General features: G+C 40.9%; 3 protein-coding genes across 5 annotated transcripts; 1 reads left to right on the top strand and 2 right to left on the bottom strand.

The window, feature by feature from the left end:
* Positions 1 to 13,303: 13,303 nt before the first annotated feature.
* On the bottom strand, positions 13,304 to 17,741 carry RPS13 (ribosomal protein S13). The gene is made up of 6 exons (XM_071427865.1): positions 17,633 to 17,741; positions 17,339 to 17,387; positions 15,526 to 15,604; positions 14,498 to 14,667; positions 14,039 to 14,139; positions 13,304 to 13,381 (listed from the first exon to the last, which is right to left on the bottom strand). The coding sequence occupies exons 1-6, from the start codon at positions 17,653 to 17,655 to the stop codon at positions 13,348 to 13,350; spliced, it is 456 nt and encodes a 151-aa protein (XP_071283966.1). The 5' UTR covers positions 17,656 to 17,741; the 3' UTR covers positions 13,304 to 13,347.
* A 110-nt stretch (positions 17,742 to 17,851) lies between these two features.
* PIK3C2A (phosphatidylinositol-4-phosphate 3-kinase catalytic subunit type 2 alpha) lies at positions 17,852 to 68,594 on the bottom strand. 2 transcript variants are annotated; one of them, XM_071427862.1, is made up of 33 exons: positions 68,438 to 68,594; positions 55,885 to 57,059; positions 50,300 to 50,406; positions 48,520 to 48,677; positions 45,499 to 45,619; positions 44,742 to 44,853; positions 44,116 to 44,195; positions 43,948 to 44,011; positions 41,482 to 41,625; positions 39,422 to 39,464; positions 39,120 to 39,333; positions 38,863 to 38,985; positions 37,252 to 37,419; positions 34,949 to 35,057; positions 34,049 to 34,191; positions 33,236 to 33,424; positions 32,678 to 32,771; positions 32,334 to 32,428; positions 31,823 to 32,003; positions 31,179 to 31,283; positions 30,068 to 30,160; positions 29,689 to 29,818; positions 28,104 to 28,240; positions 27,275 to 27,444; positions 26,855 to 27,011; positions 26,325 to 26,434; positions 24,922 to 25,129; positions 23,014 to 23,138; positions 22,503 to 22,620; positions 22,329 to 22,410; positions 21,800 to 21,909; positions 21,441 to 21,566; positions 17,852 to 20,860 (listed from the first exon to the last, which is right to left on the bottom strand). In XM_071427862.1, the coding sequence occupies exons 2-33, from the start codon at positions 56,992 to 56,994 to the stop codon at positions 20,678 to 20,680; spliced, it is 5,109 nt and encodes a 1,702-aa protein (XP_071283963.1). In that variant the 5' UTR covers positions 56,995 to 57,059; positions 68,438 to 68,594; the 3' UTR covers positions 17,852 to 20,677. The 2 variants fall into 2 exon arrangements, with proteins under 2 accessions (XP_071283963.1, XP_071283965.1); XM_071427864.1 differs by having other exon boundaries at positions 50,300 to 50,400.
* Positions 68,595 to 86,677: 18,083 nt separating this feature from the next.
* NUCB2 (nucleobindin 2) lies at positions 86,678 to 113,211 on the top strand. 2 transcript variants are annotated; one of them, XM_071427861.1, is made up of 13 exons: positions 86,678 to 86,851; positions 97,044 to 97,187; positions 97,809 to 97,916; positions 98,627 to 98,753; positions 101,099 to 101,202; positions 102,806 to 102,991; positions 103,615 to 103,705; positions 105,251 to 105,309; positions 106,440 to 106,532; positions 107,550 to 107,639; positions 108,172 to 108,342; positions 108,651 to 108,708; positions 110,425 to 113,211. In XM_071427861.1, the coding sequence occupies exons 2-13, from the start codon at positions 97,044 to 97,046 to the stop codon at positions 110,535 to 110,537; spliced, it is 1,344 nt and encodes a 447-aa protein (XP_071283962.1). In that variant the 5' UTR covers positions 86,678 to 86,851; the 3' UTR covers positions 110,538 to 113,211. The 2 variants fall into 2 exon arrangements, with proteins under 2 accessions (XP_071283962.1, XP_071283961.1); XM_071427860.1 differs by having other exon boundaries at positions 86,680 to 86,851; positions 108,651 to 108,732.
* Positions 113,212 to 117,734: the final 4,523 nt, after the last annotated feature.

Raw genomic sequence — 117,734 nt, 5'->3', positions numbered from 1 at the left:
TGATTCAGCCACTTGTATAACGATCTAATGGGCTTTTCTGGCTAATGCCATGCTCTAAAAATATACACTGGACTAATAGATGAGCCTCTGCTATACTGAAAAACAGGCTCATTAAGACAATTCCTCTGAAAAGTGGCATTTTTATGACAAGATACTGAAGCATTTAATTACCCTCTATCCTGACAGAGCTGAAAGAAATTAATTAAAGAGAAAAAAACCCTTTGCAGCAATGTAGCAGATCTTGAGGTAGGAAAATATGCCAACAGTCAGTAGTGTAAAGGAAAATCTGAGAAGTGTGAGGCTGTTTCCCCAAAGGAAACAGTGTGTTGATAGGCCACAGATTGCCCTTCATTTACACCGAGCAGAAGGCCAGGTTTTGAGAGGGGAGTTGTCATTACAGCACAATTAATTTTCCCTGCTCTAGTCTGTGCCAGGAGAGTATCGACTGCTGCTGAAGGACGGGGGAGCTGGAGGTTTGGGAAGGCAGGAGAGACTTGGGTGATATGTGAGGTAAGGCACTTGTTTTCACTGTACAGTTAGCCTAGATTATCCATCCTTAAGCTCATTCCCTGCTCTCCAAGGGTACGTAAGGAGAGCCAGCAGCTCTGCTCAGACTGCAGCGAGCACAGGCAGCTGGCCTGGAGAGCTCAGCAGCGCTGGCACATGGCACTGTTGTGCCAGGCAGCAGTGCTGGGTGACACTGGTGACAGCCCTAGAGACACCCCCACAGCCAGCCGCCCTGGCACAGCCCCACAGCCAACGGCCTGGCATGACCCTGGTGACAGCCCCACAGGGCCCTGGTGACAGCCCCACAGCCAGCGGCCCTGGCACAGCCCCAGTGACAGCCCCACAGGGCCATGGTGACAGCCCCACAGCCAGCAGCCCTGGCATGGCCCTGGTGACAGCCCACAGCCAGCGGCTCTGGCACAGCCCCAGTGACAGCCCCACAGGCCCCAGTGACAGCCCCACAGGCCCCAGTGACAGCCCCACAGGCAATGGTGACAGCCCCACAGCCAGCGGCCCTGGCATGGCCCCAGTGACAGCCCTGGTGACAGCCCCACAGCCAGCTGCCCTGGCATGGCCCTGGCACAGCCCCACAGCCAGCAGCTTGGCACAGCCCCGCAGCCAGCTGGCCTGGCATGGCCCTGGTGACAGCCCACAGCCAGCGGCTCTGGCACAGCCCCAGTGACAGCCCCACAGGCAATGGTGACAGCCCCACAGCCAGCAGCCCTGGCATGGCCATGGTGACAGCCCTGGTGACAGCCCCACAGCCAACGGCCCTAGCATGGTCCTGGCACAGCCCCACAGCCAGCGGCCTGGCACAGCCCCAGTGACAGCCCCACAGGGCCATGGTGACAGCCCCACAGCCAGCGGCCTGGCACAGCCCCAGTGACAGCCCCACAGGGCCATGGTGACAGCCCCACAGCCAGCGGCCCTGGCACAGCCCCAGTGACAGCCCCACAGGGCCATGGTGACAGCCCCACAGCCAGCAGCCCTGGCATGGCCCTGGTGACAGCCCTGCAGCACCCACACAGATGGCATTAGCTCAACGTTGTGGCTGGCCCTGCCTCCAGACACAAAACCAATCCTTATGCAATCCCTGTCGCTTTTGAGGCAGAGAGCTGCTCCTGCCTTTGCTCTGCTTCCTGGCAGAGCTGTTTGTGCAGCAACATGGGAAAACAGATCGGAGAAAAGACTTTGGATTTCTTTTTAAAATCAACCAAATATCCCCCCACCTGCTTTATGATTTGGGTTTTTTCCTTCTCAAAGTCTCTCAGTCCAGCTCAGCACCCTACTGAGCCCCAGAGAAGGGCAGAGGGGTAGGAAGAGGCCCTTGAGGAGGAGACTGCTAAATCCTGCTTAAGCAGGGCTGGGATCACACGAGAAATCCACAGCCTGGGTTATCCCCACTGTAGCCTCAAGGCACATTTCCTTACAAAGAGTTAACACTTAATCAGGCTAAAGACTTTTGCATGTGAGTGCAGGCTAAGGCAGTGGCCTGGCTGGACTTCCCAGCCGTGCAGGGGTGTAGACAGGCCCACGGTGACCACGAGTGGAGCAGATGGAATCCTCCCTCTTGCAAAGAACAGCTTCACTGGAAACTGAGAAATCATCAACTGCTCAGAGCAGCAGCCTTTAGATCCTGCCTTTACAGCAAGTTCCAGGCTTAACAGAACCATGGGCCGTGGCCTGTGCCACACACAGATGGGGCCTCCAGCCCCAGTCCTTTCTAGCAGCTCTCTTTCCACCTCTGTCACAGGCACACGTGGGTGACACAGCAGGGAGAAGAGTCTCACAGAATAGGTGGAACTTCAGCTGCTCAGACAGCAACAACGAAACGAGGTTGATTATTTTAACCCTTTTCCTTTTGCTATTTCTCTGCTGGATCACAGTTCTGAGTCAGCAATGTGTGCCTGGTTCTGACCCCCTAAGACAGTCACTGACATGACCAGGAGAGCTCACATCCTCCAGAGCCAGAGGTTCACTCTGCCCAAAGCAGTGAAGTGTGTGTTACTCTTTGCATTTTATTGACATGTGCATGTGCAAAAACCGGATTTTCCTTTGTTGGCACAAAAGCACAGCCACACACACCTGTTCATTTCAATTCTTTAGAGAACTGTCACTGTTGTAAATACCATGGTCCTGGCAAGCAGACAGATATCCAAGCATCCCTCTCCGAGCCCTAACCAAAGGCTCCATTGGAGGCACAGCCTTAGAGGGCAGGCGTGGGTATCGGTGTCAGCGGGAGATGCACGGGGTAACAGGACACCGCCAGTGCTTCAGCCAGGGCACACCTACCCCTGCCATGGCCCACATGAGCCACATGCCCTGCTCTGGGGCACATGTCAGCCGAGAGGGGCTCACGAACAGCCAGCGAGGCTGGGGACACGCCTCTGTGGCTGGCACTCTGCCCTGGGGACACGCGAAGAACAGGTAACTGGCTGCACGGTGAGCGTGCTGCTGGGAAGAACGGGCAGCAATGAACTAGATGGTCCATCCCCCCAGTGCCTCCTGGCCTTTGGCTGTCACTGGGAAGCTGGCACGGAACGGCCCTGCTCGCTGTCACCCGGTGCCAGCGGAGCGGAGCAGCCCCGCACCTGCTGCCCCTTCCTGCCTGGCTGGGAAAGGTGACCCTTCCTGGCAGGAGAGAGGAGGCAGCAGCTCCCTCTTTGCCAGAGCCACTCCTCACTAGCACAGTCAACACCTCTGGTCAAGATGTCCAACGTTTTTATTACTGCAGTTAACAAAAAGAAGCAGCTGTTCAAACAACGTATAGAGGCAAGCGCTAATACTTTGAGGAAACATATCCAGCTACAAAATGTTCAGCACATCCCTTCCCTCCATCATAGAGGATAAGAGAAGGACTGAAAACAGCTGAGTGGACATAAAGAGCTCACAAATGCCTTATTAATAAGTGTGTTGGATCTAATGATCTGTGAAACTGAAATGAGATTATTTGGATTATCTCATTAAACAAGAATAATAGCAATAGTAACCGGGTAGTAATTAAGAGTGGGCCAATCCAAGGACAAACTAAGTAATAAGGCCAAAAAGACTCTTAATTAACACTCTGCTTGTTTGTGCCTCTACTTCTACACCCAGAATTTATGAAGAAACAAAAAACAGTGGCTAACAAAACTGCCTGATTTTAACAACCAGAAAAGAAGCCACTGGCTACTCACACCTGCATGGAGCATTCAGTCTGAAAACAGAAACAATGACTAAATTGTGCTATTTGGGCAGAGCCAGCCCTGAGGGAACAAAAGCATGTAGCCAAAATGTTAAACTGATTCCAAAGGCTCAGCAATTAGCAACCAGCTCCGGGCAAATCTGCAGGGCAGGAACAGAAGAGAAACAATCCATAATCTCAGCCTTTCTCAGGCTTTAACCACCAGCCCTCACAGCCTCCCAACAAAAGCATAGCTTCTCCTCAAAGCTTGAGAGCAATTCCTGAAGGCTCCAGTGCATAATTTGAAGCAAACAGCACATGAATTTTACCTTTAAGGCGTTGTTTATATGTATCAGAAGCTCTTTGGCTCAGGGCAAAGAACAGGACACCTCTGCAGGCTCTCAGGGACGATGGGGCATGAGGGATTAAACATGACAGAATCAGCCTGAGTGGCATTAGGTCAAAAGGTCCCTGGTATTGAAGCCTGAAGTAATTACAGTTGTGCAAAACCCAGTGCTCCCCTTGCCTTCCCTAAGTACTTACTTGACAGGAAAAGCAGGCACTATAACATACAGTGCAGTACTAAAAGGCTTGCCCAGGGGATTGGATAAACAATTCTAGAAGGTGAAGACAAACTAGTCTGAGGCCTTGACTCACAGTACTGTCTTCTCTTGGCTAAATGCTCCAGGGTTAGAGCCCAAACACACACCAGGGACTGCATTTACCAAAGGAATTGAAATTCAAAATGTCGGGACACAAAGCATTGATCTCCCTTTAAGACTTGGCTTCCACATACTGAATTATTAACATTAGCAAAGAAAGAAAAATAAAAGGGTAATTGAAGGAAGCTACCCTGAAGAAAGGTGTCTTTGTTACCAGAGTTATTACATCAAGAACAGGAACTGCACCCCTACATAACACACTCATCGTTCTCCATAGAGAATGGTCCAATTTGAATCTTGCTTTTGTAGCAAATTTGAACTGTAAAAGAACTATAGGGGGGTTTAATTAATTAAAAAAAAAAAGACAATGGCTTACAGACATTTGAAAGATAAAGAGAAAAAAATGCAAACCCAGTGACTGCTCAATTACCCTCAAGGGTAAAGAGGCAGATTAACCCATGAAAAGCTCAGATTAATTCAAGACTGAGGGAAGAAACATTTGAACAATAATTAAAAGGGAAAAAACTACTCTACTAAGAAGTTTGGGGTCCCTCTGTAAGGGACTACAACACTGCCACATATAAAACTAATTATCCTAATTTTCTGTTTGACTTGCCCCTCACTGGGCTGTGGCCTGTATCCACGCTGGGCAATGTCTCTGTGCCAGAGCTTCTTTCTCTTGGCTGTCTCCCTTTTTATCCAGACCTATGTGGGTCACAGAGCAGGGAGGGGAAGAGAGTCTCCCAGAAAAGGCATTGGTGACAGCAGCCTCCTGCTACCAGGGCCACAGTAACCCATCTCACACAGAGTTTCCCAGATTTGCTGGGTTGGTGGCACCAGGTAGGCATGGAGGGAAAGCTGCTGAAGTGCCAAGCCTCCCCCAGCATGCTGTGAGCTGTGTGACCCACACACCCACTCACTTCTGTGCTGCCCTGAGCCGGCTGCCAGGCAGAGCTGACCCTGCAGGCAGCATTTAGCAGACACACGTGCTGCTGGCATCCTCTTGTGCCTCCCCTTCCTGCTCCACCTCCATCCTTGGGTCACATCTGCTGCCTCCACACCAAGCTGCACCTGCAGCTCCAGACTGGACTGCAATTCCAGCAGCAGCAGGCTGCTACACCAGCCTTGCTCCAAGGGTAAACTGCACCCTGCACTGCCACTGAGAGAACTTCTGGGTCCTCTTTGCTGGGTGGTGGCAAACAGTGATGCCAAAAGTGCCTGTGGCAGGAGAGGGAAAGAGGGTCAGATAACAGGAAACAGCCACACACCTGATGAACAGGGAATATACCACAGTGCCCAGATACAGAGTCATTGTTCTGCCTGAGACCCTCGTCTCCAAAGCAAATTGAAGCCTAAATGAGGCTTGGCACTTTTTCCAGCCATGGAAGTGGGGAATCTTTAGCAGATCACCAGGATACACCATTTTTGGAGTGGAAGTTAGATAGAAGAGACAGCATTCAGACAACCCCAGCTACATCTAAATGTCACTGATCAGAGAAAGTTACAAGTAACACACATCAGGACTCCAGGCATTTGAACACACTCCCTGATGAGTTTTAGTGCTTTGATAAGTGCAGGAGTACACAGGGACTAGGGAGCAGAAAAAACCCCACTGCTTGAAATAAATGCCTAGCACAATCTAATCCATGGTCTGTTGCTGGTTTTTGTGGCCATAAAAACACATAGCAATGCCACTGCTGCAGACCTCCAGGACAACCACACCTTAACCTGTACCTTCCCAGAAAAATACAGAGCAAGAGGCAATTTCCTACTATCTCAGCTCACAGGAGAGGAAATACAAAGACTAAAAATACACCCATGACCAGCTCTTTTAGGCACATCATGTGCTTGTACCTACTCTGTAGTCTGATGCTAGCACAGCTTTCTTTCACTTCTAACACATTTCTAACACAAATGTTCAAAGATTAAAAGTCAGGATACTTAGAGGAAGGATTATTACTTAGGGTGTTGTGCCTAATAAAAGTTCTGCTTTTTAACACTGGCTGACACATATTCTAGGGGTGTTTTTAAGTAAAAATTCTCACAGATTGGCATGAGTCTGGGAGATAGAGATTTGTGCAATCCACAAAGTGTCCTTTGTGGAAGTTGCCATGCAGCCTGCTGAACCAAATCCAGTAAAGTGTCTGTGGAACACCTCTCTAAATCAGCACTTCAGCACATCTGCTTTACTGTTGGTGCTGACTCTTGCATGACCCACCTCTGCTGCTTTCCAAAACTGCTGCTCAGTTCCTTGTGTTTCCAGAGTGAGCAAAGACATCAGAGCAGAGTTCAGTATCTGCTGAGTAAACCCCAGGCTCACCATCCCAAATGCCATTTCACTTGACCTTCACTACAGAGCGAGTGAGGGGGCAGAACCCTCCAGTTTAACCAGGCTGTCGGTGGCACACTGGAGAGAAAAACACTGAGCTTGGAGAGCACAGTGGAAGGAATAATCCCAACCCAAACTGCAAGCTACACAAACAGTCCTAAACTGCTACATGCCATGGGATTACCCATCAATGTGAGGAGCTGCAGCCAAAGCCTGTGTTTTGTTAGACCCTATCTATCACTGGTATCTGCAGTGTGACATTTCCGATTACAGCTGCTTTCACAGGAGCTTTGCAATTCTGTTGGGCAGACAAATCTAATTGCTGTTTAATACCAAACAATGCTGCAGCAGGACATGATTGCTTTGCTTAAATAACATTGTTCCATTAAACTGCTCCGATTTAACCCTATTAGTTGGATCTCTGAATCAGAAACAAGGCTGACAGGAATCATTCCATGAAACTGAATTTTTTACTTGGCTGATTTGCAGCTCTCAGAGTTTTATTAAACAGCTGCAGAAGGGACTGATCTTTGTTAAGAAGAGGAGACAGAGTTTCCAGAGATCACTGAAACATAGAATTTACCTGTACTGTAAGGAAAATCCTGTATATTTGACAGTCTAATTGAGGTGTCTAATTCCTATTGTGCAGGAATTTGCCACAGAACTTGTAAGCGAAGAAGGTTCAAATCTGACAAGTGACAGTGTCTCAACTGTACAACAGGGCCAAGCTCCTTAATTTTCCTGCTTTTTATGTCCTCCTTCCCTACATCCAAATTTGCTAGACACAGAAAGACAAGCTAACGGCAGGAGACCAGATCACAATCTCCTTTGAGCTGACAAAACAATTGAGTTATGTGCCCAAGAGTACAACCAGGTAGACAAATCTCAGAGGCAAAGCTGGCTCCATTTCTCTGGTGTTCCTTTAAGGAAGGAAGGTCCAGCCCACTCCCCACCCTGGACAGGAAGAGGTTGGGGAATGGTTCCCTCCACTCTAAGCCTTGTACCTCCATCAGTGCAAAGAGGGATTATTGTAACTGCCCACTGCTGCCCACCAAGAGCCACACTCTGGGATCCTGTGCCAGGAGTCAGTGCCATGCTCTGTGTCCCTAAGGCCTCTGTGAGCTGCCTCCATGCTCTGCTCTGCACCACTGCCCACACAGGCTATTTACATATAAACACCCAGCTCTGGTTAAAGTGCAACCATCACAGGCAGGACACCAGACTGGGACCCAGGGCCTCGGAGCTGCTGCCAAGCTCTCCTGCTGCCCCCAAAACCCTTTCACTGCTTTATGCCTCTGTCACCCTGCAAAGCTGGGAGATGTCTACTTTATTTTCACACAAACCACTGAATTTTTGGGTCAAAACTACTACATAAGAGCTGGACATCAGTGAAAGGGTGTTTCTGAGTGTTTCAACACTCACATTTGGTGAATTCCAGAAAACTAAACACTCTCCAGAAACTGACTATTCCCAGGTCATTACCCAACACACAAAGAATTTGGGACCACTGAAACTGTCACCTCCTTGCACATTACAGGAATGTTGTTTGTTAGTAAGGGCTTTATTTATTAATCATATATGATTTTGAGATCCTAGCTTGATTGAGACTAGCTAAATACCATTTTTAAATATTATTCTTGTATTGCTTGTCAGATACAGTATTGAAAATAACAGAGTACTAAACCAAAAGAGAATCCAGACCTGAATCTACTACTGAAGAAAGTTATCAGGAGCAACTACCTAAGTAATGTATAAGGAGAAATCTGTAGCATGATTTTGAGGTGTAAATGGAATACCCAATATAATATTGCTCCATCAGCAGTTTCTGAGAATTTATCAATTTATAGTCTAGTTTTGCCAAGGCCAGCAGAGCTGAGCAAGATGGGATGAACTTACAAAAAAAAAAAAAAAAAAAAAGAAGAAAAAAAAAGGCAGATGCTATGGTTTTTCTGTAACTACAGAAAAGCAGCAGGAAAAAAGACCTTATGAGGAAACAATTTCTCTTACAGCCTGTATTTCACAGCAGCTTTCAGTGTGCCCCCATGTCCACTAAAATATACTGAACTGAAAGAGATTTCCATCCCCTTCCTTGCACATCTCAAATGCCTTCACCATCAGAACTGCTCCCCCTAGATTCAGATCCTTCCCAAATTCATTTAACCTGATTAATTTTTAATGGCTGTCACTGGTTTCTTCACCCAGTCAGTCAACAGCTTCTACAGTTCAAAACACCAGTCACCCTCTTCCCACTCCGGAATAACACAGGACTCGGGATCTGCGGAAATTATTCATCTGCATCAGAAAGAACTTGAAGGAGCAGTAAAAGAGATTGATCCCTGACAGCTGCACTAAACTTGAAAGCCCCTTCCTGGCTCTGAAGAAGGAGAATTCTGACCTGAAAAGGGGTCTTGAGCGAGCAGCCTCAAAGGGAATAAAATATCAGCCTGTAAAACCAGCAGTCACTAGAAAACTCAGGTGATCTTTTAATGTAGGTACACCTCTAGCCTCAGGCACAGCCGACATAATTACCTGCCACCCAGTATTTCAGCTCAGGGCTAGGGGCTGTGCTTCACTTCCTCTGCCCCAAACACTGAGGGAGCCTCCAGAAAGGGGCTGCCAGTCCTTCTGTAGCCAGCAGGCCCTGTAGCACAGTGTACAATGTGTAGTCTAACCTCACATCCCATTGTCATTGTCCTCCCTTATGGATTCAGCTCCAGTTAGGGCTGCATCTGTGCTGGGTAACATCGCTGATAAATCCCGAGGCCAGAGGAAAGCGCTCCCACTGATCAGCACCACTGTTCATTACAAAGGTTACACACCTCCAAACAGAGGTAAAATTTATCCTGAAAGTGGGCAGGAGAGGGGGAAGAGAAAAAGAGGGAAGCCTTCATTTATCCAACTGCAACTATGTCCAGAAATCCTTGGAAGCAAGAAAAGGACATTCACGGACACAGCGTTAGCAGCAAGCACTGTGGAAGCATTTCCTGCTGCCAAGATATGTGCTGGCCGAGGAGGGAGGTTACCAGGGCACAGCCACCCATTGTCATGTAAATGTGCCGAGTTATTGAAGGGACTTCCCAGCAACAGCCGCATTTTTTCACGAGTTTGATCCCAGCATTGAAAGGAGAACAAAAACAACTGCATGAACGTGAAGCAGCATTAGCCTAAGCCAGAATCTCCAACTGTCCCAGAGCCGGGCGAGCACCGGACCTGCCTTTGGTGAATTCCAGAGGCTCTACTGCTCTTTATTTAAATGCGGACGGGGAAAGAAACCGGCCCGTGAGCCCCGAGAAACACGTGAGGTGCTTTTTAACTACCCTGTGTTTCATGGTCTGTAAGTGACACTGAAAACAGTGGGAGAAAGTGACACACACAGCATCACTCTGAAAAAAAACACGAGGCACTTTTCATTCACTCTTTGCTCTTTGGTATTAACTTGCAAGCGATGATTTTTGAGCTGGAAATTAAAATGCACAGTGGCAGAAAATGCAACTGGAAACAAATTGTTTTTAAGAAAAAACAAAGCAGCACATACTTGCAGCTCTACCTTTATAAATCCACATAATTTCTTGCCTTTTCTGATTGTGACTGCTGTAGCTTGGTTTACTTTTCTTGCCCCTTTTCAGCTAAAGAAATGGTTTCCAGCAGTGGCAATGACTTAACAGCAGAGTAAGTGGTGTTCAAGTCTCCTTACTTGAAATAAATTACTAAGGTTTTTTTGTTTTGTTTTTCACAGAGGTACCTGTAAACAGGAACTGTCAATCAGAAAAATTCAGGGGCAAAAGATGGTTTATTTGCCTCCACAACTAAAGAGATACCTAGCACTAAGAGAGTCCTCTGGCCATGACTGAATCAAAGCTTTCCCTTAAATCCCTGTCAAGGTTAATCCTTTTCATACTTAACAGTCACCTTTGAAATGCTTTCCTAGAAATAGAGGTAGAAACTGCACATGGCATGTATTGATTCAACCAAAGACCTTTCTGGACTTACCATTCCAGGCTGGAGTGAAGAAAACACGAAGGTGTGTTCATACATTTGAGCACTGCCCTAGCTGACCCAAATCAGGGCAGGCTAAACTCAGGTTACCTAAAAGAAAGGAAGAAAATTGCCTTGACCAATTCACAAAAAAGGGGGCTGCTCCTCTGGAAGTGACAGAGGCTGAGAGCACCTTTCTGATGTGTCCTCCAGCAAAAAGCAGGAAAAAGCTCACACTGGGATAGGAAAAAAAAAAATAAATCATTGTTCTGATTTGTACTTGCTGGGAGAGCAAAAAGTGCTGCTGGAGGAAAAGGCAATGCTGGAAATTTGCACAATGCTGCTGGGAATAAGCAAACCACTATATTCTGAAGGTTAAATCAAGGCAAGGGAAGCCATAAAGCACGTGACAGTGACAGGAGAAAGCAAGAGGGCAGTGGGACCCAAAGTGCTAAGCGAGAGGGAAGCCAGTTTGTGCTAGCCCTTAAAAAAGTCCATTTTGAGCAACTGTATGCATGCCTGGGTTTATCCCCATTACCACATCTCTCCAGACAAGAGAAGTTACTGTACCTTTAGAGAGAGTGGCAGACTCCACTAAGCCTCCTGGGCAGCTGGATCACCAGTGCTGAGCTGCCTGGGGCAGTCCTGGTGCTCAGAACATGGCAGAAGTTAGCAGACTACCTGAGAGAGTTTCACAGCCCTGTGGCACAAATGATGAACTCACCTGATGCTTCCCTTTTCCTCCTGGAGCACATCCCTCTGAAGCATTGCTGATTTTCACAGGTTCCAGGGGGATTTACTCCTTCCAGAGCTTGGCCCCACTGCTCCCACAGCAGCTGCTGAGCAGACAGCCCTGGGGCAAGTGAGCCCAACTCCTGCTGTGGCAATGGCAATCCAAAGGGTAAGGGATGAACAATCCCTGGGCTGCAGCAACACCACCAGCAGGTCAAGGCAGGGGATTCTGGCCCTCTGCTCTGCTCCAGTGAGACCCTGCCTGGAGCACTGCAGCCAGCCCTGGGGTCCCCAAGGTAAAATGAATGTGGAACTATTGGAGCAGATCCAGAGGAGGGCCATGAAGTTGGTAAAGAGGATTGGAGCAGCTCCCCTATGAAGACATGATGGGAGAATTGGGGTTTTTCAGTCTGGAGAAGAGGCTGTGTGCAAACCTCACAGCAGCCTTCCAGTATCTCAAAGGGACTCCAGGGAAGCTGGAGAGAGATACTTTGTCAGGAGCTGTAGTGATAGGACAAGGAGTAATGGGTCCAAACGCAGAGGGGAATTCAGGTTAGGTATTTGGGAACAAATTCTTTGCTGTGAGAGTGGTGAGGCATTGGAACAGCCTCCCCAGGGAGGTTTTGGCTGCCCCATCCCTGGAAGTGTTCAAGACCAGATTGGATAGGGCTCAAAGGTGTCCCTGCCCAAGGCAGGGGGTTAGAACGGGATAATCTTTAATGTCCCTTTCAATACAGGCCACGTTGATTTTATGATTAATCCTACTGAGGACCATTTACCTAAAATAGCCTGTATGATGTATGGGAAGTACAGAATCTTTAGCAACATAAGCAGTAGAACCCCGAACACAACAGTACAATTGCAACACCATTACCATTCCTCAACAAGAGATACGGTGTACGCCTCTTCCTCCCTCCTCAGGAGAACACCTTGAGCTCCAGCAAGCTCCCAGAGCCGCCGGAGCAGCTGGCAGCTCGGAAATGCTCGCTGTTCCCGGGCCGGGAGCGGCGGCCCCGCAGGCGGCGCTGCTCGGCCCGCGCAGCTGCAGCGCTCCCGGCTGCGGGCGCCCCCGCGCGGCCGCGTCCCGCACCTGCACACAGCGAGTGCCGGCCGGGCCGCTCCCGGGAGGCAGTTTACTTCTCAAGGTGACACAAGTCAAGTAATGCACCCACATTTAAAAGCAAGTCACAACAACTCAGAGTAACTCAATTTATAATTTTCTCCTAGAAAAGGAGAATTTTTTTTCCTACGTTTTCTGTTTGTTCAGCAGAAAAACTACTTCAGGTAAAGCTATCAGAAATCTGGAGACACAACATTGGCAACAATGACCATCCAATAGCTCTTGCTCTTAGGGTTTAGGGAAAACTATTTCAGTAAAGACACAACATCTGAGAACAGCTAAAACTGCTGTCCACACCCAAATCTCAAAGATTACTCTTAAAATTACTTACAAATGACAGCAAGTTACTGCCAGGGAACTGCCTGAAGTCTGCTTAAGCTCTCTGCACAAGCAACAGGTCCACATGACCTGTGATTAATTAATTAACCTCTCCTGTTTTAACCCCTCACCTGCATAACCCCTTCTGCAATTTCTATATTTCTACATCTTCCTGCTGTCACTGCTTTCTCGGCCCGTTCTACAGGACACAAGAGGCACAGCCCCAGATGAAGAAAACACATCTGCAGTGAATGAACAGGACACTTCACTAACTTGAGGCTCTCAGGTAATAAAAAACCAAACCAGTTTAAGCACAGACACCAACATCCAGCTGGTGTAGCACTGCAACAAGTACAACCCAGATCTGATACTGCAGGACAGCAATGTGGAAACCACAGCCACGTGTCTGCTCCACCTGGAAAACATCCTGTTCACATGCAGCTTCCTAGAACAAGCAGGAGCCTCTAACACACCAACCACTTAGAGACAACACAAACTCAGGTAACGAAAATTTATTCTTTCAGTTAGTCACAGCCAGCTCTTATGCGACCAGGGCAGAAGCTGTCGATGATTCACTAAAAAGAGAGAAGAGAAAAGAGAGAAATATTAATTGCAGAAGCAGTTTTTCAAACTAGTTATCAAAAACAATGCTTCAGTTAAAAGTTTTAACTATCAGTTAACTACTACCAGCAGCTAAATCACTATTTAAAAATTTGTATGGTCTAAGATTTCACTCTTCCTTTTACAATAAAAAATCCTAGGCTGACAGCACAAACCCATATATTTAAAAACCAGGCTAGCTGCTCTTGAGTCTCCTTGGGGAAACAAGTCTAATCCTAACATCTGTGGGAATTCTATGGTGGTTACCTCTCCTGGAGAAAAGCTTACAAGCTACTTTCCTTTTTGTCACAGCTACTAAGCTTTGAAAGTGACATGAACTATAAAAGTACCTGAGAAGCAAGACCAGCGTTTAAATTGTTATAAAAATTGCCTAGCAGTGACTTCATTTGTTGGGACCATGATTTTTAACCAAGAGTTACAACAGTCATTTAGCCCAGGTGTAAGTTTCATGGATTTTCCCACTGATTATTTATGAAAATACTTGTTCTCTGCTGCCTAGTGTGCGATACACACCTATCACAATGCACTCCTCACCCTCTGAATAACAGCCCAGCACAGTTTACAAGACCTTGCAGTCCTCAGTGCCAAGAGGAATGCAGGAGAAGACTTACTACTTCCAGTTGGGTGGCAGCACTCTCTTGGTTTTGTAGTAGCGAGCCAGCCTGTGGATCCTGCTCTCGATCAGAATCAGGCGGAACTTGGCGTCTTTGTCCTGGGAAACAAAGTTACATTACAACCCCAACATCACAACTACTTGGGACTTCCCAAGACACAATTCAGATGAGTTTCAGTAAAGCAAATAATCCACAGCTATTGCTAAAAACTTCACATTTCTGTTACCAAAGCTTCAGTAAAGTCAGAGCAGGACCAGAAACACATGGTTTAAACACTGCTTTTAAAATCCTTTCCAAAGACCATTCTCCTTGCTCAAAATACCTCCCCAGCCTCAGGAGTTTACTCAAAGGGGGGCTAACATCACACTAAGAGTCTTTGCTTTGTCAAGCTGCACACTAACTACTGTGTAATTTAAAATCACGGACACTGAGTTATCTAACTGAAGGAGCACTCACCTTTCTGTTCCTCTCAAGATGCTTGCGAACAGCAACTGCTTTCTTGATCAGGTGATAAAGATCCTCTGGGAGGTCTGGGGCCAGTCCCTTTGATTTCAGGATTCTCAGAATCTTGTTGCCAGTAACAAAGCGAACCTGGGCAACACCGTGGGAATCCCTCAGGATCACACCTGAAACAAACACGTACATCTTACACTGAAAAGAAGAAACATACACCAACAATCTCGTGAAACTGACCTTACAGTTACAAGCTAGCCAAAAAAAGATCTTCTCCAAGTTAAAACCTTTCCAGTGGCAATTGAAGAAATGGCAGACAATGAGTGAGCAAAATACAATTTACAGAAGCTGAAACCCTTTGTCTAGGAACACTTAAAAGACAACTGACTCTCCCATCATGCTAACGTAGGTGAGGTGCTCATCTTTGCCAATACTACTGGAAAGTTTTCAACAGGACTCATTAAGGCAACATATTTAATCATTCTATGGATCCCTCTAGAAGGAATTAATATTGCTTTCAGGACTACAAAAATAGAAAGATTCATTTACACAGCATACATAGCTCATGGCCTGTGTCATGCAAACACTTCAGCTCTGGAAGGGTTCAAACCCCAGAACCAGTCCATGGTGCAGCTGCAGTGCCTGGCTCAGTAATCCCCACAGGGCTCCTGGTGTTGGAAGATTTCCTACAGGAAACTGGGCACACCAAGCTTCCCTATAACACCTATTAGTGGCCATTCCTAAGGACAGGCTATAAGATGAAACAGATGCTTCAAGTCTTCCGCTTGGAAAAAAACCAGAAACAACCCACTGCCTCACCAAATACTCTCCCTGCAAGAACAACACACATAATGTCCCAGTGGCAGGATATTATCCCAGGACTCTCAGTGGCACCCACAGTGAGCACAGGTACACCACAAGAGCTGTGTTCTCTTAGCACCTTATTTACTACAGGTTGAAGGAACAATTAACATATTACAGTCAGAAAAATGTGGGTTTGTCCCCATTCAGGAGTGGTTTATAATCCTTACCAATCTGGGAGGGAGTCAGGCCCTTTTTAGCCAACTTGTAGATCTGTTCCTTTACATCATCAGAAGTAAGTTTCAGCCACTAAAGAAAATTAGAAAAAAAAAAAGCCAACCTGTTTAACAACTGCTTAATACAGAGGCAAGCTACATGAAAACTTTTAATAAATGGTAGAAAGAGATGCTTTGTAATGCCTGAAAAAACAATCAAGAACTGAAATTGCACTTTTAATGATACAAAAGTTTTTAGCATATAATAAACCCATAGTGCTAGTGAAATGTCATGAGAGAAGGCAGAGGTGAAGATGAGTCTCCATTTAAAAAACTCCATAAAGCCTCCACCAACTGCTTTATCACCATTTCACTTTAACTGCCACACCAGAAGCACAAATCCAATGTAACAGACAAAAAAAATCCCCGATCTTGGGAAGGAATTCTTCACCTAGGTCCTTTGACAAATACAAAATTGAGACCCATTTAACCACCTCTCAGTAAAGAAACTACAGAGAGACGTGAAAAATCATACTTAAAGTACACTAATTAATTAAAATTAAAGGAACCTACCAAGATAGGACTGTGCCTTTTCTATTAATTTTAAGTTACACAGTATAGATAAAGCCACTGCTTCCATGATTACTAATGAGGAAAGAACACCAACAAGTCACGTTATCCTGACTTGCTATAAGCTACAGAAGCTCTTGATTTTGAATTTTTATTACTATCACAGTATGAAATAGAAAAGCACAGCAAAAATAAACATGGAAGTGCTCTAAAGATCACCATTTAAGACAGAATCTAAATAAAACTAAGCAAAAAATCCCCACAGAATTTTTAAAAAAAACGATATAGCATTTGTTCATCCTAGTTGTTATTGAACTGTTTAACCATCAGAAGCACCTTTATATTACGTTACTTTTAATTGTATTTATTTAATTACAGATTTTGTGTTTATGTTCCCATTTCACTGTTTTTTATTCCATGCTTTCCCACATGCAACACAACTTGTTCTTTCTGCCAATAAAGAGATCCTCCAAGAAATGATCTTGCAAAGGAGGACAGAGAAAGCCTTTTTAAGTGGAAGTACCCTTGAAAGAACTAAGAGCACACCAGAACTATCTCTTTTAGTCCCCTGACCACCAAATTGGTTGTAAGTATTTCTGAAGGCAATCGATTTATACCACAACTGCAAACTCGACTCTGAAAACAATTATTTAATCTACAGGAATTACCAGCCTACAGACTCGAAGTATCTGAAGAAATACTTAAATAGAAGACGAAAAAAGATTTCTTTGCCAAACAAACCATCTGGCTATGAAAACACACTTGCTTCTTCAGTATACTAAGGATCATCTCAGAACCACGGAATTTTCAGGGCTGAGGGACTTCTGGAGATCATCTAATCCAACCCCTCCCCAACGCAGGGTCACCTAGAGCAGATTACACAGGATTGCATCCAGGTGGGTTTTGAACGCTTCCTCAGAAGGAGACCTCACCAGGAAGCCTGCTCCATCACACGCCAAGGAAGCATTTACACAATTTGAAAGGCCACAATTTGAAAGTGATGACGCCAAACTCTACAGATCTCGTTTTCTTTCCCTCCGCGGGCACTGCGAGCTGCGCGCTGTGGGTCCCGGAGCGCGCACGGGGCAGGGAAGGCTCTGGGGAAAGCTCTATGGAAGGTTCTAGGAAAGGCTCTGGGGAAGGCTCTATGGAAGGTTCTAGGAAAGGCTCTGGGGAAGGCTCTATGGAAGGTTCTAGGAAAGGCTCTGGGGAAGGCTCTATGGAAGGTTCTAGGAAAGGCTCTGGGGAAGGTACTCACCGTGGGCACGCTGCGCCTATAGGGCAAGGCCGACTGGGACAGGCCCTTTCTGCGGGAGGAAGCACATCACACACTCAGCGCCCGAGCTGAGGGACTCGGCCCCTCGGCCCGAGCCTTCCCCACCCCGCCGCCATGTCCGCACGGCCGCCCGCCTCCCTCGCCATCCGCACACGTGCCGGAGCGCTCCCGCAGCACCCTTCCCGCCCCCGGCCCGGTTCGCGGTGCTCTCCCTGCCCCCCAGAGCAGCCTCGGGGCGCCCCCCGGGCGCGGCCCCGGCCCGGCCCTGCGGCTCACCCCGGAGCGTGCATGCGACCCATGATGGCGGCAGAGCGGAGCAGGCAGAAGGAGCGGCCCCTCCCGCGCACTTCCGCAGGAAGCGTCCGTCCCGACCCAGCCCCGCCCCCTGCCCGCCGCAGCCAATCAGCGGCGCCTTGCCCGCGCCCCCCTCAGCCGTCCCGCCCAGAGCGCCCCCCGCCGCCCCCCGTTCCAACACAGAGCCGGCCACGCGCTGGGTTTTATTCCAGAATAGTGTTTAATGTACGTACAGGAGAGTTACGGAGTCACAGCGAACGCGCCCCACGCGGGGCCATATTGTACATCTTTATTATCGTTTAATGAAAGTATTTGGTTCTCAGAGATACACAGACGGAGGGAGGCGCCCTGCTCTCGCTGCCCCCCCGGGAGCGAGGGAGCGCCCGGCGAGGGGGACACGGCGGGCCCCGGGGCAGCCCCGGCCTTAAGGCGGGTGACGGGGGCTCTACACAACCGTACAGTTGTAAAAATAGAGAAAAGAGCGTTTACCAAAGATCGCACATGCGTCCAGAGACAGGCAGCTGTCGTACAAAGGCAGTAATAAAAAGTTCAGTGCAAAGTTGGAGGTTAGTAGAGGAAGAGGTCCTAGCGCAAGCTGCTGCTCTCGGATTCCAACACAAGGTCTGGAGGGACAATAACACTTCTGGCTGCAGGTCAAACGGTGCATAAAAGATGTTTTTTTTCTTTTCATTAAACAAGATATAAAAAGCTGTTAAAACTACAATTTCAAGCTACTTAGCATACTGGTATATTCCATCCCAATCAAATATTTCCCTCTTTCACATCCATCTTGGTTTTTCTATGTAGCACGGTAAAATTCTTATTGCAACAATCAGTTTTTTTGTAATTGAGAATAGTGCAAAGAGGTGCAAACTTGGTGCTGGTCCTCTACACGTGAGGAGAGGCCAAGGCCAGATCCCATAGACAACATAAAATCCATGACCATAAAAAGCTCCAGCCAGTGATGGTTTTGAAAAGGAAGGGAAAGGCACAAAATGAGTTAAGCTATGAAGAAGATTAAATCAGAAGTCAGGACATGTGCTAACAGTAATACAGTACTATACTTTTTTTTTGTTTTCAGTCCAGACAACTGTTAAAACTGCAAATAACTTTTAAATGATTTTAGTTTAATTGTATTTTGTGCTGTAAGACACTGTGCTTTAATAGCAAACTGCAAAAAAGGCAGTCCATATTGCTTTCATTTTATTTCACAATGGAACGTTTCACAAAAACAGTAGTCTACTTTCCTGTGTTTAAGTGACTTGTGATTCTAATGATGGAATGGAGTAAGTCTCAAAAGCATCAAGTGAGCAGGAAATATATCTAGTTAGTTATATAGTTTATTATTTACAGGCTATATACTAAATGAAAAATATGCAGAGGATGCCTACTACAACTGGGATTTGTTAGCGCCCATTAGTATTGGCCCAGTTTCTAACATTCAAGGTATCATTAGCTTTTTAATTGCAATAATTCCTATGAAATTGGACCATGAATCATTTAGGCACCAGGAGATTCAAGTTTACTTCTCTCTTCTGTACTGAAGGGAGATTGGTCAGTAGCAGGGGAAGGAAAATTGGATTATAAAATAGGTTTTTAGTGTTGGGTAGATAGAAGGCTTTCCCCGTATTGTGTCCTCATTCATAGTTGCATATTTCACTTTAAAAGTTTGTTTCACAATTTTGTACTAAAGAAGTGTGCAACTTTAGAGCTTTCTTTACACAGAACATGAACATCCTAAATCCCAAATTAGGTGAACAAAAAGGTGACACCTGTAGTGCAGAAAGGCCTAATTAAGTAAGCAGTGGTATTAATGGGAGATAGTGAAAATTGCACTCCACTGTCACAATATATTCAAATCTAATATTCCTTGAAATGAAGTAGTTTAGTTGGAGTAGTTCTTACTGGGAGTGAGAAACTGTATTGCTGTGAACTGCTAAAGGGAAAAAAAAACCAGCCAAGTTCCTCTCTCAAAGCTGTTAATAGGAACTAATTTCTGGCCTGCAATTCAGCCAGCAGTGGTGCTTTTCAATTAGAGGCCACCCTTTCCCTGGAAGCACAGATGCAAATGCCACTTTGGATTAGTGTTTGAATCTGTTCCACACTTAATCACTGCAGTATTGAAAAGTTCTAGAAATTATAACAAAAACCCCCACTGAGAAGCTGGGTACATTTCCTACAGTACCACATTCAGCCAGTCTTCATTCAATTTTTGGAGACCATGGATAGAAGATGGAGTAGGAAAAAAAACTTATTTAAGTTGAATACATTGTGAAGATTAGTATAAGTGATGCTATTTGTAAATAACATCCTGGGAAAAGGCTTCCAGTAGGACCTGCAAGGTATCAAATATGAGAATGTTCCCCCTGTATAAGGAGCTCAAAGTTAATATGTATACATATTTAAATACCAGAAATGAGGTAAAAGAGAAGCATTTGAATTATAAGGCACCATTATTTACAACTTCCACTATTGGCACTCACTCCAATAAGTCTCAGAGAAGCATGAATTAAATGTTTTTAAGGAATTTTCCCAGCCCTTCAACCTTCATTTCTACAGGTGTGTGTGCAGACACCAAAAGTTTACCTGTTGCTGTTTCTGTGATGTCTCATTAGTAGTGGGAATGTAATCCTAAAATATGCAACTTCTTTGATGTTCTCCAGCATCGTGTCGTGAATGCCACAACAGCGGCAACAATTCAAAAACAAAAATGCACTGCATCCTCAGGCCTAATGACTGAGTTATGGTTCAACCAACCAGCATGGTCAAACTGCTCATCTCACCTTCACTGATGGCTTAAAAACCCCTTCCTTTACCCACAACTCTTAAATACTTCCAAACGATGCTTTGATAACATCACATGGGTACAAAGCAGTATTTTTGCAATCCTCCAAATGAGGCTACCTGAACATTGGTCCAATATATCTGTTGAAATGGAGAGTCTCTTGCTTTCAGATGTACAGGTTATCTTCAAGTAGGAAGATGCACAAAGCACAAGTGAATACAACTGTTCTGGGGTGACTGAGTTCACAGGTAGGGCACAGCAGTCAGTCGATACCAGTTCACAGTCTCCTTGCTCAGGTTGAAGTCCTTCAGTGGCAGTGTAATTCCACCCAGGAAGAAGTTCTCACGTAACGATTCTGCACTCAGCACACTTAACTGCAGCTCCCTCTGTTTCAGAGTCTCCATGCTGTATCCGCTGTACACGAGCTGGGAGGTGAGAATGCAGGAATTGTCTGGTTAGCCAAAAGAAATTACCCAGGCTGCCCTTTCTTCTGCCTGCCCAGCCACTGAAGATGTCTGAACTACACACTGTGACCATTCAGCACATCCCTTTCTCACATAATGGGCTGAAGGACATCCCTGTCTTATTCTGTACTCCCCATGTTAAGTGTTTAAAATGACTGAAGTACTATTTACACACCAAGACTTCTGAATTCATTTTTGTCCACATCATGAGTCAGTGAATCCAGGGCAGGGGGAGTTTTAGTTTAAGATTCCTTACCTTCTCCACATCACTCCTCAGAGTCAGTCTGAGAAATTTCTGCTTCCTTGTAATAGCACACTGACCCACTAAGATGCTTTATAAGATCTTTATAAGATCTTATAGCATAAGATGCTTTATATTTAAACAGGGCACAAAGTTTTTGGAAACAGTTCCTTTTCCATTTATACATATTCACTTTCTTTTTAGACTATTTTTAGTCTAAAGCAGTAATATTTTAATTACTGTTTAGAATAAGAGATTATAGTAAGCTACAGGAAGTTGTCACATAAAATTTTAACTTGCCATTTCATTGAAAGTTGGGTTTCTTGTCTTCCGGGAGATTTTGGTTTTGCGTTTGGATGTTTTGTGCATGTCTGGAAGTAAATAGGTTTTCACATAGGGATTTGGATCTGCACCATCTTCAGTAACCTACAGCCAAAGAAACAAGACAAGTTAGAAAACTAATTAGGGGCTAACTGCATATTTATTTTCAAGTGTGCAGACTTTGCAATCAAGCTAATCAAAAGCAGCAGTTAATTAAGCAGGCAGTTAGAAAATTTAGAAGAAAAGAGAGAGTTTCACCATTCCTGCATCCATCTAAGTCAGGATGGTAATTGAGAAAATGGAAAGTTTTTGGCAGTGAGTGCAGTATCTCCACTTACCAGGTCTTTGATGTGCATCACCATGACAAATAGAGTGCTATTTCTATAGGATATGGATAGCTTCACTTCTCCTCCCACTTTGCCTGAGGTAGGACTTGATGGACTTGTATCTGAAATAACAATTATTTCTTCTGTGATACTGGTACATTTTCATCACTACTACACTGACTTATCACATATGGGAAAAAATACAAGTCTTAGACCAAGTTCAGTTCTTGATTTAATTTCTAGCTCTCTAACAGGTGAAAGGCTACAGGCTTTAAAGGTTTTTGCATTCTCTTGCAAGAACCAGCCTGGAGGTTTGGAGTGAAAATCTGAATAATTCAGGCAAGCCATAAACAAGCCCAAGTGATAACACACATTATTTCAACTTTTGGTATGTATGTCCTTGAAATTGTATGTAGGCACATTTGGAAAGATAGTGATGCAGTTTTCAATGAGAGAAAACTCCAGGTAAGTAAAAAACATTCCAAAGATTCACACTGTAAATGTGTCAAACTATATAATTCAATTTATAAACATCCCTTACCTGCAGGTCTGGCTATTCCATCTATTCCTTCCACTTTGTCATCACGAAGTAATGGATGGAAAAAAGTATAAACAAGATCACACTAAATTTGGAAGAAATGTTACATGTTAGTTTAAGTGTTAAAAAGCACCAAAACTTGAAAATTTGCATTTGATTTAAATTACATATACTCACTTCTGCCACCTCTGGAGAACTGTTCATCAGGCTCTGTATGTAGCTGTTGAGCTCCACTTTTCTTTTGGCTGCTACATCTTTGATATGTGTCCTTCCCAGAACCATCTTATTAGGAAAGCTACATGAGAAGAACAACACAGAGTTTTCAGTTACTTTATCAGAAGTAAGTACAGCTGGGTTCCATTGTCATTTCCATCCTCAAGTGATGACATCTGGGGGTCTTTTGCCAATCCAGAGTGGAAACACAGCATGGGTTATGACACTCCAGAAAGGCAAGGAAATATTGATAGGTAATTATTATATGTGATATGACACAGACCACAACACTGAGATGCTCCTCTGGATCTCCTCCTTAAGTCTGAGAGACAACTGCTTTCTCCCTCAATTGCCAACTTTGAGGTCTAGTTTGCCCCTCAGCAGTTTTGTCTCCATTTCAAGCTATTTCTTGCTCCACCCAGCTGGGAGCAGTTTTGTTGCTTTGGTAATAGTGATGAGTGAGTTAGGAACATACCCTGGTAACTTCCAAAGAGGAAAGAGAATGCCAAGTTTGTTGTGGAGCTCCTGGAACTCATCAAATGTTCGGAAGACAAATGTTGGCTCAACTTGCCCTTCTCTCAAAACTCTCACTACATAGATCTGCCCAAAACACAAAAATAAAAGTATTTGATATAAAAATATTATAAAATTAGTTAACCATATAATTTTCTTCACTCTTCAATCAACTCTTTCTCCTATAGCAATCCTTCTCCTGAATACATATCCCATTATTATATCCCTTATTCCAACACTGGCATTTCATAGTAGAATTATAAGTAGCCCATCATGCAAAGTAACATCACATGGTCTTCCCACAAGGTAGATCCACAGCTGACAGATGAAGGGTGATGATGAAGGTAGGTAAGGCTGAACTGTGCACACTCTCCCATTGAAGCCTCATAAGAAGTCCATAGCAGGTATGCAAAATGTTAACACTGGTGCAGGATTACATTAAGACATGTATCTGTGGGGCCAGAACCACCACAGAAGTTTTCAGGTGCATTTTTTTCAATTTAATTCCCTCCTAATTCTAAAGGATTCCACTTTTAAAGTGATAATTTGGCAGGAGGATGCAAGTGCACTGCATTATACAAAAATAATTTTTCAAAGGATTGTGAGTACAGTCACAGGGCACATTCACATAATTTAAGCGAAATTAAGTTTGAGAGCTGCACAGAAAATTCAGTTCAGCATCCTCATTTTATGGGCAGAGGAGTTACACTTTTAACATATAATTTAACTTTTAAAATCTGGACAGAATCTAGACCATCCTAACAGTTTCCTGGAAGAGGCGAGGCTGTTTTGGCTTAGACCAGGATACTCAAATTCATTTATTATACAGTGATTCAGAACAAAGCTCTTCACTTCCAGCATTAGTCAGATTTGTTCTGCTTTCCCTTGCTGGTGTCTTACCAGATTAAGATATTTACAGCAAACACAGCTTGGAAAGAGACTTACATTTACATCTATCAATATAGCTCATGTTATAAAAAAGTTCTGGACAATGTAACTTGAACCGATTACTCCAGCCCAGCAAATAGCAGTAGAGAAATAAAACAACTAAAAAAATTTGAAGAAAGTTGCACATCTGCATAGGAATACAAACATTAAGTCTCAAAGTGTAACCCAGGTCTATTAAAATCTGAGGGCAAATCGCAATGGTTGGTGTATCTAGTGAGACTAAGAGTGTAAGTGCATTAGTAGAGGAAACAATGCTCTAACTTAGGAGTAACAAACCAAACTTTAATGGAAGGTCAGACCAAAACCAGAGTGTCTGATTTTACAACTCCTACTCAGGAAGGAGACATTTTGCAGAAGGCAGCTACAAAAAGCCCATCAACATGACTCAACTTTCTTTCTGTATTTTAAAATAATCTCCACCAACACTACTTCTGCCCTTTCTACTTCCTTCTAGATGCTTTTCAAGAGGTGTTTTCACTTTGCAAGATATTATGGGATGCTAGAAATGCCAGTCTGTACTCTAGCAGTGCTGCTGCTGCTGTCCAGCAGCTCAGCACCCACACAGCTGCTTGCTCACTCCCTCCCCCTCACCAGTAGGACAGCAGGGAGAGCAAGAGTGAGAAGATCCGTGGGCTGAGATAAAGATGCTTCTGAGGAGGGAAGGTGATGCAAGACAATTGCCACAGCCCATAGGCAGATCCATGCTCAGCCAGTTCCCAAAAAAGCCACCTTGGAAGACAACCCTCTCCCATCTCCTGCTTTCTTCCTCTACACCTGCCTTTTATTGCTGACAGTGACATTATAGGCTGTGGAATATCCCTCTGGCTGGTTTTGGTCAGCTGTCCCTGTCCCTTCCCTGTGTCTTGTTGGAAGAAAACACCCCATTATCCTCCCTGAATGGAAACAGCTCCCAGGTACTTACATAGTGTTTATCTGGGTTGTATCTCTTCTGATAGGTGAACACAGACACTTGTTTGATTCGGCCATCTTGTTTGAGAGAATAGGTTTTAGCAGAAAATGACAGGATGGGCTCATCATTAGAAGGCAGACCTGAGAAACGCAGCTGAGCCAAGTTGTGAATGAAGAAATTGAACTTTGTGGCAACACTCCCCAGACTGGATTCGATCAGCCTAGAAAAAGGAAACATCAAAACACACAAAAGTGGTTCTGTCAATGCATCAGACTCAAGGTGAAGAAAAATAAACCCTCTTTCTTACTGACAAAGAAAAGGTTTTTAAGAGTGATCATTGGGCTATATAAATAGTATCATATCAACATTTAATAGAAGACTCAGTATCCAAATTTGGAATAGGTTTTTAGTGGAGATGTGAAGGCTTTCCAGACATGCATCCAACTCTGGAGCCCTGGCAAGACATGGACCTGTTGCAGCAGGTCCAGAGAAGGCCCACAGAAATTATCAGCAGGATGAACACCTCTCCTGTGAGAACAGTCTGAGAGAATGGGGATTGCTCAGACTAGAGAAGGCTCTGGGGAGATCTTATTGTGGCCTTTCATGGGGAAGCCATTCCTACTTAAAGGGAACTTATAGAAAGGATGGGGACAAACTTTTTAGCAGCACCTGCTGTAAGAGGACAAGGGATAAAGTGTATGAGGATAGATTCAGATTAGATATAAGAAAGAAAATTTTTTTACAGTAAGAGTGGTGGAACACCAGAACAGGTTGCCCAGAGATGTTGTACATGCCAGGACACATTTCTGAGGATGTTCACCTAATTGTGGATGCCCCTGCTCATTGCAGGAGGATTGGTCTTAGATGGCCTTTAAAGGTCCCTTCCTGCCTCAACTTTTCCCTGATTTTAAGTTGCATGCACACCACTGCAGTTTCCCCTGTGTATCTGAAGTGCAGTAACACTTTTATAGCACATTGCAACATCTCAGTTACACTGTATGCACTCCTCCACTTAGCATAGGCATCATCCCTCCCTCCCCATTGTGCAAAAGCACTTCTCCAAGAGAGAACTTCTTTACCATGCTTTCCATCATATACTCAGCTATTAAATAATTTAGGGTGTATTCAAAATGTAGCTGTTAAACAGCCAGACAGAATTATTTACTCTCAGCACTTTAAACCAATTTTTCACACCAGGTCACCCCTAGAATCTGCAAGGTACTTTAGCACAAGCATTACTGTTACACAGAACTGATCTTACCTATGTAGTTAACTGATCTTTTATGATTGTACAGTGTAACTATTCAACTTGTACAGACATGTTTGTGACCATCCCTAGGAGGTGTTTTCCTATCAGAAATCTTCCATTAAGAGGATGATACTGTGAGATATTTTAGTTTTCCCTTTTCCAATACCTTGTAAAGAAAATGGTGGCTTCTGCATCTGTTGTTTGGGGCTGGAGAGCATCCTGGACATACTTCAAGTCCTGAACTCCACTTAGTTCTGGTAACCCAGAAGAAAGCATCTACAAGAAAATGAAATTTAGTTTTAATGTAATAAACCAAATATGATTTTATACTGAAATGATTAAGACTTAGACCCTCAAATTCATTTGTAGCTGCGCTAATCTGCTTAATACTAACGGCAATAGACACCAATTACTTATAATCAGCAGTTATTCACTATTTCTGCTGAATTAAAAGCAGTTAAAAACTCTTTGCAGTGCAATTTGTGGTAGTATATTAGTTTTAATTTTTCAAGAAAGAGGTAGGTAGTAAAAAAGCTTAAAAGATTCCAAATGAAGCTTTCCCAAAAAGTAGATCAGATGTTTCTGGCTTTTTTAAAAAAACCCGCATTATGAATTTCTGCAGCATAAAAGGCATAGTTTTTAATACAACCCAGCATGACAGACCTATCAATTCAATTGAATGTGAAAAATGATTACCAATGAAAGTAGGTTAAGGAAGAGGCTGGCATGTTTCCTTATCAAGTTGTAAGCTTGGCAACAGAGATCCACGAACAGCTGAAAGCGAATGGTGGGTTTTTCTCCACCATTAATGACATAAGCCATATCTGATGTCAGCACAAAAGGAGCTCGATCCCTGTTCAAAAAGCACAGAAATTAATGAGTTCATCTTAAGGTCTCTTTGTTGTCATGTGCTTCCTGCTGCCCTCCATCCCCACCCAGAGGTCACAATATTAAATATTCCATTAATGCCATTTCATGGGTTTGGATTGGGTTCCTCTCCCAAGTGCTGGCCCAGGTTACACAGCACATTCACATGGTACTGGACCTACAGCAGGTCTCTCAGAGAACACTTAGAAAATCACTTCATTCTCCACATTGCTTAGGTACAGAAAATACCTTTTAAAGCTCCCAAACATTTGTGCATGTCCCAGAAACTTCCCAAAGTCGATGTGGAACATATGCCCAGTGTTCCGGAGCATTATGTTATCGTTGTGGCGGTCACAGATTCCCAGGACATAAGTGGCTACACAGCATCCTGCACAAGAGTAGATGAAGTTCTCTGAAGCCTGGGAAGAGAGAAAAGAAGTGAATTGAGATCAAATATCAGTGGAAAAACATAATTCATGTATTCAACAGTCAACCTTGATGAATGCAAAATCCAAACCAGGCAATAAAAATTTCCTTTTTTTCCCCCCAAATACTGTTCTTCAAACAGTTAAGCTTTGCCAAAATCTCTCAATATCCCACTTTCCAGCAAAAATGGTTATTTTATTTTTAACATAAATGAAAGAGAAAATAGTAGTTGAAGACAAAAGAGGAGTTAGCAAAGAAAAGGGTACAAGACTTGTATTTCCAATGTATTGTAATGGCATTATAGCCCAAAAAAAGATTTAAATTTTTGAATCTCATGTGTACAAGAAGAGGCCACTGCTCCTAAACTACAGTTAAGAGCAGCCACTAGTCCCCTGTCTTGAATTTAAAGTACATTTTTTCTATATCAAATAAAAACTCTTGATGAGAATCCTGAGAATCCATCTGGCTCCTTTTTGTAAGGGAGGGATTTTAATTTACTCTTTTCCAAGTATAGAAAAAAATTAAGTTTCTTAAAGACACAAACCAAACATTTCAATGGAAGACCTGGAATATGAATTTCATTCTTTCATCAGATTGTACTTAGCCCTTTTAAATGATCTTCAAAACCAAAAACCCAGTGCTGAAAAGTTACCTTTTCATACTCCTCCTCTGTAGGATTATACTTCCGCAACCATTCAGCCAGAGGCTTGTCCTTAAAAGAACCTGTCACTCCATATTCCACTTGAATTTTCCTAAGTGTATCTGAAGCAGGAACAAGCTCTACCATGCCTTGATACAGAATAAAATAAAGTGTATTTAGGCATCTCCTTAAGTGATGCTGCATTTTTATTAGTCATTCCTAACAATGATGAATCTTACAGTTATAGATCAAACTCCTTGAAAACTTGGTCATGAGTAAAAATAATTCTGTTAGTCCCCCAAGCATTTCCACAGACTATGTTACAAAGTAAACCATGAAACATGCAGCAATCCAACTTAGATTGCTTCAGTACAACTAGTTACAGTTGCTAGAATGCACACTTAAGTTATACTTTGAATAATTAGTTTCTACCACACAAACTTTTACTCTAAATTGGGCAAAATACTTTGATGCTGGCAATTCCCACACACTGATAGTGAATTAATCTAGTAACTTTATCTGCTGTCAAGTGTTGAAACAGACCAGACAGTGGGCTTCATATGTGGCCTTATTTTGGAGAAATAATTTACTAAAAATATTTGTACAGCTAAATCATAAAAGGAAAACATTTAGTTGATTAACAGAATTTTACTTCTATTTTGGCAAGAGCTACTAAAGGTATGTCTGTAATTTAGATCCATTTGACTCTTCCCCGTCAATATTTCGAGTACTTTAATGACACTAATATTAGCAACAAGAAAAAAAGCTACATAAATCAAGTCATCATTCAGAGTAGGAGGAAAAGCCATCTGTTTCTCTAAAAAGCAAGTCTTACATAAATAGAAGCTTTTTGCTCAGTTTTGCCAACCTAAATTTCCATCTTTTCCATGTATTTAAGAGTTTTGGTCATGCTGTTCATCTGACTAAAGAAATATTTAATTTATTGATTATCCTCTTAAATATCTTTGGTTTCTATTGACTAGCTCTAGAGAATTAGCTAAAACTAGCAAAAAGCATGTTCAAGGTGCAGGGCACAGTATTTGCACTCAGAGTTCTGTGACCTACTTTCAAACCCCAGAGACAACTTCATCTTGCCAAGGAACTTTCACCAGAATATGACACAAGTGCTGGGGGACAGTGTGTGTGCATGTCAAGGGCTAGTTCAAATTTTTCTTCTTTTTGCACATTTCAGAACCAGAATGATACTCCCTGACACAACTGCAGCAGATTCCAAACACTTCAGCATTTTGGTTTGCACTGGAATACTTTCACCATAATTAAACTTTCAGAATAAGGATTGCTGTAGCAACATTATTTTCTTGTGTTGCTGTAAGAGCATGAATAGCAACCTTGATTTTTATCACTGTATTTGTTTGTCCCACTGTTCATTGACAACAGAGCACTCAAGAAAACACATCTGGATGCCACTCAGCCATCAGGAAATTCAGAACAATCTAACTTATTCTTCTCTCAAGTACTGAAGTTCCTTGCAGTGGAACTGTTACTTGGCACCTTCTTCCCAGAGGTTTTTCATTATCAGAATGACAAGAAATTGAAGGAGGGAAGCAAAGATTAAAAGCAGCATCTGGTTTAGCACCTCGGTCTTTTCCAGTTGAGAGACACTTGAAGATAACCATCCTTAGATCCAGTCCCTCCTGCAGCCAGATCTTATCCATGATCTTAATCATTTGTAAAGCCAACATATCTTGTCTCAGATCTTCTCCAACCTTAAATGGAAAAATAAAAAGTTAACCAGTGACACAGTAAATTTGAAAGCGAAACAGGCTACAATTAAACTTTCACATGTGGTAGATTTTTATGTTTTATGGACTGTTCACTTGTTGCTTTCTAGATACACAGGAGCAAACTCATGGAATAACTAAGCTTACTGGTCTATGCTAAAATTAATTGATACCAACGAAATAGTGATTATCATTCAACTTCTTTATTTTCTCCAATACACATGCAAGGCCTACCTTAAACATCACATTAATTTCTTCTCCCAGCGGGTCAGCATTAATCAGTGCAACTTTGAGTGGTACTGCATTGGAGCTGAAGAAAGAACAAGCCTGCAAGTAGATTTAATGTCAATGGTCAGAAAGGACTATTCCTGCTAGCCCAGAAAACAAGACATTCTGACAACAAGCAGGTTTGACACACAATGTGTCTATTCAGACTTTTAACATTTCCATTGTGGTGAATACGTGCTTCCCTTGAATAACGAGCCCTTTGGCTGTTATTTGTTGAATTCTTGTACAAAAGCCAACAGTGCTGCACAGTGATGTTTCAAACATTCTGAAGGGAAGAGTGAATAAAACATGAATAAATATTTTATCAGCAGCTTTTTCTTGAAACCTAGGAGATGTATTAAAAATGTGTATTTGTGTGTTTCACAGTATCTTCTCATTTATCTGCTTTCAAGTCCCTGCTCATGATTTAATAGTTACAGTAGAGAAGGAAAGTGAGATGAGCTGTCTCTCAAACACAGGATTAGTTCAAGCATTAACAAACCTTTAGGTTTTCAGTCATGCATGATGATATAATCAAGACTGTGGTTGAGCAGATATTGTCAAACCTTGCAGTGTTCTGGAAAAATAATTTACCTGCTTCTCCTACATTATTACTTGCTGGACCTTGACAATAAAATAAAGCTACTGCCTCCCTCTCCAGCATATCTGGATATAATCAGTATCAGGCAGTTCCACATGTTTCACAGTATTTACTCACTGCTTGAACTTTATATCCTTGGTCAATTTCCTCTTTTGATTACTAATGCACACAGGACTTTTTCATGCACTTTCAGAATTGCTGGTCTCAGGAGACAGGGCCTGAAGATGTAGTAAGTTATTACAGCTATCTGTCTGTATTTTTTAACACAAGCGCCCTTGTTGGTTTTACACTGTATTTGTACACATTTTATCTTTGCTCACTGAATTTTGCTGCCTTATTCAATCAGCATTTTTGATTAAACCCCATCTCCACAGCATAAAGAGCTTTCAAGCACTTGAAGTGGTCTTTTTCATTTGTAAAAGCTTTACCTAAATGTAATTCTTACAAAAGAGTTTTGAAACCCTGAATGTGCAGTACCTTAATATTTAACTCTTTTGCCACAAGACTGGGATTGAGAGGCAAACGGCATTTGTTCTTCAAGAAAAACAACTGCACACGCTCCATGCCACTTTGCAAGGCAGCCTGCAGACAGAAAGAAAATTCAGCTGACATTTTTCTCATTGAATCATCTACAGAAAACTTCTGCACAAAGTTACCCTGAAGGCACTATTTTAACTCCATAATGTCAAAGGAATGCCAGAAACTACAGCTCCTGGTTTAGCTATGACAAATACCTAAGCCTAGCAATGTAACATTCATCACACATGTTTGTGGGGCTTTTTTTGACTGAACCAGATGACAGCATCCCACTCCATCAAACTCTTAAGTTCTATCACCAGCACAAAAACAGATATCCCATTCCTTTGCATGATGAGATCATTCTTCAGCAATAAGAGATTTAAATTCATTTCCAGTTGATCATTCACAGAAACTCTCCTATACTTTCTTGCCCTATCACCTCACCATATGTTTCAGGTAACAAACTTGACAAAAGCATCAACTTCATTAAACTTTGCAGAGCAACAGGTTCATAACATTTCCTACACATTTACATAACATTTTGAATTTAGACTAAAAAGACAATTAAGTGGATTAGTTTTGAATTAAAAATATATACACACCTGTCGAGCAGATCCACTCATTTGCTTTACTCTTTCTGCTACCATTCCAAAGAGCTGCACTAGCCTGGTCTGCTTCTCCAGCTCTTCCCTCAGCCTTTTTCCACAGACTGAAAGAAAAGCTCCCAGAATTTGCTCATACCTTACACCAAACTTTGTATCATACAGTGTATCCTTAAGAAGCCTGAAACAAAAGATATAAGTTAAATTTTCCTATGGATAATACAGCAAACAATGTAATGTTAAGACATTAAAATAGTTTAGTGAATCAGTACCATATATGTCTGAAGTTACTGATATACAGGATAGAAAAAAACAGAAGTTTGTGCTTTGTAGAGGCATTATCTTTCATTAAAAAAAACAACAGCACAACCAGGATCTACATTCTGTATAATCACCATTCATAAGAACCATTGTTATGTTACTGAATGATGATGTTAGGAAGGATTTTTTATCTGCAATATTAATCTTGTTTCACACACATGACATGATCAATGAACAGAGAACCCCTTACCAGTACAGGTAGTGTGCAACCCGAATGCTTCCCAGTGCCCGAGCCAAAAGAAATTTCACAAGAGCACTGTCAAGGTAGGTCTCATACTTCAATGCCTAAATACAATGGAAATGACATAAATCAGGTCTGCATTTAATTCTTGATGAAGATATATTTTGTGACTAATGCACAGATAGTTACCACAAATACTTTGGACAGTCACAAAGAGATTATTTATTCAAATTGTTTCCTCTACTGTGCATTACAGTTAGAGGCACACAACTTCTGCTGCTAGGCAGAAACAACTCCTTTGTGTATTCAAGAGCCAGAAAAATTTGAACTTCTATGTAGGCAGCAAGTCTTACCTGCACAAACTGAGGGAGGAAATCTGTTAACTCATCATCACTCAATGTCTCTATCCAGTTCACAGCTGTATTTCGTACTTCCTGATCAGCAAACCTAAAAAGTCACCACAAATCCACATCAAATTTTCTCTGCTCATGTAGGATTTTTTTTCTTATTCTTTTTTTGAGATCAGCTAGATAGAAAAGCAACCATGTAAAGTCTTTAAAAGCTCAATAAGGGACCTACAAGGTCTTTCATCACCTAAGATGCAACTGCATGTGCATGTTTAGGACAAACACACTCAAAACCTCTCAAAACTCTGGCTGTATAAACTCCTGTCCTGTTGCATGTTAAACTTCAGAACCCTAACCACAGTTGCTGTGCTTTTACTATGTGACTTGGTTAAGCCTACATCAATAAAGTAAGTATGGGTCCTTTAAAATTTTAATATCATTTAACTTTTTCTGCAAGAAACTCAGCAGTATTTTCCCACAGAATACCATTCCAGGATCTTCTACCAAAGAAGAGTCATTTAATGCTGAACAAAACACAAGAGAGTTTATTTACAGTTTTCTTACTTTGAATCAAGTAGTTCCAGTGCAGCTAAGGGTGATAAAGGAGGCCACCTCTGAAGTAATGAATATATTTCTGGAAGACTTGCCCAGTCCCAGTGAGGGGCACTAACCAGTATTTTTGGTAGGCTATTAGGATGGCTATGACAATAATGTCTCTTCTCCCACAAAAATTCTCTATCTTCTTTCGACAGCCTGCAGACAAGAGCATTTCAGTTTATAATGCACATGACAAACCATCACCTGAATAACCCCAATGCCACTGATTGTTGTATTCAGGCAGATAATTTAACACACCGAATGGAATTACATTGAAATTACTCTTTCCTCTACAAAAGTCAAAACAAGAAGCCAAATAAAGCCTCAAACATTAAGAAAACATTTGTTTAATTTATAATTTGGGCAGGACAAAGTTAAGTCTTAGTATAATCTGAAATAAACCAAAAGCATTAATTTTTTTTTGGTGCAGATGAGGAGGAAAGGCTGCCAGAAAAGCTCCCATGGCACATGAACAGCCACTGCTGGAACTCCCTGGAACTGAGAAAGTGCCAAGTAGGAACAGGTGACTATAATAGGCAGGCAAAGGGGCAGCAGTCTTGTAGCAAGAAACTAACAGCAGCAGCCAAGGAAAACAGAAGGAAATTCATTAAGTCAACTCCATGATTTCACATGTTTAATTCAATCTCTCGTTTAAGTCTCTACAGATCTTCAAAATATATTAAAAAAATTAACAGAAACTCAAGAATACATAAGCATTCCATGCACAAATTGTCATGTGCAAAAAGAGCCCAGCTCTTTTTGAAGAAGAGATGGACATACCCAATGGTGCTATCCTTGGAGAGAATGGCAAGGAGACGTTCTCTCAATGGTTTTTCTAGTGTTTCTACAGAATGATGTACAGTAGTCTTTGCAGCTTGAGGAATTTTATATTCAATATCAAAAGTATGGGATGGGAAGTCAATCTGAAAAAAAAAAAAGGAAAAGAAAAAAAGATGATGCAAGTCCTTAAGTACAGAAAGCTCACCCTTCCAGCAATCTCAGATGTTGAGTATCTGAACTCTTTAGTTCTGCAAGTGCAACAGTCCCCAGATACTGTTTGCTGAATATTTTTTTCCATCTCAATTCTTCTACATGACTACAGCTCCTAAAAGTACAGCTGTGTTATTGCACAATGCAGTGGCTACAGCTCTCCTCAGAAGAGAAGTGAGAATGCTTAGAGCAGAGATAATCAGAGCTGTTCAAACCCACACCAGTGGTTTCCACCCAGCCACCCACTCAGGCCATGTTTTGGGACTGCTGAGCCATGCCTAGTAAGGCATCTTCTCTTTGGAGGGAAAATTGAACTCTGAATTGAGAAAGAGAGGTGCTTATTTTCTGTAAAGGAGCTGGAATTGCTACTGCTGGTGTCCAGACCACTCCCATCTCAGCACCCATTTCTATGAACTGCTTTCAAAAACATTCTCTCCCAGTACTGGCAGCATGTCATACCAAAGCACTTCTGAATTCTCTTACTTCCAGACAGTTATTCAATAACAGATTTGCAGAGACTTCCAGAGCTTCCCATTCTTTGCCCTTACAGTTTAGTAATCACTATTCTATACTGACTTTCAAATATTACTTAGCAGTACTTTCCCTCTCCCCAAAACATTCACCTAATATGACTTACAACAAATCACAACATTCAAACAAAGCACAGAGTAAATCAGAATTATGTATAACCTGCAATACTACTCTTTCCATATTTCCTTTCTTACTGGTCATCCCTGACACATGATGTGGATGTGATGTGGTCCACAGTTGCAACAGCTTTGTCCCACTTGTTAACAACCTGAGAAAAGAACATGTACAGGTTATTAGCATCACAGTCTGTTTACTTCACCAAAATATTATTGTCAAATTAATTTACTGATTTTCACTGGCTGCCATCTGTACTTTAAGTGCTTTAAAGAGATGTCCACAACTTTTAGGTGGAAAAGGCAAAGGAAAAAGTTGAGTGTTGATTTAGTTGACACAGATAAATTAGGTGCTCCCTGTTCTTTAATTCAGAAAAGGAATACTTTTGCTTCTGAGAAAAAAACTGAATGCACACACACGCACACACTCTTCTTAACTTCTAGAAAAAAGGCCCAGGCATATGAATCTTACAGGCATCACCATTTGCTGGACTTCTCACATTACCAGATTCTGTAAGGGCATATCAAATGACATTTGCAATTGCCAGTGTATTCCCAACATTAATACCATTTCCAGCTGTAGTAGGGCACAACTGAAGACACTTCATAAATCAATTAAGTGTTGAATGTTAGGTACAGAAAACTTCCATCAGTCTTTTAAAACCAAAATATTGCTCAAAAGACTGCTTGAAGGCCAAGCCTTAAGGATATTTTCAAAGATGTTTTAGGGTTTATATGTATTTCAAATAAAGAACAGGTTTTTATGTGTAAATATTGATTAATTAGGAGCTTGTCATGCCAATAAAGATTACCAAATTGTGCCACTAAAGCACAACTGAACAGCTTATTCTTTTTCATAATTCTCCAATTTAATGCAGTTGCCACAGCCTTCTGTCTCATCCACAAGCAATGATGACTTCAGCCACTCCACATGCACTTCAGCAGAAGGAATTTTAACTTGGCCATGGATTCTTCCAAAACCCATAAATGACCAGTTTTGTTCTGCCCTTATTTCAGTTAGTTTCAAGTTGTAGCTCCTGCCTGCCATTGATGCTATTTTCAACTGTAACTGGAATATCTGGCTACCAGTTTTAATTACTTTGGTCTGGATTTAATTGATGTGGACTGCAAGTGGATTAGATCACTAAGCATCTCTACAGCTCCTACATACAGGCCACTCAGCAAGCTCTGGCACAACACACACCATTGTAGTGCTCTGCATAAACAGAAAATACAGTTTTCTCCTCAGACTAACTCCTATGAGAACACCATGAAGACAAGATAAATTTGCAATTCAAATAAAAAGCTGTGCTTTCAAATACTGTGAAATGTGGTATTTAGATAGAAGACTGAAATGCAGCATTTAAACAGAAGGTTGAAACAAGCATAGTTTGTAAACAGAAATCCAAGCTTTAGTGGAGACTGAAAGCAGCTGCAGGCCATCTCTGCAATGCAGGAAATCCTAAACTTTGTGACACCCTCAAGCTGCTGGAATCATCACCAGACAAAAGAGAAAGCAGAGCAAGTCAAGTCAAACCCAGAACCAGAGGATGCAAAGCACACGGAACAGCCACAAGCAACACACAGCAGTAACTGTCCAGGAAAGATCTGGCTGCCTTTCTGCAGCCTTGCTTGACCATTTAAACTCCCAGCAGGACCTAGAAGTCAGCAGCACACATAAATAGGAAACCTTAAGCATGAATGCAGAAGCAGTTTCACAGTGGTGTGATCACTTCTGCACCATGATGTCTAATTTGGGCACTGTGGTTCCAGACTTCTGGCTAATGTCTCACTGAGTAGCTGCCCCAGTGATAAGTGTTTTGGAATGAGCTTTGTAATCAAAGCTGGAAGAACAAAGCAACTTGAACCAATCCAGAAACACTCAGCTTAGGGAAGTTACAGCAGGCTTTTCATTCTTAGTGAAAAGCATGTAACAGCATCCAGCAGCTGTATTTGAAGGAAAGCCAGTCCAAACCAGAAACATGCCACAAGTTTAACACACTGGCTAATTATCCTTTTATTTTAATTGTTTAAAATAAATCCAGCTCTGAATCAAAAGGAATAATTTTAGAATATTCTGGGGTATAATCATCCAAACAATATTCAACTTCCTCCAGCAGTGAAGTTTTTTTCAGCCAGTGAGATGGAAATTCTACAACACAAGACCACGTTTTGTCCTCTACTTAATGAAATGTACTTTTTCTGTATCAGTATAGTTTACAATTCCTACCTTTATCATAGCCTACTATATTCAATATCAGAGAGTCAATTTCTGTAGTTATGGGTGTGGAGGAAGCTCTACACAGAGCAAATCATATTGACACTCTTACCCATATTTTGGATACTCACCGCCTAAAATCAAACAGAGGTAGGGAAACCTGACCCAAATTCTCTGGGCCCTTTCTCTGCTTATTTGAGTCAGGGGAACTCCCACTACTTTGATTTAGGATTCCAAACAAAGTCAGACGTAAGACTGATTCCAAAGGCAACTGTGAAATCTGGATGGGGAAAATTATTCTATAAAATAAAAGTATTAAAAATAAGTCAATTAGAAAAAAGGCAGCAGTTAGTAAGTTACAGGCTTATCCATATAATCCATTTATGCCTCTTGCTTTCAAGAAGTCAATTAACACTGAAGAACAAGTGTTAAATATCCATGCAATCATATTTCACTCTACTTCATCTCCCACACCAATGGTTTGTAAAACCTGCTAAATTACACTCCTGCACTACAGTCAGATTTGGAACAACCCTTTTAATCTCTGTCTATTAAATCACATTCCTTGCACACAATTGACTGTCCAGCATAACCAGTTTTCCCACTCCACTCACTAGGAAGGGCACACAGAATTCCATGTTAGCCAACTCCTAATTTTTCAGACTGAAAGGGTCAGCTGCCAATAGTTTCCCATCCAAATGAAAGAACCAAGAACTACTGAAAGTCTAATTCTAAATAGTACAAAACCCATAAAACAAGCAGCTGAGGAGTATACACTTCACTGAGCTGTTCAAGCTTCCACTTTTGTTTACACTGTTTTTACTGCCTAAAAATGTTCTTTTAGTTTGATTTCTCTGTAAAACATGACAATTGCACTATAAAGCACTACACTACTGTCAGCAGCTTTTGAGCAATCTAGCAGACCTTTCACTGTAATACACCAGTACTTGCCAGCAAAAGATCTGACAATTAATCCCATGCATCACCAGAAAAAAAAAAAGGTAACAGGAGTACTCTCTGAAGGCAGGTGTTCTAGAAACTCTCATAATAATTACTATAATTAATAATAACTCTCTGAAATAATTTGTTCACCACCAACTTTCAGGGTATTCCTTAGGGTCTATCTCTGACCTTTAAAGACAGTCAGGAGAGTAGGTATGGGGCACCATGAGCTCACATGATGCCTCAGCTATGACAGGCTGCCTGATAACTCAAGTGGCAGAGATTAAGCTGTGCACAGATAATGAAAAATATTCCTCTTTCAGTTAGCAGATACCACCTGCCATGATCTCCCTATCTTTTCTCTGCATGCCCTTCTTTCTTCCTTTCTACCCTCTGTATTTGGAATAAAACCTCATTCAGCATTCATGTTAGTAAAAGTGAGACATTGCTTTTCCTCTCCATTTACACAAATTGAGCAGTACATACAAGCAAGCTTCATTCTTTAATCCCTCTTACAGCAGCACAAACCATTCCCACTGCAAGGAATGTTATGACCTTCCCAACTCCCTGTAATTTTATGCTACAAACACATTAGCACAGGGCACTTGTCCAGCATTTCCATTCCCCCTTTTACAATGAGTACTGAAATACCATTTGGAAAAATATTTCTGATTTTGATCAGTAAATTGTTCTTTGGATGCTTGAAATGGAATTAGAACCAAGAGTTGCTTGAATGACAGCATTCAGCAGCTAGCAAAACCAAAACATGTTACTGAGTTCATCAGACTGAATTCACTTACAGTTCATCCCATTTAATCAAGTAGAAGAAGTTCTTGTATGTGCCAACCTTCTTGGACTGAACAGGTTTGAAGAGATCTTTCCCATTATGAGTCAGAGAACAAATCAAGTAGTATTTTTCATAACTGGGTAAGGAAAAAAAATTTAAACATAAAAAACCCATAAAAGTATTAAAATATATATAATATATATATATATATATATATATATATATATATATATATATATGGAGGAATTTTACAATAGGTAAGTCACTTACTTTGACACCCAACCAGAAGAAATTCCATGAGCAGCAAATATTGTGAACTGGAGATGTTCTGTGGCAGTCCAAGCTTCCTTGGTACTCTTACTCTCTTCTGGAGAAATTGCTGCTGAACTGCTACAGGAATTTGTGTGGAGCTGCAGAAGGGCCTCAACTGCTCTTGTCAACTGGTCTAGACTCACTTTCAGAGGGTGCTCAGGCCGCAGTGAACCTAAATGATAGTTTATTTTGAATGCATTTCTTCCTAAATTAGCTACCTCAAAACAGTTTTTAAATAAAAATTGAAGAACTTTACTCACCAGAGGGACTCTTGCTATTGTCATCACCACATTTTAAGGATACCTACACAATAAAATCAGAGGAAATTTCAATACTGAAAATCCATATTAGTTTTCCATGGCTATTAAGTACCTTATACAGAAATTATGAACTATCTGAATTAGGCTCATATTTAAGTTTATGTAACACATCTTCTCACTCAAAGTTCCTCAAGAGTTAACTAACAGCATCACAATTTCCATATGATGCAGCGACTATTCACCAAGTCCAAAAGTCCAAAAGTCCAACTATTCACCATTTTTTGTCAAGTCAACTGCTTTGACATTTTTTATATGAAGTCCAGAAAGACAGAGTACATTGGAATACTGCCCAGGATAATCTAACTTCTCTAAGTAGACATAAAACTTGCTCAGGGCTGTTATGGATGAAAGCAGAAGTCATTAGCTTATTTACCAGTAATTTAAATCCAAACAGCTTTAAACAGCTCTTTATTTTTGTTTTGTTTGTGGCATTTTATTCGGTAAATTTATAAATATAAATTTACTGAATAAAAAAAATATTAACTGAGAAAATGAACAGTAAGGACTATTACTTTGTACTAGCTGTTTGCCTCTTGGTCTGCTAAAATGGAAGTCTCAACATGATGCAACATCACAGCAATGTCCAGTCTCAACAAAGAATGTTGAAACCAAGAGGTGACAAACAAATCACGGGAATTCACTCCCTTCTAATCAGGAAAGGTTTCATGCCCAATTCAAGTCCTGATAAAACTAAAATTTTTAATGAAAACTAAGCCTGTGGTTTAAAATCAAACTCCAGTGAATTCCCAACTTCCTACAAAGTCTGCCACAAGTGCTGCAGAAGATGAAAGCTCTCTTTACACTTCTAGTGTACTAATTGAGCATCTTCAACCTAAAGTTTGAATATCAAAAAATTTCACATTCTTACAAAAATGCAGTCACTTTGTCCAACCACAAAGAATTACTTTGAAAAAAAATAAAATCAAACAATATCTTACAAAAGATTGCAATGCAACAGTCTCCAATAATTATAGCACTTTTGTTTCTGAAAGCAGCCTACATGCCTGCATACTGTGTAAGCCAATGTCCACCATAGAATAATCACAGGGTTTTATTCATAAAATCCCATCTTTTTCAAATTCTACTGGAGCAATGTTATTTTTGGGAACTATTTGTACACTGTGATCTAATTATTTCTAGAGCTTTCTCCTACCAAAAAGCAGACATTGAAAAAATATTTATATGCTGTATTTCACTATGTTGTCTTAATGTCTTCTGCACTTCCCTGTAAGAATTTTAGCTCTTGTGACAACTATATTTATCTGTCTTCTGCTCAGTATTAGAAACACATCACTGAACTGATGAAGCCAAAAGCAAATAGAGCATCATGTGAGCTGCCACTCTGGTAAGGCAGCAGGACAACAGAAATAGCATTGTAAGATTATTTAGCTTTTTTATTTGCACACTTCTCCACTTAATGACTGTTTTTGACAACATGACTTGAGACTGTCCTGCTCAACTGAACCATTCATTATAAGGCAGCTGCACCATGAAATTCTGGGCTGTTTGAGAGATTTGGGGTTTGTCCTTATGCTCAGGAATGCAGGAACATGAACAGTTAAGAGTTTTAAGATGCTATTGCTAGTCACAAACACTGCTGGGCAAATACATGATGTCAATTCCTCCTTTAAAGCACAACTGCATTAATTTTAGGCAGCATGAGCTCCTGTCAGTTCCCCTCAGTCAGATTTAGTGGCATCTGCTGTGACACAAGTTTCTAGTTACAGAACCAGAAAACAGTCCTTTAAAACCAGTTTTTAAATAGTCACTATTTAGAAAAGGAAAATATTCCCAAAGCAAGTGATTAATGCATTAACAGCAGAGAGATGTCAAAATAAATGGAAGATGTCAAGTAAAATAAATAAATAAATAAATAAATAGAACCCAACAAAAAATCCCAACAGAACCCTGACAGAACTGTTGCTGGTATTTCCAGCTACTAAAGACTGCAAAATAAAATGTATCAGTTAAAACATGCAATTTATAGAGTGAAAGTTTACCTCAGCATTTTTAATCCTTGGGAGATTAACAGCCCTCCTGAGCTTCTTGACTGATTCCGTTATTGCAGGAGTCTCTACACAATCCAATGTAGAACAGATTTTTCTGACAGTCTTAATTACATGATCTACTGCTTTATGCTGGTTCTAATAAGGAATGTATGAGAGAACAGATTGGTCTGATCACAATTGTGAAACCCAGTATTGCTTTAATGCTTTTTAATGAATTGCCAAGAAAACATCACTATGAGATGCACATCTCCGTTACACTAAACTGTGATATAATGACTGGAATGAAGAAAAAACTCAATATTGAGAACTTCCTTAGGAATGCCAAAAACACAGTAGTACAGATCCTAGAATGGGGTGCCAGGAAACATTAGGAGGTTCCCAACCACTTTTCTATGAAAATGTTGAGAAACAATTATTTTCTAATGAGATACTAAGCTCAATTTCCCTCAAGGACTAAAAAGAAAGTGCAGTTCAAAAAAGAATATTCAATTAGTGTAAAGAAACAATGCTAAAGAAGCAGAGTTTCAATTTCAGTCCACAGGTTTAAATTACACTGACACTTCTACTACTTTCACTACAGTACTGCTTCCATGATGGAACTGATCTTTTTTACTTCATTTTAATTTACTTTTGTAGGCTACTTAAGACAAAATTGAGCTGCTCCTAATACTCTCTTCCTTCTACTCTTCCAACAGAAGAAAAGCCATTTGAGTGAAATCTGAATTATCCTAGGTTTCCTGGGGTATGTTTTTTAATGTAAGGAAAGTCTTCACCCAATTTTAAAGAACACATGCAGAAAATTAAAATATTTGCTTCAAAATAATAGTTTACTTTTTAAAGTAGGTTTCATTCACAATAACTTCTGAGCACTTACAACTAAATAAGAGGAATAACTATTGCAATATTCTCTCACTAAGATGTAAATGGATTCCCAACCACCACTCTCCCAGACATATACTCGTGGCCTTCCTACAAATGGATAGCAAAGAAACCATTTGAATCAGGAATTTTTAAATTGAGAGCTACCTGGCAGCAATTAACTGTTCTGGTAAGAAAATAACCACAGAAGTCAGAAGACACTGTAAATATTTAAGCCATTCTTCCAAAGCTAACATATTGAAGGTAACAGCTTCTTTGTGACATGGAAAGAGAAATTTCTACTGCTTTCTTCCTCACAGGCTCTCAAATCTCAATAAAAAGACAATTGATAATTTTCAGAATGTTCAACAATGTGAAATCAAAGCTCACGTGCAAAGTATTTATGGATTACCCTTCTTCACCTGGATTAGCAATCTTCAGCTACTGAATATGTAAAGGAATTCACTTCATGAAGTAAAAAATTCAAATGCAGAACTGCTGCTATTTGGAACTAATCATCACCACCTCCAAACTACATCTCCCAACCTCAGAAAGCTCAATTTCCTACAAGCTCAACAAAGGGTAGAACACAAATCTGAATTGAGATGTTTTGCATTCCTCATCTCAGCCTGTGAAATCACAGCTAAACAAAGAAGCTGAAGCAGCTGCAAGAGCAAAGCAACAAAAGCACCACCATGGCAGGGAGCAGTAACAGCTCACTCCTCTACAAAAAGGTTGTGTTCAAAACTACCCTTGAGAGTGTGGTGAATCACCAGCAAGGGAATTAAATAATATTAAGGGAGTATGGAAATAGCAGACAGCAGCTTGTTCAGGCCTGCATTCCTGGAGAGGCAAACAAACAGAGTGGAAATGAAAAGTATTGCAATTAAGTAATTCATTTCAAGACTGGTTCAGAAACACAGTTATCTGATGTTTAAGCATTTAAGACTCCAAGTTACATTATTATCAGCAGTTAAAAGCAGCTTCTCCTTTGAGAAATGAGCAGGTTATATCCATAAGCTTTTGCAGATGGGATATTACTCTAAACAATTCAGCATCCAAGCTGCTTTAAGCTACCAGTCATACACAGAAACAGACAATTTTTTGGATCACTGAATAACACAGAAAAAACCATTATTATGCTTTGTGTAGAACTTCCTTGTATGTTCCAAACATGCTTCAGTTCTAACTCCCATTGTACACAACTGTTCCTGCTCTCTATTATGCAGATTTTTATCTGTTAGTAAACACATTCTTCATGGCTGTCAACAACAGCCATAGTCAGAATTCAGACCTCTTCCCTATTCTCCTGAATTAACCTCTTCCAGCATGTTTGGGGCAGAGGTTATTTTGCACCCCAGGACTTGGAAGTTACATTTCTAGTTGTGATTATCCCGTAATAAATGGTTTGCAAGAAAAGCCAGGAAGAAAAGTAGAACAGAAATCTAAATACCCATGATTATAATCATGATTATAATTTCACATTTGACAGGCTTGCTCAGATTCTCAAGTTTCCCCAAGAAAACCTGCAAGTCTTTTTGCCAGCTACCTCACCAGTGGCTTTGGTCATTCTACTTTGGGTTCAGCAATAAACCTTACCTCATTCTTAAGGGCTATGTTCACTTGCTTGTGATACACCTCAAGAAGCTCTTCAATGGAAGACCTGCAAGAAATAAAAGCTCTTGAACACAAGTACAAGAACACAACCTTGGTCAGGAATTCAGCAGTGATCAGCACTTGATTATTAAAATAACCACAAAACATTACCTTATGATAGGTTCTCTGAAAGGCTTTTCTACTTTGTGGAGGTGTTTGGTTAGATGTACAGGTGTCCTGTCATCATCTTCCTGCAATAAAAGATGAGGTACTAAGTCCAGTTCTCACCTTTCTATAACTTTTTAGAGAATTAATTACTAATAGCTGGGGTTTTGAAGGGGAAACATGTAAAGTGATCTCTTCAAAAGGGAAAACAAATAACTACCTTATAGCCTGTGAAATGTGTACACATGGGGACAGAGGGAAGAAACAGCCATGAAGTGCCCAACTATGCAGATACCAGATACTCCTTCCTTCCTCTTTGATGGTCTGATACATATTTAATTAAACTCAAAAACTGTTCCCAGCTTTTATTTCACTCTAAATTTGTTCCTTCTTTTCCAAGCCTCAAGTTTAGTCCCACTGCTAGCATACCTTTTCCAGGTATAAAATACTTGGTTCTAGTAAGAGGCATTACCCACATTTCTGTAACTTGCCGTTCAGTGTAATGTGAAAATTCAGTAACGTATTTCACATCCTGGCAGGATAAGAGGACAGCATTTCCCAGGGCAGGCAGGCAGGCATGCTGATCTGCCAAAGCCACCAGAGGTGGCAGCCTGCAGAGCAGGAGCACTCACAGTCCGTGCCAGGTCGCTGCACATGGCGCTGTGGGTCAGCAGCTGCAGGCTGATGTCCGCGTCCCACTTGCGGCAGCTCTGGATGTACTCGTGACTTCCTATGCAGTGCTTGCTGAGAAACAAAAGCAGCCACAGTCACAACCAAAGCAGTGCTTGCCCAAAAATCACACCAAATATTCCAGGCAACCTGCTGCCATGAAGTAAGGAGATGGTGAGTCAACCTCCATGCCATCCTTGGTCTGATTTTTACTTCTGCACAAGTTTTTATACGCTATTGCAGATACCTGTACTTGTGCTAAAGCTCTTAACCACAGAGGTTAACACTGAAACCAAATATTCTAACCCAGAATGGGGCTTTTTAAACCATTGGTTTTGGAGAAAAAATACAACAAAAAAACCAAACCAAAAATCAAACCAAGAAACAAACAAAACCTTGCAAACCACAACTCCTCCAGTTTATTAGAAAACAGTTTATCTTTTTTTTTTTTTTTTTCAGTTTCTGAGATTTGAAGAGTGGTCAAAAAGCTACAATACAGAAATGCTCTAGAAACATGCATCTGCATTAGAACAGAGTTGATGACAACCTACTTTGCTGTATCCCAGAGCAACTCCAAAAACTTCTGATCTTTGTGCAAAGAGTGACTCCCTTACATTTTTAAGGTTTCTTTCACACATTTAATCACTAGAGATACACTTTCCAGTAACTGTATCACAAAAAAGCATGAAATTAAGTATTAATGAAAAAGAGTTTGCTTACTTCTGTAAAACTTCTTCTTGGCCACAGACTTTCAGGATATAGCTGCCAATGTCCACTTCATTCAAGTCATCATGCACCCAGCAAAGTGCCTGCATTATTATAAGCTCAACAGGGGAACTCACTGTTTAAAGAAATTATATCTAAAAGTTAAATACAAATCTATAGCGAGTGATATTAACTACTGTTCACTCACAAATTCTAACTATTTAATGAAATTGATTTTTATACTTGTAGAAAAGACTTTTACATTTCTATTATCACCTAAATTTCATTGTTTGAGATCTTCACTTTTCTCTCACAAAGAAAGGTATCTCATGAAACTTGACTGCCATTATAAAAAGCCCAAAAAATCTTTAAAAATTAGGATACAGTGTAGTCACTTAACCAGAAGTACAAACACAGTCTGCAGGACTGGGGATAGACTTTTTATTTCTTTTAAAAATTTTATTATAAATTTGCCCTATTTAGCAAGGACTTCAAATAGGTAAGTGATCCCAGAAGCACTTTCAGTTTAAAAAACACTATCTGAAGACTTGGAGATTGAACTCCTCTGTTTGGCTTTTGAGGAACTGAATATCAGCTGCAGCTGAGGCAAATCCTACTGAAAGTCCTTTTCCCCTTTTTCTTTTCCACTTGTCCAGGAAAGTTCCTGCTTAGTACAGAGCAGATCTCAGTAAGCATCACCAAGCCTTTGCAAAATGCAACTCTTAGCTACCAGTACTTCTGTATCAGGAGCTAAATGCTTTTTGGAAAATAGTCTCTTTTCCCTCCAGTATCTACAGAGCAAATCCCAGTCAAACCCTAAATCCATTCCCCCACAGCCACCAGCTGTCACCAACTAAAAATACAGATAAGTTTGAATGAAACAAATGCTTAAATACAAAATGCTCTCTAGCCCTCCCTACCTAGTTTCTGATTATCTCATTCAAATAATATCAAAGTGCCTCGAAATTCTGTAAAAAACCTGTTGTATAAAAGCAATTTTAGATTTCATCAGTACCTTCAGAGCAGGGATTTTTCCCCACTCCAGGGACCTTCCTGATTTTCTCAATTTTTTTTTTTTTTAAGATAGAAATATTACTACTATAGTAGATACAGAGAGGTAATGCCACAATATTTTCCATTAAGATAACACATGTGCTTCATCTCATTAACAAATGATTAATTATTACAAGCACAGATGTATACAAGCACATATTAAGAATGCCTGTGTGAAATTCAAGAATAAGCGATGATGGGAAGTATAAATTCAGAAACACTTGAAGTCATTAAGACTGTTTCACTTATTATTGGATGAAATGGCTGTAACTACCTTTAGCAGAGAATATATCTGGGAGTTCATAAAGAAAAAAGATGCAGGGATAGTTCATGCAGGGATAGTTTCTGTGCTGTAGGCACAGGCTGCACTGCCAAAGGTCTGCCAGCCCTGAAAAGCCTGCAAAGATGTTACCACCTTTTCCCTGCCCTACATCTTATTCAAAGACATTAATTTCTTGCTGACACACGATGTTTGCTCAGACAGAGCAAACTTCCATGCAAAGTCTAATAAATGAATGCAAAATGAATCCAAATAAGCTCTAAAGTTCATCCATTTCCCTCCTGAGCCCTTTCTACAAATAGATGTCAGAGCACTGAGAGGCTGCAGCTCCTTCTGAGGAAGACTGAAAGCCACACTGAAGTCAAGCAGCTCTAGCATCAGGATGCCATTCCTGACCAAGAAGAGAAGGAACTGAAGATAAGAGAATAACTTTAAATACCCTCATTACTAGTCACATAATCACCCTTCACCAGCTATAGAAGACAAGTAGTTGAACTGGGATTAGTTTCAGCAAAATGGAAGTAGAAAGTGCAAAGAAGAAAGTATGTTGGGTTAGAGCACAAAATACATTCCAAGCCAGTCACAAAAACCACTAGAAATAAAGGGCTGAAGCCCTAACATTTTAGGCCATTTTAGCCCTACCAAAACCTTCTGTAGGAAAGGATTATGCCTGTAATATTAGCAAAGTGTAGTCTTAAGGATTAAGTGCAGAAACCCTTCCTAGGCTATATTTACAATCCACCTCATTTCTTAACAAAAGATGATTAAGTCACCACAGAATAAATGTAAGGTCCAGCAAATTAATATAGATTAAAAACACTGAGAGCTTGTTTCTCCAATAGAGCAGCAAGTTCATGTGAGTAACAGAAAAACTCCAGGTCTTTTGAAAACAACCAGCTCTGAATCATCTACACTGTGAGAAGTTGAGATCCAAATGATAACCCTCACAAGTGACAGAAGAATAAAGGCAAAAAAGTTTATTACCAGTTATTTTATCAGCCAGAACTGCCAGAAGTTGACAGCATGCAGTTACAGATAAAGCCACTGTGCAGTCAAGACTGCACAGAGAATATGAATTTATGTAGTACAACCAGGCAAACCTCAAAGGTCCACCCCAAACCAATATTCCTGGTTACCCACAAAACTGGGACAGCCAGTTGTGGCACATGCAATTGTGGCACATGCAACAGTATTATTTTAGTGTTTGTGCTCATAAGCATGTATTGAAGGCAAGTAATATATAGTTTTAGTGTTTATTCCTATTCTCCAGCAGCAGTTTGCCTGAATTTTTAGACAGCCCACAAAAATTTGTTTTAAAATATGTTAGAGTGTTGAAATGAAAAATTAAACGTTAAAAATCTCAGTCCTGGTGTCATTATCCCCTCAATAACTATGAAGTAAAAAGTCTTGAAAAACTGTTTTATTCTATCCAGCTATGGACAGAGGAGGTTTGCTGGACTTTCCTTTTTTACAGTCAATATTTCAGTTTGTTAACTTCTAAATATTTTCTGATGGAGGCACTGACCCAGAACTAGGCCTTTCCTCAGTTTCCTTTTCCACATTTCCCACCAACAACTCCTGCCCCCGAGACCCAGGGGCAAAACAAAATTACAAAATTACAATTACAAAAACTGAAAGGCATTGTCCTGGGCTGAGTTTTCAGTCTTTCACAAGCAAACTCAACTCAAGAAGCAGGAACATACCATCACATGTGAAAGTTACTGGTTGCTGGAATTCTTCAATTTCTATTGAAACCTTGATACTGGCACTCTCCCCACTTATATTTCTTTGCAGCATGATTGGACTCAGCACAAAACCTGGGTTTGTTTGCTGATCAGTATAAGGAAACTTGGTCCTCAATCTGGAAGAAGAGAAGGTTTAAGAAACATTGCAATGGAGAAGTCCAAGAGTAAAGCAAAATAACATGGTAATAACCACAAGGCAGAACAGTAAAGACTACCTCTGGCTCTCTACCTAAATTGCATGTGCAAAGCACCATTTAATTATTCTACTCTCAACAGGACATTGCCCACAATAATCATACAACTAGTAGTTAGACAGGAAAAAAATCTTAAGTGTATAATTAGGCAGGTTTTCCACATAGCTTAAAATATTTAAGAGGTCAATTCTTACAGGACAGATCGAACTTCTGCAGAAATTAAGCTCTACAACAGTTCTTAAAAAGGTAACCCACGGTATTTTATAAAAGTTAGTTTAAAAAAAACCAAAAAAAACCCAACAAGCCTCTTCACACATTTCAACTTTTAGAATTCTAATCTGAACTTAGATACCCTGCAGAAGGTAGCTATTCCAAGCTATGGAAGTTGAGGAAGAGGCCTTAATTGAGGTAAAGGCTTTTATTTAGGACACAAGCAGTACAGAATGTTTACCTACAATGAATGAGCCATACTTTGAAAGCTGCTTTTAAACTTCTGCTATTTAACCTGGATAAAATAATTTAACCTTAAATTTCTGCCAATATTAAAGTAATATCATGGGAGATTAAGAACAGAACTACTCTATAAGGATAATTTATTTCATCATCTTGATTCTGGACAACAGCAAGATCCTCCAGCAAGAGCTGTCCAGTTGAAAGTCCATCAGTATTTTAAACACTGGGTCTTGAAAGAAAGGGTAACAATTAGATTTAACCAGAAAGCTCACATAGGATAGGCTTGTTGCAACACTTTGTCCTAATCATCATCAGTAAGTTTCCCATATATATGAATTTTCATTGTTTTTGTGGAGTTTCCTTTTCATTTCAGAAACATTCCTGCTTTAAAAAAAAATAGATGCTATCATTGAGATTCAAAGATCTCTATTTCCTTCAATTATTTATTGAATCTTGACCTCGAAAGTAAAAAAGGCAAGAGTAGTTTGTAGTAAGAAAAACACAAAAAACCTAATCTCATTAAACTGTGGCAGTAAGAAAAAAATCCCACACAATCCGTAAGAAACTTCACTTCACGTTTAGGGATCAAAGCAAAGACAAGTTTAAAGGCCTTATGCTACAGAATTCCACTTGTGGAAGCAACAAAAATAAAAGCATTTAAAGGTTGGAAATCCATGGAATGATAGGACATTGTGAGGTGTCTCAGCTAATAAGAAAAAAAAAAACTTCAAACTCTTTCAACAGAAATTGTAATAAAAAACCAACGAGACAAAGAAAAATACTTTGAGGATAAAAAGGATAAAAACAAGGAAAAGTGAAAGTCACAGGACCAAAATAAGAAAGAGGACATGATAATATAATCATCTTAGTACTGAAGATCTTAACAATTCTGTTGCATTCTTGAAAAAAAAAATAAACAAACCAGGACAAAACCAGGAAAAACTGAGATAAGAAAAGGAAAAAGGATACATACTGAAATCTGTCCCATCGAGAAAAAAAAATAGGACTGTTCCTGTCAAGCTAACTGCAAATGAATCATTTAGCTTTTTTTTCCTCTTCTGAAAGTTAATTCATATTCAGCCATTTCTTACTTTGTAACTGCTTCAGAAAAAGCTGACAGTTCTTGATTCTGCCCTTCAATTGCTTGGAGAAGCACGTTTTCTGTCAGCGTGCCAGTGGTCCCATTGTCTTTCTGCAACTCAAAGATAATACAGGATTTAAATAGCTGCCAACATATTCCTAAAGCCAGCAAAGCCACATGCAGATGACAGATTTTCATGAGCCTGAGGTTTACTATTAGTTTTATGTCTATTTCTACATGGAGAAAACCATGTATCACTACTACCTTGAAAAGTATAGATTCACTGGAGCAGTGACTCCTTGACAGCAGGTCATTTATTTGCCAGCATCATTATCAGTTAATATTAAGTTGCAAGCAGTTCCTGAGCTCTCAGTAGTGACCTCTTGCATTTGGATTTGGCTAAATTCAGCTGAACCACAGATGGAAGAAAAACATATTTTTCCTCCAGTTCTGCAATTCAAATTCAGTGCACTTCCAGAAAGAACCACTACATATCACTGGTGCCCACGATTATCTCTTCCCACAAAGCAGGAAAATACAAGTTGAACACTGGAAGGAAATAGTATTCAAAACATGAAACTTACAACTAACCCCATGGAATCAACTTAGCACTGTTTTAATTCTTATGCCAAATGCTCCCCCATCACCTCCCAAAACTGTAAACCACAATCTTTAAAATATCCAATCCAAAAAGCAACTGCTAAAAGAGAGCCGCAGTTTCAAACAGCAAAATCTAATAAATTTAAAAAACCAAAACAACACAGAACTGCAGCGGGTTTTAAATCCATATCTGTTTTCTGACCCAATTCACAACACATCCATACAAAAGCTGGAGTGAGCAAAAAGCAGAGAAAAGTTGGAATAACCTGTGGAACTCAGTTGTCCATAGTATAACAGCCACCCCTAACAGCCTGAACGATTTGTGAAGCTCCTGCCAGATCCTCCCTGGAATAAGTTACATGACCAGTTACATCTTTCACCCAAAGATTTTACAATGCTTGTAGAAACCTTTGATCCAACCACAAGGCCAGGAACAAAGCAGACTACACTACAGTTTTTCTAAAAATCACCACAATTTATTCATATTTGAAGTAGTGATTAACTACTTAACTAGTATGTGGGTTATTTATTATTAGCCCAAGTAGTCAGCTAATTTCATTAGAGTGTATCAGACAATATAGTTAAATTAGACTCTCAGAAAAAGGGTCAAATCTGAGAAAGCCATATAATGTCAGGTCTTTTCCTTTAAGCACTTTTCCCCTTCAAATTAACTTCTTTAAGCAGTACAGCATAGACTTGGAAGAGATACAACCTATAATTGCCACCTGAATTGCACTTAAACCTAATTATTTCAGCTAAAATATTGGTTGCATGAACACTGATCGGTCAAAAGGGCAAATTCTGTGTAACTGGGGATTAGCCATACCACAGGAGACAATTAGAACAGGAAGCTGCAAAGCCATAAAACTGAAATGAGCTGCAGGAGCATGCATAATACCTTAAATTTAAACAGGTTATTCTATTGTAACATCTCAGACAAGTTCTATCACATAAAAATACTGGGCAACCTCACAAGACCTGCTAACCTGTGCAATTGTATCTAGTAAACACCCTCTCTAAGCACTTGCACACCATCACCACCAGAAATCACAAGGAAAGAGGCAGGGACCACAGCCAGGGAAAGGCAAACACCTCTCTCTGATGAAGGTTAATCACCTGCTGGCTGGCACTCAACACCAAACTCAGCCACTGCAAATCAAGAAGCTGCCTCTACAAATGTTAAATTCTATTTAAAAACTCTTTAAGGAATACTACAAATAGAATAAAAGCATTAAACAAGGGGTCTACTAAAATAAAGTCACACCAGTGATGAAACATCCCTTTATGCCACTGTGTGACACTTTTGAACTCCTTACAGAAAAATTTGCAGGTTATTCTACTGTTAAATTCAAAGTTTGGAGAACTAACAAGGCATGTCAACACATGCAAGCTTAGCCAAATAATAAATTCTAATCTAATGAGCAAAGAAAAAACCAGATTTGGTTATCCATGGTTCACCTCAGGGTCACACTTGGCTGAGGAGAGAAACCTCATGTTATTACAAATATGTAATGATGGAAAAGACCTCCTGGTGGAAAACTAAGAACATCAAACACCTTATTTTCAGCTGAACTTCAACATTAATTTTTCATCACTTCTGGGAAAATAATTTCAGGACAACAAGCTCTGGCAAACTAAGAATTCTATTTAAACCCACTTGACTCAGATGGGTTTTGAGCAACAAGTAGAATTTTAATTTCTTTAACTTCCACTTGGGTCAATCTAGGAAGTGCAAAAGCTATCAGTCAAACAGGAAATAACTTGAAAGAAAGGACTTCAGGCCAAATGAGATAAATCGTTCATGTCAGCACAGGCTGCAAAAATAGAAGTGATCTGTAAATACAATTAATCTGAACAATGACAAACAAACCCAAACACCAATAAACTAACAAAAGTCAAGTTAAATAAAATTCCATGAGTATACAAAGTCACAAGACTTGGCAGCTCTGTGGAAAGCAAGGGAAAACAACACATAAAAGAGGACAAAATGATGCTTCATGTCTCTGCTTTCAGAAATGAGTGACAAACAGTGAAGTATCTAAATGGGAATACTAAATGTATTACTTACTAAATGTAGTTACTTCAAATATGAATATACACAAATATGAATATACACAAACTAGGCAATAATAAGAATAGATACAAATAGATACAAAACAAAGCAATATATTGATTCAGGCATTAAACAGATAGATAGTCATAAGTTTTGATAGAATCAAAGTACTAATATTTTTTTCTAAAGGGGCAGCAAGACTGAGTTTTTCAGGAAGGGTTTGGGGGGAATGATCCTGACTCATTGAGATGTAAGACTTAAAAGTATACTTTGAAGAACATAAAAACCTGGGGTAAATTGGGTAAAATACAAGAAAACTGCCAAAAAATAGAGGCTACATAACTCAGCTTTCTATTATATGGAGTGGAAAATTATTTAAACTAGAAAATAAAGTAGAAGCACAGGATAGGCAAAAGAGAGACTATCCAGGTTATATTTCAAGGATCTCTAATTGAGAGATTCATCTTTAAATCTATTTATTTTCTTCTTTAATAACTCAGCAGAAACAACTCTGGTAACTCACAATCCTGTATCATCACCTACCTTCATAACACAGGCTAGAACTGGAGTGTCTGGAGGGGCACAAGTGGAAAGTAAATCTCAAACCTTCAATTGGGCATTCACTGCAGAAGTCTGCTACAAATTAAGAACTTGTTTGAAAAAGATGGTGACTTAACAAAAATAAATTGCCTACAGAATTGATGTAAAAATAAAGCAAATGCAATAAAAGAGCAGCAAGCAGGATGGCCCTGCCTGTCATGAGGGTTTATTGCTGATGTATAAGGCACGTGGTACCCTGTGCTCTCAGACAGAGAGCTAAAATTCTCATAAGTCATCTTCAAAAAAATAAAAAAGCAAAGAGAAGCTCTCACACAGAGCCTGCAGTGAAAGCTGACAGAAAGTCACCATCTCTTGTAACATGTTGAGGTAAACATCAAAATGATTCTTTCATCTTAAGTACCTGCTGTTCCATCCTGAAAGAAGAACATTTGCTAAGAGCTAGTTACAAATGTGTTCTGCTGAAAATCAGATGACTGATGAGGAGGAGCTGGAACAGCCTTTAAATCAAAAGTGGCAGGAAGAAAAGAGCACATGTGAAGGCAGAGCTTGAACTTCATTTAAGAACCAGGAGTCAGTACATGACATGCAAATAGCAGGAGACTGGACCTTATCAACTGGAAAGACCCTTTGAAATCCCACATTCTGGAAAAAACCTGGAATGTATAAAGCCAGATTGCATTCAGCAAGAGTCAAACATTACTTCCTACAGACACCACCTGAGAAGCACTGCTCCAGTGTAGCCCAGTTATTAGCCAGGAGTTAATTACAGCCAACCAACCAGCACAGACAAACTGACAAACACATCACCAGGTGACACAGCAAACTGAGAAACAAACTGCTATAGAGCCCAAATTTACATGCCTCTCCAAATACTACTAAATAACAGAGCTAAAGTATCACAGCTCAACAGCAAGTGGGGGGGAAAATATTAAGTCAGACCCAAGAGCTGTACAGATGGCACAAAACCAGAGATAAATACATTTTTGGGTTTCAGGGTGGCTTTTATTCCTTCTCCACTGGCCTTCTACTGAAGTTTTGCCAGAATGCTGACACCTAACCCAGAAAAAACAGGAAATCCTTCGAATGAGGGGCCAAAAATTTCACTTCAATGGAAATTTAGATAGCCTTTTAGGCCACAGTCTAGTAAATATTCCTATTTCTGAGAAAAAAAACCTCCTCCAGTCTGGGGGCGGGGAGGGAAGATATAAGGAATTATTTGGAAAATATCCTTGAGTGATAACAGTTGGTTTTTTACAGCATGTCCCTAGCCTATTAAAAACACCTAGAAAAACAACACCTAAGATTTAAAACATCTGTAAACCAAAGTCTCCAAAGCAAACAGTTTAATTCCCATTCTCTAACCAGTTCCTCCAAATACAATTTTTTTGGCCATTATCACACTTGCCAGGGCACTGGCTTTTCCACTGAAAACTTCTCCACTTCTCTTTCAGTCCTCCAAAAAAACCCCAATACCCAGATGTATTCATATCCACTTTCTAGTGAGCTGACTAATATTTTAAAACACAATGTGGGTGGTTTTTTGCGGTGCAATTATCACAGAAAAAAATAAAAATTTAGAAAAATTTAAATAACCTACAGTTCTCTTCCTGGACCTGGGAAAAAGTAGGATGCCCTAATGAGGTGCAATTAAGCAGGTGAGACTGTGACAGTATTGATCACCTGCTGCACAGTTTGCTTTTGACACCAACTGCATGTGCTCCATGTTCAAAGATAGGAGTGCCACAACTAAAGCCCCTGTGGAGAGTTTGGTTTTGAATGTTTCATTAAAGTGATCCTAGAGAAGAATCTCTCAAGCATCTTTTTGCCCTGCCTGATAAAAGTCACATCACACAAAGATGGTTTGCCTTCTTCTAGAGCAGTACAGAGTTTCTGATGCAACAGCTACTCCACCACCCAGCACAAAAGCAAAAGTTCTGTCTAGCATTTCTACACAGAAGGAAGGCTTTCTACCCTGGTCTTGTAAAAGGCAAGATAAAACTTTCAGTGCTTAGCTCACCACCTTTTTATTTCACAGCATCATTGAATTGCTCATAAAATTGAAATATTTATCAATATGATTTAGGCACTTTATTGTGCTGAGTATTATTTCTATTACTTACTGGAGTGTTGAGTTGAAAACCAGCAATTTCCCCAGTAAATGTGGAAGGATTACACAAGGGCCAAGGTATTTTGGGAGATAATTCAGTAGTACTGATCAATTTTCTGAATAGCACTAATACATATGCCATAACATCACATTATTTGGTCCCTGCTCAAGCCAAGTAATACACATCAAATAAATAACAGACCTTAAAATGCCTTTAAATACTGACATTAATCTTTACTGTTACACTGCAATTTCAAGATACTGATTGACATACCTGTGATGTTTGGCCCTGTAACTTTGCAAGCTGAGTTGTTCTCATGTTTAAGGACTGACTCCTTGTGACTGTGGCTCCAGAAGATTTCCCATTAACCTTTCTTTCCAGGTGACAATTTAGTAACAGCTTTTCTTCCAACAGAACAGCATCCCATGGATCTTCAGCAGTCATACCTGAAGGCCTCTCTCCATCACCCTCTGCCTTGTTTAGAGTCTCCACAGTGTCCACTTTTGGTTTACTCAGAGGATCCAAATCCAGCCAGTCGAATTTACTGACATCCCCACAGCTCTCTGAGGCCGGCAGGTTGGACACTGCAGACTTTATGGAAGTCATTTCTAGGTCTGTGCTCGACTTCCCGTTCCTCAGGAACTCTGAAGTGCTTGCAATTTTGTCAAATACTTTTGCCATTTCTGGTGTGAGCACTGGAGGGTAGAAAGGTAGGCCTCCATGTGGATGGAAAGGTGTGGTAGCTGCCACAGGGTAGGAAATGTATTGTGACTGTCTAGGAAGACCAAGATAAATAGGCTCTCTAGGGGGATAGGATGACATACTTGGATGGAATCCATTCTGAAATACACCAGTCTGTTTTGTGTAAGAAGCTGAGGTGTAAATAGGAGGTAAAGTGCATGTCACAGGTGCTGGTATTCCAGGTGTCCACTGTCTCCTCTGACCCGTGGGCCCAAGATAAAATTGTGAAGACACAGATGGGCTCAAAATAGGACTTGCTGGTAACGTAGGTACTTTACTAGATTCAAAATTGTCATCCAGCAGCAGTTTCTCTAGTTCAGCATGAGTAAGCTTCTCTATGTCAATGGTACTTAGTTTATCTTCCATGCTCTTGGCATCAGCCTCTGGAAACACCATGAGATCATGGTCCTGCTTGTTATGAGTCTGTGCTTTTTGTCTGGGGCTGCTCAAAGAGTGAAAGGTTTGTTTATTACCAGCTACACCTCTTTCTTTCTGCATCTTGGCTAATGCCTCAGCTTCCATCTGCAGTGCCTCCTCTTTGTCCACATCTTTTGCCCTTGGGGCTGACAGAGAAGGTGAGGAGCGCTGTTTGAATCCATTGCTGCTGGATATCTGGGCCATGCCGCAGGAGCAGATGTCCATGTAAAGCAGCAACACTTCCCTTGCACTGGCTGTCCACCCTTGGCTTCAGAGCGGATTCAGCAGACCTGAAAAGGAAAAGAAACATTAGAAACACATGCAACAAATCATGTGTGGACAACTACTGTCACACACCACCAGCTGACTGAGTTGCACATGTCCTTCAGAAACCCAGCATGTAAAACTCTGAAGAGGCCAATTTGTGTTTATTTGAGGGGAGGGAGTGTCAAACTTAAAAAGAAGACACACAAATAAATTCATGGTCACTGAATTATGCAAGACCCATTAATTTTTCTTACTCTGCCCACTGGTGCTAGTAAGCACTTGGTTGCTTTTTGCCCCACTAGACCCAAGACACACAAGAGGCACCCTCAGGTACGTAGCGGTTTTCAGACTTGAGCAATTACACAGGTGCAACCTTGGGAGCAGAAGTCATTCTAAAGACTATACAAATAAAGCATTGATAAAGCACATTATCAAGAGGACTTCCACCTTACTTCACTAGATTACAAACCAGACCTTTCAAACTGCTGTACCATGATTGGAACAGTCATAATGACACTGAAGGACCTCTCTTCCTTTGGAAAATGTACTTTACCCTCTTAAAAATAATGCTTATGAAATGGTATTTCTTGGACAAGCAAAAGAAGCTATTTAAGTACAGCTGCTCATTGACTAATCTCTTTAACAGTCCTTTACAGGAAGTGTCATTCACTACTAGGTAAGGAAAGAAACTCCAAAAGGTCACTTTTGCTTAAGGCCACCACCAAGAAAATGGTATTTTACATTTCTCCAATTCCAGTCTTGTGTTTAGGACTATGATACAGCTTCCCATATTCACCACAATCTCTATGCAGACTCTTTAATAAAACAATCTTGCAAGAGATTACCACAAGAACTGCATTATTTTTCAGCATTACTTCTACTTTATTCTGCAGCTTTTTGCACACAGCAGGGTCTGAGCTGAGGAGATAAGATGGATAAGATGTCTTCCAGCAACAGCCAGTATGCACACCGAGCAGCAAGATAAAAATCAGGAATAATGAGTTTCTGCAAGGAAGGTTACATAAGCAGCAATCCTCATTAAAACACAGTTTCACTGAACTGGATGAGCCTTATAGATGGAAATCATTCTGGGTTTAAATCATGCAACAATCTACAAATTAAGAATTCTCTGCAGCAAATAAGGCAGATAACTCAAAATTCTTTATGTTCTCTTTCAATTCACACCCATTAGAAGGGTTTGGATTTTAGATAGGGTTTTTTTCCCCTCCTTGAATCAAACCAGCCTCAAACAAAGTGACTGTATATCTCTGGACTCCCCACACAGACAGCAAGATTCTTAGCAGATTTATAACAGATTCTTTAAATTCTTTAAGTCTGGCCAAGCTTTAGTTTATCTACTTCATTTCAATGGCTTATAGTGTGAAGGACAGATATCTTTATAAGAGGTTCTATACATTTCAGCTCAGTCTGAAGACAAATCCAAGTGAAACCCTTCACAAAGAAAAATTAAATCAGAAATGATGTTACAGTTACAAGATTTACACAAAAGAGGATGTCTTCAGAAAGACTGAAACAGTGACAGACAGAATTATAAAACCCTGAAAACCACACAACTCAAGTCCTGGGGCATAAAGTCTTAAGGAGGAGCTTTGGAAGTAACAAGTATGATTCAAGCCACAGGATAATGATATAAATATTCAGCACAGACAAAGTCTACAGAAAAAAATTGACACCAGAGCCTCTTCTGTACAGTATATGAAGCTGCAGAATTTGACACCCATTAAAGCCATAAATATTGCCATTAGGAAGAAGTCTTGTCCTGTCTGATGCCTCTCTCGAGAGCTCAGCATAAAACACAATCAGAAAATAAATTTTAAAATCCCAAAACTATTTTGCTGGGTTCCTTTATAGACAATGCAGGCCTCTGGTCCCATTAATGGCACAATTGTGGCCTTCAATTATTTACTACACTCCTGTTAGCAGAACAATCATACTAAAACTTCTCCTGAAGGTGTACTGAGTATTTTGTAGATGGTCTAAGCCTACAGCCACAGATAATACCCTAATGAGAAGTCTCATATACTTGACACCACCTTCTCAGACTGTCTAGAAAGCTAAGCTGCTTTAATCTCTTCATTAACTTACAGCTGGTTTAAACTGCTATGTCAGATTTTTAGATGCAGGAACACCCTGACTTACAAAGTCCTCTCAAGTATTCCAAGGAGCAGCAGCCTGAGGTAAGTGCAGTTTGCAGTTTTCAGTCTTGCTGGTTCCTAAGGATTCTAAAGAGCAGCTGGGCTTTTTCCTGAACTTTATTCAAAAGAATAAAATAGAATCATACTTTCCAAGACTATTCAGAACTGCTTGGGCTACAATTTACAAGATTATCAATCCATTCAGGTGCTGCTTGATTTTTTCTTTAGCAGCTGAAAAAAAAATTATACGATCTTTAAAGTATTTATATAACAGTCAGCTCTTAAAAGAAAAAAAAAAAAAGCCTTATTTGTCTGCTGAAATCAATGGCCTTGATCTCCATACCAGCAAGCAGTCTCCTGCTCACAAGGAGGGTCACTTGTTCCACGAAGTCACAACTGCAGATAAACACACATTCCTCAGCTCTCAGAAACATGGGGCACAGCTACCACAGCACCTTCATCCACAACATCAGGAGAATCCCAGCCATGCAGTAATTGCTTGTTTATCTCACTATTTCACATTGCACTGCTGTATTTCAGTCAGTTTCTGACAGCACACTTGCACTGACAAATCCAGTGACTTCCAGCACTCAAGATAGAAGGTTATTGTTAGTGTTTATCTGAAAAATTGAATTCCAGCCTTATTCTTTGTAAGACAGCCTCAACAGCATACATACACATAATGGGATTGCTGTATCTAAGTCCTGTCCTTGAGAAACTCCTAAAGTCAGTGTATAAATTTCTGTCAAATTTCATAAGTAGACTGAAGGGTTTTTTTCAAAGTTTGACATAAAACAAACTGATACAAAATATCTCATAAAATTGCAATCTTTTGGCAAAACTTTATCCTGCATGCCAGCTCTAAGCAGTAAATTCATATAACACATCAGAAGAAAAGCTCCCTAGGCATAAGCATGATTAAAATACTGACAGACCTCCTTTTAAATGCTAACCATGCAGTATTAGTTAACTTTTTCATGTAAGTTTAGCTTCACTTTGAACCTCTCACTTTGCAGCCATTTAAGTTCAAAGGCAGAGAGTGAGCAGAATTTAAACTCCTCCAACATTTACAAAGAGAAGGGCAAATTCCATCAGGATCATCTATCAGCAGGGAACTCCTCAAACACTCAGAAAATAAGTTTCAATTCAAATCCTGGAATCCTGAACCATTACTGAGCAAGCTATAGGAACTCACCAGAAGTTTGCAACAACTGGAGGTCACTGAAGACCCAGAAGTGATCTGGGTCTTTACAGGTCTGGCTTTACAGAGCTAAGACTGCTCTCATCTGAACTGCTGCACACTATTTTAAGTAACAGTAATAATCAGTTTTCAGCTGTCAATCTGTTCACCTTCAAGAGCCCTCCTCTTGCCAAGCACTCTAAGAACGTGAGAAACATTTCATTTATTTTTAAAGGAAAGCCAGAAGCAATTGAAGAGATTATAACAGAAATTCAGAAGTGATAAAACAATCCCCTAACCACTTACTTGTCCCCTAATTTTGAAATTAAAAAGACACATTCATATTTGGGTGAAGTCACCACATTTCCAGTGCTCTAGCAGAACATCACCTGCTTCCTTTAAAAGTGGGTCTAAAACCTCAACCACACCATTTATTTACAGCCCTGACCAAGGGTAATGTCCCTTGCAGTCAGATTTCACTAATTTGGAGCAGTATTTTCCTTCTCAACCAGCTGTGATCTGACAGGAGTCTGCAGACCCAGACTAGCAGGGTTTCTGCAAGAGCAACACTTCCTTGGTAACAATTATACATAAATGTGTTTAGAGCCTAAAGTTAATCTGATCACTCAAGTACCTATGCATTGTTATATAATTTTGAGTATTGCACATCACTCATTCTTTCAGATGAGTAAAATACTCTTAAAAAACAAAACCAAAAAAAACCAGCAAGAAAACTTATTAATACTCAAGAACCAAGAAACTGCAAGATGCCTGACCATCTCCTTCAGATCAAAGCCTCTACATGGAATGGAAATGAATTTTAAACCAGATTTTCACTTAGACAGGCTTAAATATTAAAAAAAAAAAATAGATATGCATTAGCCTAGCAAATACATAAAATGGAAGCAGGAAGAAATTTCTTTCCAATAAGGAATTTATAGTTTTCTGGTAAGAAGCTTCAGGGAACCAATAGAGGACATTACAACTCTACCAGGACAAAGACTCCCAAAATCAAAATTAGTTTCCTATCTTTATGAGGAAGGGATGACTTCAGCAGACATAAATCGTTTTACCTTAAGCAGAGGTAATCTCACCATCTGCTCATGTACATGTCACCACTCTTCTCTATTCCAGATGAGTTGCACAGCTTTCTTCCCAAAAGCACCCAAGGCTTGTAATAGCCTATTTATAATTTGTTCTACGCAAGCACAGAACGTATTATTTGCTAATTTCTTCACAAGAAGTACTTTATAGTTATCAGAAATCAGTGCACATGAATTCCCTGGAGTCCAAGCACTAAATACAGAAGCAATGATAACAAGTCAGGCCATTTCCTGCATTCCTTATAAAGTAAGGCTCTGGCATACAGTAGTCAGCGCTTCCTCAAAACAAGTGCAATTTTCAAAGTAACTTTGAGGTTATTTTGCCATTAAAGAAACCAAAAATAAAAATACTTGAAGCATTTGCCTCACATTGCATCATAGCTAACTTAGGAATTAACAAATCTTGCCTGCATACCAGAGACAGTAGCAGTTTTATGGGAAATCAGGGAAAACTTAGCAAAATATGACAGCAGTAAAATACTGTGGAAAATATTAATCATCTGCAAAGGAATTCATGGCCAGACATTTGCCACAGCAGGAAAACTCCTTAGCAAAAAAAGAAACAAAAAAGTCACAGGAACTTTGATGTTCAGAAGCCCTCTCTGCCAGATGGATTCAGATTGCTACAAACTGAGAAAAAAAACTAAGCACATACTCATGTCATGACTTCTTGAAGTAAAGCTGTTATTCTCTTAAAATAATGTTAGGTTTAAACTGAGAGTTTTCTCAATAGCAAACAGTTCTGAAAGGTCAGTGTGATAGAACTGTATAGCTTAAACACTATCTTTCCACTAAAAATTTAGTAGCTTCTCTAACCCAGTCATTTTATTACAATTAGCAAGTGCCTCCTTACAAATGAGATTAACAAAGTTAACCAGAAAATTGAATCCATTTTGTTTCAGCTCATATCTACAGAACCTTCAAAGACAATTTCACTAGCTCAAATACAGCTGCAATTTTTAATTAGGCACAAACCCTGAGCCAACACTCATTTCATTTGTTTTGCTCAAATAATTCAGATCATAAATACCTAAGCAGGAACTGCATCTCTTCACTCTGATTTTGAAATTTTCATATACGCCTAAAAAGTACAATTTCATCACAAAACCTTTGATCTCAAGGGCTAGGCAAGAATAGCCCTAGTTCTAGCACTAGAACAGGAAGTCTCAGCCTTTAAGGTCTTTCAACATCAGCAACAAATCCCTTGAAAAATCCAACCTCAGCTGTTTCACTGCTTATAAAAATGTATGAACTACTGAAATCAATTTTCACCCAAGACACTGTGCAGAGGATCATTAGTAGATGTGGCACACTCTGTAGCTGCTGTTAAATTTGAATCTTCAGGTTTTGATCAATGTTTCAAGAGAGACAAAGCATGGATGCATGTGTCATGGTGTTCCAGGCAGATCTCAGGGAGGGCAGCTACAGATCCCCACAGATCATGTGTTTCCCATGGCCACATTCTTCCCTGCAATGGTCTGCACCACTGGCCACTGCAAGCCCATCCCTCCGTAGATGTGGGTACATGCAGATTTGGTACAGCAGGTTTGCAAGCTTACTCAGCACATTTCTGCTATTATACTCCTCCTCTCAAATTCTGAACCTAACCAGGACTCCATTTAGTCTGTTAAGAGATGGGGCTCATAAAGATAATTGAATTCCATGTAAGTTTCATAAAAACAAAAACCCTGGCCCTGCCAAGAACACTGGGTGTCACAGCTAGAAGGAAACTGTAGCATGAGCTCATATAACTGGACACTGCAGATTTATCACCAGGATAAACTTTACAAATGATTGAATCATGGCAAGAAGTCCTTAAAGCCAATCAGCAGAAGACACAAATCAAGGGCAAGCTTGGCATGGGTTCCATCAGCTGTAGAACTACTCACCAAACTTTGCATCCCTGTCTTCCTCCCTATCCTGTCCTCAGCTCTCTAACAGCATCCTCCTGTTCTGTTCCTGCCCAGTATTTTCTGGATGCAGGTACCAGAAAAGAGCAAGAATGAAACTGATGGCATCCCAGGCTGTTTCATTCTGATGCACTGGGCCAAGATAGTTTTTTCCATGCCTTACAGCCAAGCTTATTACCCTCATTGTTTGACAAAGGCTAGGAATTCTAGTTCTGTTGCAATGTTTCTCCTTCAGAATAATGCTTTCAATTCCACTCCTCCTGTTTCAAAAGTTTGCTTTTAAAACCTTTGTACTGGCTCCCTTGCTCTACAGACACCTCCTAAGTGGTGCTGCTCTCCACGTCAGGGTGACGTACACAATCCCCCCACCAATCCTGCTTTTCAAAGGCTACTTGAAAACACTCGGGCAATACAAACTTTCACACAGAATCAACATTAGCTGCTGGCTTAAGGGAAGGCTTTTTCCTATTCTTTAAGCGAGGTCATTGTCCCAAATATTTTGATTCCCCAGCTGAATAATTGGTGCAGTAATTCCTGACTTGCAAAGTAATTTTATTCTGGAATATCACTTTCATGGAACAATTAAGGCTGGAAAGGACCTTAGTTATTCATGCAGTGTGGGGTCTGACCCCAGTAGAGCATAACAAATTACCTGGAGTATGTAGATAAACTAGTACTTGCATTAATCCTGATCCCAGTGGTACTAAACAGAAGATAGACAACATTTCAAACTACATATCCAATTTTATCAAAACCACCGAAAGTGTCTAGTGTAGGTAGAACAGAGAAAGAGGAAAGAAACATCTGTGCTGTCTGCTTTAATTACCACAGCAGAGATCCCCAAACACCTTCCATATAGTTCTATAATATTTTGCAGCATAGAGAGAGGACAATGTTAAAATCTCAATTTTTCCTAAATGATGTGCCTGAACTAAGCCCTGCAGACATCCTCCTAATGTCACAAAACATTGAAAACACAGCAAAATGCAGGAGGCTCACAATGCAAGGTACAGAGGCTGTTAGCACAGGGAGATGTAAACAACCCTCCTCCACTGAGATCCTATTTTACTCACTGTGCAGCAGTGCACAACACACACCTTCAACAAAACATCATCAAAAACATCCATGGGGAGGAAACAGTGACACCTCAGCTGTGCCCACACTTAACTCTCTATCACTGTATTAGTATCACCCTACCAGTCTAACTTAATGCAATTCTGCTGCAGTAGCCAAATTATTTCCACCACTTGCTTCAGCAGCTGAGTTTCCCCTCAGGCAGGAAACTTGCACAGTTTCAGATAGAACCAGCAGATGCTTCTTAGTCACACACCTCATATTCACAGGAGATTGAGCAGAATTGCTGATTACTAATTGATAGAAGAAATGCACCATTCATGTGTACCTCTGGGCTTTATCCATTAGAAAATACTAAATGCTTATCACATGTATTGATTCAACAATTACTGGGTTGTTTGGGTTTGGTTTTTTTACAGTACACAAGTAGAGAACTGAACAGGGTGGCTACACTCAGACCAAAGGTTCATCTCATCCTTATCTTGTCTCTAAAGGTGGCTTTGGAAATGCAAATAGGAAAAAGCTAAACCAACACAAACACTTCCTCAAAATACCCTTCTAGTCTCCACTAATTTGGTACTCAAGTACTTCCTGAATCCTGAGGTAACTTCTCTAAGATGAAGACACCTGATGAACTTTTTCATCAGGAATTTGTTCAGGTGGATGCTGAACTCAGGTAAACTTCCAGCTCCCACCTTATAACAGCACTGTGAGCACGCTCTGCTCCTCTGCTGTGACTACAACCTAAGCAAAGATCAGATCAGTTATTGATGACCTGCTCTTCATCAGTCCCTTACAAACATCAACTACAACACTGAAGCCTACAACCTCAAGTATTTCCTCTGGGCCACCATGCTCTAAACAGCCTCCAGATCTGAACCAGTGACAGTCCCTTAGCACAAACTGCACAAGCTCCTCACACACTACACACTGCAAGTTGTGGCTGGGTTTTTGTAAATGATGTTTTGTTTGTAACTTCAAATTACAAGTTAATGAAACATGCAGTCATACCTTCTCCCTCCTACTTCCATTTCTTCCCTCTGAAGTGACCATCACTTGGACAGCTTAATCTAAGGAAACACATTCAGGCTGCATTTCTACAAAGTTACAGACTGAAGTAATGCTTCTCAAAACTTTTTTTTATGTGAGCATTGACGAAAGCATTTCGTTCTAAAATTTTTATAGCTTAAGTGAGGTTTATCATTACTGGCACACTTGGAAACATTTCCTCCTTCCCTTCCCTGTCCAGTCTGCAAACAACTTCACCATTCTTCTCACAAAGTTACATCACACCAACCTCCTCACCTACAAAGGTGCTGGATGATGCTATATTAGATGACTAATTTTATTGATGATAAAGACTGAACCCTGGTTCTGGTAATTAATTACACATCCACATGTTTTACTTAAAATAGAATGATATGTTTACACAATTACACATCTTTAAAGCAAACAACTTACATTTGTTAAGTTTTTAAACTTGTTATATTATCCTGAAAACAAATAAACACCAAATAATTTCTGTACTGACTGCAGACACTAAAAGGCAATACTTCTAAAACAAAAACAAAAAAGGAAGATCTTCACCTGAATGTCTTTAGGGTTGATGTTGTATTTTATGAATTTGAGTCATGTCAGTATTGGACTTAACCTGGCCTACCCACCAGTGCTACTTCACTGCAACTTTTGAAGCTCCCATAAGGCAGCCTTAAGATTGTTCAAGAGTTTAAAAGACAAACAACATGCAATCCTGCTCTAATAAAATTCAAATCTAGCATTCATTTTTCTAAATAACCCCACACCGTCTGGTTTTGGTCCCACATCAAAGCCTAAGACAACAACAAAAAAAAGCCTTCCAAAACATCACCTCAGCATTTTTATTCCTTAAACAACACTTTAATCCAAGTGTCTCCAGCTAGGCAGCAAATACAACAGCAACACTGAGTAAGTAATATCACCAGTTTCAATTTAGTTTGAGAAGCAAGAAACAAAGGAACACAGAATCAGTAATTTTTTTTTACTTGACATTTTGAAATGCTTCATTTTCCATTTAAGGCATTCAATTTTCTTTGTTAGTACACAGAGAGTGACTCAAATCAGATAAAAATCACTTTTTCTATACAATCAGATAAAAATCATCAATTTCTATACAATGATTATATGTCCTCATGAACCTTTGAGTTCTCAGAGATGGCAGCAATAACCCACAGGAAAGAGGAACCTCAAGTACATAAATCAGGGTTACTAATGCACTGTAATTAAGACAAATCTATTTTATTAAATCAATCAAAATATTAAATATTTCCTGAGATCTCCTTTGTATTTTTCATAAACAAGCATCTCTAATAGATGTAAAATAATATTCAATACAGCACACCATTTAAGAAGATGAGACTCTAAATAACCTATTGCTTGTCTGGTTTGTGATCCTCTCCCCAAAAGGTCATTTAACTTCCAGTGTTTGTCATTTCTGCCTGTGTTTTCTCCCTCTGCCTTTATCTTCTAAGCAGCTTTCTTTCACTGTCCTCTTATTCTTACCAGTTTTGCTCCAACTTGCTTTTACAAAAGAACAAACACAACCCCAAAAACCAAACAGAACTTGGTGGGAATTACAATCCCTTTCTCCCCCTCCCACAAATGTGCCAAGTGAGGCCAATTAAGCAACTTCTCTCTTTCCCAGATACATAAAGTTTTTTACAGGCCCACTCTCAGTGTTGGGAGAATGAAGCACACAACTGCCTTCAAAGCCAACAAAGCCATAGAAAAAAAAATACTTTTGTCTGATTTCATTTCCCCTGTCCCATTTCTGCTTCCCCTTTGGATTCTTCATAAATCATCCATCACTACTACTCCTGAATACAGCTTATATTCAAAGCAAGTATTGCACAACATCTTGTACAAACATCAGATATTTTTTCTTACATTTTCAGTTCCCTTTGGGAAGAGATCCGCATTAAACATGCAATGTTATCAGCTGAAACCTCTGCATCTTTCCTCTAGCCCAAATCAGTTTAACTGTGCTATGCTCTAGTTTCAGGCTTGTAGTAAGTAATACAATGAGTAGAAAGACCACCAGAATCTCCTTTTCTTCCAAATGCTTTTCTTTTGACTGCATCTTGCTACCAAGTCCTTCCCCCAACAACAGCATAGCTGAAGTGGGAGGTTACTTGTGCTAACAAAGGTGCAGGAATACCTTTTTTATTGTGTTGATACAGAATAATAAACTAGAGTGAGCCAAGAACAGCAAGGTACTCACAAACTTCCATGTATCACTAGAAATATCCGCAAAGCTCCCGGAGGAAACAGCAAAGCTGTTTAGGGATGAGCTTTGTAAACATCCAACTTTTCTGGAACCACAGACACGCACCAACCCGGGGCGAGCCAACCCCGTCCAAAGGCAACAAGGTGATGAAGAAAAAGGAAACCTAAACCTGCTGGGTGTCTGCAGCGACCGCCAAGGTGCCCCCTACGCCGGGCACCTCCCGAGCTCCCCGCCCCGTGCCGGTGACAGCTCCCCGCCACCCCGGAGACTTCACCCCCGGGTCCACACAGCACCTCCGGCACCTGCGGAGCGCGGGCAGCGGCTCCGGACGGCTCCGCGCCCCGAGCGGCGCCGCTCCAGCGCTCCAGACGCGCAGTTCCCGGCTGGAAGCGCTTCCCGCAGGCGGCGCCGCCGCCGCCCGGCTCGGGGAGCCCGCAGAGCCGCGGGACGGGACGGGACGGGCCGTGCGGACAGCGCCGCCCCGGGTCCGGGCCCGCCGCTCGCAGGTGCCGCCGGGCAATGCGGGCAGCACCGGGGCCGCGCCAGGGCCGCGCCGGCGGCGGCAGCGCCCGGAGGCCGAGGGTCGCGGCGACCCCCGGCAGGGGCGGGCGAAGCGGGGCACGGCGGGGAGCGGAGCGAGCGGCCCCCGGCAGGGCGGGGCCGGGACGGCGCGGGGCCCGCAGCCCGCCCCGACCCCCGGGGCTCCCCGCGCCTACCTCGGCCATTTCCCCTCGTCCCTGCTGCTCCCGGCGGGAGCGCTCCAGGCTGCGGGCAGCTCCCCCCGCTCCGCCGCGCTGCGCTCACTTCCGCCCGGCCGCGCGGGGCGGAGCGGGGCGGGGCGGGCGCCGCGCCGGGCCCGGCCCCGGGGCCGCCTCACCTGAGCCCGCACCGCCGCCGCCGCCGCGCCCCGGCCCGTGCAGGGAGCCCGTCCCGCCGGGGCGGTCGTGGGGCCGGGTGGCGCTGGGGTGACTCTCCGTCATTTCCTCCCCTTATCGCCCGATCTTCCCAAGAATGCTCGGCATGACTGGGAACTTGCCCAACGCACCAGAAACGTCCGTCGGGGGGGCTGGAGCCGCGCCGCGGACACAATGGACTTCCTCAGCCGCCGGCAGCGGGGGAAGGGCCGGGGCCGGGGCCGAGCGGTGACGCTGGGGAAGCCGGGGAGCCCCCAGCACCGGGGGCTGGGCTGAGGGGATGAACCTCCAGCGCTTGCCGGCGGACGACCCCGGTGGTTTGGAACAACGCGGAATTTTGCTTAACTAACTTCAGAAACTACTTGGCCGGCAAGGGCAGATTCCTGTTGTCAGCTCTAACCTTCCTGACATACCAAAACGTTTCAGAAAGAGCAAATATTTTGGTTTGACCTTCACAATAGCTTCAAAAGAACGAAATGCTTTGGGTATGCCCCAAAGTATTGCATGTGGGATTTCATACAAAGTTTAGACAATGGGCCTTTCATAAGATCGCATTAAAAGCTGTCGTGGACATTTAAACGTAGCATTATTATTTTTAATGTAGATGTAAAAGAATTCCGGAGGGAATAACTTTATATTCCATCCCCTCAGGGATTACTTAAAATAAGTATTCAGTTTATGCCTATTGGTACTTTATTCTGCACGTTTAGCACGCTGAAATTCCAAAAAATACAAAACACTTAATGAAGCAGAAAAGACACATGAAAAGAAGACACATCAGTTTAGAAGCTACAGTATAAATGAACTATCAAAAATTAGTCAGGAATACATTGCTGGCAGTCACATTTTTACTGTGGATATATATAACCATCATTTTGGCATCTTAGCATTTTCTATTGGATAGATCTTGACTTGACACCATTAAGGTCAATGAAGTCACCTTGCAGGTGACTTCAACATGAGCAAAATGGGGACTTGGAAGACTGACACAAAATATGTTCCTGGAGAATCATCACAGACATGACTGTAATTACATAAATTTTAAAAAATTACCAGAGTTCTTACTACCCTTGTGATCTAAGCCATCAGGAATTTTTCAGGCTGACAGTTATTAGGAGTAGAAATCAATCCTTTCTAATGCCATTCCTGTTTTGACAATCAATAAACAAATTCTGCTCCAATTTTGAACACAGAGTGGGGCATCAGTAGAAGAAATCTACTCAACAAAAGAAAACTCAAGGTTCCTTTCCTGATGGTCTATCCAAATCCACCTTCTTTTCAGATTGCATTTTGCACTTTTTGTCCTGGCAGTTTTGTCTCCTGGCCACCTCCTCTGCTGGGCTCCTGTGGTGACCCTGGCCAGGAGAGTGCTGTACTTGGAGCAATTAGTGACCCACATAAATGATGCTTTACAGAGGCACAATGTCTTTCTGCTGGATCCTGCTGCAAACCAGTTCCATGCTGTTTGTGCTGCTTTCCCCTTCACACACAGGTCACATTAAACTGCTCCCAATTGCACCTATGACTCACTGGCCACAGGGTTTAGTCCCAGGATAACCATTTGTCGGGTGTTTCATCCATTGCTAAGTAAAGGAGCATTAACCTGCTTAGTCTGAACAAAAGGCAGTTGCCACACCCAACAGTTTCAACAGGATCGTGTTGGAATGAGTTATCTTTAAGGTCTCTTCCAACCTAAGCCATTTTATGATTCCATGATCCCATGATCATGGCTATTTGATTGGCCAACATCCACCATGTTATTACATAATATGTGACAGTAGGTCAAATATGAATCTTTGGGTAGATAGGAAAGACAGGAAAGATGACTTGTTTCATTCTGTGGATTAGTGAAGAATTTTAGACTATTATCAAGCCTGTCTATCAGTGTCAGTGTAAGAACCATCTGTGCCTTTACTTGGAAATTATTTCCTTCTTGTCAAAAAATTTTCTTGCTATTCCACAATTTAAAAAAATAATTTAAGCCCATCCTTTTTAGTATTATCTCATTTTTGAAAGGTATTCTGAAGGTACTTCATGTTAAATAGGCACTGATTTCATATTATCACACTGAATACAAGCTGGGTGTGCTATTCCTTCCTTTGCTTTCCCAGAGTCACAGAATGATTATAGTTGGAAAATACTTCAAGATCACTGAGCCCAACCTTTGGCCGAACACTGTGCTGTCAACTAGACCGTGGCACTCAGTGCCATGCCCAGTCATTTCTTTAACACCTCCAGGGATGGTGATTCCAGTACCTCTCTGGGCACTCTTCCAGTGCTTGACAACACTTTCCGTGAAGAAATTATTCCTGATGTCCAGCCTGAACCTCCCCTGCCACAGCTCCAGGCCATTTCCTCTTGTCCTGCTGCTGAGAGAAGAGACCCACCCTCAGCTGGCTACAACCTCCTTTCAGCATTGTAGAGAGCAATAAGGTCTCCCCTGAGCCTCCTTTTCTCCAAAAAACAACCCCACTCCCTCAGCTGTTCCTCAGACCCTTCACCAACTTCCTCACCCTTCTCTGGACTAGCTGCAGCACCTCAATGTCAATTGAGGAGCTCAGATCTGGACATGGGATTCAAGGTGCCATCTCACCCGTGTGGGCTCCAGGGGGACAATCTCTATCCTAATCCTGCTGGCCACACTATTTGTGATACAGGCCAGCACTTGGCACTGCAGAGCAACTCCAACACAAGCACTTTTGCCTCTGCTTTCATTGTTTCTCAGCTACATCCACATTACCCAATGCCAATTATCAGGTGCACTCTGGAAGTGGTACCAGCCAGTTTTAGAAACAGCATTTGTATGTCAAATGCCACATGGCCTCTCCACAGCTGGGCAGCCACAGCAGTTCTCCTTTAGGAAAGACAACTGGCTGGCCTTGCAAGCTCAGCTTCCAGGCAAAGTGACACTATTCCCTGGAGAGCTGAGTCAAGAAGGGAACAATGGCATAGCCTGCAGACCTGCTTAGGAATGGATGATTACAAGTTAGCCATTCCCACACGCAGCAGTGACGCCAGCTTTAAAGTATTCCTCATACAGGAAGTTACTAATGTGCCCATGTGAAAGCACTGCACAAGGTGTGTGTCTCAGCAGCCTCACTGCCTTGTTCCTGTGTGTCCTCTCTGTGAGATGCCACATTTGCCCTGACGGTTTTCAGGAGATAAAACTATGATAAAAACGATTATATTTTCACTTGGTAAAACTATGTCTTGTAAAAAACACTACAATTTATTAAATAACATTTTAATGACAATTTAAATTGCATACCACAGATAGAATAAATGAGAAAATTTGGTTACATATTTGGACAGAGTAAGTGCTGTGCTTGCTATGCTGATAGTCAAACATCCCAAAAGAACTGACACACAGCGTATGCAAAGACCAAATCAGCTTGTGTAACTAACAATATTGACACTGGTATTAACTGGAAATATGACAAACTGTCACTGGTAGATGCTTTTTTAAACAATATCTAGGATACAAGGAAGCCTGAAATATACCAAGATCAAAAGGACGCCTACACATAACAAAGCTTAACAAATGTGTTGTGGTGACTATAACACATGGGAAGTAAAAAACAAAACAAAACCAAAACACACAAAACCCAAAAAACCAAACACCCTCATCAAAAAAACAAAACAAAGCAACAAAGTAAAAACAATCAGTTTAAAGCCAAAATGTCCTTAATTTTCTTCTCAACATAAATGCATTTATGCGCCCCCCAAATTTAACAGGTGAGTGCCTTGAGCTACTGAGATTGCTGTTTGCCTTTAACTAACTGGAAGGAATAAACTTGATGTCTATTGTTAGGGTGTCCTTTCTGTAAATGACAAATTGGTAGTAGGAGCACAGGGATTATTTAAAGGACAAATGTGCTTCCTGTGACAGCAGGAAGACAGAGCATATCCTACCAAGGACAAAGACCTCTTCACAGAATCCATGCCATGTACCAGAACATGGTAAAAAAAACCCACACCCACTTTGTGCAGTGTGGAAATTCCCGGGATTTTGTCCACTGGGGTGTGGACTGCAACACAAAGTTTGGATTTGAAAGTAGACCAGCTCAGACTATGCAGGAAAAGAAAATCATGTAACTACATCTACAACTTCAGTATGAGGCTGCTCTTGGCATAGCTGCTAGATTCAGTGATGTTTGAATTAAAGACAGAGCAACTTTTATCTTGTTATATTTATATTTATCTTGTTATTTTTTCTTCAATAAATCATGTTAAATAAGCTGAGAAACTAAGCCCAACCAGACTAAACACTAAAAAATCTACCAATCCTCAGCTAATCAAGACACTGATAGCCTCAAGGTGACCTCTATATATTTAAAGGCAACAAGTTTTAAGAGCTAATTTTGGAACAACTGGTAATCTGTATCAAAATTGCAGCCAGGCATTTTTTAGTATCTATAAACCTTTTTTTTCTCTGAAGACCAGCAGAGGGAGACAGGTTCTGTTTTACTCTGCAAGAAAACAGAAGATTGTATTACTTGAAAAATGACACCTTCTAAAAATTCACTATCATTTCCTATCTTAGGCTTGTAATGCCTTTTCTTTGTCATTTTGAACTCTATTATTAATACTCACTTTTCTTTTTTTTAGTGCTTATCCAAGCTTAAAAGGCTATTGCTTGCATGTGAAGATGTTTAGAGATGTTTAGCCAACAGCATGTTCCTATTAATACTTCCTATGGATTTCTCTCAGGGAGAAAAGGGATATCAGTGTTAGTAATAACTGAAAGAAAAATTAGGCTGTGGTTTTGTTTTTGTTGTTTCACTGTCATGCAACAGCTTGCATGTGTTTGCAGCATGTCTAAAGTCTGCATATGGCTCTTAAAATCTAAACAATAACTTCAGCTGGCTTTACATATGAATTCCATATTTAAAGACTAAATATAAGAAGAAAGTTCTGTTCTAAAGTAAAAACCACAAAAGCAGCTCCTGGTGGTTTCAAGTGCAAGTAAAATGTTCTCTTGGGTTAATTTCTTAGGACCCAGGTCTTGCTTCAGGAAATGGGAATTTAGGCATTACAAGCCAAAATATTACTAGAGATCTTGGCACAGAAGCTTAGGTATGTCTCATATGGTTTAGGCAATATTCTCTACAAAATGACATAACAGGGCATACATTTGAAATTAATAAAATATTTTTTCATATTTACCCATAGTTTTGCAGATAAGTTATGTCCAGAAGAGCTACTAGAACAGGGACCTGAACAGAAATAATTTTACACATTACTGATTGTTTTACTGTAAATAGTTTGTTATAGTTTTGGACCTTTTTTTTTTTTTTTAATTTTTATAAACTCCCTTTTGCAGATGGTTTATCTACTCAGAGAAGAAACTGTAAGAAATGCTTTTTGGATAAAATGTGTTCTAACTAATATGCACAACTGCTATAATTTTAAATAAATCTTTAAAAAAATGAAATTTCTGAATATTCCTAAAATAGAGTGGAAGCAGAAGAGTTAGAAAATGCATGCAAAAAGTGTGTCAGTGCTGCAGTGTACTCAGGAGGTACTGTGGGACAGTTTTCAGTCTGTAGTTTGCTGTGCTGAGGGCTATTACTGTAAGAAAGGTGCCAGAAAAACCTGTGTGAGAAACTGTGGGCAACAGGATGCGTGCCTGGAAATAGCAATCATTCCTGGGGCAAAGATAATTGAGGTAATTGGGAAGCCTGCTAGTATTTAAAATCCCAATCACAACCAGTCATGCTTAATCAGACGTCCAAAGGCAGAGGATGATAAAACTGCATATTGAGTACTCACCTGAACTATCCCATATCAAGAAGTTCAAACAAACCAACCAACACAACTAGTAAGAGTCCTACAGAGGAGAGAGATTTCCACAGGCTAAGAAAGGGGTTATAAGGTCTTCTCCCAGCTGTCCATGTTCCTGTAGCTCCAAGATCAAAGCCCTTCCCAACAAAATCTGGTTTTTCTTTTCTGGTACAAGCTAATTGCATGAACTCCTTGTAGCTGCCCTATGTTCCTCAGTACAAAAACTTCACAGTTCTTAAGGCATTGCAAGCCCATGGAAGTAGTATAGTATTAAAAAAGTATTGAACCATTCCTTATGTTATGCTTTTACTTGTAGTCACACAGTGTATATGATAAAATGAAATTATCCTGTCAAGTACATTCACTGAGGTGTTTTCATATCCCTGTCCAAGTCTAAATATGTCATGGCTCTGGCTCTTAATCCTTGTATTTTGGTGTACAACTTTTTTGTAGTTTTCATGGGGGAAGTTAAGTATACAATGTGTTCCCTGGAGGACATTTGTAAAACCAGTTTTCAGGTTAAGGGTCCATGATCCAAATTCGGGAAGAAGCAAAATTATTTTGAAATGCCTTAAATCCTTGCCAATATTCTTTAGTGGCTAAATAGGCATCTTCTACTTAGGGATGACAGTTATGTAACAGTGGAGCACTGGCACATTATTCAAAGGGATTTATTGCTTTCCTTTGCTGCTTGCATTCATGAGTAGAAAGACACCCATGCTTGAGGGACTAAACTGGGGAGAGCTTGAATGAAAATGATCTCTGAGTTTGGTGGAAAACTTTTCAGATAGGATTGCTGTGGTCAGCCCCCAGAAAAAGGAACCAAATAACATCAGAGGCCAACAACATGAATACGTGTCACAACTCACTGAACAACTTACCACAGAGTTTGTGTGCGTGGGAGGGAGAAAAAGCCGTGTGTGGTCATGGGTGCACAGCTCACCGAGAAACTTCAAGGGAGGGGGGACAGCTCATGGACTTACCACAGAGTTCTGGCCTTGTTACAAACCCCATCTTTGTGGATACACCATCCAACAGAACAATTCCACCAAGTATAGCAGGAACTCCATCTGGATTGAGCTGGTACACCCAAGTGTGGGTGTGCAGAGCACACTGGGAATGTCCCTTCTGATCTTCTAGGGTGCTAGAGAAATCACCTGTCAGATCACCTTCTGGGGCTCCACAGTCATCCTCCTGCAATGAAGCAGTGACATATCACGCTGTGGAGAAATCCAGCCCTTTCCTAAGAACACAGGCAGTACTGAAGCATTTGGAAATATTAATGTTAATAAGGTTAGTTATTTTCCAAACATAAATGCAGTGTTAAGCCTTAAATAAGAATGGCCCTTTGCTTGAGCTATACACTGAAGAGTAGCTGAAGGATGTGTAAGAGGATATGGATAAGGGAATGACACCACAGTATTGGCTAATTCTGCCTATGACACCATGTCTTCAAACTAAAACCTTCAGGCTGAAAGAGAGTAGGTTTAGATAGGTATTAGGAAAAAATTCTTTACTGTGAGGGTGGTGAGCCACTGGCACAGGCTGCCCAGGGAAGCTGTGGATGTCCCTTCCCTGGAAATATTCAAGGCCAGGTGGGATAGAGCTCTAAGCAGCCTGGTATAATGGCAGGTGTTTCTGCCCATGGCAGGGGGTTGGTGTTAGATGATTTTTAAGGTCCCTTCCAACCCAAACAATTCTATGATTCTATGGTACCTAGTTTGCCACAGAGAAGCAAGTATTCAAGATTATGTGTGTGTGTGTGTGGGGAAAGTATAGAGTAGTCTAACAGTTCTTAGAAGCCTCTGGATCAAATCAGTTTTAGCTACTTTGTTTTAAATAAATCCCAGGAAAAAAAAAATTAAATTGTGTATATGTCACCTGCAAATGTTACTTCTACTAGAATACTGCATAGTCTTTTGGGAGAGCAGAAATTCATTATCCAAGTCAGGAATTACATCATCAAGCATGATCCTGGTTTTGTGTTTAAATTAATGGAAGTTGTGCACTTTTTTCACTGAAAGAATAGCATAAAAAGAACAAAACTATCTTTGCCTTATTCCACAAAAAGCAGTGGATGGATCCACTTGCAGTGTTTTGGCATCCCCAAAGGTACCTGGCTGAATACTGAACTCATGCAAGCTACACATTAAAATACCCCACTAATGAAAAGTTACATCCCCCAGCTATTTATTCATTCTCTGGTAGCAAGGGCATCCTGTCCTCTTTAGTCTCACATCATTAAAAACAATCCAACTCCTGGTCATTATGTTATGATATCAAATGCCCCCCTCCCGTGTAATATTAAAAACCTTTAAAAATCCACAAGGTTTAAGCCAGAATTTTTCAAAAACCTGGTAGTCATTGTGAGATTTAAAACCTGAATAAAGATTAACTACATTCTTCTGAAGCAGCAGAGAATACATTGATCATCCCTGACCTCTCTCTAAGGTTGAGAGATACTTTACCAGCTTGTTCTAAGGACAGACAGAAGTACTCTTTTTTCAACTCTGAAAATATATGAAACATTCCCAGCCTTTTAGAGAATTCCCTGGATATTTTTGAGGATGCACACAGCTTTCATTAAAGGGGAAAACTACAGATTGGAAACAGATGTTTTTGGTTTTTTTTAATAAATTGATTGCTATCACAAATCCTACGATTTGGAACAATCAGGCTAAAAATCCTATTCTCAATTTTACCACTTCTACATCCTTATTTTTTCTCATATCACAGTTTCATAAGCTCTGCAGCCACTGCACAGTTTTCTGAGGAAAAGGACAGATAGGCTGACAGCTGTAGAGAGCTTACACTGAAAGCATTTAAAGAATCCTTCTTTAATCTGATTTTGGTGGAAATTAAGCTTTACTCATGTTCTATTTGCACTGAAATTAACAGGGTTGATCTCAAGGATGACTGAAACATCCCTGTGAGCTTGGAATGGGAGGGAGGGAGGGAGGGAAGGAAGGAAGGAAGGAAGGAAGGAAGGAAGGAAGGAAGGAAGGAAGGAAGGAAGGAAGGAAGGAAGGAAGGAAGGAAGGAAGGAAGGAAGGAAGGAAGGGTTTTTGTGACAGTGTGTATCACAATACAATTTGTTGAGATTACATCCCACCCCTGAATAAAGGGGATTTCCACCAAGCCCTGGAGTATTTTCAGTCACTGAAAATCAGGCCACATGGTGGGATGTGGTTAAGACCAGAACTGGAGTATCCAGCTTACCACAGACTTTACCATCATGATGAGATTGTTTCCAGAAAGTACCTTTTAACACGAAGTTACTTTAGAAATACTAATAATGTTTTAATTTCTTTTCAGATATCAAAAATCAGAGACTTCACTAACCTTTTGGAGTTAGTGAATAACATTTTTCCACTGCTGCCCTTTCCCCCTTTTGTTAAAAAAGTGTATAGGTTAAGGAAACTCAAATAAGCCTGATAGATTATGTCACTATATACAGTTTCAGTGACCCAGCCCAAGGTGTTTAGGGTGAAAACAGACTGAGACCCTGGAACTCATTAGAATCCACAAATTTAAAATTAAAGAACAAATATTGTGTTACACTCTCAGCTAAGTGCACACATGGAGATTAGAGAGGACTAATAGAGCGTGACTGGCACCTTTGCAAACACAGGACTTCAAAAATAAATACACTGCCTACTAATGGCAAAAGGCAGACAGATGTGATGACAGAGGCAAAGCTTCTATTGAAAGCTTTTTTTTTTAACCCATGTTTAAACTGGATATCCCTCTGTGGTCATTAGCACTGGAAATGAATGTTTCAGACTGTTGTAGTAAGGGAGGATTTAAAAGAATCTGACACTGATATCTTCACTTGCTTTGAAAACTCTGAAATCATTAAATAACTTGACTGCTGTCTACTACTCTCCCATAGTGGTACACAAATCAGAATATTTTGATGCAAGACATCAGTTCTGGCCCCAAATTTGAGTCCTGTGAGGGACCCAGTGCCTACAGTCATTCATGTGAAGGGAGTTTTGCCTTGACCAGATGATAAAACATTAAGACTGTGAATATCTGAGAAAAATTTGTGCAGCCATTTCAGTGGGTAAAGTTCCTTAAAAGCTCAGAAAATGGTATCAATTTTAAAATAAGTATTTGTTTCCATCTGTGCAAGTAAAGCAATCCATTCAGCATGCAGATAACATGATGAGTTGGGTAGGCTGGGGAAGAATGACTCTTCAGGAGGACTTGCAAGGTGTGCCTGTGTTCCTTTGGACAAGAAGTTTTGGGAAGAGGCTTACATGGAGACATGAAAAGGGACTGTTGTGACACAGGCCTTCCAGTTCCCTTGTAATGAGACAACTGAGCCTGCCCTATTTCTAAAATGCAATGATACACCTGTAGCCTGTAGAGTCTGGTAACACTTTTAGAACAAGGACAATTGCAGCACTTTCAGATAGCCTGGTAAAAGCTTTTACTTCTTATATTACACTTTTATTGGAGGAGGATATAAAACATGAAGGATGTGGGAATGAGGCCAGGAGATGACATCAGCAAAGAAAATAAGGTCCAGAAGAACTGTTAGGAACAGAAGAATAAAGAACAGAAGAACTGTTGTTGTCCTGATCTATTTTATAACTCAGTCTGTCCCTCATTTCCTTCTCCACTACATTCCAGGACTGCAAACACTGCAGCAATTGCAGAAATACCATAAAGAAAGGCAGCATTAGCTACCTTTAATCCAACATCAACACCAGAAAAGTAGGCAGCAAGTGGCTAACCAGTTCTAGGAAGCTCTTAGCTGCTGGTTCACAGGGCAGTTTTTTCACTTCTAAGTTGTATCAACAAGTTGAAATTTGACTGGATTTTATTTCCAGTTTATTTTTATTTTATTTCTATGTTGCTGCTGCTCCACAATCTGGAAGAACTTCTCTGCTTCACAATCTGTGGAACCCTTGGCTTAGTATTACCCTGTTTCACAGAATAAGTATGAACACTAACCACCATAAAATATTTCGCACTAAAACTGCCTTTAAGAAAGAGTGTCTGAATAATTATAATGTGATGGTCATTTAGCTGCACAATTGATTTGATGCTGGGCTTCCAAAATAATTTCAAAGGTATTACTTTGCCTTTCATTGTTGTGTTGTGTATCTCAGCCGCCGCTTCATTTCATATCCTATTTCATTCCTGCTTCTGCAAAAACATATTCTTGAGAATAATTAGTCATATAGGATTACCTGGCAATCTTGGTCTTCTTCCTCCACAAGGTTTTTTGTTCCCTTTGCTTCAAACTGTCCTTTTCCTGTTTCCCCTCCACCAACCCATGGCATGAATTGATCAGGTCAACCACATAACTTTTCATCCAAATTAGATACATTCAGTAAAATAACTAGTTAAGATACAAAAGCAAGTGTCTGTATAGAGTCCATCTTTCGAAATACAACTCAAGCTGTGCAACAAAATGTTTTTCTGATCTGAGATACTCCAGGATACATCATTTCTTTTGAAAGAGTTTGCATTATGATTTATTTCCATCCCTCTGCAGCGCAGAGAAGCCTGTGTTTCCACTTTCTAGACACACAGCTGTGCAGAGACAAGAAAATTACAAACATTGCTCTTTCAAATATTCCCACCCAGCCTTATTTTTATGAATACTTTAGGACTTGAGGAAAAATATTTGCAATGCTGCATTAAACATATATGAATTAACAAAGAATAAAGATCAGTGGTTGATAAAGTACAAAGGGTGACAGAAGCAGAGTGAAACAACTTTTAATCTGCTTTTATGTTCAACTAGGGTTTATGTAGGTCAGTGCAAACCTTGCAAATTCCCCTCTGGCACATCATTTGTAGAAATGTGCCTTTAAAATTTCATCAAGGAAAGGAAAAGTTGGGATGATGTCCCTTTCTGTAACAAAGTTGCTGCTTGCCACAGATTATTTACACATCTTGCTCATAATACTACTTCTGAAGAGAAAGTGTTTCATGTCTGAGATAGACTAAATGTTTCCTGATGGCCAGGGTCCAAAACAACACAGGATGGAGCAGAGCTTACAACCATATCCTCCCATTCTTGTAACATTCAAATTTCCTGAGCAAGTTTTTCAGGAATAAGATAATGTTAGGGTCCAACAGGGACAGCAACAATACTTTTTACTAAATACCTCTATACTGCTCTTTTTTTCAATGTGAGAAACAAATCCATATCCAGTCAATAACTCATTGTTCCAGTGAGCACACAGATATATTTTGGGTGTTTTGTTTTCAGTTTTCCAAAACTGCCAATATTGTCAGCTCTGGTCTACAGATGTCCACAAAAATGCATGTTTCATTTCAGCACCATGGGATGAAACAGTGGACATAAGGGCTTCATGCTGGGGACAGTCTAGAAAGGCTAGGGAAATGGCTTCCAGACCAAAATACTCTTACTACCCTCTGACTCAAAGATTCAGTCTTCAGCACTTCATTCCCCATGGAAGCACAGCAGGGGAAAATGACTCAGACAGGGAGGGGACTGGGGAGTGAGAGCCACTTCTCAAACAGCTCTGTGGGGCAGAAAAATGAAAGGCCATGAATCCTGGTCTGAATCCTCCATTTTCATATTTTACAGAGGGTGCACATTTAAAAACCTAAAGGGAAAGGCAGACTTTTGGCTTGTACAATTCATGCCAATGTAAGGCAATGGCAGTTTTCATCCACAGTGCTTAAAGAGCAGAACTGTACCCTTCACAACACACATAGGAAAGGGAAAAGTGTGCCCTGAACTTTAATCTCTTAAAGATACATCAGATTCCACCTCATCTTTCCTCACAAAGCAGTTAATGAGCTTATACTTTAACTCTGATTTGCAATCCAGCCCAAAAGGGGGAGGGGGGATAACTCTTCACAGAGCAGAAAAGAGTTGAGAAATTTCAACATGCAATACCAAGGAAAGACAGGTACCATGTTCAGCATGTATCTGAATCTGCCACTGGATTTCATTGTTTTTTTCTTGTTATAACAAATAGTGACCATTTCTCTTTTCTTCCAGCATGTCACTCTTCATGGGAATAGACCTGCATGTCATACTTACCATACAGATGCACAATGGATTTATGCTGCAATGTAACAATTCCTTTCACAACATTCTGTTATTTTCCTAGCAATTCCATTATTCCTAGCACGTGCTATTTTGATCTCCACTAAGCATTGCACTAACAATACCACAGAACCTTCTTATTCCACATCCACAATCTGAACAAAAAGAAGAATAGATTAAAAAAGCCAAGGCTGCCTTTTCCTCAAGGCAGATCACTTTACATTACTCACGTATCATTTACTGCTTCACCACCCAGCTACTGAATATCATGAGATACTCTGCAGAGATGGAGCAAAATGTTTTCTTTCTGTGTTGCTCCTCTAAGTAATTCCTTAATTCTAAGTCATCAGCAAACTTTCTCACATCGTTTTGTAGCCAGTCACAGACACATTTTATGAAAAATCCTTTCCTTAGGATTTTTTCTCCTGAGAAGATAAGAGGCCCCAGGAACAAAATGTAAACAATGATTATCTGCTGCTGTGGAATGCAACAGGTGGATCTTTGATTGGTCCATGCCAATTGTTTCCAATTAATGGCCAATCACAGTCAGCTGGCTCAGACTCTCTGAGAGCAACAAGCCTTTGGTATCATTCCAATCTCCTTTCCTTTGCTTGCAAGCCTTCTGATGAAATCCTTTCTTCTATTCTTTTAATATAGTTTTAATATAATATGTATCATAAAATAATAAATTAGCTTTCTGAAACATGGAATCAGATCCTTGTCTCTTCCCTTTTCCTGGGACCCCTGTGAACACCACCACAGTACCCCCTTTGGGAATTTTATGATAACATTGAAGCACAGAGGCCAGGTATAAATTCCTAGGAAATACCACTGCTGACTCCCCCTGTCATTAGTCCAAGGTTTATAAAAAATAATAGTAAATAAACTCACCTAAACCCCTAAACATCACAAGAATAAGCCCTCCATGCTGACTGCCCTTTTTTGCCCATCAATAACTGGGTGATAATCATATGCATATAGATATGACTAGAAAGAAGCTGGTATAATTTTAAAAGACAGACAATTTTAGAAATTACTACCATGATCTTGTAAACATCTGGTGGATGCTTAGCCTCTGCCAAATATTCAGATGCTACTTGCCTGCTTTTTGATGAGAGGGGCACTTATAAACTGTAGATAAGTTGGAAAAAAAAAGAGTAATAAAATATTGACTTGCATGAAAAATCAAATAAAAACTGCATCAGGAATCAAGTACTACATTCTCCTTTAATGAGACCCTTTTATTATTTCTTGTTGCATGTGAGATTTACATGTGTGATATACATGCACTGTATGTCTGTTACCACAAGCCTTTTTTTTTCTACTTCTAAAAAAATGTTTCCATTACTGGAAATGAGAAGCCAAAAAATTGTTGTGATACACTTCCTGTGCAACCACAGCAGGAAGTGTATCTTTTACTTCTTGTTTTTCTTGCTGTTTGTTATCTCATTTTCAATGCACCCTCTCTTCAGTTAAAAGTACCAAAATTGATCATAACACCTTAGATGTCTTACCTCCTTCTTACACAAGGTATCATTCCTCTTCTGCCTTCTTTTTGTGACTTTTCCATGTGGCTTCAAGTCTGAAATTATCCTTGTGTCCTGTACCAGTATTAATACTTTCCTATGCCTTCAGGACAGTTTTCTCTCAACTTTACTCTTTACTTCCAAACATATTATGGGTCCTACCTCACTTCTAACTCTAACTCTCAGTTCCCTCTTGTTTTGGGGGGAACATCATGCCTGTTTCTGTAAACATGTCCTTCTGTGTTTCTAAAGCAAATTTTTCAGGCATGATTTGCTCTGGTGGAGCCAGGTTTGGCCATCACCAATCACCTCCTTATTTTCCATGTGCCTTAGCATAAGTTTAAGAATTCCCATTGTCAGAGGGGTCATTGACACAGCCCCAAAAAGCTGGGGATGCACCTACCCAGAGGTTTTCCACCCTTCAGTTAAAGGAGTTTCCAGGCTGACATGAAAAAACCATCTAAGTATTTGGAGAGAGAAAAATAAGTAGCACAACTAACTAGGCTATGGTACTTATCAGCTTGTGATTGAGAGAGGGTAAAAACAACCCTGAAACAGTCAAAGCTATGATGGAAATCTTCTCCAGTCCAAGCAGCAGGCTTGACAACAGCATGGGGCCTGTGAGAAGAAAACAGAAATTATCATCTTCCAGCTGCTGTCTATTTGTTTCCAAAGCTACTAAATCATAGAATAAAAAAAAAAACCCCTTGCACATTCTTCCAAATCCAAACTGACCCTCCTCCAGCTTAAAACAAATATCCCTTGTCCTGCGGCTACCTGCACTTGTAAAAAGTCTCTCTCCAGACTTCCTGTAGGCCCTTTAGGTACTGGAAGGTGCTCTAAGATCTCCATGGAGCCTTCTCTTCTCCAGGCTGAGCAATCCCAGCCATTTCAGAGGAGACAGATAGCTGGAAAACAGCTGCAGCTCCAGGGAAACCAATTCACAGCTACCCTGATCCTCACCACACCCATCCTCTGCCTGGACGTGAACATATGTGCACCACACCAACCCTTTGCACACCTGCACTGCAGTGGCCATGTGTGCTTGTTGAAAATGACATACATTTGCTAATCAATTTTTAATTAATTGTTTTAATCAGTCATAATCAGTATATTAATTATGAGCGGCATGCTAGTCTTAAATCACTTTTAGCCAGCACATGACCCTGATATGCTTCATTGAACAAGTCTTGGGAGAGAGTGAAGGATTGTTTAAATTGGATACAATCACAGAACCACAAAATAAGCTGAGTTGGAAGGGACCCACAAGGATCATGGAGTCCAATTCCTGGCCCTGCACAGCACCAAACCCAGGAGTCACTCCATGTGCCTGAGAGCATTGTCCAAATGCTTCTTGAACTCTGCCAGGCTCAGTGCTGTGACCAGAAGAACAGAATTTATAGACTTCAGAATTTATAGAACAAAATTAGTAAACTACTATGCTCTGATTTCTGCAAAACAGATTTTTTGCAGAAATCAGAGCATAAAGAAAATCTAACAAAGACTCAGTATATGGGTGTTGCATAGTCCCTAATGGAGGAAAAAGATACTAAAAATATGGACAAATTAGCACGACCAGTGAGAAATCAATACCCAATAGAGGATAGAATACTAATGAAGGATTTGTGCTGCTGAGCACCAGGCACATTGCACAGGAGTCTCATTCTCCTGTCCATGCCAAACCCACTTGGATACCGTGGGGGGCTGTGTCACAGGCCTTGCTAAAACTACAGTAAATGGCTCTCACTGCTCTTCCCTTGTCCCACGAGGACATTCCCCTCCTCCAGGCAAGTTTCATGCTGGTCCCACCACAGCTTGTCCTCGCAGATCATGTCACCTCGTCCTTCTGTGCCTCCAAGCCACCTTCTGGCAGTTGTGTGAGAAGGGGAGGCTCTCCCTGGAAACTTGTGGGAAGGCTGCGGTACAGGCGCCGCCTCTGGTTCCTCCTGCAAAGCGGGAAGGGGTAAACAGGAGGCCACAGAAGCAGAGAGAAATTTTGTTCTTCATACGAGCAGAGAGTCAGGGGACCCCAGAGGATGAGGAGGCTCCTGAAGGAGGTGGGGGACAGTCCCTGTGCCCAAGGGACAACCTTCCATCCAAACAGTATGACAGCAAGCCCCAGGAGAGGGGCCCTCAGCCCCCACCGGCCTCCCCCTGCTCCCACAAATCTGGGCACAAATCAGGAAAGAATGCTAAGCCACCACAAAACTCTGTTTCTACAGTGAACTGCAGTGTAGGAAAACGGGTTTCTAATCTGGAGCAGTATCTCTGTGAGAGAAAGGGAAAGCTCCAGGTGGTGCCACCCCTATTGCTTTAAGAGCTTTGTAACCACAGATGTCACCACAGCCAGCTTACATCCCCATTTTATTCTCACCTGCAGAAGCTGCAGTTTCAACCACCAGTTTGCCCTCATTATAATTAACCCTCAACCCTGTGGCAGTTTTGAGTTTCTTCCCTTGGCTGAGCAAATCCCTCAATAATTTATCTCTGATTTGTATAAACTATTGCAATAGTTTCTTAAAAAAAAAAACCAAGCCAAACCTTACCTTGTACATACTTATCTTGTAAATCAGAATAACAGAAATAAAATGCACAGTGACAAAAGTTTTTCAATGATTTGTACATGTTAGTACATCTCTTTTAATAGGAGTACAGGCTTACAATCTTGAGATAGCAGAAGAGGTTACAAGTACAATTTATGCTTATTCCAGAAATCACTATTTTATAGGAAGTGCAGTGCATTTGCTGTAACAGCTGGTACTTACCTATCCAATAAAAATAAATTGTGAGTATTTTCTGAGCCCTTTTAGTGCTGAATAAATGCTTGAAGCACACAGAAAATAATAACCAAAAACCCGCCAGGTACGACACCTGAAACCAGCTGGGAATGGAACTCCACAAATCAAACCCCAAGCTTACACCAAGCATTAACAAATACAAAGGTTGAATAAAATTTCCTAAACTGTTAAACCTGCACGGGGGCCAAGACTTTTGTCCTCCGAGGGGAAGCGAAAACCAGGTCTGAACACAGCTAAAGCTCAAGTGAGCGAAGAGAATTAGGAACAAGAAGGAGCAGTCCCGGGTAAGTACGCCTGGGAACTCATTTTCAAATTCCCACACGGCAGCTCACGACCGGACAGGGGGCAGTGCCCGGCGCAGGAAGAGCTTGGCAGAGGACGCTGCTGGGGACAGGGAGCGAGCTGCCATCGGGGCACAGGAGCCCGGAGGAGCGCGGAGCAGCCCCGGCTGCCGCCCTCACACCGGGTGCCGCCCTCACACCGGGTGCCGCCCTCACACCGGGTGCCACTCTCACACCGTGTCCCGCCCTCACACCGGGCACCACCCTCATACCGTGTCCCGCCCTCACACCGGGTGCCGCCCTCACACCGGGTGCCACTCTCACACCGTGTCCCGCCCTCACACCGGGCACCACCCTCATACCGTGTCCCGCCCTCACACCGGGCACCGCCCTCACGCCGTGTCCCGCCCCCCGCACCACCGGTGACGCCAGCGGCGCGCGCGGGCCCCGCCCCTCGGGGCCGCCACGTTCCCCGCTCCGCGGCGCGCGCGTCACGGCGGGGGCGGGGCCCGTACCGCCCAATCGGGGCGCTCCGCGACGGCCGCCGCGGCTCGGCGCCGGCCAATGGGCGCGCTGCGAGGGGCGGGCGCTGTGCCCATGGCAACGAGCGCGGGGCCGCCGCGGGGCTGTCGCACCGAGCCGCGCCGAGTCCGTCCGGAGCCGGAGCCGCAGCCGCAGCCGCAGCCGCAGCGCGCCCGCCGGAGCGCCAGCCTCGCACCCGCCATCGGCGCGCACCTCGCCCTCGAGAAGCCGCGGCTCCTCTCCTGCCGCAGAGGGACCCGAAGGTAGCGCCGCCCGTCCCTGTGCCCCCGGCGGCGGCGCGGGCGGAGGCCTGGCGGCGGGGCGGCCGCTGTCAGGGTCGCGGCGGGACGCGGGAGTCGCGGCGCGCTCCCGCCGGCCAGGCCGGTGCGCGGGGGGTGGCGGGGGGATCGCGGGGCTCGGGGCTGCCGGGCGGGAGCGGGGCGCAGCTGAAGTTTTCCCGCCGGGAAGGCGGCTCCAGGTGCGGGGTGTGTGTGCCCGTGTCCCCCCGTCCGGCCCGCCGCTGTAGGGCGGGAGGCGGCGGCGGGCTGTGGGGCGCCGGCACGAATGAAAGCGGAGCTGGCAGCGGCGGCAGCTGCAGCAGCGGCAGAAATGTGGAGTGGCTCGTAATTGCACAACCGCAGGGAAAACTTGGGCAGGAGACTCTACGGGTTTCACTAGAAAGGGCACAGCTCTCGAGCATTGCTGTCTAGAGTCGAAGAACGGTCTGGGCTGGAAGGGCCTTGAAGATCATTTCGTGCCATGGGCAGGGACATCTTCCACTATCCCAGGATGCTCAGAGCCCCATCCAACCTGGCCTTAAACACTGCCAGGGATGGGGCATGCACAGCTTCTCTGGGGACCCTGTGCCAGTGCCTCACCACCCTCCCAGGAAAGAAGTTTTTCCTAGTATCTAAACTAAACCTACTCCCTTTCAGTTTGAAGCTATTCGCCCCTGTCCTGTTACTACATGCTCTTTTAAATAGTCGCTCTTCATCTTTCCTGAAGGCTGCTTTGAGGTAGTGAAAAGCTGCCATTAGGTCACCCTGAAGCCTTCTCTTTTCCAAGCTGAGCAATCCCCACTCTCTCAGCCTTTCCTTGGAGGAGAGGTGCTCCGTCCTCTGACCAGCTTGGTGGCCTCCTCTGGACTGACTCCAGCAGATCCCTGTCCTTCCTATGCTGGGGTCCCAGACCTGACCACATCTTACTGTCCTGTTACTCTGGTACCCCTGGAGGAGCTCTGGAAGGTACTCCAGAACCAGGCTGGCTGCTGCACTCAGATATAATTCCAAAAGTAGATATGGCTGTAGAGAGGTAATGTTTTTTTGCTGAAATGAACAGGCTTTCAAAAGAGATTGCATTTGGCAACATTATTTAGTAATCCCATAGGAGAAAAAAGCCTTCCTTGTTTGACTTAAAAGTATTTGCTATGGAAAGATAACATCCAATAGTTTCAACATGAAACCGTCACAGTATCAACAGTGAAATGCCTGTAGGCTCATGTTATCAGGTTCAGTGTGGAGGTTTGTGGGTTTTTGTCACTTTGTTTCCTCTCAGTGTCAAGAAAAGTCCTGTAGCTGACTCAATATCGGTGCACCTCTACCCTGAATTCTGAAGTGACTGTCCCTGTCGACCAAACAAAGCAGCACAGGGAAGATTCCTGCTATAGAGACTGGATAGGAGCCACTCAAAGACTTTGAAACCAGGTTTTGTTGTAACCTTTATGGACCTCTGCTTAAAACTCATAGAAAGTTTATGGGAGAAGCCCACGTTTCTGTGAGCACTTGAGATCCTGTTATGTTTCTCACTGTCATTTACTACACAGTGATCTTGCACAGTCACAGTGCTACATCCACCATGGGCTGCAGATTACTAACCTGGTTACACACATTGCCTCCTAACTGTCATCTTCTATTTTCCCTTTTACTTGCTTCTGTAATCTCCAGGATGGTAGCAGTATTTTGTTCCAGAATAAGAAAGATAATTCTGTTAAAAAAAAAACCACATAGGTTTAAACAAATTTTGTGGATGTAGAACAATGTTGATGTCATTCACTTCTATCCAAGACAAACAAAGAAAAGGGGGAAATAAAATTATAAATTCATATTGCCTCTTGGGTCTGCTTAAAGGTTACATTAACAATTGGTTGCAAAGGCATCTGATATTGTTATCACACTGCCTGAGATCCCATTATTTGGTGTCTGAAATTGTATTCAGAAAACCCCACTGAGCAAATAAAACCAACCAACAACAACAGCAATAATTATTTTTTAATAATACTAAGGCAAACTTTTCATACCTTGGCTCTGCAGTACTGCTGTACTCTGCAGTAGTGCTGCTGACATAAACTTTCTATTCATATAAGCCAAATTGAAGATTTTCTGTCAAAAACTGTTGTCCCCTGCATTATACATACCTAACTGAAATTGCAGCCATGAAAGTGGAGAGCAGTAGTTGTCTCAGGTAATAAAAACGTAAAATATATTGACTTAACTGTCAGAGGTGTGGAAATATTGACGCAGGAGTTTCAGAGCTGTGCTGACTAAACAATTGCGCTTGACCTAAGAAAGATAAAATCATTTGCTGGTGAGTTTGAAGCCGCTATCAGGGCTTCCTATGACTTGAACTCCTGTGTGGAGGTATTTGTTCTAGTGAGGCTTTGTGCTGCCAGTATTGATTGCTCAGTAAGCAGAAAAGATCCCTCTGAAGTTGCTGACAATACGTAGCAGACACCAGACACGAGCCTTTTGCACAGGGGTGTGCTTTTATGTAGATAAAGGCATGACCAGGTGCTAATGCCAAACCAAATGAATTCAGTCAAAAGTCATGTTCCTCTCAATAGTTTTTGCTCTTCCATATGTGTGTGATTTGACAGTTGGAAGAGCAAAAGAAACTGCATTTCATTAGAACCATTTTGATCATATTCAGTTGTAAATATTATTCTTCATCATAGGTAATTTGAGAGAAGTGTAGACCCTTTTCATGACTGCATTTCTCCTGCTAGTCCTTATAAAAGTAGAATGGGATGTTGATGTCTGTTTTTGTTTCTAAGCAAGTAGAAATCAATGGGAATTAGCAAATTGTAAACATAAATCTCCTTAGGCATCTGTCTTTAAGTGCCTAAATATTTTTAAATCTGGCTCAACATCATTTGATCTACATTTATTCTGGATAACTATTTTGTATTTTTTTTCAAAGGGGGGAAAAGATACCTTGGACTCCTGGGGCATTCAAGGCTTACTTTAGCCTCATCACTTGTGGTTGACTAGAGCAAAATGCATATTGTTGGAATAATTGAAATACTTTTTGATTTGAGTTAGAGTTAAAGCTAATTCATTGTTTGCGTGTAGTAGCACATGTGAGGTTGCTTTTTACGTCAGCACTGACAATATTGCCATTTGCATTTATGAAAAATGAATTTATGAGACTCCAAGTGTACTGTTCTGTGTGGGAACTGAAATTAGAGTGCAGGAAGATATTGTTGTAGCAGTAATTTTTTTTTAATTTCATTTTGAAGCTGATAAGATTTTTATAAAGTATACATTGAATTCAGTACAAGTTTTTGCTTGACTGTTGGCTTAATAAATCTTTTTCTGAGGCAACCTTGTTGGAAAGAATTAATAAAACCAAGCAAGTTGCTTTGAAAAACAAGGCTAGTATTTCAACATTCTTCAGTTAGTAAGGTAGCTTTGTAGACAGAGATATTTACTTTTTTGAAGCAAGGACAGGGAAATTCCTTGGAGGCAGGTAATATTATAAATATGCATATGTATTTGTCTGTGCACTCAGGTTTTTAAATTATGAACCATTAGCATTGCAACAAGAAGAAAAGTCTTCAGACTTCACTTAGGACAGAACTAAGCACGTGTGTACCTTCAGCCATACAATTTGCTTCTATGCCATCTTTCTTTCTGGACATAGTTGTGTTGTTTCATGATATTATCCTATACTGTGTGTGGTTTGAACAGAAAATTGCTCTTTCCCACTCGAGCATTGATAGTTTGTGTTACATTGGATGACTCATTTAATAAAACAGCTGAAGTGCATTTTTAAAAGGAGGTTCTTTCAGCAAATGTTGTACTAGGCACAGTCGAGGCATGCTGTGTTTTCTGGGAAGCTGAAAAAAGCAGCTGTTCCATCAGGCAGCTTTTAGTTGTAAAGAGAATTAAGCAGCTCCAGTGCAGTGAAAAGGTAACAAATACAACTCCAAAGAATTTAAGTCAAGTAAACAGGATGGGAAGAAAAGATTCTGCTTCCTTTATGTACTTTAGTAAATACTGTTTAATAAAGAGCTATTTCCATGCAGGATTAAAATGGTTCTTGAAAAAATAAGGAAAGTCTCCTGGTGCAGAGCTGAGTGGGATGTGCTCTAACAAAAGATTAGGACAGCATGGCCAGTGTGAAACCTGTTGGATATTGGCCAGGGAAAAAAGCAACATCTGAATCATACAGTTAGTGAACAGCATTGACAGAAGAGAAAAAAATACTTGAAGGATAATGAAACTTTATATATATATAATTATATAGCAATAATAGCTGGCTTATAATAGTTAATAGGTTGCACATTAACTTCTAAAAGGATCAGTTTTCATTTGGGAAGGGAAGGGTGCAGGTGTTTTTGTGTTTGGAACATTCACTTGTACGGGGAAAGCTATTGCAGCTTGTAGCCATTTCCTTGGCGTGTCATTTCCTGCTCGTGTCTTCAAGGGGCAAACCCAGCGTGGGGGACAAGTGGAGAGACCAACCCTCACCCCTCCCAGAGGTTTCTAGCTTCACAGAGTGAGTGCAAACAGGTTTTTCCACTTGCTTCTCAAAATTGCTGCCACATGGCAGCTGTGCTTCTGCCAGATTAACTCATTGGACTAACAGTGTGAAAAGATGCATTAACTCTTGGTTCATGGACTTTCATACCCTGCTTAAGGCATGATTGCTTAGGGTGTCTGTGCAGCAAGTGCTCCTGAAAAAGACTGGGAGGAACTAACACTGGTGTTTCCAAACAATATGGCAGAAGAATAATGTGTTTCTGCCTAATTTCAAACATGTAATGTAGTTTTTTTAGGGTTCTCTAAGTGGATCAATTAATAGATTTGCAAGTAAATTTTAAAGAAATGGAAAAAGATGGAATTAAACATTTCCTATTTAAACTGTGATACAAGGACAGGTGTATTGCTGTTTCAGAGAGGTGAAAACAGATTGAAGATGCTAGGTGGATGGAATATTATTAGAAAAATAAAAATCAGTAGATATATTTTATCTATTTCCTGGCTTTTTTTTTTTTAATTCTTTTGTTTGTTTTTAATTCAGCACTGCCTGTGAAGATTGTTCACTTCTCCGGTGTACAGCATAAAAATAGAAAGTCACATTATGGTCATGACTGTAGAGAACATTGCTGTTATCCTGCACATCTGCACTGTGTCTCACACAGGTTTAATTACTTCCATATCAGATAGAGCAGGCACATGTGAAATCTGTGAATGGGTAGGTTTATTGTGTATTAGGTGAGTCCAGATTTATGTTTTCATTGCCCATCATTGTACACATGGGCTTGGCAAGTGCAAATGTGTGATGTGACATTTACAGTGTTCTGCTGTCTTGCATCATAACCATCCACTGAGCTTCTACATGTGCAGACACTGCTTCCTGATTTTACTATATCCTTTGGCCTGTCTCAGTTTTAGAAACGTTGACATTGGGCATTACTTCTTTAAAAATACTCATGCTTTGGTGGGAAGGTGATGGAGATACCAGCACCTGCATGATGCTGTTTGCTGGGCAATGGGTTCTACATTAATGAAAAGTAATTTCTGGGTTTGTATTATAACACCTGGCAGCTGTATAAAATAGGTATTTAGCAGCTGGTGTTACTGTTGCTAGAACAAACTTTAAAAGTAGCATTTTCAAGCATTACCTCTCAAAGCCTGTAGCTCTTTATAATTCAAATGTTCAACCCTGTTTCATTGATGTTGATAGGAATTGGTGATTACCAAATAATCAAGATTGCTGACAGGCGGCCTGCAACTTTTCCTTTCCAGTTGTATTTTTCTGTTCATGCAAATACATGGGTGGCTCTGTTTTCTGCTGACTGTCTCATTCTTTTAGCTCTCACTCTGTTTTGAAATACTTGGAGAAGTTATTTTTCCTTTTCCCTGAAAGCTTAGGATACTGGCTGTGCTTATAAACTACAATATTTACGAGTTCTAGAGCACTACTTTTATGATTACTTCTCTTTATGTACTACAAGTGGGAATGTTTGTTTATCCCTCTTGTAAAGATAATATTGATTTCTCATACCAGCAGATAACAGTTGTGCTACCTTTATATCTAGGTGAGCTACCTGTCTTTGACTAAAATCTCTTAATTTCCAGATGGCAATTGTAACATTAGTTCTCTCCATCTGTCTTTGAGAAAGTAGTCAGTGGGCAGATCCAGAACAGTTTATATTTCTATTAAAGCTTATAGAAGTAGGAATAATAATAATAATAATCATCATCATCCACATGGCAGGGCAGGGGGGTGTATGCTTTGCATTAGGTACTGCTGATGGCAGTGAGCAAAGTGACACTGCTGCTCTTCTGCAGCACCCTCTGGATTGCTCACTTGGTGGCTCTGGTACAGAAGAAAGCCACATTCCTGCCATTGATGCACTCTAAATGCCTGGGAAGGGATGGGCATCCAGGAATGGGTTTTCAGAAATCCAGAACTCTTAAAAGCAGCTGGTAGCAGGCTGAGAGTGGAATGAACTCACTTGGAGGAACAGAAAGGGGAACCCCCACTTTTCTTCTCATCCAGCCTTTTCTCACTCTTGCCTACAGTTGCTGAATTTGAGAATTGTGCTGTTTCTGGCAGGTGATTAATGTTAGATTTTGCAATGGGCCTGGTTTCTCTCTTTTAGTACACGTCAGAGTAAAAGGTTGCCAGTGACTCAGGTGACACTGGCACACTCTAAAGGCTGACTCATGTCTTAGTCACCTGCTTTTCTTAAGGAAATTTTGGTGAGTATAGTCTTGGACTAGTAGATACCTAAATACAGTAACTGTCTTCACTAGGTAATTGTTTTTTATTCTAATAAATTAATTTCCAATTTACTTGCTACATCACAGTTGGGTTCCTCAAAATACTGTGGGGAATGCTGTGTTAGGCAGAGTTGTCTTCAAAGTCAGCTGTGATGATGGAGATATTGTTTACTTAGCCATTTTGGAGACTCCTCTCCTTTTCATTCTTCCCAGTATACGTGAAATTTTTTTGCTTGTTTTATCAAAAAAGCTACAATAAAAACATCCACTGCACAACCTGAAGCAAAACTGCCTGATGAAGTCTTCTGAGCAGCCTATTACATCAAATAGCTATGAAGAACATATTGTGATATCATCCAGTCTTTCTCATTATGTATGACAGCATGTAATTACAGAGCTTAAAAAACCCCATTGCCCATGAGCACAAATTGCACAGAATGTCAGCAGAGCCAGTGGGACTTGGTTTGATTTGGCTTTTTTATAGATGAACTCTGCTGATACTGCAGAGGTACTTCAGGATGGCCCAGCTCCAGTTCCCCATCCCAAATCTGGAGGTGATTAGTGCTCCCTCACATGGGGTTTGGCAGACCAGCATGGTTACTGATATCTCTGTTGGTTCAGCTCAGCAGGGACATTTTATCCAGCAATGCTCCTCAGGAGCTAGGAAAAAGTCTGAAAAATTCAAGTGTGCCCTCTTCAACCTAAACTGGCAATCCTTGTCTCCAAGTCGTTCATGTCAATAGTTGTAGGTCAGGAGCTTTAAGAGATGTCTTTAAAAAGGATCAAAGACCAGGTGTCATTGTTGAAAGTGTTGGCTTTAGCACTTGCCATAGGCAAAAAATGAGTCAATGCCAGACCTGTGGGAAGCACCTGAGCTTCTGGCTTTCTCTGCTTCCCTGCCATCACCTGATGGGCTTCAGCATGCTCATTTCCTAGCCTCATAATGATTTTCTGAAACACTGTTTACACACATAACTAGAGCAGAGTATAATAATACTAAATTATTTTTATTACTATGATTTTGTATATATGAAAATATTTTGTTTGGGAAAAATACCCATCTATCAGGGTCCAGATTTTTAGTATTATCAGAAGGCTACACTTTTAAAGTGAATACTTCAACATCCATAACCTTGCAAAAGATGTTTTGCAAAATGTTGAGAGTGTGTGTATATATATATATATATATATAATATATATAAATATATATATATAATTATTATATACTTGATAAGTATTTTGGAGTTTATTAGTTTTGTTTCACATGCATTTCCTAGACTTGAAGTATGCTTACATCCTTTCACTTAGAAATTACTAGACAGCCCCATACATACTCTGCAAGAACTTCAACAAGGTGGGTTTTTGTTTTACCTGTAGTACCAAGAGCTACTATCAGTCTTGACATCTACATCAAGATTAGGAGACTTGAAGACCTAGTATTTGTTAGTTATTATCATCATCTCCTGTGATTAAATCCTGTTGAAATTACAAACATAGGCACAGCATTTATGCAAAAGTATTCTGTAATTAAAAACACCCAACATACTGGAACTTTGGCATTTTTAAAAGCAGTGGTGAATAACCAACCCATTCACTTCTCAGCTTTGTAAGTCCCTGCAAGACAACAGTTTGTGCAGAGGTATAGAAATTAACTTACCAGTTCCAGCCAATCAGTCTGGCTCTGGTTTCTTTGTGTGTTTGTTTGCTTGTTTTAAGGCCATAACCTAGGCAAGGCTAGTCAGATTTGTGACTCTTACAGTAATGCTGACATCCAATTTCAAATGCTCAATGTGGCAGCAACAATAGCTCCTGCTATCCCATCTGCTAATGAGCAGATATTAATTATTTTTTAAAATGCAAGTAACAGGTATTTGCAGAGCATAATCCATTTAGGCTCCTTTTGCTGAAGATGTGATTAAGAAAAAACAGTTTTAAAGAATGTACAGATTTTTTTGTAATTCTTGAGCCTTTGACATATAAAACAATAGATGGATAGGTGGATATACTCTTATCTCCAGCTACTTCCTCATCCCCAACAAAAGAAATAATATCTCTACACATCTTGAATGCTTTTTTTTTTTTTCCTATATGAGTGCTTTTATTTTCCTAGCAGTTGAATAAAGAGGAATAAAGAGTGTCAACAGTGCTTAATATTAAGTGTGTACCACTATCTACATTTCTTGCCATAGTAAAGGGCAGCTTAACCCAAGCAAAAGCAATGCATCTCTGTCAAGTGCTAGATCATGCAGCCAGGAAAACTGGCACTGACACCATAATTAGTTTGTCCCTCTCTACCCTCCCCATAAAAAGAGGTTTGGTGGTGGTGGACATAAATACTTCTGACAGAATTCCTTGCATGACTTGCTAAAGCACTTGTACAGAAATTCCTCTTGTAGCAGGTGTACTTTTGATTTATTTGACTGCATGTTTCTTCAATATTATGTCTTTTTCTTTGGCACATCTAAGCTAATTTTAGACAGACTTTGACTGGCAACTTTCACCTCCTAGGAGGTGATTTATATTACCAATGTAACACTGGAGTTTGCTCAAACTTCCAATAGAATATCCATAGATAGTGGAGTGTCACAGTCTGAACTGGCCAGATTGTCTCAAGAGCCTGACTTTGCTGTCAGATGCCGGATTACCATCCTTACTTTTTTTAGCTGGATTCCCTGCACTCACTATCCAATTATTCCATTTTACCAGCTTCTGAATGAATTATTTTCAACCAAGTTTGATAGAGGGGAAGGAGACAAAGGTCAAGAACTCAAAATGCTCATCAAATAATGTGTGAGTTAGCTCCCCCTAAGACACTAAAGAAGGGGTGGGGAAAACCATCTTAATAAAGCTCTGGCCTCAGCAGCAATTTCAGGTAATGTGAATACCACTTTTCAGGAATCTCTACCCACCTGAAATATGGATATAACATGTATTGTAAAATATTCTTCCTGCAAATAAATTTTGGAAGGGATCTTGACTCTAAATTAGGCAAAGTATTGCAGTGTTGAAACATAAGATCCACTGGCATTACTACACTAAGATCTGATTCAATGTCCCTAAATGATCTTTAGGAGTTTGCCAATAAATTCAACAAATGCATGGTCCAAGTAGGAATGTCAGTATTAGTTATGTGAGACTTGAACACCCTAAATAGGTGTTGCCATCTGTTATTGATAAAACCTCAGCAGGTTACAAACCCCTCACCATTTACAGCTTAGGTTTGCACATAAGTGGAAGCCAATCTCAGGAAATCTGTCTGCCTAAGAATGGCTTTCAGAAATTAAGGCTGTATTACTTCTTTAAGTTTTTGTGTTCCTTGAGAGCAGGACATTGTGAAAGAAGTGGGTTATTACAGGTATCTATCTGTAGGAATGTAAAAACATTTTCCTCAGTACAGCAGGTTAACATGATGTATGTTAATTTTTGTGACCTGGTCTCATTTCAGATGAAGAGATTATCTGCCCTGCCCCAGCAGTGTCTGCTGCTGTTGACATGTCTCCTAATGGCCTTGGAAGCTGTACCTATAGACATAGATAAGACAAAAGTCAAAGCAGAAGGCCATGTAGAAGGAGAGAAGGTAGAAAATCCAGTAAGTATAAAGAAACTGATCTGACATTAAGTGTTTATCCTAATTGTTAATAATCTGGATATAGCCAACTCCTTTAGAAGGAAACTAATATTCCCCAATAGTATTGTCAGTGTGTGTGCCATCTACTATGGGGATGTTCTGTTTAAATTTGCTCTTTATTTTTTTTCAATGAGCTGCTAAAGGTGAGCTGGCACATGGAAGGAATTCCCAGCTTACAACAGGAAGCACATTACTGTTCCACAGAGACTTACTTCAAGGGATTGGGTGCCTTAGGAAATTCCACTCACTGATCCCAGCTCAGTGTTTCAAATAGAAAAGTAACAAATTAATTCCACTGTTTTAAAAAAAACTACACACTACATTAACATGACAGATGCTTCTGTATTACAAGGATTCCTAATCACTTTTCTCCTCTTCCTTGTCATTTGCTGAAACAAATGGATCATAAATTGCTATAGGCAATGATGCAAATCTGAAAATACAAAGATATGTAAGACAGCATGGTGTCTGTGTTGCTAAGATTGGTGTGTCAGTTTATTATCTGTATTTAAACAAAACTAATTAACTAATTGTTTGTCAGTATGGTCTTTGCTGAATTCCCATTTTTTTTTTCTTTTGAAGGATACAGGACTTTATTATGATGAATATCTCAGGCAAGTAATAGATGTCTTGGAAACTGATAAGCATTTCAGGGAGAAACTCCAGACTGCTGACATAGAAGAAATAAAGGTAGGTTCAAAAAAAAAAGAGTTAAATTGAGGTTAATTAAATCCATAATCATGTATGCTGTATTCTTTCTTCCTGTGGCTGTTGTGCATTGCCCCTTCAGGAGCTGGAAATTTAGGAAGGGACAAGTAGGAAACAGTCTAAAGTGACAGACTTAAGGAGGAGATCCTGCCTTTTGTGTTTCTTTTAATCCCTCATATTGCTATTGGCAGCTTGTGGGAGCTTTTCCTTCTGTGCTGTATCTAGGGTCAGCCTTGGAGATTCCTCTCCATTTCCAGGTTCTTGCAATGCATATCAGTGGCTGCTGCTGCCTTGTACCTTCTCTCAAGCCTAACAGCCCTCCTTGAGAGGATGAGGCACTCTGTGGGCTTCTCACAGTTCTTTTGAGCTCATTTGAGAATATTTGATCAAGAAATTTGCCACAAATGTTCTTAGGCATTGCTCCCTCAAGGTTATGGTCTGGCTCTTTGGAGGAGCAAGATACTTAGAAATTCTCTTTTCTGAAAGCTTTTAGGATTCCTCTCTGTTTCCATAACCATAGGCATAAAAATTTTCAATCTGCTCTTTGAAAAAATGTCGAGATTCTTACAGTGTGGGCTACAGTATTGCTAGAGACTGCCATTAGTCCACTGGCTTGCAGTTTATGTCTGATGGGAATCCTAAAGGCTTCTTTCTTCCAGTGTTTATGCATAACTTCTTTTGTTTTTTGACAGAGTGGAAAGCTAAGCAGAGAGCTTGATTTAGTCAGCCACCACGTGAGAACACGGCTGGATGAACTCAAGAGACAAGAGGTAGCAAGATTAAGAATGTTAATTAAAGCTAAAATGGATTCTGTTCAAGGTAAGAGTACAGAATTTATTTAGGTGAGTTAACAGATGGAATTGTGTTAGAGAAATGTCAAAGTCCAGCAGTTGTGCATTGTTTGTTGTCATCAGTAATGACTAAACTGGGAGTGAGTGTCCTTTCTGAGCTGGCCTGGAGCCATTACAGACCTGTCTTTATAGGAAACTGGGGAGAAGAGAAAACCATCTCTGTTTTATAAATAACTGAACTTGTTTGTCAGTGGATTTTTCAGATACTTCTACCTCTTGTTTTTAACCTCTTATTTTTGTAATGCATCAGTCCATAGATTACTCACAGAGAACCAGTAACATAGCAGGGCTGTGTTTAAGAGAAAAGCCATGACACAGTATTTATATCCTTAGGGGGTAGAAAATAAATTTTTTGGTCAGTATTTTATTGTTGTAAAGATGTTTGCAAGTTTTCAAGGGGAACCCCAAGGAATTGAATACATAATGCATCAAATAAAATACTCCTAGAAGTAGGATGTCTTGCAGGTTAAGGTAATGTGGCAAAAAATGTTTCTGGGGATGTTGTTCCTATTGCAGACAGGCAGTCCAGTGACATCATGGTGACATTCACAGCTAGGTGACAGCAGCTAATGATACCTGGGTGTGTACATAGTTGTTTTAGGTATTGTCAAGTTTAATGGACTGATTGCTTCTCCCCCCTCTGCCTTCATAAATCAATAGTAACTAACAGAGTGTACTTTAGAAAAAGAATTGCCCCCAGCACCTCAAATCTTACCATGTAAATGTGAGATCTTACATTTGGGACCAGATTATTGCAGTTCAGAATATTCAGATGAGTACTAAGATGTAAAAACACTTTGCAAAGTCTATAGTCAGCTTTGCCCCTGAGTGCTTCACATCATATACAAGCATGGCCAGATTAACTATAAAATACAGCTGCATCTGCACAGCTAGACAACATCTTGGAATAGGCACAAAGAGCATTAAAATAGCAACAGGCAGAGTGCTTTGATTTCCTTTTATTTGCTCTTGTAATCTTTTCCCTATAACACCATTTAGTATCTTAGTCTTCTGTCTGATCTAAAAAAAAATTTAAAAAAAGGCACACAAACCCCTCATCTTTTCTTTCCTCTCAGCTAGATCAGGTTTAAAAAACTCCAGACAACTAGACCTGAGATTATATTCAGCATAAATTCAGTCCTCATCCAGATGTGCTTTTAAACATTTTCACCAAGGTCCTTGACTGATCAGTACAGGCCAGAAGAGTGTTAGGAGTTGAGTCTCAGATCATACAGTAATGTGGCAAGTAAATAGTGTCAAATAGAATTAATCTTCTCCCCTAAATGTAAAAAATGGAGAAAAATGGGTTTGGGGGCTGGTGTTTTTTAGTGTTTGTTGGGTTCTTTTGAGTCTATTTCTACACTTCTGAAAATGTTTCAAACACAGACAAATGCACATATATTTAAACAGAAATTATGATCTCACCAGGGAGGAATGATGGCTGAAATCTGCCCTGGGCGGTGTTTGCTGTTTTGTGTTAATACAAACACAGCATTGATTGTAAAGCAGATAGTTTGTGAAAAAACACTATATTCAAAAATGTGTTTTCCAATTTGTTTTTAAACAAAATATTCTTTGCTGAGCCATCTAGTAACAGCTTGTCACAACTTTAGTACTTAACATATGAAAGCATAAGAGAGTAGCTTTAGTGTTCAGAGACCATGGTAACAGAGAAGCTGAGGTAGAAATGTGTGTAGTGCATTGTGTGTTGATATTGGTGGGTATCACTCCTGTCACAAGGAAGAGAAGATGTTTCCACCTTTTAGACACAAGACCTGACTCTCCACTGTCTTGCACTTCTCTTTTTTCTACAAATGAAGTTTAACTAACTGCTTATTTGATTTGATACAATTTTACACCATATTGTACATAAATGTGTCATTTGCAAAATGTCCAGGGCATTCCCCATGCAGGAAAAATATGCAGGTTTTTAGCTTAGATAGAGCACTATGTCAACTATCTCATTCATATAAAAGGGAATAAATTTTTTTTTTTAGTTTGTAAAGCTCAAATTGATCATACTTTCTTTTGCTGAAGCAGAAGCTGTAATTTGTGCATGTAAAATGATTGGGTGCAATGCAGCACTGATCCAGCAGAAGGAATGTAGTGCAAATTGCCATAAAGTTTATCAAACTGCTCCAGGAAAAGCAACTTTAAAAATGTTACTGTAGTTTCCTCCAACAATGAAAAAATTATTCAGTCCTCAGGGAACCTCAGGTATTTCAAGGCATAAGCTCCCATATGAAAGACTTCTTGATTTTTCTGGATTTCAAATTCATTTTAATGTTTTACATGTATACCTTGTTCTTCCAGACACTGGTATAGACCATCAGGCTCTCCTTAAGCAGTTTGAGCACCTGAACCATCAGAATCCTGACACCTTTGAACCTAAAGACTTGGATATGCTGATCAAAGCAGTGAGTGCCAGATATGAACTGCTGTGGGGGTTGGGGGTTTAATTATTATGCTTTTTACCTCTGGTAAAGGGAAGTCCTTTCCTATACACCACATTTTATAAATGACATGCAGTTTTCATTTTCAGAGAAAAGTCACGTGGCTCCATGCACACTTGAAAACTGGTGCCAGTGTGCATGATGCAAAAAAATCCATAAATTTTGGGATGTCACCTTAACAGGACTTAACATTCATATGCCAGTACAAGCAACTTTGGGAATAAAACACACCTTTCTGAGAGCCTTTAAATTAAATACAGGTGAGATAGGGGTGCATTTTTCCCAAATGATGTTTTTCTGATTTCTATTTCTAAATGATAGAGGACTCTCACAGAATGATCTAAAATAATCATCCCTAGTCCAGCCATATGAATTTTGGGATCTCCTGTATATACATCAAGCTGCAAAACCACAGCAGAGTAGAATTTGAGAGAGCAATATCAGAAGTTGCTTATACTGGGCATGGCATTCAGTGTCTGTTCAGCAGATTCAGTTATCAGTCATGGGTGTGTGAGGCTTATTCAGGGGATGCAATTAAACTAAGCAGGACATGGCTTTTTTCAACTGCTAGAGAAAAATAGACTTCCCAGGGGGAAAAATGTCTCAGATATAATTTAGAGAGCACTGCATGTCTGACATGAGAATTGGAATAGTTTTTTATACTTTCAAAACAAATTGAAAGATAAAATCTTCCAAGGGTAAAAAAATTACACAGAAATTATTTCAATTTTTTGTAGAATTATTTTTATAGAGATATTATAATTTTTCTAAACATTTCTGAACATCGCTTCTGCGAAAATTCTGGTTGGCTTGGAGAAGCATATCCTTAACAGGACAGTTATTTTTTATTACATATTTTATTGTTTTGTCTTCTCATTTCTCAACCAAGAAACTGGCAGGGTGTAATGGGTACTTAAGGGGGTCTTAACTTTGGAATTGTTTTTTAAAACATACAGTGAATCTGAAAAGTAAAATGTAAATAATGGAGAGACAATATCAGGTGTAAACATGTTACTTTGAAAAGCACAACCAAAACATCCTTTAATACTTTGGCCTGTATGAAAATGACACAACTTTAAACTCTGTACAAGAACTTGTCAGAAATTCTCCTCTCATACCCCTTTTTCTGCATTTAATTGTTTGGGGTTTTTTAATTTAGTCTGTATTAAGCTGCTGCAAACTAAGTCCAATTTGTCATTAAACTGAAGGATAAGCTACAAATGTTGTTATTCTGAAATGATCAAGGAGTTAATGGTACTGTTAGTGTAGGACTTGATTAACTTGAGTTCATTTATTACTCACTGATGAGAAAGGACACCTTGAAGCCTTCTTACAGCACCATGTAATTGCAAAAACTGTCCAACAGATGAACCCTTAGAAATTAACTTCTGTGAAAATGACCAAGGGAGGAGTGATGTTTCTGCATCACTGTCATGTGAAGGAAGCCCCAGCCAGACTGCCCTGAATGGCAGCATGGCCAGCCTTGCCCACAGATCTGAACAATACAGTGGTTTTAATGTCAGATTATGTTACATAATCATCTGTCTGCATATATCCCTATTTTTAGGCTACAAGTGACCTGGAAAACTATGATAAGACTCGCCATGAGGAGTTTAAGAAATACGAGATGATGAAAGAACACGAGAGGAGAGAGTATTTAAAAACACTGGATGAAGAAAAGAGGAAGAAAGAAGAATCCAAATTTGAGGAGATGAAGAAAAAACATGGAGATCACCCTAAAGTTCACCATCCTGTAAGGCCTGTTCTTACTTGACTGAGTGTGAGCTTTCCTTTCCAGAGAGAAAAAGCTAATGCACAGAAGGGTGTAGTTTGTTAGTTCTCATCATTTGCCTCCTCTTACTGGCATGGGCACACTGCTGAGAGCAGGAGAAACCCCACTGTATAAACCCCCATTCTTTCTGTACAGATGTGTGATTTGCTGCCAGAATTCTTACATAGACACTGAAATTCATAAGGAAGAAGCCAGAGCAATATTCAAAACTGTGGGGATGCCTGCAGGGTATGCCTGGCCTGCAAGAAACTGCATCACAGTACCAATTGCTCTAGGAAAGGCAAAATAATTCAGCTCCCTCCAGCTGTTGTTTCTGGATGAGGCTGTGTGGCCATGACTGATTATTACAGGTGCTCCTTTCCACAAAATATGCATTTCCTTTACACTTCCTCTTTCCCTGGGCCTTTCTGTCTAATGAAAGTATTAAACTTGACCAAAAGGGAAGGAAAGAAAATGCCACTGATTCCATTTGCCACATGACTAATCAGCAAATAAAGCAAGCCTTTCAGAGAAACCATAATGTAATGCAGGGAAATTACACTAAATTGTCTTTTGAATAGTTTTTCTTTGTAACCAATCTATAGGGAAGCAAAGATCAACTGAAAGAGGTGTGGGAAGAAGCAGATGGACTAGATCCTAATGAATTTGACCCCAAAACATTTTTCAAATTGCACGGTAAGAGGTTTAGTTTTAATTTCCTCAACAAGTGAAGTGACTTTGTTACATTCTGCTGAGGACAAGTTTGTCATATGTTAGGATGAAGTCTTACACCTCAAGCAACTTGAGTGAATCTGAATAGTACAGAGGAGAAAATATTTGTTACTGTTTGTAAATTTCATGCAATGTTTTAAATGCAGTTTAAATTTTAAAAACATTCAGAGTTTTGTTGAACTACTCCTAAAATCATACATGCAAAACCCAGGAGGGATTCCTTAGGGAAGTATGGATACTTAGAAGGCTGTCCATATCTATAACTTTGCTTGCACAGTAGGTACTGGGAATAAATCCTCAGAGATTTGTGTAGGGGCACAACCTGCTTTCTCATCATCTCTGCACATAAGTACCAGATGCACCTAATCTTTGGAGTGGTCATAGAAGGGCCAAGGCTCTTCAGAAATTGCAATATTCCCTTGATAAAACAAAAACCCTCTAATCCTGCCCCTAGATTTCTGAGGAATGGACAGCTAGAAACAACAAGCAGTAGCAGAGAGAAGGATGCATCTCAATGAACACCTTGCTTTACAACTTTGTTCTGATATTGTTAAATGCTTCATCATAAAGTGCCCCTATGTAGATCCTGCCTGGCACTAGGCTGCAAAGGGTTTAACAATACACAGAATCTGACTAATCTCAAAGATGATGATTCAGATAAAGTGTTCTAGTTTGAGCCTAAACTTTTATCTCAGTTTATAACTTAGAATAAGCATGTATTATTACAGAATCATAGAATGGTTTGGGTCCTTAAAGATCATCTAGCTATAGTTATTAAATCTTATCTCTTCTTTCTAGAAAGAGATTTTGAAAGATAGCTTTCTGAAATTTTTTGGTAGCTTGTTTGTGCAAAACCTACCAAAACAGAAGTAGCAGAAATCACCTGTTGCCTTAGAGCTTAGTATATAGAAAACTTTGAAGCAATTGCACAAAAATACTGGTAATAATTTGAAGTGGATATTTTCTTTCAATTCCAGAGGTAGTGTAACAGTATTCAGAGCACAATGTAGGATAAAAGATGGATCATTAATTATCAAGTATTCTCCTCTCTGCATTTGTCATGAAAATTCATCTTACACATATCTCAAGTGCTGCATGTTTATATAGATTTTGATGTAATTCTTTAAGTTTTTAAGGAGTCATATTGTCGGTTAAAGTTTTTCTGCAGAATCTTGTTGCTTGCTCCTGAGTCTAATTACAAACTTAGTGGTTAAATGGGGACAACTTGTTCTCAGCAATATTTTTTGGCAGTTGCAGTCTGCGCAATCCTGTGGTGACCTATTTCAGTTTGCTAATCTAAGAAGTGGAGAGATTGCTGCAGACTTGTCCAACCAACCAAAACTGACACTCCAGCCCAATGCCTGCTAAAAACCTCAACAGTAGAAACAACCTCTGTCACCAGCTTCTTGTTAAGTGTGCACACTGATCCTTACTTAACTCTTGGACATCTATTACATGTATGACTTTCTATATGTATTTGACTTGTATTTTTAAAACTTCTTTTTGTAGATGTCAATAATGATGGTTTCCTGGATGAGCAGGAATTAGAAGCCCTATTTACTAAAGAGGTAAAAAAATTATCTTCTATCAGTAAAGGGTTACAGGGATGTGTTTTTCCCAAGTATATTTGGGGGCTTTGGACTACAAAATAGAGTATTCATACCAAGTTTCATGCATCCTTAATATTTCTACAAAAGTGTAAAAAACAGGCAAAATAAAGTAGTTGAAGAATAGGAGTCAGAGGTCAGAAATCTAGTGCACATGTATTTTTCTGCATCAGACTTGCTGGAGATTCTGTAACTAATCTGCAGGATAGGTATTACCTGTGTAAATTGAAATGTAGAAGGCTGCTCTCCCTAGATGCACCTGATAAAGGTTCTGAAGCTGGGCACCTGTGCTCAATCAGTGTTCATCAACAAGTCTGATGAGAAAAAGGGTCACACTTGTGTGCCTTGGCTCAGGGACAGCACTGTAGAAATGGCTACAGAAATTTAATGTATTTTATGTCTAGCTAGTTTGAAGCACATGTACATCTGATAAAGTAGACAGGCTCTTAGTTTCTTTAAGCCTTGGTTTGTTGTCTGAACATTTAACTCTGGTACAATAATTTGCCATAATCTCCTTCAGTACAATGAAGATACAGTGCAGTCCTTTTTGACAGGTGTCTCACTGTTTTATAGTTTGGTAGTGCAAAATCTAATAGTCTGGGGCCTTGAAATTACCTGTGGCTGGGCAAGTGAAGCTCAGTGCCTGAGAAAGCCAAGTACAACCACATAAGCATGAACTCTCCAGAAAGACATTGTGCAAGAAGAGAAGTGAACCATTAAATGAACCATTTGGCACTGAATTTGTCTTGTGATACTCTGAATGCTTATGGGGTCAGCTGCATGGCCTGGTGAAAAAGCCATTCCAGAAACCACATGGAACCTCTGCCTGCTTTGAATCAAATGTAGATCAGACTTTGCACACTGAGGTCAACTTGACTGTGACATCCACAGCACTGAATTGTAACAGACCACATGAATTAACTGAAAACTTCATTCTTAGGAAAGAAAGGCTCACTTGTTGCTTAAATACTGTGCTGAAAGAGGAAAACTGCACACACAGAGAACATCTCACACCACTTTTCCAGATATGCTCTGCCATTTGAATGAGCAGCCTTTTCTTCAAACTAACATGTACTAATTTTAAATTTCAGTTAGAAAAAGTTTATGATCCCAAGAATGAAGAGGATGACATGGTTGAAATGGAAGAAGAAAGGCTGAGAATGAGAGAACATGTAATGAATGAGGTGGGGGCTGATTCCCTTCTGTGTTCAAAAACCACAGTTCTCCTGACATGAAGTGTTGTCCAAGTGCAGCAGAAAGGGATGGCCTGTCACACTGAGAGCTGCTTGTGCTGGGATTATGCCAAGTTACAGTTCTCAAACCCTGTCCCTGTGCTCTGATGTAATGCCTGCTGGCTCGTTTTTATTTAAGGAGTTCCAGAGAAGGAATTGTTCTATAGCCTTGGTTGTTTGCAGATACTGAGATTCAACAGAAATTCCTTGTGAGTTGTGTGTCAAACAAGGAAGACTCTAAGTGTGCTTTGGCACTTGGCAGGTGGGTAAGATTTAGGTGAGAGAAGAGGGAGTAGAGCATTATCTTCTTTCATACAGCTCAGCTTTGGCCCTTTAAAAGGGGGCTCAGAGCTCAAGCCATCACCTGTGACAGAGAAAACCTTCACTGGGTCCGGTGGGTTTTCAGCTCAGGAGACACAGGAATGGAAAGGGGGTGTTTTGAACCACTGTGTTTTCCACCCATAATATTTCTGTATTCAACTGTATTCCTTAAACTTGAGGAACAGAGCAAGCCTGGTCATCTATTAGTCATAAAGGGAAGCATTTCCTCCCTTCCCCTTAAAGGATTCCAGCACAATTCAGATGGGTGGGATTTTTGTTTTTCAAAACCTCCCACTCCAACGGTGCAGATAATTTTGTAACTGTGAGTCAGAGTAGTTACCAGAAAGCTACAAAACATCTTTCTCAAAAAAAATAATGCATTCCACTATTAGTGTTTGGACTGTGAGCACAAGTGTTTCCAATAAAGCCAGTGAATTTTGAAGTAAAATGTCAGGATTTACTTTGTAGTTCTATTTTTGTTAAGATACATAAGCTTGTGAGAGGAGTTTTCAGAAAATGTTGTGGGCACTCTCTGGAAAATGGGACATATAAAAAATTTAACATGGTTATATTTGATTGATGAAATATAAACATTAGCTTCTCCAAAACCTTTCCTTTAGCTTGAGCTTAATTTTTTGCTTCAAATAGGTTGACATCAACAAGGACCGGCTAGTGACTTTGGAAGAGTTCCTGCGAGCTACAGAGAAAAAGGAATTTTTGGAGCCAGATAGCTGGGAGGTAATGAAAATGTGTTCCAAGTACAACATGCAGCACCATTACCAGCACTTGGAGCAGGAAAGCAGGCGGCATGTCTGTGACCTTTGGTTTTTTCAGCTCTGCTCTGGTATGTGTGTCGTTAAGCCCCTCAGCTGAAGGTAGCATTCAGCTGCCCAAATGTAATGCAGATGTGAATTCCACCAAAGGAAAAGGTCTGGCGCCACCCCGGGGATTCGGGAAGAGCTTTTCACACGTGCTTTTCAAATGGAAATGCACATTTTGTTTATGAATCACTTCAAAGGGAAGATAAGAGCTCGGTTGGAAGAAAGAGGATATTTTTCTCCTACATCTACATCCCTAGTAGAGCTTTGTTGAGAAAATAGCTGAGAAATGGCTGTTTTGCTGTTTTCATGGAGTGTACACAGTGTCACGGCTCACTATTTTGTTCTGAGGGTTTTTTAGTGAACCGTGCAAGAATTTCAGTAAGAAAATAATAAAAATAGCCCCATGCTTTCCTGGCTAAGTATTCATGCTTGTATGTATTCTCTTGCAGACACTAGATCAACAGCAGCTCTTCACCGAGGACGAGCTGAAGGAATTCGAAAATCACATTTCCCAGCAGGAAGATGAACTCAGAAAGAAGGCAGAAGAACTTCAGAAACAGAAGGAAGAGCTACAGAGACAGCACGATCAGCTTCAGGCTCAGAAACAAGAGCTTCAGCAGGTACATGTGTGAGGACAGCACATATCTGTTTTCCTCTTTTCTCTGTCCTTGTGTGTGTAATGGCTCTCCACAATTGCCAGCTCTGGAGATTTACCTTGCTTTCTCATCTGAGTCCCAGCTGAATTCTAAACTAATGGTACCACAGCAAAACACAGCCTGGTGTTCCAAATTAAAGCAACTCAGCACTACACCCACTAAGAAGGACCTTACATAACTGCAACATTTGGTTTAGGTGTATTCATTTATGTCACATCAGAGAAAGCTGGCAAATTGAAATTTTTCAACTGCTGTATTTTATTTTTCACCAGGTTGTAAAACAGATGGAACAAAAGAAACTACAGCAAGGAAGTCCTCCTGCAGGACCAGGTGGAGAACTGAAAATCCAACCCCGTATGTCACTTTCTGTGTAGATCCACAAACTTGAAAATGAGATTTGCAATGTAAAAGTCATTACCTCCATATTTTCTGTTAAAATTATTAACTTAATGCAGCTTTAATGACCTCTGGAGAGAGGTTCACTAACCTGTTTTTCAGAGGGGAGTAAGTACTAAGTACTCCTGAAATCTCACTGCTTCTAAGTCCATGGTAAGAAACCAGAGTCCTAGCACAAGGCATCCAATGGGCAGAGAAGGAGGATTGTGTTGTATTAGTCTGAAATACTGAGATTAGAGCATCCAGGGAAGAACAGGGACATACAAAAGACAAGGTCCCATTATCTATGACTGCACTGCAGTCTGAGGCTGCAGAACAAATCAAAGCATTTAAAATCCTCAGTGGCCAATTTGGCAGCAACTAGATATAGCATGACACAAGGAGTTAGCCTTGGGCAGTGTGAATGACCAATTGCTTCAAAACCCTCAGGAGAAGGCAGTGGCATAAAAAAAAATCACTGCATTTCATCACTGGTGGCAGCAAAGGTCAGGTATATATTAGCACTTCTTATCCATAGTACACTGCTCAGGTTTCCTTTGTGCTTTTTTTTCCTTTGGGCTCTGCTGCCCCATGCATCCTAAATTTGCCTTTTCTTGTCTCTAGAAAGGCTGAAACTATGCTGCCTTTATTGGCTTCCATGTTCATGTGCTGACATGATCAGTGAAACTCCAAAACTTGTGACATTGATCTCAAATATAAACTTCAGGTCTGTCTAGGCAGCCTGTTGAGTACTGGGAGCTCTTAACTGCTCCTGCAGGGCCAGCAGTGGGATTTCAAACCTCAGGAGCTGTGTTCAGTTACAGCTGAGTTACAGCTTACATTGTTGGGCACCCTGAAATTCTGCCCACTCAGTTCTGTGAAGCAAAGTGATGAGATTTCAGAACCTATTTAATTCTGCCTTTTATTTGCTTTGAAACTGCCTAGAGGTAACTTCATTTTATGATCCTTCATTCCAAGAGCCTCAGTTCCCCTCACCTTCAGTAAAACCATTGTGTAATTGCAGATGATACATCTTTCAATACTGTTCTTAACACGTGTATTCTTTTATGTAAAATCATTCTGTAAAGGCATTTAATTAGGTGTCATGAGAATTCATTATATTAGCCAGAACTGGTCACTACTCATTCACTGAATCAAGAATGTCCAAGTAGACACTACTTTAAATCTCCAGGCCACTGGAGCTACTAAGAGTAGTTTTAGGCAAAAAAAAAAAATCCAGAAATAAAGCTGCATGTTCTGAAATCTTCATCAAATGATGAAAATTAGTATTACTCAAATGTAGGCAAAGAGAGAACATTGTAAGTACTGATGCAGTGAGGAGTAACATACAGGAGCAAGTTGTTAATTATTTCTTTTTCAAGCTTCCCATATTGGAATTGAAGGTCTCATAAAAACATGATTTATTTCAGAAAGAACAACGTGTTATGTGAGAATATTTCACAGAAAGCAGAAACAATTTTTAATCTAAGAGGTAACTGACTAATAGTGCAGTCTGTTGGGTCTCAATCCCAACTCTTGATTCCACTTATCAACCAGAAAATAGAAGGTTTTATTTGAGCGTCCCTATGCTAGAAACTTCCATTTAGAGAATTTTCACATTTGGGGCCAGTTTACTGAGATGTTACAGAGGGTTCTCTTCTTGTTTTGCAGCTGCTGAACACAAAGCTGCAGATGCAGCACAGCACCCAGCAGGAGGAGATCAGCCTTTACCACCAGGACACGTCCCAGAACCAGCTGTCAGAACTGATCCAGTTCACCCTTAACCACTTGTGCCTCAACTTTATAGCATCTTTATTATTTGGGGAGGGAGGGGTGGGGGGGGGGGGGGACAGGAAATCAGAGTGAAACATGAACTTTCTCCCTCAGACTGTAAAATCATCTGGAATGTTAGAGATGAAGTATCAGTCAGATTTGATTTTTTAAGTTAAATTAATTTTCTCTCAAATGCATTGGTAAGAAACACAAGGGGATCACGTAGAGGCGATAACAGAGAAGGAAAATAAGGAAACCATTAATACTAAAGGTTTTTATGGCCAGGGGACTGAGCTGTTGAACTCTCCTCTCACAAAGAAGGGGGAGATGTCTGCCATTCTGTGTTGAGGCATGAATCAGGATCTTCTCAGAGAGGAAACAGGGAACAGGCCTGGATGTTAAGTTAGGTCTAGTTTGATGTAGAAACTCTTTCCAGAAATGCTGAAAAGCAAAAGATGGGGAAACAAAGACCATAGATAAAGGCCTATTTCCAGCACTACCAAACTCTTTCTTCTTTGAGACCAAATAAAAATGAAATTTCTTAATCACAGAAAACTTGCACTTTGTAAAATTTAAACACAGCAAAGAATTATGTGGAACAGTGAATATTTTTCATGTTTACAGAAACCTAAGAATTTCACTGAAAGCCTTCAAAAGGAATACTGTGCTTGTGTACTGATCTGAACCGTCCTCCTTGTTGAGATGAATTCTGTGTAGCAGTTGAAAGCTCAACTGGCCCTTGGGACAGCACTTTTGTCCCCATTTTTTTCATCAGATGCCAGCTGATCTCAAAATTTTGCATGTTATTAAGTAAGCTTTTTATGTTGATGGAAATATTGTGCAAAACAGAACAAGACTCACTGTCTTTTTCTGTGCAATTGTCCTACCTCCTACAATAAAACCAGATTTTTCAAAGTGCACCATGTCCTTCAGAGAGCTCTTCCCAGACATGAATCTGGGATTTGTTAAGGGTGTCACTGGTGACTCTTATGAGTCTTTCAACAGTTGGTCTAAGGTTAAGAAGTGTCCTAAGCCAGGGGTGCTGCTTGATTCTATTATTTTGGTATTGAGCCAGGATAGGTCCCTAGTATTGCAAGCCAAGATTTTTACAAGAGTAAGTTGATTTTCATGTCAGTTTTATTATAATGCTGAAAAGTTGTGCCAGTGTCCCTGCTTCTCATTCATTTCAAACTGAAACTATCCTATAGTGTAAACCCTGTGTGGATTTCCTTGTTTGCTTGGCTTTTTGTGGTTGTTTTCTTGTTTGTTTTGTTTTTTAAACACAGATTGTTCTGATGGTATGATGCTGGCTTTGAGCAGATACACACACCCCTCTGCCTGCATCCTTTACATTTCCTTCCTGTTCTGTGGCTAACTGCTGACAATGGCATTAAAAGAGATATTTTGGGGCTTGAGCAAAGAAACAGAAGCACATCTCTGTTAGAGAAAGATGTTCCTTTCAGAATAAGACTTGAATATTTTAGGCAAACTCAAAAAACCAGAGGGCAATTGCTAACATTTTGTATTGACATTTGGGAAATTTCTCACTCTGAAGAACTTCGGTTGATGGAAGCCAGGCACATTCCTTCCATGCTCAAGGCTTCTTTCATCAGACCTGGGCATATCCATGTTCTTCACACAATGCAGCAGAACTCAGTGCCAGAACAGATTAGGTTTCCTTAGCTATTTTATCCTGTTGTCATGTTGCATTTCCTTCATTTATACCACCCAATTTGACTTATTTCACCTTTTCTTTTTGTTCCTTATGCAAGTAAATGACATTTTTAGTTTGCAAAACCAATATCTCCACTGTTTGTCATTTCCATGTAATCCTAAAACAGTTTGATTTTGTCTTTGTCTGGAGACTAAAATATCTTTCAACAGCCTCATCTGTCTGCAGAGAGGCCCAGCATAGTTAGAGCTCCATGAGCTTTTCTCTGGGCACAGCCCTGGCTTTGGGGTTGCAGCCTGATCATGGGTAACAGGGTGAGGAGGGAAACAAAGGGAATTATTCAGATGTCATGGTGAAGGCAAGGGGAAATCTTATTGCATTTTCCCCATCTCACATGAGAGTTTACAGAGGACAAGTGATACAGCCACAGATGTTTGTAGAGATTTAGGACTGAAACCTTTGGTGTGAAGGCATTTCTACCATACAAATCATTCCTTCAGGCTACTTCTGCCTCCTAAGATGCCATTAAATGTCACAAAGCTTTGTAATGTAATGCTCAAGCTTCAGTTTCAGTGCAGCCTCTTACATTTGATTATAAGGTCCTGACTCTGCTGTTGGCAATTGTCCCCCTTATCCCATTTACTTGGAAACATCCAGAGCTTTGTAAAGAATTGTTGTAACTCGGGAAGTGGAAAGTTATAACCACAGAGAAATAAGGGACTGGAATATCATGGGCACAAGTGCCTATGCCTGTATTCTACTTTTCATTTAGGAGGTGATTACAACAAAACTATATCTAACTTTATACAGACACCAGTTCCACCACAAAGATGCAGAGATTCAGTTTTGTACTTGGCTGGGGTTTTGGTAGGAGGATGAAGGGGTAAAATTTGGTTAATGTTGTACGAATTCATATCTCTGGTGCAATATATGTAAAAAAAAAAAAAAAGCCCCACTCTGTACTTTGTATAGATTAGTTTTTAACTGGATTAAACTGAAACTCAGCACAGTGACAGAGGTTTAGTGTTTTATTTTTTTTAGTGGGTGGGCAAGAGGTGGGTTTGTATTCATAGAATCAGAGTGGCCTGGGTTGGAAGGGACCTCAAAGATCATCTCATTCCAAGCCCCTGCCATGGGCAGGGACTCCTCTCACGATCCCAGGTTGCTCAGAGCCCATCCAGCCTGGCCTTGGACACTGCCAGGGATGGGGCACCCACAATTTCTATGGGCAACCTGTGCCAGTGCCTCACCACCCTCACAGTAAATAACTTCTTCCTAATATCTAACCTAATATCTGACCTAATCCTGCCCTCTTTAGTTTGAAGCCATTTCTCCCTTTTCCTGTCACTACACACCCTTGTAAAGGTCTCTCTCCATCTTTCCCACAGGCTCCCTTCAGGCAGTGAAAGGCCACAATTGGGTCACCCTTAGGCCTCCTTAGGAGTCCTTCCTGTTTGCCCTGCACTTCTAGAATGATGTGAATTTAAAATATGATGTAAGAGATGTTGTGTTCTTCCCTGGCACCAGCTGCCTCACTGCAGGAGCTATTCACTAATTAGGTACTTGAATGCTCAATTTTCTATATTCATAAAAACACAAACCAAACTAATTAAAATCCTACTGTGCCACAGCATTACAAACTCCTAACACCAGCCCACAGTTCCCTGACTTGTTCACATGCCAAACAGAAATTCCAGAGAAGGTGAAGCACCCATGGGCTTAGTAACACATTCTTCTATAGGTTGCATTCTGCACCTAGATTTTTCCATTCATACTCACAGGTGTTGGCCACTTCAGGATGTGAGAATGGCTGGGACAAGGTGTCTCTTACATCCACAGGATGTGGTGCCATATCCAGCCACATTAGAATTTTCCATTTTGTGAATTTATCTGGCCTAGAGAAAATATGATGCATAGCAGGTTTTTGTAAAGAAATGAAGCTTTGAACTAGGGCTTGTCCTTTGGTGATTTATGCAAAAGTAGACAGCAGATGCCAAGAGCTGTCCCTAAGGTTGGTCCCAGTTGTACCAAGGCTGTGAAATGAGAGTTCCATCTGAAAACAGCAACACTGACTGTAGTTTAGTTACATTTCTAAAAACGAATTATTTTTAGATAATGAGAAAGGAGGGAGTGAGTTTGAGTCCTATTATTTATGCACCCACAAACAGCAAATATCAAAACCATCTACAGTTACCTAATGCCTTAAATGTTACCTAATGCCTTAAAAGCTACACTCACCAGAATCAGGTTATATTCAGCAGTAACAGTTTTTATAATTATACCATGAAAAAACCCTGCTAAATAACACCCTACCTACTTGCTTGTGTGGTAAGGTACAATATCAGCGAGGGAGAATAATTTTCCAGTGATAATTTAGCTTCTAAACCTGGTGTACTTTTCAGTGACAAAGGCAGGGATAGAGCAGCACAGCAGAACTGACCTTTCCATTCTTTGCCCCTTTTCCATCAATTCAAGCAGCTGCTCGTCTGAGTGACTGCACAGCAGTCCCTGTGCAAACAATTTCTGTTTACTCAAACGTGTATTTCCTTCAACACATAGCAGCTCACAGCTGCTCTCTCCCAAGAAACTGCCCACAGAGCCATTTCTGTGCTGAAGAAGGTGCCAGGGCATGCAATGCACAGCTTCCCCTCCAATATCTCACTTCACACCCTCTCTCAGTTGTGTCATGCCATATCTCATTGCTGTTAATAATGCACCGAGAAGAAGGATTCCATTCCTGTGCCCCGTCGCCAGGGACATGGCAGAAGAGGGGATGGAGGCACAGCCCTCCAGCTCCTCTGCGTCCATTCCAGGCTGTCCCAATCCACAAATGCAGGTCCCACTGAGGAGGGGAGGATGAGCTGCTCAGCCACGGGGCCCTCAGCAAACGGAACTGCCCGGAATTGCTATTCCCAGCAAGGCGGAGCTCCGGAGCCCAGGCCAGGCCCTGAGGCTGTGCAGAGCCTGCCAGGGCTGCCAGCAGCGCACAGAACTGAGGTCCCCAACATCTGCCACAAAGCCCCAAAGCCCTGAGACAGCTGAGGATGTCTCAGCTCCCAGAGCAATCCGCACGCCGTTCCCTCACTAGAGGGAGTCTCAAGACAAGCATTGCTGGGCCCTCTCCGCGGCCGATCAAGGAGCAGAGTGGTGGCACAGTAAAATAGACACGATGTTGGGAAGGGAATGAACCCTCACAAGCCAAACAACAGCAGCTGCCACGTTTCAAAAGGGCTTTTGTTTTTTCCTTCGACGGAAGGCATTTCTTGCATTATGCTGTTTCCTTCTGAAAGAGACCCTGAAAGTGCAAATGAGCACGGAGCTAATTAATGATGTTCCTCCTGAATAGACACCTCTGCACTTCATCTCCCACTGCAATACACCACAGCTGGGGAGCAACATGAGGATTACTTGGTATTCAGAACCCCAAGATACTGACCATGAAAAGCTACTGTTTACATTTACACCTTGAAAACACAGCCCTACAGAAGGCTCCCACATGTTAGCGAAACAAAAAAGGCAATTCCTGTACTTTTTCTGGAGGAAACAAGATTATACAGGCACCACGGTTGAGCACTCCAGAGGCTGCTCAAGAAACAGCTGCTTTGGAGGCAGATGCAAGTTGCTATTTTTCCCCTCAGGAGTTCTAAAGGTGAAATTTGCATATATTGAAGCCAGCTTAGGGATGCTGCTTCACTTGGTCTCTGAAGCCCCCAGGGAAGTGTGATCACCAATGAACAGCCAAGAAAACTCATAAAAATCATCCTGTTAAATATGAGAACTCAGACCAAAGAATAAGGAGTGGCCATCCAGGCACACCTTAAATTTATGAGCAGTTTCCCTTTATCCCTAGTTTAATTTCCATATTCAGTGTCATTTCCATATTCAGTCTCACTGCATATAAAGTCACAACTCAAATTTCAACAATAGCTTTATAATTCTTAGCCTAAAAACCCTCTTTCTATGCATTTTTCCTTTTAACAAGAGGAAAGTTAAGTGCTGTAGAAATTAATTTGTGTTCACTGAGTGTGAAAAATGCATGTATTTTATGATTGGCTTTTTGCAAATATTAAAATGAATATTATATGTGTTGTGTTAGAAAGTAATGCTGTATTAGTTTTCTTAAGTACTGTGTTAAACATAGTTTTAGGTTATAAAAATTGTTAAAATAGAAACTATGCTATGCAGGATACTTTTCTAAAAAAGAAAGGACTCGCAGCGAGGTAGCAGCCACAGGACACCTAAATCTTTCAGAGAAAAAGAATTTATTGCCCTCTTATCAGAAGAAACGAACTTCTTCCCGCCCCGAAGGTGCTGTTAGGATTTGGAGGAAGAAGCTGACGATGACCAGACAGAATCCTGTGTTTGAATGGAATTTATGCATCATGTATGAAGTGTATGAATATGCAACAGGCTATTGCTTTTAAGGGTTAATACTCTGTTAACGGGGGTCCTTTTTCGTAGGGCTGGTGCTGCCCAGAAAAAGGTACCCGGACGTCCGTAACTCTTCATCTCTATTGTCTCATATTGTCATAATTCAGTTTGTCCAAATTATTATTCCTCTAATTGTATTACTATTTTTATAACCATTTTATTACTATTAAAATTTTAAAAATTTTTAAAAACAAGCGATTGGCAATTTTTGACGCTGAGCATTATAAAATATGAAGGAACTTATGAATAGCAGATGCGATTTCTTAGTCTAACTATCTGTATTTTAACTTTGTACTTTGTTTTCAGATGAGAGAAACAACCAGCCAGTTATCCATCCTGATGACTATTTAGTTCAATCCACAGGTAATGACAGGATCACCATAACAGTCTTTATTAATTTATCTATTAATTATTTACAGGTCCCAAGCTGCACTTCATTTGGCTCAGTCTTTGGATTAACAGCTGCTTGTCTTCCCCTTGGGCTGAGCTCTCCTGTACACCAAGCACTACCAACCACATCAGAGGCTGCCAGAGTCTCAGTTTCAATTCTGACTGTATTGCAATTTCTACACTGAAAACTGCTCCTGCAGATGATTTTATCTGAGGCTAATGGGAAGGATGAACAACTGCAGCCAGCACTGGAATGCTCCTTACCATTACTGGGATTTCACCCCAGCTCCCAAAAGCAACACTCACACGCCTTTGCTCCCTTTTGCTTAAAAGCAGAAAGTTTTCCTTTGGTCCCCTGGCAGCTGCAGTTGGGCTGGAGATTGCTAAACCATCTGTGCCTGACGTGGCACTGCAGACCTGGCCCTGGCAGCTCCTGCATGTTTCATCACGGCTCAGCTTTCAGTCTAGACAGCTCCTCAATGTTTCAGAACCTCAGGACAAAGCCAGGGTGGCACCAAGTGTGCACAGAGTGTTTTTTAAAATTTAAAAACAAAACAAAGCCCCTCAAAAAACATATTGCAACATAGCAGTTATGAAACATGGAAAAAACTGTGCTGGGACTAGAGGCAGTTCATTCACACCCTGCCATAATTGACTGGCTGAATAGATGCAGTTTGACCCAAAAACAGCACATGCACATCCTCCTGCTCATGCC

This window comes from Agelaius tricolor, unplaced genomic scaffold (genome assembly GCF_023055355.1).
Source record: "Agelaius tricolor isolate 1412-34295 unplaced genomic scaffold, bAgeTri1.0.p SCAF_5, whole genome shotgun sequence".
Taxonomy (NCBI): Eukaryota; Metazoa; Chordata; class Aves; order Passeriformes; family Icteridae; genus Agelaius; species Agelaius tricolor.
The sequence above is the reverse complement of the archived record's forward strand: the minus strand, read 5'-3'. Positions and strand labels throughout refer to the sequence as shown.

Coding starts and splice junctions, on each gene's coding strand:
- RPS13 (XM_071427865.1), bottom strand. CDS start 17,655: ATGGGTCGCATGCACGCTCCGGG. Junction 14,668..15,525: donor CCTGACTCCCTCCCAGATTG/GTAAGGATTATA, acceptor TGTTTGTTTCAG/GTGTGATCCTGAGGGATTCC. Junction 14,140..14,497: donor ATCTTGAGAGGAACAGAAAG/GTGAGTGCTCCT, acceptor TTTGTTTCCCAG/GACAAAGACGCCAAGTTCCG.
- PIK3C2A (XM_071427862.1), bottom strand. CDS start 56,994: ATGGACATCTGCTCCTGCGGCATGGCCCAGATATCCAGCAGCAATGGA. Junction 44,196..44,741: donor GCAGCGACCTGGCACGGACT/GTGAGTGCTCCT, acceptor CTTTTATTGCAG/GAAGATGATGACAGGACACC. Junction 41,626..43,947: donor ACATAGCCCTTAAGAATGAG/GTAAGGTTTATT, acceptor ATTCCTTATTAG/AACCAGCATAAAGCAGTAGA.
- NUCB2 (XM_071427860.1), top strand. CDS start 97,044: ATGAAGAGATTATCTGCCCTGCCCCAGCAGTGTCTGCTGCTGTTGACA. Junction 108,343..108,650: donor AGAAACAAGAGCTTCAGCAG/GTACATGTGTGA, acceptor ATTTTTCACCAG/GTTGTAAAACAGATGGAACA. Junction 108,733..110,424: donor AGAACTGAAAATCCAACCCC/GTATGTCACTTT, acceptor CTTGTTTTGCAG/CTGCTGAACACAAAGCTGCA.